The 114,053-nt window shown below is 61.0% G+C and overlaps 2 protein-coding genes across 14 annotated transcripts; one reads left to right on the forward strand and one right to left on the reverse strand.

The window, feature by feature from the left end:
- Positions 1–694: 694 nt before the first annotated feature.
- Positions 695–12,330, reverse strand: RNPEP (arginyl aminopeptidase). Of its 8 annotated transcripts, none has more exons than XM_068918553.1 (12): positions 12,259–12,330; positions 10,159–10,238; positions 9,910–10,050; positions 7,211–7,359; positions 6,126–6,242; positions 5,765–6,000; positions 4,901–5,014; positions 3,849–3,961; positions 3,264–3,372; positions 2,173–2,397; positions 1,412–1,554; positions 695–996 (listed from the first exon to the last, which is right to left on the reverse strand). In XM_068918553.1, exons 4-12 carry the CDS (start codon positions 7,333–7,335, stop codon positions 832–834), a joined length of 1,347 nt encoding a protein of 448 aa, XP_068774654.1. In that variant the 5' UTR covers positions 7,336–7,359; positions 9,910–10,050; positions 10,159–10,238; positions 12,259–12,330; the 3' UTR covers positions 695–831. The 8 variants fall into 8 exon arrangements, with proteins under 8 accessions (XP_068774654.1, XP_009665630.2, XP_068774651.1 ...); XM_009667335.2 differs by lacking the exon at positions 12,259–12,330 and adding an exon at positions 10,385–11,626; XM_068918550.1 differs by lacking the exon at positions 12,259–12,330 and adding an exon at positions 11,246–11,625.
- A 350-nt stretch (positions 12,331–12,680) lies between these two features.
- Positions 12,681–113,038, forward strand: NAV1 (neuron navigator 1). Of its 6 annotated transcripts, none has more exons than XM_068918541.1 (33): positions 12,682–13,387; positions 13,758–15,135; positions 39,532–40,251; positions 40,627–40,712; positions 44,781–45,539; positions 76,839–76,941; positions 81,015–81,380; positions 94,642–94,780; positions 95,090–95,387; positions 96,019–96,712; positions 96,838–97,287; positions 97,524–97,565; positions 97,791–97,939; positions 98,746–98,916; positions 99,544–99,596; positions 99,820–99,843; positions 99,946–100,023; positions 100,537–100,620; positions 100,854–100,965; positions 101,667–101,788; positions 104,037–104,233; positions 104,350–104,512; positions 104,722–104,896; positions 105,246–105,343; positions 105,453–105,548; positions 105,734–105,893; positions 105,988–106,223; positions 106,313–106,467; positions 106,667–106,738; positions 107,029–107,225; positions 107,776–107,894; positions 108,137–108,334; positions 109,009–113,038. In XM_068918541.1, exons 3-33 carry the CDS (start codon positions 39,560–39,562, stop codon positions 109,102–109,104), a joined length of 6,384 nt encoding a protein of 2,127 aa, XP_068774642.1. In that variant the 5' UTR covers positions 12,682–13,387; positions 13,758–15,135; positions 39,532–39,559; the 3' UTR covers positions 109,105–113,038. The 6 variants fall into 6 exon arrangements, with proteins under 6 accessions (XP_068774639.1, XP_068774640.1, XP_068774641.1 ...); XM_068918542.1 differs by having other exon boundaries at positions 13,933–15,135; XM_068918538.1 differs by lacking the exon at positions 13,758–15,135 and having other exon boundaries at positions 12,681–13,387.
- The last annotated feature ends 1,015 nt before the right edge of the window (positions 113,039–114,053 follow it).

Raw genomic sequence — 114,053 nt, forward strand, 5'->3', positions numbered from 1 at the left:
TCCTGCTAGGTTGGGGAGGGGGGGGAGGCATAAGCTTGCTGTGGGGAGAGAGGTGACCAGCTCTGGTTGGAGGCATTGGGATAGCAGCTGGGTCATAACGTTGGGTGCCTGCCCAGGGCTCTGCCTCTGGTCAGGAAAAAGCAGGCCTAGCTGGAGTGTCTTCCCCCTTCTCTCATTTATCTCCTCCTCCACTTGGCCCAGGGGCTGAAGCCAAGGCTCTTACCAACACACCAACATCTGCTCTTGCCTTGCCAGGCTGGCTTTGGGTGGGTTCCTGCCTGGGCACATCTGGCCTCAGTCACCGCTGTAGAGCTGTGGCTGCAGGTTTGTGCCAAGGACAGGCACAGACCCCGTTCTGCTGCTGCTCCTTCCCCTTAGCAGGAAGGGGCAGCTGCTAACCCGCTCCCTGCACTGCCCTGTATGAGTTTGGCAGGAGTTGGTCCAGGAGGACTTGCCTAATTCAGCTGCTCCAGCCCCAAAGACAACAGGTGGGAGCAGGGGTAAAAGCTAGTATCATGCTGCTGCCTCCAGCGTGTGAACACCAGGGGAAGCGTCCAGGAGTCAGTGTTTGCTGTGACCTTGGTCCCTGAGCACCCTATGGGGCATGGGGCTGGTTCCTTGCAGGGAGGAGTGGTCCTTCACACTGCAGATGCACACAAGGCCCCAGGAATAGCAAAAGCACTAAGAGAAAGAATACAAATTACAAGCTTTAATAAGGAAATTTGTGCAATGAATGAGAGATTCCTGAGGTTCTGCCACAGGGGAGCTCCACAGCACAGCTCTGACAGGAAAGGCCCCACAGAGGGAATGGAGCCAAGGCTGGAGCAGTCACTAATTCTCTGCCACCTCCAAGCCCAGGATCTTCTTGACGTAGTTCTGGACGTTGACATGGAGCTGGGGGGCCGTAGCTGAGAAGGTCTCCATGGCCAGTGCCCGGGCTGACTCTGACCCACTCCACATGGCACGGTAGATGGGCAGGGTGTACTTCTGCTTTCCCTGTGAGACACAGTGAGGGTTAGGCCCAGATCTCCTCCCCAGGGTTCCAGCTGGACAATGCCTCCTAGACCGCAACACCGCACCCCACTGCTGGCTCCAGCCAGCCCAACTCCAGAAGTGGGACAGGTGGGGTAGAGCTCACCATAGGGCCCTACACTTCCCCTACACTGGGGAACAACTCCTCCACCATCCCCCTGCTCTCAGCCTGGCCAAGAGCACAGAGGAACAGGCCAGGACAAACACACTGCCTGGGGCAGCCCCTTGCAGTAGAGTGCCTGGAGCAAGTAGAAGAGAGAGAGAGAGAGCAGACCCATTTTCCCCAGCACAGACACCTTTGCTTAGTGCCCATCTCTCCCAACCTGCTGTCACTGTGATCGCCACCGCAGGGCACAGCCACCACTGCCCAGTGACCAACCTGGCTGCAAAGGAAGTCCTTGACCTTGCTGAACTCAGACTCATGGTTGTTCTTGAGGACGATCTGGCACCAGCGGAGACGCAGCTCGGCGTTCTGGGCCTTGGAGATCTTCGGGTACATCTTGCTCAGCCTCTCCACGTTGCCTGCGAGATGAACAGCATCGGTGCCAGTGAGCTCTGACGGGGCATTGGTACCGGTTCCCAGATCTCTGCTCGGAGAGGCCCCAGTGCACTTACCCCAGCTGTGACACAATGCCTGTGGCCCCTGACATCTAGCCAGCCCCAGGCTCTCCTGCACCTCCTGTTCTCAAGCAGCACAGACGCTCCCTAGCTCTGGCTAGGAGAGTGCCCTGGCCACTCCCAGCAGGGCCTTGCTGGGGCCTTCCAGGCCCAGGCAGACCCACAGCCTTGCAGAGCCACATGCTAGGCTTGGGATGCCACCACGTAGGGCAGAGAAGTCACTCAAAGGGTGTGCGGAGAGGTGAATGCAGCCAGCCTGGGGACAGCGAGGCTCGTCCCTGCCACTGCACACATGTCCTGAGGCGGCCAGGGACGTGCTTCCCCTTGCCCTTCGCTCCCTAATGCACAGATCGAAGCTTCCCAGACATGGCGTAACCTCACTGCTGGAATGCAGCAGCGACACGCTGACTGATGAGCACCAGGGTGTCCCAGTGACATGCTCCTGTCCCCAGCCAACTGGCTGGACCAGGGGGCATCATCCCACGCTGCCACTGGGTGCCCAGGAGGTGACCTGGCCCTTACCTTCTGGCAGGGGAGATTTCTGTAGGATCTGATCCAGGAAGTAGACTAGCTGGTATGTTTTCCAGGCAGAGATGTCCACTGCTTCGATCGCCTCCACGTTCAAGCTGTCGGTTGCCCAGAGCTCTGCCAGCTCGTCTGCCGGCTTCATCAGCTGCTCCCCCGGCGAGAGGTCAGGCAGATAAGGGGGCCAGCCTGGCGTGTTCAGCCAGCGATCAAACTCAAAACCTGCAATGAGGAAGGGAGGAAGAGCTGGGACAGGATTTCTGAACCCCACGGCTGGAGCTACTGCCCAGACAAACCACAGCTTTCTCCAAGGGCACCACCAGTACTAACAAACCTGCCAAAGCTGGCAATGGGCAGACAAAGGGGGTCAGGCTCCACCTCTCCAGGATTTGGTGCTCCGTTTGCACTTGTGTGTTAGCCCACCCCACCGCCTGCAAGACGAGCCAGCTCCAGCCTGGATAGCTTCTGCCAGGCCTGGATCTCAGTGACACCACACAGAGCAGAGCTGAGGATCATGCACCAGCTGAGCGCGACCTCAGCGCCACACACCAGTGGCTCTAGTGACAACCCCTCACATCTTGGCACTAGAGACAAACTCCAGGGACAGCTGTAGGTAGGGAAACCCCAAGTGGCAGCACCTGAACACAAAGCAAGCACTGGATTCACATGCAAAAATCAGACTGATCATACGAGTGACTGAGTCAACGTTAGCTGCTGGATCCTGGGCAGGCCAGATCTGCTCTGCTTCCATCAGAGTTGAGGCCTGCAGTAGGCAGTAACATCTTAAATAAGACCCACTGAGCTGGACCCAATGTACAAACTAAGCATGCACATGGTTTCCAGCAAGGTCAGACCCAAAATTAAACTTGAAGGAGAGAAGAGGTTGGGGAAAGTCAAGCAGACAGAGCAATGCTTATCAAAGTGGTAGCTCTTCAGTATCCCTGGAATGAGGCTTAGCAGAGCGAGTTCCTCACCCTCAGCTGAGACATGAGAAAGCCTCGAGACCCCCCCCCCTCCAAGGGGCTGGTTTGCAATGCGGTGCCATGGGCCTGCTGGCCAGGAGACCCCCCCAGCCACCCTGTGCTGACCTGGCAGGGAGTCCACGCCTTTCTTCTTCAGCTCCGGGAAGTACTCCAGGAAGAACTCGAGGGCATCATCCGCTGTGATGCTCTGGAACTTGAACTGGTTCACGTAGGCCTGCAGGGAGAGCATAGGGAGTGATGCACACACTTCCCACCTCATGTCACCACAGCCTGTGCTGGCTCTGGCTCACTCGAAGACCCCTGGGCTCAGTGCTCAGGAAGCTTGGTGAAGCTGCCTCATCTCCATGCCCTGCTCAGACTCATCTCCATTTCCCCGCAAGGAACTCCCCAGCCCCTGCATCACGCTGGGAAGGCTCCAAACTCCACCACCATCTGCTGCCAGTGCATGGCTGAGTTTACCCTTAATCTCATTCCTCAGCGAGCATCCCCATTTGTCATCTTTTGTTCCTCTCCTCAGCTGCCCTGTTCAGCCCTTTCTTCCTGAGGGTCCTGTTGCCTCCTTGTCCCTCTGCAGAATTTTGCATTACTTGGCACCTCCACCAGCCCCAATTCACCACCAGCACACTGGCGGAAGCTTCTATGCCAGGCACAGGGCAGATCTGCCCCAATGCTCACTGCCCATGTACCTACCTGGAGGAAGGCATCGAACTTGCTCTGGTCCCCCACAAGATGTGCCAAGTAGCTCACAAAGCAGTACCCCTTTTCATAGGGAGTTTCATTGTATGTGTCATCTGGATTGACACCTAACAGGCCAAAAAGACAGACACTTTGAGGAAAAAAGAAAATCTGCTATTCTGCAAGACAAACAGCCCTTGCGCTGAAACTTCCTCTTTCTGTACACCACACGCAAGGACCCTATGAGAGGGACCAAAGAAGAGTGAAAGCTTTTCTGCAAGAGCAATCCAGCTGATTCTAACCCCATCAACCCCGCAACAGCCAGGCTGTGATATGAGCTCAGACTTGCCTTCCCCACCCCATAGGCCTCCCCCCAGAAACACCTTGGCTCCAAGGATATAACCAAGGAAGATGCTGCACACTGCCCATGTCTCAGCACCTACCACTGCCACCTGGCTCCCATTGACCTAAAGGTTGATCTAAAGTTATTTTGGCCCTTTGTTACCGTTTGTGTCAGGCACTGCCCAAGCAGACGTTCCCTCTCCTGCTTAGTGCCAGGAACCCTGACTCAGGGCTTGGCAATGCCCCGAGCCTATGCAGCGCCCAGAGGCAGCACCTCCACCTGCATTTAGGCACCTGCGAAGCTCAGCCTTTCAGATGTGTTCTGCACTCCACAGCAGCCAGCAGCTTGCATGGGAGGGCACTTAAAGAGACCAGGAAACTCATTTTGTTAACTGGAGACATCCCAGTGTACAAACTGGGCGCTAGGGATAGGGGATGAATGTCTCCAGCCCTCTCCCACCAAATCCTGGGAAACGAGGAGCTGGGATGCCCCAGAGCATGGGGGATGATGACGAGAGGCTATTGGCGTGCAGAGCGCAGCCCTGTCATACCCTGCGCAGAGTTATCGCGGTGCCCAGGTTCTACAACCAGAACTGGTTTTATTCCAAGACATTAGCTCTCTGAAACACACCAGCAGTAGGACCTTTCCCTCACATGCTGCATGACAGCCTGTCTGCCCCCACGCCCACAGGTCGGGTATCGGAGGAAAGAGGCACCCCACAAACCTGGCTCGATTATCACCCGGAGCTTGTTTAGTGGATGATCCTCTCCAGTGTTGTCCATGTGCTGGCGCAGCAGGGCCCTTCCTGTTGCAGCCTCCAGGCAGGTGTATGCAGAACCTGGGCAGAAACAAGCAGGAGGTGCTTGGAGACCCCGACCAGACCCAAGTGTACTTTATGTTCCCTTGGCGTCTGCTCTGGGCTCAGAAGAGAGTGGAATGGGTGCTGCTACAAAGGCACTAGCTTACTAGTTTGAAGAGCAGGAAAGCAGTAGCCACTGGGCCAGTTCTGCCCATCACTGAATAACAGGACCAATAAACTAGGCATTTAGTTGGAGCTGCAAAGAAGCACAGCAAACCAGCCCTTGGTTAGCAAGTTTTTAGAGCCATGAGTTACACTTTCAGCTGAGTTCAGCAGATAGCACTAGGTAGTGTCTGAGCTGTTAGATGTGACCCATGAGTCCAACGAGCTCTGGACTGCCTGGTATTGGCTCCCTCAGTGAGCTGGGAGAGCAAAAGAAAGATTTTAAGACTGGGTAAAAAAAAAAATCACTGCTCCCCTGCCCAGCAGGGCTCCATTTCCCTGGTACAAGGATATTGTGGCTCCATTCATTTCTCTTAGACAAGGTTGCTTTGTTGTCAACAACAAGAAACCCCAGCTGCATTGCAGACTGCTACTCTTCAAGTCTTTTTAGACGCAGTAGAGGCTCTGGCCGCACAGGTAGTGCCAAGAAGGATGTGCTGAGCAGCAGAACATGGATCCCAAAACTGTGCTGTCCAGGAGGACAACAGGGCTCTGCCTGCAACAGCAAGACCATACATGGGAACTCCGTGCTCTACGCCAGGACAGAGGCCGGACAAGGCCACGCACCGTAGACCTCAGTGGAAATCCGCCTCTGCGCATACATGGTGAAGCCCTCATTCAGCCAGAACTCGCCCCACGTGGCATTAGTGACCAGGTTGCCAAACCAGCTGTGGGAGATCTCGTGGATGATGACATCCACCAGGGAACGGTCCCCGGCCAGCAGGCAGGGTGTCACAAAGGTGATGCAGGGGTTCTCCATCCCACCAAAGGGGAACGAGGGCGGCATGAACAGGATGTCGTACCTGGCAGGGAAGAGCAGATGGCTTGGTATAGATCCACTTTTTCCTGCAGATATGGCCCAGAGACTGAGGGACACTCCCTCCTCAGCCCCAAAGGAACAAGACTTATCAAGAACAGGACACCATACCTGCCCCAAACATAGGGTCCAAAGAGCTTCTCTCCAACTGCCAGGAACTCCTCAATCACCCCATCATATTCCTTCTTAGCAGCCTCAATCAGGCAAGGCTCAGCCCAGACACGGCTCCTGCAGAGACCAACAGAGCTCACACCTGGCAAGGGAAGGGAGTCCGTACAGACCCCATAGACGAGTAGCGGCTGAGGGCAATGTTTGGCCCCACTGACCAACATCACTGTGCCAGAGAAACCTCCAGAGAGCAGAGCAGTGCGCATCTGCTCTTGGAAATGGTTCTTGCTGCCCTGCTCGTATCAGCATATTGCATCTCCACCAGGAGAAGGCAGCCAGGAGCACTCTGCAGTCCCAGGGCACCCAGGCTGTCAAACATCAGGCAGGGGAGAGACCACAAGCCGGAGCCCTTCTGCAGCTGATGTGTTTGGTCAAGTATGAGAAGAGGAAGTTTTAATCATTAGTCGACTTTTACCCTATTGCTTCATCAGAAAATAACTGCATGTTTACTCCACTACAAAATAAAAGCCTGGTGATAAATGAATCTAATGAGACAGCACAACTGTTGAAATTTCTTTCCTTATCTGAACGTCAAGGGGCTTTTGCACAGTCACCAAAACGGCCAGGAACCCTGGATAAACCACCCGGCTTTGGGAAGAGATGTTGGACCATCCTTGAACAAACACATGCTGCTTTCACTCACGTGCACAGGAAAGAAATGAGCGTTTCCAGGGAGTCACTCAAGGGAGAGCAGAACTGAGCACAAAGGTTCCCAAAGCGCTGGCCTGAGACCCCTCTGCACTCTTAAGAGCAAGGAACATGCTCACCCAGGCAAAGCTCAAGGTCTGATAACATGCTGCTCAGCACCACAAATGCAGCAGTTGGGAAGACTGACTTATTCTTACTATCAGCATCCTGATAGGCCTGCCTATTCCATGAGAGCTCAGAAGTGCAAGGAGAGGCAGGCAGCACACAGCTGCCACAGGACAGCACAGAACACAGAAGACCGTGCCGAGTTTCACCATCATTCACAAGGCAGCAGCTCCCACAACCAAGACTCAACACTTGTCTCTTCTACAGCTACTTACCTTGGGCCGACTTCAGCAGAAACAATGTCCCCGACAGCCAGAGCAATCAGGTAGGAGGGGATTGGTTGGGACATCTTGAAAATGAAGGTGTTATCCTTCTCTTTCTCCCAGGTTGTGGCACTCATCACAGCTGTGAAACCCTCAGGGACCTAGAAACATCGGTAAGAGCCTCTATGAGGTCTGTAACGTGCAGTGAGATTTTAGCTAACCCAACTGGGGATGGTACAGTGTGTGCTGCTGGAGCCAAGCTCAAGCCAGCCGTGCTGCTTGCTAACGTCCCTTAAACGTTGCAGTCTTTGGGATAAAGCAAAAGTGGTCAGACTTCTCCCAATGGTAGCACAGAGGCACAGGGCATCCCCCTCCAGACTAACACCAAACATAGCCATGTCACAGCACAGTGAACTTGGCCAGGGCCTAGCAAACCCATCTGTTTACACACCACAGATGAGTTTTACTGGGCTCAGCCGCCAACCGATGCCACAAACACTCAAACCCTTCTATGTTACAGCCAGCCAGCCCTTCCCCATACAGTCAGCCCACAGCTCTGACACTGCCAGATTTTAAGGGCCCAGGGCATAGCAGTGAAGGACAGAGCACTGACGCTGGACTGACGCTGGACTGCAGCTGTCCCCCCAACTCCCAAGACAGCTGCAGGGGTTGGGGACACTCAGCACTTTGGAAGCCAGGCTCAAACATCTGCCTAGTACAACACAGTGAGGATAAAATGCTCCAGAGTTGCTTGAGCTGTCTTGTAAGGTTGGCATCTGCCAGAGGACAAGCAAATAGCCAGAGAAAGGCTGGAATTAAAGGCATGGCAAAGGATGAAAGGGCAAAGGATGCAAGTTCTTCAGAAACTGGTTCTCCTGCAATTGCTTATACAAGAACTTGTTTTCCTAGTTTGTCAGTCCAAAGCAAACTCTGCACTTGATCCTCTAGCCTGTGCTAAGCAGGACAGACTGTTTCCCTGTAGCTCTCAGTTGGGCTGGCTGGGTTGCACCTTACAAGACAGGGAAGCTAAGGTGACCTCTCCTCTTCCAAGAGGTGAGTCTCTGCAGGGTCACAGAGAGCAAGATTTCTTTCGCGCAGACATCAGAGTTTTACAGTAGCCGAACCCTGCACTCACTTTACAGGAGGGAGCTTTGCTGACTCTTGAGGGAAGAGGTCAGAGCAAAAGACAGACTCCCACATCACCAGTCTCTATGAGAGGTCAGCCCTGGCCTGCTGTCACACCTGAAGGCAGCGTCCCTACCCTAGCCTGTGGCAGACTGGCACAAAGTGAACATGCGGTAACGGTCCATCTCCAGCACTGCTGATGCCACTGAGTGGCTGCACACGGAGAGGACGGACAAAACCCCACAGGCCAGACACTATCTCATCACAGGCATATCTACCTGCTGCTCAATTACCTGCGTGCCCTCTGCCACTCCACAGACTAGTAATTTGGCTTCCCGCGAGGGGCAGCTCTGCAGCAACACCAGGGATTCCCCAAGAAAGCAGGTGACCAGCCCTTATCTCATCACAATTCCTCCAGCGCAGAGAAAACAGCCCAGCAGCCAGGCTGAGAGTAAACCCTGCACGGAACTTACCAAGCGGCAAAAAGCTGAAACTCATCAGCTTCCTTCTGTGGTGATCAAAAGCCAGGAAGAATATTTTTGAGGTACTTTCCCCCCCCCCCCCCCCCAAAAAAAAAAAAAAAAAAGCAGGTTGTCCACTCTGGGAGATCCACAGTAACTCTGAATGAATGAAACTGCTATCTCTTGAGAGGCACTGCATGAAATCGCAGACCCCCAATTGGAAGAGAAATTGAAATTCAAATTATTTAGCCCTGTTTTTTATTAAACGCCACCTGAGGGCCAATAACTGGTCACTAACTGATGATGTGGAAACTGAGGACCGCCAGGGGTCTGGAAGCCTGGCATCTCCCTGCACAACCATCAGGACCTGGCATCTCCCTGTGTGACCATACTCATCTACCAAAGCCGTACCCAAGCTTCACCTCAGAACCCAGCTCTTCAAAGGCACCCTCAAGCTTCTCCACATGCCAAAAATAAAAAGCATCCTGCTATCCTCTGACTTCTAGGAGGCAAAATTGGGTAATTATTTAGAAGACACATGCATCAATATGAGGAGACCAGACAGAAGTTTAAATACCAACCAAGTTAATTCCAATTCCAAGCGATGCTTTTGGTTCAAATACCAAACGTTTCAGCAACCTCTCACTCTGAGACAGAAACTTTCAATGAAGCACCTCACATATCTTGCATACACATCCTCTTTCAAGTGATGACACAAACCAGCATCCATCACACATGGTTGGGGAAGCATGAGGGAATTGTGAGAGAAGCTTTTGGTCCATTTATATTCATCTTTAAAAACAGAATCAAACCCAAATATTTTCCAGTGTCGTCTTCACTTGGGCCCTTTAGTGGAGTATTCAAACGGAGTGTAACAAGTATCATTTCAAATATGCTGCCATAAGTCTGTACAAGAACAAGGGTCTGGGCAGTGTTTAAAGCAAGAAGCAACACCCAAACGTTTCAGCGTGTGCAGTGTGTACTGTGACAAGAGCTGGCAGCTTCCTATTGTCTCCCTTTGAGACGTTATAAACCAGGACAAACTTGATCAGCTTTCTGCTCTTGATAAGCTGCAGAAAGGTGGCTGAATTTGTACCCACATGTCTTTCTTGGGGTACTGCTTACCTTCACTGTGGCTGAATATGTACATTTAACTGCTGGAGTATCAAAGCCAGGGAAAAAGGATCTATTCAGGACGGCCTGGCCTTGAGTGTACAAATAGGGCTTCTGCTTCCCTGCTGTCTGCTCGGGAGTGAGCCAACACACCTGACGAGAGACAAGAGACAGCTTTGTGTGAGGGGGGGAGACTTTACCTGAATCCTTGCAGAATAGGTGCTCTTTGTTGCTGGAGTGTGAAAGCCAGGGAAAAAGGACCTGTTGAGCACAGGAAAGCCAGAAGTATAAAGGAAAGGCTTCTCCTTCTGAGCAGTTTGGAAAGAGTCCAGCCAGGACATCTGCAGCACAGGCAGAATAAGGAGAACAATCAATAAAGTTGCATGAGACGGTGAGATTTAAGACACAGTTACCAGCAGCACATATGAAATTTGAAGGACAGCTCAATCCCCGAGCGGTTTCTCCCTGGGAAAGAAACACGAATCACCTGAACGAAACAGGGCATGCTGCCCTCTGACAGACAACCAGGCACAAAAGCACCTTTCTTGACACATCCCAGGTGGACTCTGCAGATGGGATGGTCCAGCTCCCAGACAGCAGAGTCACTGTTCTAGATGAAAAAACGCCCTCATGTTGGTAGAGCATGCTTAACCCCAGAGTTATGCTGCTCTAGCTCTGCTAACAAATTTCAGCCACAGCCTTCTGAAGGGTCTTATTTTTTTTGGAGAGATTCACTTGGCTAACTTACAGGCAACTTTGGACTGATGAAGCCCTTCCTTTGGAGAACAGCCCACACCTAGGCGTTATCTACAATAAAAGGATTGCTAGCTTAGCAATATCCACATACAGGCCTTGACGAAATGCACATTATCTCTACTCAATAAGATATGCCAGCAAGGATTTTTTTTGCATGTATAGCTGTATCAGTGCTGAGTCAGGGCCAGTGCTTGTACGCTAGCAGAGGTAAAGGAAGTTCACCCGGAGAATCAGCAAAACTCAAAATGTGAACACAAACTGCCATGACTGGCAAGCCTTTACCAGGATGTGCCAGTAGCTGCAGCAAATATTTGAAAATCAGAGGAAGCACTAAGCCTGGGAAAAGGTGTTTAGGTTAGGGGCACCCTAACCCCCTTGGGTCATCTTGGCATGAGCTCAAATTTGGAGCAGGATGGAAAAGAGCAGCATCTGCCTCAAAGAAGCCTGTCATCTTCCGCTCTTGTGATAAGTCACAGGACCAAACGCAAATGGTCAAAGCAGTCAGTTGCTTCTCCAAACTGCGAGTTTAAGGGCCTGCTCTGGTTTTGGTCATGCTCCAGTGGGCTTGCACTGCCTCAGGATTTTTACTTCCCATCAGAGAGCATGACACGAAGAAAGACACGAGAAGCACAGGGTGAAGCAGTCGAGCGCCTCCCTCCCTGCAGCCAGAGAACAGCTCCTAGGAGTTCCCAGTGACGGAGAGATGATCCGTCACTGCTCTCCCTTGATGAAGCTGCGAGACCAAACTGCTGAAACAAGAAGGGAAGGACAAGGACAGAGCGCCGGCTGCCGTGTGGAGCTGCCGGGTCGTGCTGTGACCCAGGCCGCGCTCAAGCCTGGGGCTGCCACCGCAGCAGCGACGGGCGCTGCGGCTCCCGCAGCGGGGTGGCGGCAGGGTCACAGACGGGCACCGGCTCCGCACCCCGACGGGCAACAGCTCCCCGCAGAGAGACGGGGGAGCCCCGGTGCCCCTCAGCCGTCACCCCCTCGGCCGGTGCCCCGCCCCCCCAGCCGTCACCCCCTCGGCCCGTGCCCCGCCCCCCCAGCCGTTACCCCCTCAGCCGGTGCCCCGCCCCCCCAGCCGTCACCCCCTGAGCGCGTGCCCCGCCCCCTCAGCCGTTACCCCCTGAGCGCGTGCCCCGCCCCCCCGCCGCTGCCGCCCCAGCCGTTACCCCGCCCCCCACGCCCTCAGCGCGTGCCCCGCCCCCGCAGCCGGCCCTCCCTCGGCCCCGCCCCACCGGCTCGCGCCGCAGCTCGGAGCGGCCAGCGGGGCCCCGCCCGCCGCCGCCGCTCACCCCGGGCCCCTCGCCCGCCTCATAGTCGACCTCGACGGCGAGGAGCTGCCCGCCGCGCAGCGGCTCGGGCAGGGCGATGCGCAGCGCGGAGCCGTAGCTGGCGAAGGGGCGGCTCTCGAAGGGCAGCGGGCGCGGGTCGGCGCCGCCGGGCGGCAGCAGCGCCGCGCGCCGCACGGCCAGGCTGGGGTGCGCGTCCAGCACCAGCGCGGCGGCGCCGTCGCGCGCGCAGCGCAGCTCCAGCCGCGCCGTCCCGCGCAGCCGCCCCGCGCCCGCCGCCGCGAAGGCCACGCGCAGCGCCAGGTGCACGTGCCGCAGCTCGAAGGGGCCCGCGCTGCAGGCCGAGGCCGCGTCCCGCGCCGCCGCCGCCGCCGCCATGGCCGCCCGCTCCGCCCGCGGGGGGCGGGGCCGCGCGCGAGGGGCCCGGCGGGGCGGGGCCGGCGCGGGAGGGCGGGGAAGGGGCAGGGCGGGAGGGTGTGGGGCGAGGTGGGGCGGGGGCGGTGTGAGAGGGCGTGGGGCAGGGTGTGGGGCAGAGAATGGGGCAGTGGGGTAATGTGTGGGGCAGAGTGGGAGAGTGTGGGGCAGGGTGGGGGCAGTGGGAGGCCTTGGGGCGGGGAATGGGACAATGGGCTAATGTGTGGGGCAGAGAACGGGGTGGTGGGGCAAGGTGGGGGGCAGCGTGGGAGGGCGGGTGGCAGTAGGGCAGGGTGTGGGGCAGAGTGGGAGGCCGTGGGGCAGGGAATGGGGCAGCACGCGAGGGTGTGGGGCAGGGTGCAGGGCAGTGAGGCGAGGCGTGGGGCAGGATATGAGGCAGCGGGACAGCGTGTGGGGCAGGGCGTGGGGCAGTGCAGCTCTCCCGCTCCCCGGGCAGCACAGGTGGAGCCTGCCCCAGCCGCCCGGGGGGTCCCCGAGGGTCCCGTGCACCGGGTCCTGCCCCCCGTGGGGCTGCGGCTGTGCCCGCCGTGGGCGCTCAGGCGGGCAGAGGGGCGGCGCGCCGATGGTAGCGCCCGACGGCGTCCTGCTCTTAGACGTATCGGGGACCCCCCCGGCCCGCGGCGCTCCACGGGCTCGTGCGGCGGTTTGCCACGTGCCCCCGTTTGCAGGGAAGTGCAGGACGCGGGGGCGGACGGGGCGAGAAAAGGCAAAAGTGACAGCGCGCAGGGAAATGGGAGAAAGTGGGGGAAAACCGGCAAAAAGAGCCCTTGCAGGGTGGGACTCGCTGGGGGCTCCTGAAGCCCTGCTGCCGTTGGCACGGCCTTCTCGCGTAGCCCAGCGGTTTGTTCCCTTCTTCTTTCCGTGTTTGACCCCCAGGATGCCCCACTGCTGCGACTTCGGGATGTTTTTCTGATAGTGGCGTCTTTGCAAGATCCCGCTGCGCTGGAGGACACAGGCCGGCCCGGGATGGCCCCAGCAGCCCTGGCTGCAGGGACAAGCGTGGCTGGGTAGGTTTTATCCAGGCGCTGCTCGGTGGGGACCTAACGCCCTTAACGTTGGCTGGGGGGGCTGGTGCGGAGGCAGCATCAGCCGCAGGTCTCCACGTGCGACGTCGAGTTGCGCAAAGGGCCCCGGGTTTGCTGGGAGGGAACCGCATGGATCCTGGCGCCGGCGCCTCCGGTGGGGACAGTGGGAGGTCAGCTCCGGGGTCCTGCTCGGGGGCAAATAGCTGTCGTCCCTGCGGAGGCCCATCCCCTGGGCGGAAACGGGGCCCTTACGGCACACTGGACGTTTGTCCTGCTGCAGAGAGCTTCCTGGGCAAGGGGCACCCGTGGCCGTTTCCACCTGGGGTGGAGATGCTGTTGGCTCTTTCCACAGGGCCCTGGATCCAGTAACCAGAGCAGCTCTCCTGGGACTTGTTTGGCCGATATACCTTCTTCCTATAGCAGCGACGTGTCGGGCGGGAACACACGCATCCTGCTGAGCTGCCCCGGTCCCTGTGGAGGCAGCCGGATCCGTGTTTGCCTCCGACAGAGCCTGGCCTTTCCTGCAGGTGCAGAGAGCTGCTCCGCCAGCGGGTCCCGGTGCAGCGAGGGTCTCGGTGCATTTGCGCCCCAAACGGCAAAGCACTGACAGCAGGAGCCCGCTGGTGGGGTTGAGTGCCGTGCCGCGGTGCAGCTCGCCGGGGGCTCCCGCGGGACAGCAGCTTGCCCTCAGCGCTGCTGCCGTGCCGCCGTGTTTCGGCTCATCTGGCCGCTCCTTGGGGCTGCACTGGTACCTGCCAGCATAGGCACGCAGGAGCCCCAGGCCGTGTCCCGGTGTTGTGCGCGGGGTGGGCTGCGACAGCAGGAGGTGGATTTTTAGAAATAGGTTAAATTTTCAGGCTTTAAAGTAGGTTAATGTTTAGTTTCGGGCTGTTGGCTGCATCACTGGTGGGGAAGGAAGTAGTCCCACTCCCGAACCGCCTGCATGGCTCCTAAGCCTCCCGCCACGTTGTGCCCCGAGCTCCGGGCCTTGCTGCTCGCCCACCCTTCCCCGGCGCCTGGCGGGGAAGCGGGCGAGGGGAAAGCGAGCCCGGAGGTTCCCGGCTGCTCTGGCTCCAGCTCGGCCGCCGCGGCCGCACGCCGCCCCGTTTCGAGACAATTGGCGGGGCCGGGGCCAGCCGAAGGAAGCCAGCAATGGGGAGAGATTTCCTGCCGCTCCGGGCGCCTCCTGGGGCATCGGCAGCCGGGACGCCAGGGCTGGCCGAGCTGGGTGCAGTGAGCACGGCGCGAGCGGGGCGACGACAGGGGCTGGCAGGGAGCAGGAGGGCTCCGCCGCGGAGCCGGGGTGGGGGATCGGCTCGGTGAGCATGCCAGCCACCGGCACGGGAGCCGGCTGGCGAACGTGTGGGGCTGAGCGCTCCGGCGCGGTCTGCGTGCCGGCTGCCTGCGTGTGCATGGTCGGGGCGGCCTCCTGGCACTCTCCCGGCAGCCATCAGCGTAACGAGCTGGCGGTTGCCGGAGGGGGCACAGGCCTGCGTGACTCCTCCTCCCCGCCGCCGGTCCCGGGGGAGAGACACTTTGTTCAATATGCTGCTGTTCCCATTGTGAAACCGGCTCCGGCGGCAGCCGCGCCAGCTGCGAGCGGCACCCAGCCCACCTCCCGCATGGCCCCCGGCCGCGGGGGCCCGCCGCCTGGACGCCCCTGGCACCGACCCCGGGCCGGAGCAGCTCTGCATGCGGACGAGGCGATGACTGGGGCGTAGCAGTCGGCGGTGAGTGCCCTGCCGCTGCGTGGCTCTCGCTTCCCTGTTGCGCGTCAGAGCGAGCGGCCGGGAGGGGAGCGGGATGCTGGGGCCGGATGCGGTGGGGGGGGGGGGGGGGGGGGGGGCGACGGGAGGTCAGGGGCGACGGGCGGCGAGCGCGGGGGCTAGCGCGGATCGACGTTTGGGGAACTCGGGGCAGCTCCTGTCCTGGGGTGGCGGGGGGTCCCTGTCCCCTGACCGTGCCCCACAGGTCCCCACCTCTCCATGGGGTCCCCTGTTTGCTGGGGCATGAGCTGTGTCTGTGGCACGGGCAGCCTCCGGGGGCACCGCAGCAGGGTCTGTGCTGGGAGAAAGTTCCTGTTTCCGGGTGCCCCCCAGGACAGCGTCCCTGTCTTGGAGGTCTCGCTGCCCCACATCCTCGCTCTGGCAGGTGGGGTACCAGCTGCGGGACGCTCGCCCGTGCGGGGACGGGGACTCTCCCCACTCCAGGCTGCTGCCCGGGGCTCCAGGTTGGTGTCCGGAGCCCCCGGGCCGGGTCGAGGGATGAGCCCTGCCAAGCAGCACTGCCTGGCGCCGGGCCACGAGCTGCGGGACAGCTGTGCGATGCTGGAGGCAGGTGCCGGGACTCTGCTGCTCCCTGCCTCCCCACCCAAAAATGTCCCTGGGGAGAATTGTTTTGGTGCCCCTGAAAGCCACCAGCTGAGATCAGACCCCAGCCGAGTCGGGAACATGCAGGCAAGAGACAAGAGGGGGCCTCCGCCCCAGGGAGGGTTTCAGTGCAAACAAAGGGCGACTGGGGAAACTGAGGCACGGGAGCTGCAGGGGGGCATGCTGAGACCACAGTGCCCCTCCGAGGGCTGCTGAAACCAATGTCTTTTCTGCAGAGAGCTGACTTTGGGTGGGAAAATGTGCTTTGTGCTACCTTGTGTGTACATCCCCCCCACCCCCCTCCCGAAAACCAGAGAGGGTTGGTGCCGTCTGCGGTGGTGCTGGGAAGCTCGGGTTCGGGGACAGGTTGCCCTCGCAGCTTGCATTTTGTGCATGGAAAAGTGCTGCAGAGCTTTGGGCTCTTTGCCTTTCCAGTGAGCCAGGGCTGAACGGGCACCGGCATCGTCCTGGGCATCGAACGGCCCTTTAGTGCCCCGCGAAAGGGTGCCCGGGGCTTGCTGCGCTGTATCGTCTCCAGCTGCTCCTGGCTGGAGCTGTCACCGTTTGCTGGTGACGACCCGGTCACCCCTGCTCCCGGCTGCATCCCGACAGCGGGGAGGGCGGTGGGGACTTTAGCTTCTTCTAAATGAGATTTAGGCAGCAACAAAGGCGATGGGGCAGGGGCCCCGCTCCTCTGCCTGTAGGGCTTCTCCCTCCCGGATGCTTGGCACAGTTTTGCCTGGGGAAGGAGAAGTTCAGGGAGGCGGGCGACCTTCCCAAGGCTGCCCGTGTGCCTGCGTCGCTGGCAGGAGCCTGGCCGAGGTGGGGAGAGCGTCCCAGGGCTGGAGGGCTCCCACGCCACGCGGCTGTCGGGGAGGGCAGCCCGGCTCCTGAAGGACCGCAAGGTTTCAGCCCGGCTTGGCTCTGCACTGCAGCAAAACTGGGACGTCTCGGCATGGAGGAAAACTTAGAGGAGACTTTGCTTTGGGTCGCGTGTGGTCTCTTCCCCTCGGACTCCGCCGCTTCTGAAATGTGTGTTAACGCTGCGCTAGGGTGGGGGAAAATATGGAAATGAAGCTCCAAAGCGTGCGTGCGCCGGAGCTCTTGTTTTCCTGGATTTCACCTAGGAAAAAAACAGCTGGGAGGAAAGCCAGAAAGCCAGAGCGTGTCTGGGTGTGTCGGCTGCCTGTTCCCGCAGCGCGTTGTCCCTGCCGGGCTCCGGTGCCCGGCCCAGAGCAGGGTGAGTCCCGGGCACCTGCACGGGCAGAATTTGCCCACAGCTGCCCAGGGTGCTGCTTGCCCTTCACTCGCTCGGCTCGGATGAGAGCTTCACCCTTAACTCCTTATGCTTTCAGCCCGGTGTGGTTGTGAGAGCGCTCGTTGCAGATGTCTCAAAGCACCCTGGTCATCTTCCATGGGACAGGGATGTTCGGAGCCCTCTGGACCGCCCATCCATGGTGAACACATTTTGGTTTCCGTGCCGGCCGCTGCGCAGAGCTTTACCCCCATTTTGCAGCTGGGGAAGCTGAGACAGGAAATCCTGGACGCTCCAGCTCGTTGCGTTGTCCTGGCCCGCTGGCCTGACTCTGGCTGTCTCATTCTGGTGGCTGAGTCATTTCGCAGATGCTGAGTAACCGCCTGTGCCACAGCTGAGCCGAGAGCTGCCCGCAGACTCTCCGGCCGGGCAGGAACTGCCTGCTCTGCCTGTGCACCCTAGCCACCACCGCAGCGTCCCCCCGCAGCCGGGGCATCGTCCGGCTCGGCTGCAAGGTGGGTGATGTGCAGGGACCCGCGTTGCCCCGTGGCTCTGAGCTTGGAGCAGGGCAGTGGCATGGGGCAGGGGCTCCCAAAATCCCTGTAATAGGGTGAGACTCCCTCCGCTGCCCTCCCCCCCGCCCCCACTCATCCGGTGTTGTCTCAGTTTCTGGTCTGTCCTCACCAGCTCACGGGGAATGACCCAGGGGAGATGCAGCCCCCCCAGGTGAGATGCCTGGAGAGAAGGAAGGGTAGACAGAGGGTTGCAGCCTGCTCCCAGCTCTGTGCCCACCTTGCCGTGCTGAGGCGAGGGTCCGTGCCTCAGTTTCCCCTCTGTGCTTTCTGGGAAGAGCAGAGTGCTATGCAGCGCTGCTGCGTTGAAATCGTTATCTGATTGCGGGCGCAACTCCTCCGCTCTTGTGTCGTCCTGCTGGGACGGCGACCTGGGACTGGAGAAGCGTTTGGGGCAGCTCATCATTTCCCCCAGGTCTGTCAGGGCCTGGATGGTGCAAAGGCACTCGCAGCCCGGCCGCAGCTCCCGGGGCGCTGGCGCTGGCGCGGGCCGGCTCCCGGCTCCGTTCCTGCAACACGGCCCTGCCGCAGGGAACTGGGCCCAGAGGCCCGAGCGCGCTGGGAGAGCCGGGTGGGATAGGCAGCAGGGCGGCTGGGAGTGGGGCTGATGGTTAAGCTCTGCTGAAGCCGGATCCCTCACGTTAGCAAGGAGAGGGGTGAAGTCCCCCAAGCAGGATTCGGACCTTCGCCTTGGGCTAACCGGGTTTCCTGGCATGCGAAGACGGGCGGCGGCAGGGGGGCCTGGAGCGGGTTCAACCTGGGACGCTGCGGGGAAAGCGGGCCGGCCTTGCTGGTAGTGGGTTATAAATATCCCACCGCAATGGGAGGGTTTTTTTCCTGATGAAAACCCCATGCTGCAGCCCCATGGACAGGAAAAAGGTGTTTCCGGCCGTGGATTGGAGCCGGGCCCTGGGCCTGGGAAGGGAGAAGTGAGGCCTGGGGCATGGGGCAGACACGCGGCGTCTGGAGGGGGCCGTGCGATCCTCTCCCTCGGGTCCCCACTTGGGGGACAGCAGGAGGAACAGCTTGTCGGGCTCCCCCGGGGCCAGCAGGGCTCAAACCAGCTGCCTTTCCCTTGCAGCGAGATTTTCCTCCTAAACGCAAGCTGGTCTGGGGGATCCCGGAGGTGGTGCTGGGGCTGCAGGACGGGTGACGTGCCTGGTCCCCACCGGGCCTAGGAGCCAGCGTGGAGGACAACAGCCTGGCCCAGGCGCTGCCTTGTCCCTTGTTACTGCCGCGGCTCTGGGAACCACCTGAGGATTTGCTGTCTGAAGAGCAGGGGAATAACTTCAGCTGCTTCCTGAGCCCTTTTCCGGCTGTGCCTGCACCCTTTGCTGCCGGCAGTCCGGCAAAGCTTGGGCAAAGCTCGACCTCCCTCAGGGTGGGATGCTCTCCCTGTCTGGGAGCACGGGGGTGACTGTGGCACCCTCCTCTTTTCCAGGGGAATCAGCAATGGGGAGAGGCTGGTCTGGGTGGTCTGGAGGGCTGTCGGGCTTTGAGCATCCCGCCCTCCGGGCCATCCCCAGGGCTGGGAGGTTGCAGGAGGTCAGCGGGGAAGGTGTCCTGAGCGATCCTGGCCGGGGGAAGGTGGGAGGTGCGGGATTTCCAGAGCAGGGGCCCCTTGCGGTGCCCTCCGTTAGGACAGCTTGCGTGGGGATACAGCAGTGGAGAGCAAGGCTTGAGGCATGCAAAGGTTGGCTTTCCGCACCGGCAGCACGGCTAGCGGCCAGGGGCTGGCGGGGGCCAGGGTGCTATCTGGATTGTCCTGTCTGGAGCCTCTTTTCCTCCCTCTGCGCTTGCAGCACATGGCCCAGCTTGGCAGCACGGCCATGGCATGACGGAGAGCCGGGCTGAGCTCTCCCTTGCGGGGCAAAGCAGAGCAAGGCTCGGGCACCCTGCCCTTACCCAGTAGCTGTGTGGCTCGGTCATCCCGGCACCAGGGAAGCACCGACCGGTTTCCGTGGCCGAGCCGGCCAGGCGGCTCCTCGGTTTTCGGTGCCTCCCTGGAGCACAGTGAGCATTAAATCACCCAACCCTGAGAGCAGCATTGCTCTGGCCCGACCCTTCCAGCCCTGCCGGGCCTTGCCGAAGCCCGGGAATACACCTTAAATGCTCTCAGGTGGCACAGGGCAAACACATCCGAGCCTGGAGTCCGGCTCTGCTTCCCCTCTGGCCCTGGCCCCGGGGAGAAGGTCGCCGGCACAGGCTCAGCGAGGGGCCTGAGACTCGCTCATTAGCAAGCGGCCTCTAACGAGCTTTGAGATCAGCCTTAGCGAGGGCTCCTGAGGCCAAGCCAGCAGCGGCGAGCGGGGTCCGTGGCTGCGTTATGTAAAGCAGACTCTGTGCTGGCGGATTAAGCGCCTGGATTAGGGGACGGTCGTAGGGAGAGGGGCTCGATGAACCACCCTGTTGGGGCTCGGCACGGAGCCGACACCGTCACAGTAAGTGATAATAATTGCAGAAATGAGTTAAAAGGTTAGACGGGGGGATAGGGCAGAGCTCGGCAAGCTCCGGATTTGCCTGGAGAGGCTGCAGAGGGTTGGGCTGTTGCCTGTTTTTTCTAACACAAGAAATCAGGGCCGTTAAATGAAGGTGTGGGTCCAGGCTCGGCAAGAGCACAGGCTGAGGTCACCTTGGGGGCTGAGGCCGCCGGATAGAGGAGCTGCCACTTGCTTTGGGAGTTTGTCCACGGCGCGAATCACCTGCCGTGCTGAAAGCGTCGGGCCTGATTTCTTCCTGAAATGTCTCAAGCTGCAAATTCTGGCTTTGCTTCTGCGTGCGCCTTTCTCCGCTCGATTAGAGAGCCTTTTGTGCCTGTTATTTTCTCCCTGGGAGAGCACTTTATACTGTAATCAAGCCAGCTCTCCATCTCCTTTCTTACAACCATCACTTGGATTCCCAGGCTTTTTTTCTAGCCTTCCTGTGGTCGTTCCCCACCCTCTCTCCCGTTGTCCAATGCCCTTTTCTAGAGCAGACTCCAGATTGGCTGCAGGATTTTTGCTGTGGTCCCATCCTCAGGCAGCCTTTGGGGTGGCTCTGTGTCATCCTGTCTCCAATACGCGAGCGGTGCTGGCAGAGGCGCGGGGTGCCTGCAAGCGCACGTGCCCACCTGAGATGTTTGGAGGATGCTTTACCGCAGGGTCTGCAGCAGCCGAGCGGTTGCATCCCCCAAATCCCAGAAGCCCATTCCCTGCTCGATCAAGGCTGCAGTTGAGAAGACATCCCCGTGCATCCCAGCCCCCTTCTGTACCCATTTGTAATGAGTATGGCTTGGCCTTTGCAAGGAAAGGCCGTGCAGGGGGTCCGGGGCAGACGACAGTGCATGGAGAAGAGGGGCTGGTGGTAGTTGAAAAGCACTGGGCAAGGACTTGTCTCATCCTGCCTCGTCCCACACGAGAAGCCAGCCCAAATCCCCCTCGTTTCCTGGCAGCCCCGTGGCGAGAAAGCCGCTGCTACTGCTGGCCAGCTCCAGATGCCCAAGTGAGTTGGGTTTTTTTTTTTCCCTTCCCCCTTATGAACCCACCGTGGGAAGTTTGCCCATTAGATGCCACCTGAGGCTCCATCTCTGTGGGTTTCCCTCCAGCACTGCAGAGCTGGGGCAGGCAGGCGACGGGGCTGCCCTCCAGCCAAGGGTTCGTGTTGGGAAATGCCAGGGCCCCGAAAGGTCCCGGCTGCCAGGCTGAGGAGCCTGCTTAGCGCAATGAGGCTTTGGCAACCCCAACCCGAAACCCTGTGCCAGAAGTAGGAGAGCAGAGCCCCCACGCTTCTGGTGCACCTTCTACTTGAGGACGGGGTGCCAGCATGCCAGTGTGCCTCGATGACGGGGACGAGGCTGATTTTTCAGAGCACGTTTGCAAGGGGCCCAATCTTCCACCTGCTCTGGCACCTCTTACGGGACCCTGTGCACAGCCCTGCACCTTTCTTTCACCCTGAAGCACACCCACACTCCCCATCACCCAAGCGCGAGTTATGGCTGCGCGCGAGCACAAGAAACCCTGGTAAGGTGGTAACACGTCATGCTACGCTGACTGGTGGGTGCTCACGAGACAGCAGCCGGGTCGCTAAGGAAGGGACGGGGGGAAAAGTTGATTTTTTTAAAGCTTTTGTCATCAAAGACAAGGTATTTTGAGAGCAGAGCAGGGGAGGGCTACGGGTGCGTCCTGCGCAAAAGCAGCACCTCCGGGGGTGCCCGAGATGGGAGCGGTACCGCGGCAGCTCGGGGACTGGATGCGCGGGAGAAACAGCCCCGCTGGCCGGCTGCGTGGGTTCGCCCCTTCTCGTGCTGGGGCGGCCCTCGCCTCTCCGGCATTCGCAGGGGGAACGGGACCGGCGGGCCCCCGGCGCCGCAGCGAGAGGTCACGGCGGGCTGCGCCGCGAGGCAGCCAGCAGCGCTGGGTGATTTACGGCCGCTGCTCCAGCCCTGCCTGCCCGCGCTCCCGCTGCTTTGAAGTCCGGCCAGGTCTGCTCGAATCGAAGACATCCCCCAGTGCTGGATCCAAACATCTGGCCACCATCCCTGCCTCCCGCCGGCCCTCGGTTTCCGTGGAAGCCACGTTTCGCAGCGCCCCGGCCCAGAGGGACTGCGGTGGCAAGGAGCAGGGGCTCGGGCTTGGCACCACCAGCGCGGCCCCCTCCTCAGTGGTGGTCGAGCAGGCAGAAAAGTTATGCACCTTTTTGGAAACCAGGGGCAAACATCAGGGCAAATTTGGGCCAAAGGAGTCATGTTGCGGGAGGCTGCATGCGGGGATGCCGGCTGCGTGGTGGAGCAGCGTTTGGGCATGGAGGGATCTGGCTGGGACCTCGGGCACTGCCTGGAGGCTTACAGGCTCTCCCAGGCTCATTTCAGGGCCCCGAACTGCTCATGTGACGTTTCTCTGAGCTCCTGCCAGCTCCTCAGCATCCCTCTCCCTGCCTGGATGTGAGAATCAGGCTCAGCATCCTGCAAAGGCCTCGGCAGTGTTGCAAAGTGAGGATCTGGGGTGGGAGCCAGGGCTCGAGCTAACGCCTCCAAGTATTTGCCTGGATTCCTTGATTTTCCCTTGGCGCCGGTCGTGCTTCCCACGTTCCCATGATGCAGGGGGAGACTTTTCACGCTGGAGCGAGAGCGCAGAGCTGAGCGGCGCAGGCAGCGGCAGGGCATGTTTCCCAAGCGATGACTAGCTGAGGCGCCACATCCTGCCCCGGCCCACCCGCATCATGGCCAAACGCTCCCCCGTGGTGCCCGCCTGGGCCACGGCTGGCCGATACCCCGAGCAGCCGGTCAAGCTGAGGCGATTGACACCTTCACCTTGCACGAGCCAGGGGAGGCAGGTTTTCAGGAGAGCCTGTTTGCACCCCAGGGAGAGGGTCCCAGGGGGATGGAGGTGGCTTTAGCGTGCCCCCATAGAGCGCTGCAAAAAAACTGCACTTGCAGCCTGGTCCTGCGTCTGAGGGCTGCAGTGGGACCTGGGGCACGGCGGGGAGCCCATGGACCCAGCTGCACTCTTCTCCCTGCCTCATCCTTGTACGTCACAGACTGGCCTGGCCACGTCCCCAGGGCTGCGAGCGGGCCGTTTGCCTGCAGGAGGAAATGCCTTCTCCAGGAGGAGAGCAGGGTTTGGGCATCTGGCCCCCCCCAGCCGCTGCGCTCGGCGGGGGCAGCAGGATAGCATGCGCCGCAGGCTGGGGAAGGTGGCAGGGCTGACTCCGGAGAGCCGTCCTTGTGCGACCTGCTTGCCGCGGGGCAAATGCACGAGGATGCTCCGGGCAAACGAGCCAGACCCAGGGTTGGAGAGGCCAGCTCATGCCTGCATCTTACGGCCACATGCAAGGCCTAAGCGCAGGCCTTTGGGGACATTTGCGTCAAGGAGATGCTCAGGATGCTGCTGCTGAACCCATGGGATGCTGCTCCTTCGGCACCGCTTGTCATGGCGATCAGTTTGAACCTCAGCAGACCATGGCTGGAGGGCACCCAGGCTGTTCATGCTACAAGCGGAGGAGAAGGACGCCAAGCCTAAAGTTAATACCTGACTAAAAGAGAGATTCCCAAGGAAGGCAGTCACAGGCACTGATTTGCAGCTCGCTGTAAAATCCACTCATCCATTAAGTACTCCCCAGGGTTTTTGCCTTCCACTGCAAATGCGCGGTTATCCCGAGGAAACCGTGCTGCTGCTTACTGGTCCCAGTCCAGGTCGGGGCTGCCTGGGTTGGAGGACCGTGGAGCAGCCCAGCGAAGGCTGCAGCACAGGTCGGTGGCCCTGCAGGGGCACCTGGGGCAGCCGGGCGCGGGGACGTCTCTGGGTGAAAGCTGCTGCCAAGAGTCACTGCTGTAAGCACTGCGTATTTATTATATAAGAGATAAGCATGACTAATGGGAGATCTATTCCCACTCGTCCGAGTAATGCTAGACTGATAAGTTTTGCAAATGCTGGAAATGTTACATAAAAGATTAGGCACTCCAGCATACTGTAATTAAGAGAAATTGCCATATAGGCAGATCTTTATCAGGACGGAGGGGCTGATGCTCACCGTTCGCGGAAGGGATCACGTCACAGGGTGGGCGTCCTTCAGGGCAGGCTCAAGGCTGGGCAAGAAGGGAGCAAAACCTCAATTTGCCCCAAAATGCAGAGTACCTCTAGGCAAGACAGCTGCCTTGCTGCACACTCAGAGAGGCTCAGAGGGATTAGGTGGTTCAGGGAAGGTCACCCGGGGAATCTGAGCCACAAATGGACTTTCCCTTACCTGCTTCAGCATCTGAAGCACTTTTCTGTTTGTAGAAATGCTGCGACTTTAAGATCAGGCGTTTTGGGGCTTTCCAGGGAGGGAGGCAGGAATTATACATCTCTATGACAGGCTCCAAATCTGTTTTCTAATGGGTTAAAGCTCCCACTTTTGGGCATGACCCTTTACTGTTAGCCCAGCGTTATCCAGCTTGCGCTCCCAGAAGTGTTTCTGCAATCCTTGGCCCACTTTGGGGAGAAAAGTGACCTCTTTGGAGAGCCCAAATAGACAACTGTACCTGCTCTGGACTTGGAAAGTCGAAGCAAGTCCCAGGAGGAGCAGACGGAGAGCGGCAGACAGTCCGCAGCCGGCGCTAGCCGCGTCCTGGCAGCGCGTGCTCGGGGATGCGCAGCCCCGCGCAGCCGGGGCTCGGGGCTCGGATGGGAAGAGGAGCACAGCTCTCTCCTGGATATCGTGCCGCACACGTACGCGCACAACTATGACGGCAGCTGCCGAATTAATGCATTGAACAGCCCTCTGGACAGCTGTGTTTTCCTGCAGTCCTTTCAGCGAAGCCAAAAAGCAATTGGTGTTTCCAGGTTTCAAGGTCTGAGGCTGCAGGACCTGGGGGGGGGGGGGGTCCATTTCCGCATCGCGTTGTTGAACCCGAGGAAACAAAGCCAAGCCCATAAATTGAGACATCTGCTATTGCTCAAAGCCCCCAGAGTGAAGCACTTCATGGTGTTTGCTTTGCTTCTGCGGGGCTGAGACAGTGCTCCCTGGCCAGGTTAGCATCACGACGGGAACATGGGAATAGTCAAATGACGCAATGAACTCGGGAGATTTTGTCCCAAACAAAAACTTTCTCCAAAAGTCACTCATCCAAATGGACTCCACCACATCTGTTTATTATCCGCCTCTGCGCGCTTTCCGAACGGTGCCTGGGAGAGCAGCTCTCACGAAGCTCCATGTCTCCTGGCCATGGGGCTTGATCTGGCCAGCCCTGAGTGAGGCTCAGCCCTGGGGGAGTCCTTGGCCCAGGATCAGCACTCATTTACACCCAGGAAGAGCTACCAGTGAAGGAAGCCAGGGCAGGAGAAACACAGACCGTGCAAAAGGTGGCGAGGCTCCAAGTTAGCGCAGACTGCAGGATTGCAGGCAGCTTCAAGGCTCTTCTCACCCCCTCGCAGAAAAGGAAAAGCGAGTGAGCCGCAAATAGGATTTGTCTCCACTGACACTGATACTGGAGGAGCTCTGCCAGATGAGTTGCACTGGGGGATGGGAGGAAGCCTCCATGGAGCAGTGCTGGGGGAAAATGAGGAGGCCAACGAGCTGGGAGATCCCAGAGCACTACACAAATATCCCTCCCGCACACAATCCCTGCTGGCACCAGCAGGCAGTTATTGCACCGAAATGAAGCTCAGCACTTCCAGAAGTCAAGTCCAAGGCATCTCTCATGGGGTTCATCCAAATCTAGAGCAACTGCCTTGAGAAAACAAATTTTAAGGGCGAGAACCAAGGCCCCAAAAGGAGATGGTGGCAGAGGTGAGAGCAGGCTCTGCCTCCAGGTGCCCCCTACCCCAGCCAGACTTGTGCTGCTGTCGCCCGTGGCTGTTGTAGCCTGGCACAAGGAAGTTAGAGAAAGGACAAGAAATTGCTAACCATGTTATCACTCCCTGTCTGGCCCTTAGCTCCACCCTTTGACGCCGCATGTGGACCTCAGCTCAGTGCCATCAGCTTGTGGCAACTGCATTGGGCACCATTCTGCACTAGCCAGCTGTGGCCACATGGAAATCTTGGGCGCCTTGGGGTGGAGGGACCTATTGCAGGTGCTAGGGACCACTGCAAAGGCAGGAGCCCTTGGCAGCGCCCAGCCTCTCGGGATGGAGCGGTTGCATGGTGTTTTGCTTCCAGTGCAAATCCCCTACTGACAGCTCTGCCCTGCTCCCTGCTTCCTCTGGGAAGTGCACTGACGATCCCATCGGCTGCCAGGCGACATGGAGACAAAGGGACGAGTCCCCCGGCATGGTGCAGCCATGCCCCCCACTCCTGCTGTCCTCTTCAGAGACCTGTGAATGAGCCTGGCCAGCTCCCAGCTGCAAACCCTCCTGGCAAGGTGGCTTCCCAACACCATGTCGATGTGTCCTGCTCCCTCGGAAGGACATCTCACCTTCTCCCACCCACCAGGCTCACAGCAGGCCTTTTCTCACCACTTAGACAAGCCCCTGCTCCTGGGCTCAGCTCTTTGGGGGTTACTGCACAGCTTCACTGAGCATACGCCTCTATGGGCAGAGGGAAAGCTGTCCTCCCCCGCGGATGGGCCCCGACGAGCTTGTGTGTGTCCCAAGGGGATGGCAACCGCTCTTTAATGGGTACTGTAGGAGTGGAAAAAAAGCAATGTGCTCTGTGGATGAGCAGCCTGTCGGGTCATGTCTGCCTAAAAGGAGAGTTGGCCATGTGTGGTGTCTGGAGGAGGAGGATCAGAGGAAGGGAGATAAATCCCGCACAGGGTGGAAAGTCTCTAAGTTTGTGCTTGCTGGAAGGAGCAGAAGGCAGCGGGGGGGTCTGGCTGGGGAAGGATCCCTCTGTCCTTGCTGTGCCCCAGCCTCCCAACACTGCAGGCAGGAGGCTGCTGCTCCTCTCATCCCCTGCTGGGCTGGAGGGTGACACTCACCTCCTTCTGCTGCCTATTGCATGATGATGTGGGCCTCAGAGATGTTCCCAGCAAGATGGCCACAGGGCCACCCATTCCCCTTCAGGCCTTGCCTCACTGGCTAACAGTCACAGCTCCCCGCTGCTCTCTGTGCCGAGGAAGCTTCATTTCCTTATTCTGAAGCCACACGTGTGTGAAGCAAATGCAGACCAGAGCAGACAGGTTTCTAAGGGCTTCTCCACACACTTGCCAGACACTTGAACTTTGCAGCTGAAACCCCTCAGCGTCCATGGGCGCAGTGCTGGGAGAGCAGCCTCAGCCGCCCTCTCGCTCTGCCATGCAGGTATCCTCTGCTGCCCTCTTCTTCCTGGCCTGCACCATGCCAGCAGGCTGTCCCCTTACACATCCTGGCACCTCCTTGCCCCCCTTAGCCTGGCCACCACCAGGGGCCTGGAGACAGCCAGCCATTTGGTTTCCTGGTGCCTGGGGCCTGGTTCCCCCGACAATGGGCTGCTCCCAGTGCTCCCATCTGTCCCGTCCTGCACCCTGGGAGCATGGCCCTGGCAGCCTTGCTGGTCTGGAGGTGGATGTTTCCCCCAACTTGTGTCCCCTTGGGAAGGGGCTGCCATATCCCTTCCCAGGGGCCCTCCAAGAACAACATGGGGCTTTGCAGCAACGGCATTTGGAGGAGGTTTAGATGGGGGTATCACCCCATGGCGGGGCAGCCCAAATTCTATTATTTTTGGAGCTTATCCCTGATGGTACCGATGGTGGGGGGTAGGGCTCTACCAGCCCAGAGGGACAGACGGTACTAGCCTAGGGGGACAGATGTTGTGGGCCCTGCACAGATGGTACTGGCCCCAGACAGGCAGTACTAGCCTCAGACAGACTGTACTGGCCCCAGACAAGCTGCATTGGTCCCTGGGGAGATACTCTGCTCCCTCCAGACAGGTTGTACAGGCCTCAGAAAGTCTGTACCGGCTGACAGGCAGCGATGAACCAGACAAACAGCGCTGGCAGGAGGTACCAGCTCCAGATAGGCAGTATCAGACAGATGACTCTGGCCTAAGCAGGTGATAATAGCTTGGAGGTACCACCCCAGGCAGGCAGGACCAGCCCAGCATGACTGGTCTGGGCATGTGATACCGGCCTGGGGGTGCTGGTCCCAGGTGGGTGGTACCAGCCTGGCAATATCGGTCTGGACAGGTGGTACTAATCCAGAAGTACTGGCTCTGGGAAGGCATTACTGGTCCTTCGTGGGTGATACTGGCCCATGTAGCCCTGGCCTGGGCACACGGTACAGGCCCGGAGTCCCCAGCCCAGGCAGATGGTAGCAGCCCAGCAGCCCCGGCCCGGGTACATGGTACTGGCCCAGCAGCCCTGAGATTGGGGCACGCGGTCCCGGCCCGACGGTCCCGGCCCCGGGGGCGGTGGCGGCCCGGCGGTCCCGGTCTGGGCACGCGGTCCCGGCCCGACAGTCCCGGCCCCGGGGGCGGTGGCGGCCCGGCGGTCCCGGTCTGGGCACGCGGTCCCGGCCCGACGGTCCCGGCCGGCGCCGCCGGCGCTGGGGACGGAGCTGTCCAGCACCGGCGCCTCCTGAAAGGCCCCGGCGCCGCCGGAACCCGCCCCGGGCACGGGGCTTCCTGCTGCACCCGCGGGGCCGCTGCACCCCCCGACCCCCCTGCACCCCCCGACATCATCCCCGGCCCGCGACACCATCCTCAGCCCCCCTGCACTCCCGGGCCCCCTGGCCCCACTGGTGCTCCTCTGTGGCAAAGGGGACATCTGCACCAGGCGCTGCCCGCCGTGTGGTCCCCTGTTGCTCCTGCCTGCAGGCAGGCTCAGAGAATATCACACCAGCTGCACTCAGATCGTGTTTTCAGGCATTTAAAAGCCATTGAGGCTGGGGTGGCATCGTGCGGAATTGCCTCAGAGAAACCAGACACCCTGTGGTCTCTGCCACAGTCAACTGGCACGTCCCCAGGGACCACAGGAAGGAGAGGGCTTCGGCATCGGGCTTCATTGCACACCTCAGCTAACACCTCCCTGGGGGCCTTGTGTCAGCCCTGAGCTCCTCCCAGCCTTGCTGGTGCATCCCTGCCCTAGTATTTGTGCCGGACAAAGCCCCTCCTGGGCAAAGCTTGCCTTTTCTGCCAGACATTGCATTATTGGTGGTGGAGGCTGCAGCAGTCCGTCCAGCTGAGAGCTAAACTTTGCTACGAGCAAGGTTTTGTTAAAGTGGGTTAAGTGCATAATGAGATTGCCATGGAGCAACTAAAGAAGAGATTAGTGCTGTGGTTACTGGGCTGGATGGCTCTGCTGTAACAACAGGCAGTTTCTTTCCCTCTCCTTTTGCACCAGGCATCAGGTCTTCTCAGCTCTCTTTCTGGAAGGCAGCATCTCCCGTAGGAGAGCCCCTGGCATTGTGTCATCGGTCACAGGGCTCCTGCGAGGATGAGGAGGTATGGAGGCACAGCAGAGAGCCAGCCTTGATATGCGGAGGCCCAGGGATGCCCTGGCTGCTACTGTCTGTGGGGCACAGCTGGTCAGTGAGAGCTCAGAGGGGATGGCACAGCAGCTGGGAAAGATGTGCTCATGACTTTCCAGGGCTCCTGAGCCTGCCAAAGCTGTGAAACTTCAGGCACGGCAGGTCCCCTCTGTGTTAGCAGCAGGCACTGCAACAGAGGACTACAGGGCCCACTTTGGAGCCTTGTGATGCCGTGGATTTGTGTGCTGCATCCTCTTCACGGCAGGACAGGGAGAGATGGGTACTGCTCTGGGCCTCCTCTCCCACCGTTTGCCTCTTTGTGCCACACAGGAGGCTGTGGAGAGCAGGGGGAGCCCAGCACTGCTTGTGCCCAGGGAGAGCCAGCTGCCCACACCAGTGCTAGGTCGTTTAAGGCAGTGATTTCTCCCCAGGGCCCTGCCCAGGCCCAGCATTGCTGCTGTGAGTAGCAAAGACATTTCATCTGAGATCGTGTCTCCGGAGGGTGCTCAGATCACATGAGCACACTGGTCACCAACCACTTAGAGTTCCCATCCTGCACAGCAGGCTCTGCCTTGCCAGCAGGTTCGGGGTCTATTTGCAGACCAGATCTGCCCTATTTAGCTCTGTTTAGCCCAATCCCTGCCATACATTTTAGTAGAAAATTTCTCACAGGTGAGTACTGGGCACTGCCCAGTCCTGCGTACCACCCTTTTGAGACTCAGCACCAGCGCTCTGCACAGCCAGTGGGTCAGCAACACGATGCCAGGCTGAACTGGGCTCATAGCCAGAGAGGGAGGTTGGAGGCCTGATCCGAGGGCCCTGGGGTCTGAGGGTCAGGGAGAAGGGTGCAGAGAGACAACTCGGAGGAGAGCAGCAATGACCTGTGAGCCCTTGGCCAGCTTTGATGTGAAAGTCTCTTGTTAGGTGATAGCAGTTGGATGAGCTCTAACTAGTATGGGCATCTGGGAGCCTTCAGTACTAGCCTTGGGCAGCTCTTGGCTTTAAATAATTTACTTCTACAGAGCTGATGTGTATCAGGCACTGGTCACATTGAGGGACAAAAGGGTCTGTTATCCCCCCACTGAGCTGACTGAACACCTTCTCCAAGAGCGTCTGCCCTGCTTGTGGCCCTGAGGCCACGCACGGTCCCGTGATGCATCCACATGTTCCTGACTGCCCCAACCCAGCACGGCTCCCCAGTGTCACGGGCGGGCTGCAATGCCCTGTGTCCGGTGGCTTCCAGTGCACAGGCAGGCCAGGTCCTGGCCACAGCATGGGGGCCGGAGGGTCAGCAATAGTATTAATCCAGCCTGGGTTTTTGAGGCTGAATCGGCAGCTTGTTCTCATCTGAAGGCTCCTTTTTCTCTTCGCTCCCGTCTGTTTCTTTTAGGAAAGTTTTATATCCCTTGTGCTACAAGGACCCTTTTCTTTGTCATCCTTCCTGAGCATGCCGGGGCGGAGGACAGAGCGGCTGTGTTGTAGCACAGCCATCCCCAAAGGCAGCTTGGGGCCAGATCCTGTGGAGAGATGTGTGGTGCAAGTGGCAGTGTCGAAGGGCAGCGAGGTAACAGCCACAAGGATCTGCCCCTTGGCAGGCGGGTGCCAAGGGCTGGCACCCTGCCAAATGCTCCTCACGTGAAATCCATATTAATGTGCTGATTTTGTCTAGAATGGGGAAACTCATCCCACAGTTGACTTCCCTTCCGTCACTGCAGCTCCCACTTCGTGCTGTGTGTGCCAGGGCCATGTAGCCATCGGGCAAGCTGGCCTGTTGGGTTTCCTTATTGTCTGTCATGGTCATGGAGAAGGCTGACCATGGAGGAGAAAAGCCCATTTTTGGGTTTGGGTATCTGGTTCCCAGGTCCTTTCTGTAGGATGTTGGCAGCAAAAAGCTAGGTCCTTTTAGAGCTGTGAACAAAACTGTCTCCTTGGATGGTAAAGGAAAGCCTCCTATGTGCTGTGGTGAGGGATGAAGCTGTTCCACCGAGGAGCAGGACGATGGGTGAATTTTGTGGGTTCACAACCCTGTCCCTGGCACCGGGTGTGTGAATCTCCTTTCTCATCTATAAATTGGTAGCTGTTCCTGTATTCCTGCTGTGGATAGACTGAGCTGGGCTTTGGGAAGAGCCTGGCCTTGTGCTGTAGCGGGTGCTCACGGCTCAGTGCCGAGCTCAACAAGGCTTGATCAAGCTCACCACAGGCCTGGGCTGACTCCTGGGCTTAGAAGCACTGCTGAGCGCCTGATCCTGATCCCTTCCTTGCGTCATCCTGGCAGCCCATCCTGTGTCCGTGCTCCCTGCTGGGGCCACTGCTGGAAACCCCCTCTGTTCCCCTGGCCTGGGTGGTCCCAGCACATCTCCTTGGGCTTTTCCTAGCCAGCAGGGTCCAGGGTGGCCGATAGCACATGCTGGAGCTCCGTGCAGGGAAAGCGGGGTCTGTCCTTGGCCATAAACCCTTTCTGCTTGCAGGAAAGTAGTTTCTCTGACACCCGGCCATGAGGCATCTCCAAGGCAGAGCAGCTGGCTGGTCTTAGCAGCCCCAGGCCTGTCTGAGCTAGGCTGCAAATGCCGTCGTGCCCCTCCTGCCTGGGAGGTTTTGGGAGATTTAGCGTAACTGTGCAAAAATATCTCTGCAGCAGCCACTGTTCCTCGTAGGCAGGAACAAACTGGGCAAAGGCTGACGAGGGTGGATGCAAACTCACACTGCGGAGCATTTCCATGTCATGGGCCAGGGACGTCAGTGGGGGGGCAGACTGCCCAGGGACAGCTGCAGAGCTGTGGGATTCACCCCTGTGCGTCCCCCTAGTCCTCACCCTGAGAAAGCCAAGATATTTTGCAGCCCCTGCGCATCTCCTGGGGATGACTGGCATGTCCAGCTCTGCTGCAGCCCCCTGCACTTCTGCACTGCCAATCCCGGGGGCATCTCAGGGATGGGTCCTGATTTACGGGGCTGGAGCTGGGCTTCTCCATGACCCTGACGCTCGGCTGCCTGTGGCTTGGAGCTGCTCTGCAGCAGGGCACATCCAGGGAAGGCCTGGATATTAGCCAGGTTTTAGCTCCTTTGGTCCTCACAGAGCTCTTGAAGCCGTGTCAGGGTAGGGAAACTGAGGCACAGAGCTGCAGTGTAACGCTGGCAGAGGCTGAAGGGTTTAATGCCTTCCTGCAACACTAAGTGCCTGTGCCCAGAGACTCCTGCCCCAATTATCCCAGGGACATGGGCAAGAGTTTAGTCTCTGGCAAGGAAAGTGCAGCTGTGAGAGGGCTGAGATAAGAGCGATAAAAATATATTTAAATAGTCTCGTTTTCTGAAAGTCACCCTGAAGCACTTAGGGAACTGAGTGAAATGATTGCAGAGCCGTTAGCCGCTATCTCCAAGATATCACATGAGACTCTGGAAGAGGCCAGAGCTAGGCTCCATCTCCAGCAGGCATCAAGGAGGAGCCCAGGACTTCGACCGCTCAACGTAACTTCAGCTCCTGGGAAAGTACTGCGGTGCGGCTTTCCAGCTCTGTGCAAGCTCCTGGAAGATGACTGCAAGACGACTAATAGCGGGATGGATGTGCTGGGATCAAGTGGTGATGAAGCGGCTGAATTTCCTCTCTGCCCAGGGTGACCGGCCTCATGGCAGAGGGAAGCAGTTATTGGCGTACAACTTGTTTAAGGCAGACTTTGGTCTCTGCTTGACAGTTTTTATCAGTGGCATTGGCTGAAATGGTCCCCTGGGAGGCCACGTGTGGCCTGACAGGCCAGGAGCATCAGCTGGAGACTGCTGTCAGCTGCTGGGGTTGGAGGCTGCTTTATCCCACATGCCAGCAGGCTCCCAAGACACAGGTGCTTGGCGAGCTGGGACTGCGGCCTCCTGAGCACCAGCAAAACCCCACCATAGGGCTGGGGACAATGGGGTGCAGCAGCACGGCCCACCTGTGGGTACCACGCAGGGGCCCATCAGACCAGGCTGCTAAGGAAAACAAATATTTCCAGCTCTGTTCAGGCTGGGGATGCATTAGTGACCCCTCGCTCATGTGAAACAAGGGCCACAAAATGAGAATCACCTTCCAGGTCCTGGGTGTCCTTATATTTATTTTCATCTGTTAAAACTGTAGGTACATGGTGCATTTGGACTCTGATCCAAGGGAGTAGCTCAAGCTCTGAGTGTAACAGATGCCTTTGAGAAAGAGCTGCCCTCAGGGATGTGCTGGCTTGCACTTGTCTTGGGATGAAGGACGTCTTTCAGCCAGGGTAATTTCTTACACTCATTTTGCTTCAGTGCAAGTACCTGGGTCTGTACGGACAGTCTCATCCAAAGGTGTCATAAACCACTTGCCTCTGGGTGTGAAGGTCTCGTATATGGGGAAAACTTAAGTTCAGTGCTAGCTCTTGTGAATACTAGGCCAGTGCTCAAGACCTGAGCTTGAGACCTGCGAGGAGCCAGGACGCACCTCCCCGTTGGGAGATAGTCTCCGATGGTGTTTCCCAACCAGAAGCCTGCGGCACCGCTGCAGCTTCTCTAAAATTTTCCTGAGGGCTTGGTGCTAAAATAGCTTGTGCATATCTGATATCTTCTATGGGGCCCTCAGAAAGCAATCTCAGCAATTCCTGGGCTGGTACAAGGGGAGGGGACGGGGACAAGAAAACAACTAGGCAGCTGCAGGTCCTTAGTGCTTACAAGGATTTAAGCTTTGGATGCAAATTTCTGGTGCTCGCTCAGCCGGGAGGGAGAGCTGCAATCTGCTTCCCGAGAGCTGGGCCGGGTGGAAGGAGGCTCCCGGCTGCTGTGGTGCTGAGCCTGCAGTACTGACAGTTCATTTTCATTAGTGGTAAGTCGCTTCCCTTTGGAGCTAATTGGAAAGGAGTTGCCTGTGATGGAAAGCCCGGCCTATCTATATAGGTTGAATCGGCAACCTGCTTAGCTTGGCAAACCAGCTTTGGCTGTGGGAGGAAAGTGTGACCCAGTGCTCCGTGCCTGCATGCAGTGGCCACTGGCCGCTCTGCTCCCTGCGTCCGGGAAACGCACTGCGGAGGGAAAGCCCAGCCCCTTGGTGAGCAAGGGCTCCAAACCTCCGTTAAGAGCCCCCACTTTGATGGGGTGGAAATTGAGTTGGAGTCAAGCTATCATTTGCTCGAAATAAGAATGTGCCAAATCTCCTGGGAACAATTTTAATTTGTGCCTGCTAATAATATAACGGGAGGTTAGCAATGAGTTGCTTGGAGCACGAACAGGCTGCTCTTCAGTCTGATGCAGGGGAAAAATGGACCTGTTGACTTACTTTGATTTATTCCATGGCATCCCTGGGTGCAAGATTCCCCCATCCCCAGCCTGAGGGCCCCAGCCCCACCAAGGTCCCCGCATCTCCCAGCCATGACAGCCCGACCACGGCTTCAACCTGTGTCAGTCGCCTACAGGTGTCAGCATCCCTAGACCCCCTGGCAGCTACTCGCAGAGGTGTACAGCTGGTGAGCTGTTCGTGCCACTGTGCTGTGCCCTCGATCTGCCACCAGCAGAGGTTGGACGAGGTTTTGGGGAGGTCTGGTGACTTGCAGGGTCGGTAAGGCAGGTCCCAGTGCTGGAGGAGCCAGCAAAAACTGGATATAGCACTCTTCTCAAACGCTTTGAGAGCAGAATCTTGCCAGAAGGTCTGGAGGGCCATTGTATGGTAAGGATACACAAAGGGTGTCGGAGAAGATAAGACTGTAGCAGAAAATCTGGATTATTTTTTGCCTCTACGTTCACTGAAGAGGAGCTCAGGGTAATTGCCATGCTAGGCCTGGCTTTATGGAGGCAGCAGCAGAGGATCTGCCTTAAATTTAGGAGGAAAAACAAATTGCCAAAACCACCAGCAGCAAGCCCCAGGGCTGGAGTGACTTCAAAGGCGAAACAGTGAATTAGAGCTGGTGGTTTAACCACCCACGTAAAGTTGCTTTGGTGCCCCCAGGGTATCTCCAAGGATGGAGATTCACCCGGTCTCTGTCCCAGGGCTGCCCTGTTCTTATGGCAAGAAAAGTCGAGCTGGTTGACATTTGCAGAAGGTGTTTGGTAGCTAGAGCCTGAGAACCCGATCTGCCCCCAGGCAAGAGTGACAGTCCCCATGCGGCCAAGGAACTGGGTTAAAGACAGTGAAAAAAGCTGAATATTGGAGCCTGCAGGTATCAGTCCTGAGATGCAACCTGAGAAAGGGGTGAATGGTGAAGGGAGCCGTTTGCTGCTGATCCTCATGGCTACAAAGGGATGTGGAACCATTGCAGAGCCTCCTGCCCCCATGATGGCACCTTGCCCAGGGGACCCTTCCCCCGTGCTGGGTGCCAAGATCTTAGCCGGCCCTTTTGGAAGGCCAGGTCTGGCATCAGCCTCTGGCTGGTGCTAGGCCCTTGGCGCTCAGCCCCAGGGCTGGCTGGCAGCCCACAAGCTCCCACAAGCATCCTTCGTGGGTGCAAGGAAATCACACGGGGGCCAGGGAAGCCCTGCATGGCCCCTGCGGGGCTCCTGCTGGGCGCCGCAAGAGGTGGCATGTGCTCCCTGCGGCACCCTCGGGTGTCAGGTTGGTCCCAGGATGGGGCTTCCAGCCAGGCCATGAGCTGGGCACCGTCAGCACGCTCCTGCACGTCCTCCCATGCATGTTGTACCCCTTTTCAGACCCCTGCCCCAGGCGTCCAGCTGTGATTTCACATCGAGAGGGGTGATGGAAGTGCTGGTCTGGGAGAGGGCATGGTGGCTCGTCGTCCCTTGCTGTCCCCGTGACCACCCCCAGGGATGCAGCCCTGGGCCTGGACTTCCCCGGCGTGTCCGACCAGTCCAGACCCTACTGCTCCTCTCCCAGCGGCACAGCGCCGTGTGCCCAGAGGCCGGGATCACCTGCAAGTGGCTCAACCCCACAGGAGCTCCTGGGGCCGGATCCAGGTTTCCCCCCATTTGCAGGGCTGGGCTGCATAGGGGTGGCAGAGCCCAAATGCTGGCTCTCCGTCTCACCCCATGCACCAGCCCCAGACCGGACACCCCCCCCCCCCCCCCGAGCTCCTCTTTCCTAGGGGCTCGGGAGCATCCCTGGCCTCCCAACGCCGCCCCATGCGCGGCCCCACGGGGCCTCGTGGCTCTGCAGCCCCGAACGGGGCCACAGCTTGGGGCTGCAACCGCAGGGAACGGAGGCACGGACGGCTCCACGGGGATGCGGGGGAAAGAAAAACTGCCCGAGCTTTTCAAAGGCCTCCAGTCAGAGCAAGCCCAGAGCTGGTAGAGTTAGCTCCCTCTTCCCCCTAATTAAAATAACTCTGAAGAGACCTTTGTAGCTGCTGGCTGGCGCTGAAGTCATCGCTGCCCGTGCTGGAGAACACTTAGATCTTGTCTGCTAAATCCGCCTTTCTTCCCGTGAGTCGCTGCCGGCCCCGCTGTCCCCGCAAAGCCCTGCCGCGTGGGTGACTCAGCTCGCCAGGGTCCTCGAAAAGCGCGTTTTGCACACGTTTGGCTGCGCGCTGCTGCCCGGTGAAACGCAAAAGGCCCGGTGAGCGGGCTGGGACTCGAGCTGCGGCTCCTCTGCAGCCAGAATCGCTCCGAGCCTGGCCCCTCGCAGCCTCTGGGTCCCGGCAGCGGCACCTGGATTTCAGGCTCGGGGTTAAGGGGCCGGATCCTGTGGCTGAGCGGCAGAGCAGGGCACCGCAGAGCTTTTTCCAGCCTCCCCCTCTTTCTTTCCCCCCTCTCTGGCTTTACGGCTACTGTTTCTCCCTTGGGACCCGACCGCAGCTTCGACGCCCTCCTCCAAGCCTTGTTCCCTGCGATCCCCGAAGGCCTGGCGGGTCCCAGGGCTGCTCGCTGGCCCTGGGGCAGCTGCGGGCTAGGGAAGAGGCAAAACGGGGCTGTTTCAGGCATTTCTGGCCCTTACTCATGGCACACCCCCTGCCCTGAATGGGGGACGCGAAGGGTGCAGGCCCGCTGCTCCTGTCGCCTCTGCACTGCCGCTCACCAAACTGCAGCCCGCTGGGGTTATCGAAGGGGGATGCAGAGACCCACTTGTTCCCGCTGCCTCTGATGCAGCCCGAAGCCTTTGCGGGGTCTCTAGGGGGGAAAGAAACCTTGGGGCATGCCGCCCCTGCCGAGGGAGCACACAGCAGGCCGGGGGGATTTGGCAGCCGAGGGCGCCGTGCTGCTCCCCTGCCGTGGTCCCGGGTCCTCCCCTGGGTTTCTCAGCTCTGCACCAGGGCTGTTGGACCTGCCGGCCTTGCTTGTGCCCTCTGCGGGCTCTGTGACGGGGGGCTGCTCAGGTCTGGTGCGAAATGGGGTTTGCACGCCCCGACTTTGGAGCCGCCCAGGGACCCTGCGCACACAGTCTTAAAAGCAAGGCCTTCATAGCAGGGAGAAGGGAGAGAGGCAGATTTGGCCTGGGAGAGTGAGAAGAGCACTTAGTCTGGTACAGAGCGGGGCAGCCTTGGGTCAAATCCTGCTGGGGCAGCCCCGGCCTGTCTAACCGAGCACCAGGACTGCACGAGCCCCCTTCAGACGGGCTGTGTTTTGCAACAACCAAATGCAAAAATGCACAGGAGCGGGTGCGCGTGCATGGGAGCGGGTGCATGTCTACTGGGGCAAGCGTAATGCCGTAAGCATATTTGCACGAGAAACCACTGGAGAGTAAATGGGTGCTGGGGTGACTGGGGCTGCAGGTGGCTGATCTGGAGCTGATGCTGCGCTCTTCCCGTGCTCTCCCTGGGAGGCAGCAGGCGTTCGTCTCTCTGCTTGTCTCTCCTTGTGCCCTCCTGTGCTCCAGAGCTTTTCCTCAGAGCTGTGGCTGAGCTGCGGCTAGAAAGGCACGCTGGAACAATTTGCAAAACATATGCCCCAGGAGTTTTTTGGCACCACGCACCCATGTGCCTTTTGGTTTACTACTGTTTGACAGCAGCAACGGAGCAGACATTGGCACAGTGGCTGGCTGTGGGCACAGGCACTGAGGAGCCAGATTGCTCCGTCTTCCTAGAGATGTCCCCAATCCCTCCACCCACCTGGGTTGGAGATGGCTTTGCCCCTTTTCACCTCTTCCACAGGGAGAAAAATGTCTTTTTTGGAGTTTGGGAATTTTTTTTGGAGATCTGCAGCCTAAAGGCAGGGCAAAGACGAGTACGAGGTGGCTGAAGTTGGAGCTTGGCTGCACGGGTGGTTCTGCTCACTGAGCTTGGCTCTGCTTCCCTGGGCAAAGCACTGTAAATCTGGCATGGCCAAAACCCTCCCAGGCCTGCAGGAGGAGACAAACTTCTTGCAACTGTGCGAGTGTCACCGCTGCCTGCGGTGGCAAAGCCAGCCCTGCCTGCCCATGAGCGCTTTGGGCGGGACAGGGTGGCGCACCGAGCTCTGCATCCTCACGGACCGAGCCACCGAGGCGAGGGGGATGGGGGGCACCATGGGGGAGAAGGAGCTGGGAAGGTCACTCCGTGAGCCAAGGCAAGAGCAGGAGCATGGAGCGATGGGGAGGCTGGCATGACACAACGGGGATATTAGGGCCAGGGAGGGCAGGAATGGGACCCGCAAGCCCATGGGTGCCACTCCATTGCGGCACTGCGCACCTGGGTCATGGCCAAGCAAATGGGGCGATGGAGGTGGCCCTCATGCTCGTCAAGAGATGGTCTTGGGTGGCTAGGAGAAGGTCTCGGGTGGCCTCATACCCACGGTGCAGCCCTGGCCAGGTGTGCTTCTGTGCCCTCCTCCTGGCTGCGTGGCCTAGCTGCAGTGACCTGCTGTAGAGACCTGGGGGACACGGTGACAGGGGCTGATCGCACCGGGGACGGCAAACAGCAGGGTCCCTAGGGGAGGACGTAACGTTGTGTCCTGGCCCTGGGGATCCCCGTGGGAGGATGTAAAGCATGTCCTGGCTCTGGGGTTCCCGCCGGATGGTGCAACATATGCTCTGGCCCTGGAGATGTGCAGCGCGGTGGCCTCCTGGGGTTGGGGAGGTTGGGGAGGTTGAGGACCCGCAGCTGGTCAGGGGCCGAGGCCAGGGCGGACACCAGGATCCGGCGGGGGCAAGGCGATGCCGGGTGCACCTCAGCGCCCGTCGCCTCGGCCAACACCCCACCGGGCTCCTCCCAATGCCGTCCTCCTTCTCTCCTCTCCCCAGGCCGGAGCGGCGGGCCGCCTCGCCGACGATGAACGGGACGGCCAACGTGAACCCGGCCGGCCGAAGCCACTTCGCCTCCGCCATCCCGGTGCCGCGCGGCGCCTCGCAGAGCAAGCCACCCGCCGCCGCCGTCCCCTCGCCGCGGCTCCCGTCGCGGCAGAGCGGCTCGGGGCTGCCCGCCTCGCACCGGGCTGCGTCCCCGCGGCCGGCCAAGGCGCCGGGCGCCGGCCCCGTCTCCAAAAGCCTCAAGCCCAGGGCGGTTTGCAAAGCCGGCGGCCACGAGCAGGAGGACGGCAGCCCCGGCCCAGGCGGGGGGCCGCCGGGCATCGCCCCGCGCGGGGGGCAGAAGGCAGCGCCGAGAGCCCCGGCGGCGCCCGGGAGGTCGCCGGAGCCGCCCAAGGAGCCGTCGAAAGGCGCGGGGAAGGCCGGGGAGGCCGCCGAGCTGCCCAAGGCGCCGCTGGGCAAGAGCGGAGGGCGGCCGGGCCCGTGCGAGGAGAGCGGGGACGGCCCCGCCGCCCGGCGCCCCCCGAGCTGCCCTGCCAGGGGGCCGCCCTTGGCCCCCTGCAAGGGCGGGGGGACACCCCGGCCGGCCGCCGAGGACAAACCCCGCGTCGGCTTGCAGGCTAAGGGCCCGGCCTTCGCCTCGGGGGCCATCACCTTCTCCTCGGCCGCCCCGCACAGCCGTCCCGTCACGGCCACCGTGGCACCCTTCCGGTACCGGTGAGTGGGGCCGCGGAGGGCGCAGGGGACGTCGGGGGCCGCCCTGCAAGGCCCGGCCGAGGGGAAACCTGGCGGGGCTCGAAACGGCGGGGCTGGAGGCTCTGCCCCAGCGCCGAGGCGGGAGGAGGGTGCCGGGAGCCGGGTCGGGGTGCCGGGAGCTCCCGAGTCCTGCAGCACCCGTGGGAGCCTGCTGCAGGGGGCGGGGGGACCTGGGACCCCTTCGCCGGAGCAGCTCGGCTGCCTGGGAGAGCCGAGGGCAGCGGGCGCCCGTCTGCCGGGGGTGCGCGGGGCCCCAGCCGGTGGCCCCCCCCCGGCCCCGGGCGGCCGTGCTGCCCGCCGCTCGCTCGCCCCGCTGAGCCCTGCCTCTGCCCCCAGGCTGCAGGAGGACGGGGAGCGGAGGGCCACGTCGCCGTGGGACGAGCGGGCCAGTCCTGCGGAGGGGCCCGACCCTGGAGGCCTGAGTGAGTCCGTGCGGGTTTGCCGCTGCTGCCGCTGCGGGGGGGGGTCCCGCGTGCCCTCCCGCTCCGGGGGCTTCACCCGGCCGCGGGCGCGAGCGGGGGGCGGCTGGGCCCCCCTCCCCACCGAGGGCGCCAGCGCCGGTGGCCTCTTGGAGAGGGCTGGCGTGAGGCGCTGCCTGCGGTTTCGGCTCCGGGAGGGGGGGGGTCCCAGGGGACGTGGGTGCTGGTGCCCCCTCCGCCGAGGCGCCCGCCTGCCCCCCGCTGCTGGCTGCCTGCTGCGCGGGACGCTCGGCTTCGCTCGCTGGACGAAGCGCTGCGCTGCCGGCAGGGCGAGAGGCCTCCGGGGAAACCGCGGGGGAAAAATATAGTGAGCGGCGACGTTTTTTTTTTTTTTGGGGGGGGGGGGGAGTGACCAAAAGCCAGGCCCGCGCCCCGCCGGCGCGCGGTGGAAGCGGAGCCGGTCACAGAGCTGACGCGGCTGGGTGAGGGGGGAGACGCGTGCCGGCGCTGGGGGCCCCCTCGGCCCCTTCGCTGGGGTTTGAGGGCAAACGATGTAGCGCCGGGGACCCCCTTGGCCGCGGCACCCCGGATGCAGCCCGGCGGGGCCGGGTGCCAGCGCCGGCCCGGGCCCCACGCAGGAGGGTGCCGGGAGGGGTCAGGGTGGGCGCAGAGCAGCTGGGGTCTGCACCTAGCGTGTCCCCTGTGCCCCCCGCGCCTCGGGCCCGAGGGGGACGGCGGGGGGATGCGCGGGGAGAGGCAGGCGAGGGGCAGCCCGGCGAGCGCCCTCGCTGATCAGGGGCTCCCTGCGGAGCCGGCAGCAGCGCCGGAGGGCGGCGCAGATGAGCCCGGGGGCGCGCGGGTGGTGGGGGGCCCGTGGGGAGCCTGCCGGGCTCACGGGTCTCCGGGTGTGCCTGGCGCTCTGGCAGGAGCCCGGGAAGGAAATTTAGGGAAAGCACCGGGGGGGGGGGGGGGCCAAGGCCGCCGCCTGCGTTGCGGATGCGGCGCGCGGGGCCTCGGGAAGCGGCGGGCTGGAAGCGGAGCGTGACGACCCCCAGACACCCTGGTTTAGGGCTCCTAAAGCACAGGGGACCAAATCATGAGGGTTGTATTAAAGGGGAGAGGAAACGGTTTGGGGGTGACCCGGCTGCGGGGGCTCCTCGGGCTGGGGCTGCACCCAGGGCTCGGGCAGCCCCGGACGGACCGGGGATGAGCTACAAGCCGCGATGGCCATCGAGAAACCAGAGGGCAAGGCAGAAAACGCAGAAAAGAAGGGCCAAGCGGGACCGGCAGGGAGATGCGGGGCTGGAGCAGGGCTCGGAGCAGGATAGAAATGCCGAGCGGCGGCTTTTAGGGCCGTTACGTGCCCGGGAATTCCCAGTCCAGGCCAGTTCCTAGTGATCTCCAGCCGTTGGGCCTTGCTGGCAGGTTTCCGGAAAGGCGGCGGGAATCCATTTGGGAAGCGTTGCTGTCGGGTCTCGGAAAGCAGGAGACCTCGGCGGCGGGGCAGGAAAGCCCTGCAGGGCCGCGCTGGGGCCGGCGGGGACGCCCCTGGCCGAGCCAACCCTGCTCCGAGCTTCGCCGACGGCGCGGGGCGGCTGCCGGGGACCGCCCAGGCTGGCCGAGCTGGCGACGGGGAGCGAACCCCCCCCGGCGCCCGGGGCGGTACCGGGGGCTGCTGCTGGCCTCCTACGGGCGACCAAAAACGCAGAAGAGCTGGGGAGCCCTTGCGCTGCCCCGGGGTGTCTGGGGCGCAGACCCGCCGCGGGGCCGCGCGGGGCGGCCGAGCGCGGCCGGAGCGCCCGGGTGCCAAGTCGCCCGCCAGCGGCGGTCCTCGCCCGCGGAGGCACCCAACGCGGCAAGATCGTCTCCCTCCCTAACGACTGCAGCGCCATCCGGCAGGCTGTTGCGCCCGCTGCAGCGCGGCACCGCTCGGCCTTCGGCTTTTTGTTTTTTCCCCCCCTCCTCTTTCTAGTTTTCCGCTGAGCTCCAGGAACGACCCACTTGCATGGAGAGGCCTGAGAGCGAGCGGCGAAGCCGGCGCCTCGGCACCGCCAGGGTCCCCGCGCCTCCCCGGGGGGGGGGGTGAGCATCCTTCCCGCGCGCCGCTGCCTCCGTTTGAAACCTCGGCGCGTCCCCGCCGGGCGGCGCAAGGGGGGCCGGGGAGCAGCGCGCACCCCTTGGCGCCGGGTGGGCGAGCCCGGGCTCACAAAGTCATTTCTCAGCGAGCCATCGGCCGGCGTTTCTCCCCGCCGGGCGGATGGCGCGGGGGGGGCGGGGGGGGGCGTTTCTTGGCGGAGGCGTTAGCCCAAAGGCCAACTGCCCCCTGCAAATTGGGAGGGGGGAACGCCCCGGAGCTCTCGGGCGGTTCGTTTCGGGGTGGGTTTGGTTTGTTTTGGGGGGGGGTCCGTCGCCCGCTGCCGGGGAGGCGGTTGCCAGGGCAGCGGGAGCCGGCTCGGCAGCGGAGGATGGCGGGAGACTCCGGGGATGTGCAGGGAACAGAGGAAAAAAGGGGAGGAAAAAAAAAAAAAAGACGAGGAGGGAGAGGGAGGCTTCGGGCAGCGCCGGGAACCGCTGCGGCTGGCGGGCTGCTTCGGACGGACAGAAGTCGGTCGACGCGGCGGGCTCGGCCGGCCCCGCTCCGCTCCGGCGGGTCATCGCCACTCCCCCAAAGTGACAAATAAGCCCCAAATGCGTCCCCCACCCCGCGCCGGACCCGGCCACCACGGCGGCGGCCGGCTAAACTCGCACCCGCTTTGGGGCTGTGCTACGGCGGCCTTTTGGGGCAAAAGTGAGGCGTTTTGGTGCAAAAACGCCCTCCTCTTTTCTTTTTTTGCATCTTTCCTTTCGCATCGGGCCCGGTTACGTGCATCTGCCCGTTTCTCCGCGCCGCCGCCGCTGGGGACGGGGTGTCTAAAGGGGGAAGGAGCCCAGAGCCGCGGGAGGCGGCGGGAGACGGGCGTCTGCGGAGGAGGCCCGGAGGAGCTGGCGGCTCTCGGCCGTGCCGCCGCGGCGCGTGCCCGGCGGCCGGCGGGACGGGGACCGGGGCCGGGCCCGTCCGGCGGGGCCTGCTCTGCTCTCCCGGCCTCCCCCTTATCTTCGCAGCATAGTAACGCGCGCTAATGTAATATTTTCCGTCGGTTGCCATGGCAGCGCGCGTGAGGTCACCAAATAGACTTAATTCCCCCCTCCCGAGGGAGGGATAATTAATGAAAAATGATGATAACCAGATCCCATTCTCCCCCTCTCTTCCCCCCCCCCCTTCATTCCCCCGGACGGTTGGAGATGCCACACTGATTTCGGAGGCCGCCGGGCCAGCTCGAGGGCTGGCGGGGCCGGGGGCGCGGGGCGAGGCGACGGGTGCCGGGGGCAGCGGGTACCAAGCGGCGAGGCAGGGAGCGGCGCGGCGGAGGCCCCGCACGAGGCAGGACGCAGGGCGCTTTGCACGCTGGGTGCTGCGGGGTGCACGGCCAGGGCGCGCGCGCCGCCACCGCGGGACACCCCGACCCCGCTGGCTGCACCACCCAGATCCCGCTTGGGGGTGGCACTGCGGGGGGGGGGGGTCGGGGCGCCCCTGGGTGCCCACGCCGCCGGCAGCTCCGCGCTTGCCAGCCTCCTCGGTCACCCAGCGCTGAGGCGCTGCTGCCCCGGGGGTGCCTCGCAGCCCAGCTGACCGCCGGGCTCCCGCTGCCCCCCGCCGGTGCTCGGCGCTGCACGTCCCGCCGCCGGGGGGCGGGGCGCCCCCGAGCCCCGCCCCCTCCGCCTCGCCCCGCCCCGCCCCGCGGCGGCGCGCGCCCCCTCCCCTCCCCTCCTCTCCCCTCCCCTCCGCGGCCGCCGCGTGCCGCGGGCGCGCGCGCCGCGCCCCGCCCCCTGCCCGCGCCAGCCGGGCGCGGAGGAGGGCGGGCCCTTTTTGTTTGCCCCTGACATTCCGCTGGTTCGCAGTGTCCCGCCGGCGGCGGAGCAGCGAGGTGGGGCCGCTGCGCTCCGGCGCCCTCCGCTCCGGTGGGGCGGGCGGGTGGGCGGGCGCTCACGGCGCTTCTCTCTCTGTCTTGTCCGGTGTCCTCGGTGCCGCAGCAGCAACAGCAGGAGCAGCAGCAGCCGCCGGCGGGTTAAATGGTTCCAGCGCGGGGATGCTGGGGAGCAACCTCAAGAGCCTTCCCGACGTGGAGCTGGGCGAGGAGGGCGCGGCGGAGCTGCGCGGCTACCGGCGGGGGCCCGACGGCGGCGCGGTGATGCCGAAGCGGGCTAAGGCGGCGGCGGCGGCGGCGGGGCCGCGGGGCGCCGAGCTGCGCGTCTTCAAGGCGGGCAGCGCCGAGGGCCGCCTGCCGGGGGGCTCCAACCTGCGCAAGCAGAAGTCGCTCACCAACCTGGCCTTCCTCACCGACGCCGAGAAGAAGCGGCAGCTCTACGAGCCGCGCTGGAGCGACGACATGGCCAAGGCGGCGGCGGCGGCGGCGGGGGGCCGGGGCGGCGGCGGCCCCCGCGCCCGCGAGGCGCCCGCCATGTCGCGCAGCCTGTCCCGCTCCGAGCACTCGCTGCTGCCGCCGCCGCGCCCCGCCGCCGCCCCCGCCGCCAAGCCGCCGCCGCCGCCGCCCGCCGCCGCCGGCAAGCCCAGCCGCATCCCCCGCGGGCCCTACGCCGAGGTGAAGCCGCTCAGCAAGGCCCCCGAGGCGGGCGGCGGCGGCGACGGCAAGTGCGACGACGAGCTGCTGTGCGGCAAGGGCAAGGCGGCGGCGCCGGGCCCCGAGGAGAAGCCCTACCTCAAGGTGGACCCCGAGCTGGTGGTGACGGTGCTGGGCGACCTGGAGCAGCTCCTCTTCAGCCAGATGCTGGGTGAGTGCGGGGCGGCGGCGGCCCGCCGGCCTCCGAGACGGTCCCCGCCGCGCCGCCCGGGCGGCCCGCCTGCGAGGGAAACCGAGGCAGCCGGCCTGGGCCTCCGTCCTTCGTCTCCGGGCCGGCGGCGCCTCTTCCCTTCCTTCGGGCTTCCCACGTCGGCGCGCGAGCCGCCGCGGGCTCGGCTCCGGCACGCGGGAGCGGTCGGGCGCTTGGCTTGTCCTCTCGGTTCCTCCGCGCACTGCCCTGCGGGGAGGCGAGCCGGACGGGAGCCGCGCTCTTCCTGGGAGCGGAGGTGTCGTCGGCCTCTAGCGAAGCAAAGCGAGAACTTTCCTTCTTCCTAACCGGCTCCTGCCGGGTGCTCGAGAGCGCTCAGGCGGGCCCCGAGCCCCTTTCCCGCGCGCGGGCCTTGCGCTGGCTTGCTGCTTGCCGAGCAAGCCCCGATTCAGCCTCCGCGCCGGGTGGAACGGCGGGGCTGAGCGCTGGGGGAGTGGGGACGAGGGGTGAGCGCTCGCGGCGGGCGGGTGCCGCGGTCCAGCAGACGGCCTGTGAGCTGAGCGGCAGGACACGGTTCTGCTGCCGCTCGCCGGCGCGTCCCCCCCGGGAGCGTGAGAGGCGCACCTCTCGTGCCCGTGCGAGCAGCTTTCGTCTTTACGTGGTTATCCCGCCCTTCCCTGGCAGGTAGGGCAGCAGTGTCGTTGCTGGTGTACAGAAGGGAGCCGGAAGCCTCTACCCGTCGCTTAGCACCGCTCCGAGGTGATGTTAGGACGGCGGTGTCAGGTCTGTGTGCTCGTCTCCCCCGTTGCCTGCCTCGGCTGTGAGCCTGAGTCGCAGCTGGGTCAGTGGTGGGGTGGCCAGAGCGCCTGCGAGGCCCGCAGCTCGCCATGGCCAAGCGATCCTTGAACTCCGTCTGCTTGGCTTGTAGACGGAGCCAAGATGATCCGGGGCCAGATTTCTGAGGAAAATCTCAGTTATGGCTTTTGTGGTATTAGGAAATCGTGCTAGCCTCCTGTGAGGCTTTGGGAACGTGCCCTCCCCCCCCCTAGCTTGCTTGGTCACCTCGCGTGTCCTGGAGAGACTCTGCTGATGTTACATCTGAAGGCTGTGCAACGCAGGGCTGCTCTGTTGTTTCTCCAGCTGGGGCCCGGGGCCTCTGGCCTCCTCAGTGTTGCCTAGGTGGGGAACATGAATCAGGGGATGATTTCCACTGTGGACAGGGCTGTCCCAGCTTCCCAAAAAGGAGAGGGAAAACACCCAGTGAGCTCAAATGCCGATGGGACAGAGCACAGTCTCTTCCTCGGCTTTTCTCCAGCCTGCCTGCAAGGCGGAATTGCAGGTTGCGTTTGAGTTTTTCCTTCCCCCTTGTGTTTTTGGTGGCATCTTGTTTCTAAATTGGACCAAAGAACATAGTTTCCCTCTCCCATCCCAGCTGGATGTTGCATCTGCTCCTTGTGATCAGAACTGTCCTGTCCTAGAGACTGACCTTGGGTGACGGCGTGCCAGTCTTACGTGGAAGTTGCTCGTGGAAAAGTGCCCAGTTATTGCATACGTAGACTCGAAGTTTGTGCCTGCGGTTTGGGTGTGTGGTTTTGAATCAAAAGCTCCTCTGATGTCTTGGGTGCTGCTTCTGGCTGAGAAAGGGAGGCCTGTTTCCTCCGTTCTCCAAGAACTCTGCTGCAGGATTTGTGTGAGCCCGTGGCTGCGTCGGTCTAGCTAGCCGGGCGCATTTGATCTCTCGGCCTGGGAAAGATAGCCTGAGTGGCCGAGTGCTTGTTCTGTGCATGGTATTGCATGAGATTTTTGTCGAAGTAGCAAATGCTGGCCTCCTGGGCATGCCTTGGGTCTGGCCTTTGGCCTTGCTGCCCCTTGTGTAGGCTGATCCAGGTCCGCATCTTGCCGCAAGTGCGTCCAGCATTCGCGTTTCCATTGTGGCCATCGCTCGGTGGAACGTGCGTACGCTGAAGGCTGGGCTGATCTCTAGGAAGCCAAGGCGGCATCTGCCAGGTTATTTCCGAGCTGGTGAGGTGTTGAGAGCCCTCTGCTTCCTGCCGAAGCTCGTTCTCCTCTGCAGTCCCACACGACAGCATGGGTAGGCTCAAATGGGCTCGGTCGGGTGAGGACAGTGGGGGACTTGCAGCTATGAAAAGCTCTGTTCCTTCTGGCAAACTGGCTCTGACTGAGATGATGGCAGATTAGCCTGCCCTCGCTCTGTGCAGCCATGACAAGGCTGCTCTTGGTACCCAAGCTAGCTGAACTTAAAGTGCAAAGAGTCTTGAGGGTGTTACAGCCTCTGCTCCCGTGCAGGGCTTTGGCACAACGTGCACAAGTATGTGTTGATGCACAAGCATGGAGCCTCCCAGATCGTGGTGGCATTGTCGTCCTTGGCTCCATGGCCACGTACAACGTTGCGGAGCAAAGAGTTGCAGTGAGTGATGGCTGTGAGCAGAGGGTCTTGTGGCAAGCAGCTGGTATAAAGCCATGGAGCGAGCCCATTGCAGGGGGCAGCCACGTTACAGAGGTGAAAACAATCTGGACGAGTGAGGTCAGTCTCATCGCAGGGGTGCGCGGGCTCAGGGTGTCAGAGCAGTCCTGCAGCTGTACTCAGGGATGTCCATCCTCATCCCTAATGCCAAGATAACACCAGATGCCATTGGAGCAGGGAGCACAGCAGGAATGCTGAAGGATTTGTCATTTATAGGACTAATCCATCTCTACCCACGATGCAGCTACCTGGCGTTTGCATGCCTGGGGGGGGATCTCTGTGTCCTCACTCTCACTTTGCTGTGGGATTTCCCCAGCGTCCCCAAGAGAAATTCTTGCAGCTTCACTGAGGATGCAGGACTGGTCACCCAGGAGGGTTTCCTGGTTTGTGGCAATTGCTGGAATACCAGAGGTGCTGACTGCAGCACAATGACTTGCAAGCTTAGCCAGAGCACGACTTGTGAAAGTGCCCCCAACATCTACTTTGGTTTCTGGGCTGGTTCTTAGTGTCTAGCTGCAGTTGTTAGTTGCTGTCTGGAGTGGGGGGCCTACTTTGGAGCCACAGTGCTGATGTTATCCTTGGGAGGTGCTGAGCATCGCTGAACTTTGGACTGTGCTTGCCATCTGGAGACTTGGTGAGCTGGCTTGTGAGGGCTAAACACTGCCAGGTCGGTCTTGGTGAACCCTCTCTGCCTGCATGTTTGCTGAAATACGTAACTTTCTAACGTCTGGAGGCTGTTGGGCTTCCTGTGGTGGCAGCTGGGGGCTGGTTGTCCAGGGTCAGATGAGGACAGCATCTGGGGTGGACAGGTCACGAACTTAATCCTGTTTAAACTTAGCTTTTCTTACATGGGGTTGCAGGCCGAACTGCTTATTGTGCTGTTGAGTTTCACCCGTTCCAGATTTAACCAAGTCAACCGTGACCTGGCATATCTTTGATGGTCTGTGTGGTGAGGATGCTGGCTGGAGCTTGGAGATGGGCAGAGGAGGGAGTGGTATGATAGCAGAGAGGTAGTGGTTGCACTATCTCCTCATATGCGTTGGTGGCCAGAGCCAAGACTGGGTGTGCATGACCCTGGATGCATGCTGAGCCTCAGGCTTCTGGTCCTTGTCTCCTGGTGTGATCCACACAGGTGAAACCTTCTCCAGGGGTGACAGTCTCTTGGTACTTTCCACAGATTGGCCCCTTAGGGGAAAGATTATTCCTGAGGTGGGGATAGACCCAGACAGGACAGGATCCCCCCCCCCCCCCCCCCCCCCCCCCGCCTTTGCTCAGGAAAGCTGGCTGCAAGCCCTGCTAGGACTGGTGAGTGAGGCCGGGAGGGAGACTTGCTCTCTGTTGCTACAGGAGGTGTTTCAGAGGGAGAGATGGCTTCTCCACACTATTTAGTGGACCCCTTTGGCATTAGAGACATCAGTCTGAGCTGTTTTGCCCTGTGTGCTAGATGATTCAGTGTCCAGAGTGGCTGGAGAAGACCTGCTAGCTTGGTTCGTACTGATGGGAAGACATGGTGGGAGCTGCATTGACTTTCAGCCTCTGCCAGTCTTCTGGTCTATGAAGTGTTGACTTGTGCTCAAAAGCCTGTTCTGCCACTGACTAACTGGAGCACTCTGCTCCACCAGACATGGTGACTTAAAGGCCTTCTGCATCCTTGGTCTCTGCACCTGAGTATTCCTTTCTACCGCACGTTCCTCCTGCCAGAAGCATACATAAGCTGCAGTGCAATGCTGGCCAAAAATACAATTTGTTTAGTAGTGGCCAAACGTTACCTTTCATTTGGTTACTGCAGCTGTGTCATCTGTTTGATGACACCGAAGTCTTTATAGAGCTGGTAGAGATGCAGCCATGTTTAAAGCAGAGCAGCCTGCGTAAGACGGGAGAGGTCACTGGGACACAGCAACCACATGTGCTTTGTAGAGGCTATTTCCAACATCAAAATTATACATTGCACATCAACCAGAGAGACCAAGGCTTCTCATCAAAGCTCGATGGCAGCTGGGTTTGCTAATTACCCCGGCACCCGGCCACAGGATGAAGGGTATGGCAGGAACGCGGCCAGCGTGGTGGAAGAGCTCGCTATAGGAAGCTTGCTGAGCTGTTCCGCATGTGTGTGCGGCTGACAAGAGTGCAGGTGCAGGAAGGCATACGAGTGTGTGAGTTCACTTGCGCTGGGGTGCTGGGACTCAGAGTGATTGCAGGGACCCAGACTTATGCTGCACTTACCAAAAAATCCCTAGAGCACGGCCAAGATCCTGCAGTTACTTTGTGCAGCCATTTCCTTGGCCATCTCTTGCTGTATATGGTGCCTCTTAAGTGGCTACTAATGGGTATAAGTGTATAGATGGCTGGGTTTTGCATGGGCCAAAGCCCAGACAGCTACATGTGTGATCCCAGGGGTAAGGGCGTTTCCTAAAAATCTTTGCTCAAGGAGCCTGTGTAGCCTTGCTGAGCTCTACAGGGGCTGGGTGCAGCTATAACCTGTCCCAGTTCTGCTGCCCCTGCTCTGCAGTGGGTGGGCAATGCCACCCTTCCTCAAGTGCCCTTGCAGGGGTATCTTTGCTGGGCAGCACGTGCCTACGGAGGCCCCACACTAGCAAAGGTCCTACTGGGCACAGCAGCCCTGATCCAGCCTGGCTGCAGGTCATGGAAGCATCGTTAGCTCTGCTTTGCAGATGGGAGGGGCGCAGTGACTTGCGAGTGAACAGCGTGCAGGAGCGAGGGAGGAATTGGGCGCCCTGCCTCTGGTCCTATGCTTGGTCCCAGACCTTGTGGTCCCTGTTCCACCAGTCAGCCTTTGAATGGGCTTCCCAGATACACAGCTGAACCTCCAGGACAGGACTGGCAGGTGTCATGGAGGAAGGAAAAGATGACCTGGTGCTCCCGTGGGTGCCGGTATGACCAGGCTCAGCCCAGAAATAACTTCTAGGCAGGGCAAGCTTTCTCAGACTTGAGGTATCCTAAGGCTGGCAGCTGGCTGGGTAGTGGATGCCAGCAACCCATCTGCGATGGGGAGAGAAGCCAAGGGCCTGGTAAGGACTGCTGGACAAACGGGCCCTTTCCAAGGGTGGGATCTTCACATTGCATGTGACTGAGGTCGGTAAAAACCCAACAGTGCAGAAAACATGCTTGGCTGATATTTGACGTGACCTACGTGGACCTGTTCCCAGTCCAAGCGGAGATGGTCTCACCAGGGTATCCCTTCCCAAATAGATCCCCTCCTGATTAACTTCCCTGCTGGCCAGGCAAATGGTACGTGATTAAAAGGGGTATCTCCACCTCCCTACTTCCTTTGCTGTTTAATTAAGCCCTAATGGGTTCCATTGCAGCTCTCTGCGGCAGTAACCCGGCTCCCTAGCATGAGAGCATAAGGAGGTCAGAGACCAAGTAGCTCTTCACAGCATTAGGAGCAGATTATTGCCTCGTAAAGCAATGCAACTGTTCCGATATCACTATTATGCTCAGATTATCCCTCTCTTAAGACCCCTGCACTATGGTGCCCTTGTGACAAGATTGTTGAGGTGGGAATTTATTTCCTTCTGGCTGCCGAACTCCTCCTGCATTTGGGTTATGGAGCAAGGAGAAAGGGACAGCTTATGCCATCTTGTCTCTACTTCCATGCTTGTGTCCCCTGCTTCTCTTGAGGAGTGGGAGCCTGATGGTACAGGGTAGGTATCTCCTATGTCTCAGCTGTGATGCTGCAGCGAGTGGGGAGAAGGTTTGGAAATGCTACCTGAGGACCACAGAGCCTTTAGCAAGAGCTGGTTGGGAAGTGCCATGTTCCACCGATAATGGTAGCGCAGTGAAAAAACCAAATTTCTCTCTGAGCTTCTCATGGAAAAGTAACAGTGCAAACACTTTGGATACAAAAATATTTGGAGATGCATTGCCAAAACAAATTCCTCCCCCAAAGAACCTGGAAAATTGCTGTTGAAAGTGGACTTTCTCAGTCACTGCCTACATTTTGTCCCCTAATCCAACGTTTGTCTGCTGAGGAAAATGCATGCATGAATGAGAAAATGTTATGCAACTCCATTTCCTCTGGGCTGGTGTGAGTGGCTGATATGAGGCTGACACAGGTAGGTTACCTAGCCCAGGAACTGGTATTCAGGATCTGTTGGTGGGACATGATCACAGCTGGGCCTGGACAGTGTCTCCTCAAGGCCTTGCAGTCCTCTTGGAGCAATTGCTGAGAGTTTCTGGACGCATTTGCCCTTGGAGAAGGACACCTAAGGGTCCTAACAGGGTCCAGCTGCCTTGTCAGTGATGCACTTGTGGCTTGGGTGGCACCCAGAGAACCTGTATCAGGTCCTCCTTCCGTGGAGTGTCCTCCTGCTGCCCTTTGTCCCCAGCTTTGCTTCTCTGCTCTGACTTTGGCTTTTCACACTGCGGCACTGCTTGTCTCTGTGCCAACAGCCCCTTCCCCAGCGCAAGTCCCCCTCTCCCATTGCCGTGTTATAGCCATTTGAGTTATCAGCTCATTAGCTTCCCAAGCAGCTTCACACTTCATGGTGCAGGGCAGCAATTTCCCCCCTTCCTCCCTGCACATAGTCCTTCTGGGCCTGACCTCATTACAGTCTGCAAGAGGGGTGCTTGGCTAGCTCTTGTGCCCGCTTCACCTGGGCAGGATTCATTCCAGGTCACTGCAGAGCCAGAGATTGCACCCTTCAAGGTGTATAACCTTTGAGTGACGCCAACGTTTAGTGACAGCCCATCTGCCGCGGCTAGCATGTGCCTCTCTGGTTGCCTGGCTGAATTGTGCCTCCTGCTTGGTGAGGGCTAAGTGGTTTCCTGTAGGACTGAACTTTTGGGGACATCTCACGCCGCTCTCCTGGGACTGAGGCAGTGTTGGACCTGGTGATGTGGCCTCATGGGGTTACCTTAAAGGTTTGCTCGTCCAGTCCAGAGCCTCCTCTCTGTCACTGTGTGTGCATCTATGTGTGTGGTGTTGGTGATCTGTGTGTGGTGGAGCAGCAATGTCCTGGGGTGTGTGTATGCATGTAGCAGTGCAGCGTATGTGGTACAGGTGGAGCTGTGACTAGGAGTGAGACCAGCTGGGTAGTGAGGCTGGCTAGGTCTGGGCTTGTGGTGCAATGCTGGGTGTTAGTCGTGGGGGTCTTGCACCCCAGCACCAGGCACAACAATTGTGAAGGTCACTGCAGCTGGCTTTTTAGGAAGCTGTGCTGGGTGGCATGGGGGTGGCCCCATCTTTTGGGGTTGGCTTCGTCCTTGGCCTTTCCAGGCTTGATGCCTTTTGGCCTTTCCAGGCTTGATGCCTTTTGGCCTTTCCAGGCTTGATGCCTTGAGGGTGTCTTTTACAGAGTTGTGGTAACACAGGAGGTGGGAAATCAGATATAGCTCAATTTGGCTGTATCCCCTATCCTGCAAAGTCATGTTCTCCTCTGGGCGTGTGAAGCAGCTATCCTTGGGGGAGGAAGGGGAGGGGTTGCTGCATTGAAGCGGCCGCTCCGACTTGGAAGTGGCGAGCTTCAGGAAAGCGGAGTACATGAGAGGGAGGGAGGCGAGCAGTGGAGCTGTGGAGCTACCACAAGGCAGGGCTGGAGGAGAACAGGGCGAAGGGGAGCAGGGCTTTCCCACGCTGCTGCATTGCAGCTCCGAGCCGGGGAGCAGAGCGCAGAGGGGAGCTGGGAAGGCAGGGGATGCTGCATTGCAGGGCTGAGATTAGAAGCTGTGCAAATGTAGATGTGCCTGTGTCAGAGCGGGTGTGACACTGAAGAGCAGCGCCCAGTACTCCCTCAGATTCACTCATCTTTCCTCTAATCCGTTCCTTTCGCATTTCATTTCCCTCAAGTGTTTCTTTCATTCCTTACACTGTTATTTGTCTTGTCCAATTGAGGCAGTAAGGTATTTTTGATTAATGCAGGAGGTGGGTTGAGATTGGTCTCCCACTGGAAGGAGCTGCTGGAATCCACATAGGGGAGCTTAGCGTAAGTGCTCTCGTAGCATGGTTGGGCAGGACATTTTCCTCACCCCTGAGAGCAAGCAGCCTTACAGCAGAGAGATGGCTCGAGAGCCTCATGCGCTGGGAACATGGGCCAGCACAGCACGTGAGCTCCTTGGGCGTCACGTGCAAGCAGACCTGCAGACAAGAGCACGAGCATTGGTGCACTCGTGCTTGCCCAGTGAAATGCATGTGAATCCTGCACATGTGCAGCAGCAGACGCGTGCCTCCATTCATGCATCCATGCAGGTGTGCCCAATGACCCCGTGTGCATGCCAGTGCTGTAGAGAGTGCAGGATTTCCCATTCATACCTGGTGTAGTCTTTGATAACGCTTACTCATTTCTCATCCCTCCTTGGTTTCACATCAGTTTCATCGTCTTAAACTCATTAAGAGCTGAGCAATTTGCAACCCTCCTGATGGCCAGCTTATCTGTTAGGATCTGGTCTGAAGCATCCACCTGAAGTTACAGAAAGGATTTATAGGAAAATTCAGGATTCAAACCTTAGTTTCTGAAGGTGTAATCACAGGGCTGCTCTGTCACCTCACATTTACCCATGCTTTATCTCATCCAGTAGCAGTGCAAGCAAGCGAAAATTATACTGCTTTACAGAGGGGATGGTGGGCTGGATAGAAGGAGGGACCTGCTGAAGGTCACAGAAGAGTCAGCTTTCAAGTTTTAATTTTGAGAATTAGAGTTCCAGGTTTCCTGCTGTGTGTTGCGCTCACAAAACTGCGATTCCCTCGGCAGGTTGCAAGCCTGACTTGCAGCCGCAGGTGAAGCAGCTCAAAGGCTGGGCTCCTTGCCAGCTTCCTTGACTCACCAGCCAGTTGGCTGCAGCATGGGAACCTCACCTGCTCGGTGAGCTGCAAGTGCTGTATGTGGCTGAGGTCCTCTCCGGCTTGGTGAAGCTGCTGGAGTTGATGGTCATCCTTGTGTGACCCAGGAAAATGGGAAGAGTGACACTTTGATTGCTGAAGCCCTTGGAGTGTGAGCAGGAGGTGAGGAAACGTGGTAATTGCAGTGTGACAGAGGGATAAATGATGCCTTTAACACCAATACAAGGTTGAACTGCTTTTATTTCTAGTGCCAGCCTTTGCAGAGGTCTCCCAACAGTGTCCCCTGCTTGGCTTGGTTTGACAGGAATATTTGCAGTGACCCAGCCTGGTTCGGCATGCCCAACACTGCTACCGTTGCTGGGAGCAGCCCTATTTGAGCACTAGCCCATGCGATTGGGGATGGGGGTTGTTCCACATCCCAGCACTGCACACTTTTGTGCAACAAAACCTGCCACCAGACTGCAGTAAAGTCACCAGACCAGTTTCTTCAATAGCCATCTTCCAAAGTGAGCAGGCTTGACTGAACCCAGTCCTCGCTGGCTTTGCTGGGAGCCCGCGTAGGCTTCAAGTTGAGGTTTTGTGAAGCTTACACCTTCATACTTTTTCTGTGGGGCTGAAACGTTCCTGATGCCACCAGTGTCCTCGGCCTCTACGCTAAACAGCCTGGCTCTCCTAATTCAGAGAGCTGCAGTGAATCACGTTCAAAGCTGAGATTCAGGTACAGCTCCATCGCTGGCTATTTATAGACGTGTAAGCTTTCAACATAGCTGAAGGCTGAGAATAACTCACTGATTAGACAGTTCTCAAAAATCACACGCCTGTTGCCCATGCGCATCATGATGTTCTCAGACTTCCTGCATATTGGTGTAGGATACATTTTGGTCTTGTGCCAGCCCAAATTGCAGCGAAGAGGATTTTCACCCTGTTTTTTTTTTTTTTCTCTTAATGCCAGTTTATTGCTGTCAGCACACTGCATTCAGTGGAGAATCTGAGAGAGAGTTGGTGCTGATGGCAGTTTGGACCAAGCTTGATTGAGGCTCTGGCGTAGTGATGGAATAGGCTTGTCTGCTGGTGGATTGCTCCTATTGCATTGTGGCTGCATGGCCCCATCCTTGGGAGGACAGTATCAGTCTTTCAGGATCTCCTGATGGGAGGAAAATGGTGGGGATATCATGTGAGGACTCAGTCTGGGCACTGTGAAACCTGCAGTCCTACACTGGCTCAGGGAGGAGGGAATGAGCTGAGATCTGTCTCTTCTTCTGAAGATTTGGGTGAGAAGAGTCTCTTGATTTTTCCCATTGCCTTGAAATTGTGCGAGGCTCCCTACCATTCCCCTTAATTTCATAGCCTACTGTGCAGGGAGACGTGGGCACTGACAGTAGGGGATGCGCTCTTGAATCCAAGGCAAAGGAACCTGCTATTCAAACTGGGACCTACAATGTTGAAACTCATCTCTTTAATGAGCCCCTCAGGCTGGAAGCATTAGGCACTGTCACAGCGTTTCCAGTTCATTTTATCTGTGACTGGCATTATATTTCCAAGCTGATGCAAACACGTGGAAGAGTAGATAGTGGCTAATTCACGTAGATTGCCATGGTGCGGGAGCTCCTGGAGGCACGCTGGGGCTCGTGTAAAACAGGCCGTGGGCCATTTAATGGGGTGAGCAAGTCCCTTCCCAGCCGATTTCAGGCTCTGTGCCACGGGGGGATGCTCTCTCTGCCTGGAAGTGGCCTGATCCCTCCTCCCCGCTTTAGAAGCTTTTCCCAGTCAGCTTAGGTGCCTCAAAGGGAGAAGAAGGCTTTGCCAGAGCAAGAGCAGCATCTGGCCTCCAACAAATCAGGCCCTGGTAGAGCAGGGCAAGGCAGGAAGGGGTTTCAAAAGGCTCTTTTGCAGGTGTTTCCCAAGGCAGGAGGGCTGCTTTGCTGGATGGGGAGCAGCTGAGTGCCCCCCACCCCCCCCTCCAGTGTTAAAACCAGTCCCTTGCAAAGAGGGAAGGGGTTTGGGGAATCCCGGCCCAGAGCTGAGAATGTATCTGCACTGTCCCACTCTGCCACTGCAAGTGTAGGACCTGCAGCAGCCTCTGCCTTGGCCCTTCACAGCCACCTTGCCTCTTGCTTTTCACAACCAGCTTTGAGAAACCTCTGAGCTCCCAGTGCTCACAGCACAGCAAAAGCAAGGGAAATAATGAAGTTCAGCTTCCTCCCCATCCCAGCAGGGAAGAAAGCAAGACTGTGTCCTGGAAACCTTACTGTTAACCTTCGCTAGCAGGAAAAGGCGTATGCCAATTCCTTGCTCCAGAGCTGGGCTCCGCTGGGGTTTGTGCAGCTGCAAACTGAAAGTTCGGAGTTAATTGACTCCCGCTCTGTTGGCATTCAGCGTTTTGGTTTCCTGTCCCAGTCTGCTGTTGGATCGGTGAAGGTGAGGGTGAGGCCTCTGCTGCTGAAGGCGAATAGCGGTGGTGAGTTGGTGGCGACAGCCCGTGGGCTTTTCTCTGGCACTGCTCCAGCTGCCATTGGGCTTGGGAGGAAGGTGGCTGTCTTTCCAAGCCCCAGCACTCCTGGGCCTGCTCTGAGCCTCCCACAGACCCCACGTTTATTTTTACACAGAACAAAAATCCGCAGCTCCTACAGAGAATAGGAGTCGCCCTGGCCAGGCCACACGTTGGACCTTGGACTGGGCAAAGACAAGGTGTCCTAGGAGCAGAGATGCCAGTGTGTGCAAGTACCCAACAGTGACATTGGCTCCTGGTAGTTTGTGGTAGTGGCTTCTCATGGAGAACATGCATGTAGACTTGGTTTGGGGTTGAAATCCTGCTAAGCCTGGAGGGCTTGGTGCCTGGATGTGCGCTCGCTGGTGGAGAGGAAGAACCAGTGTTTGCCTGACTCGAGAGAATAGACCCACAGCCTTTGTGCCTCAGGCTGTAAATAGCTGGGGGCTTACGGATCGTTAGCCTTTTTGTCTTTGGCAAATTCCAGTTTGATAGCTCATTCCTGGTTGATTTGAAGATGGATGCAGCCCTTTCTGGACTTCTTTCCCACTGTCAAGTGCAGTTGCTGCGAGTAGTTAAATAGCTTCTCTGTTGCACCCAAAACCTGACTGCATCTTGGCCCTACATGGAACAGCATCATCTGAAGCAAACCCCAGACCTCTTTCTGCTCCTCTGCCCTGCTCAGACAGTATCAAAAGCTGCAGAGTGGTCAGAATGGGGCAATGGAGGGTTCCTGCTACGTGAATCGTCTCAGCGTTTTCCCCTCCAGGACCCTGCCCTATGTTGGAGGGTAAAAAGCATGGCCCATCACGCTGTGCTCAGGAAATTCCCAGCCAGCGTTAACAACCTCAAGGGAGCTATTACGGACCGACAGAGTTACAGCAACCCTGACGATGTTTGGTTTTACCTTAGAGACCAGAATGGCCCCCAGCGGTTTCGGGGATCTGGGAGGCACAGAGCTGATGTCCGTTAATACTTGATGCTGAGCACAGCAGCAGTCCGGGAGCTGATTTACAAGCAGACCAAAACATTCCTTTCCTAAGGGCAAGAACATCTGGAAGAGGGCAGATGCCTGGGCAGTGACACCTTCAGCCTTCTCATTTTCCTCTGCCTAAACCTTTTTAGCTGCATTTTGGCTGTGCTTTGCCAAGCAGAGTCTCGGTGCTGCTGGAACTTAAGCACTAATATCTATCATCCGGCCACGGTCTGTAGAGCACTCGGCGATTTTTTCACTATTTGCAGTTAGTTTTCCAAGTTGAGATTATTGGCTCATTGGCATCTGTTCCCAGATGGAGAACATGTGGCCGGTTCCTGCAAGGGAAGGGGAACAGCCCTTCTCATAATGCAGTGTGGGGGATGAGCAAGCGAAGGTCTTTTTGGAGCCTGCGAGATGCCTGTTCAGGCTGTGGGGTTCAGATTATTGAGGCTTCTTGGAAAACCCTCTCCAAGCAGAGTTTGCACGGTGGCATTGCTTGCAGTGGGAGGTTGCCTCCCGTCAGATATCTTATTAGTTTTGGGGAAAGCACAGTAACCTGGAGGCAGGATTAAATCTCAGCTCAACTGCTGTTTGTATTGCTGTGCATTTCACAGCCCTCCCTGCTCTTAACGGAGAAGGCGAAGAGCGAGTAATAAACTTTCCACTGTGTGTTTGTTTTTTTTTTTTTTTTTTTGTTTCTAGGCAAATAATCATTGTACTAAAACGGGTGAAACTCTTGGGGTTCCTGAAAATGTTCCTGCGCTGAGCAGGCTGGCTGAGCGCTCGTGGATTGTAACCGCACGCAAGCGAGGAGGAAGCAAACCCAGAGCTCAGATTCAAAAGTAAATTTGCAAAGCAGCTTTTCCAGCCTCGCATTCCCAAGCGTAGCGTGTTAGAGAGCATAAAACTATTGCGCCACTTTCCAAAATCAGCTGCTCTGTGCGCTGCAGCAGTGACCAAGCAGGGCAAAGCAGTGCTCCCCGTCATCGCGTTCAGGGGGCAGAGGTGATGATTTGTTTTGTTGCTAAGATCCTTGTTCCCTTTGTGGGAACAAAGCAAATTTTGTTTGGATTAGATTCTCTATAGCTTCAAAGACGAATCAAATCTGGGCTGCCAGCTTCTTTTTGTATTGCAAGAGACCCCTGTTTTCCATCCCCAACCATCCCTGTTTTGCAGCTCAATAGCCCATCCGAAACAATGGCTTTAGAAATGAGACGCCTGCGTTTTGGAACCGCAGCGCTGAGGCTGCGCCAAGCGATGCGCGGGGTGCCAGGATTTGTGCGCATGGGGAGAAAGAAGGAGGAGGAAGAGAAACTTGCTCCGATGGGATGTTTCCAAGGAGATCATGGTAATGATCTTTCATTTCCATATAGCTTTTCATCCTCTTGTGAAGCGCTCTCGGTCATAAGCTCTGTGTGGCTAGTGCAGCGGCTGCCCTTAAAACGCACGCTCCTCCGAGGAAGCTCTGATGTTGCAGAGCAGTATCAGCCCCAGTGGGAGTGACCACCTTCTGCAACGCAGGGCCATTTAGCGAAGCAGAATTTACCTACCCGTTTACCAGCACCCCGATTTTGGCATCTGCAGTACAGACCACGTTAGGCCGCTGGAGCAACCATGCAGCTGAGTAACAGAGTTCTGGTTAAGTCTCAGTTGTTTCCCAAATCGGTGTCACGTAAGAGATATGCATCAAACCAGCTAGCATCCGGCTCAGTCCCACCGTGGCCTGGACATGCTCTGGCGCTCACCTCCTAGGAGCAAGAGCCTTGTTATGAGCTGTTCAGGCCTCTGCGAGTTCAGCTGGAAGCAACAGCGGGGGTTTGTGGTTGGGGCCAGAGCGGGCTATGTCCCACGCGGAGGGGGTTTTTCTGACTCATCCGTCTCTCCCTTCGGTTGAGGCCGGACGCCGTGCTGGGAGAGCTGCTTTAGGCAAAAAAAGCTGCTTTAGGGCTGCTTTTGGGCTCTGCGGAAGGTTAGCTGGGCTGTATCCGCAGCCTGGGAGGTAGGGGAGGGGGGGGTCAATACGCGATGCTCTCCCACGTCCTTCTGAACGCCTCTAACTTTCCAAAACGAAGAAAGTCTGGAATGCTGCTTCTCCCCTGCTCAGAGACGTGTTTGCTTGGGTTTGCAAAAGCCGCAGTTTCTTAGGCTTTTTTTTTTTCTCTCCCTTTTCCTGCCCTGGATTTTTTCCCTGGCCTGAAGAATTTTTAAGCTCAAGCATGGAGAGGAGAGAGCAAGACAATGGGGGAAAGTCTGATTTCAAGCGGAAGTGAAAGTATAGTGTAGTGGGTTTTAAAATTTCCGACAAAACTTCAAGGCATTTTGTCAACAGGAAAAATAGACACTTTCTAATGTTTTTAGTAAGCACCACTTCAACGAGTAGAAGCCTTTGGCTGAAAAATATCCCCAAAATATAGATGTAGAAGGGAATTACTGTGCCCTTTAATCCTTTCCCTCGCTGCAACATGTGAAGTGAGACGTGCATGGATGCTCTTTGGAGGTGGGTAGCTGAAGCTGGGGAGGGGATAGACCCTGCTGCAGAATTTGCATGGCCTCCAGTGTATTTTTCTGTCTGTCTGTAGGAGAAACACAGTTAGCAGCCCAGTCCTCCATAGAAGGGTGGTAACTGTGGGTTTGCACAGGCGTAATTGGGAACGGGCTGCGTTTTCCTGGCCGTTCTTGCAGCTTGGTCCAAGCAGAGACCAAACACCACGGCAGCGCAGTGGGTTACGGTTGTATTGCCATGATACTTGGCAAAGATAAGACTTGACTGGAATGAAAAGGGCAAGAAACGAGCCCAAATTCAAGCCCTCTGGCTCTCTTTTTCCTCCAGCCTCTTCCGGGACTTGCTGCTTAAAAATGAGGAGGGTGAAGGTACCTGGAAAGAGGAGGAAGGAGAGAGCAAGCGGGTGGGAAGGGGGAGATGGAGCCAACTGAAGGAAGGTGGCTAAGGAGGCCTCACACAGTTGAGCGCTACCCACGAGCCCTTTGCCAAAATCTCATCGACCGGGAGGGCTCGTGCTGCTTCATAAACCGGATTTATGCCTGACACCGTTATGTCACGTTTGCTTTGCAAAGCACCTCTCTTACTTCTGACCTGCAAAAGGCCTGCGAACGGTTTGAACTGGGGCCGGGAGATACTGCTGATGTCTCTTCGCTGCTCCTTTCTGGCCCATGCTTTGTTGGTCCCCGAGCTTTGGCCCCTTGCAGAAATCGTCCCCTAGCCGCGCTGCAGATGCGCTGGGGAGCCCGAGGCGAGAAGCGAGCGACCGTGATGGAGGCGGCTGCTTTTGCTGCTCTGGTGTCTCCCAGTTCAGCAGGTAGATTAGGTGTTGTAAGAAAAATTGCTTAAATCCGTCGCTTTTAAATTTTGCAGAGCGGAGAGATTTCCCAGTAGATCTCATTGTATTTTGTACCAGTGGGGGGAGGGAAAAAAAAGATTTTATGGTAATTTTTTCAATGACTTTCCTTTTTCTTTTTTTTTTTTCCTTCTTGGTAAACTGTCTGCAACCACTTACGATGTTCCTGAAGGGATTAATTACTCACTCGTGCTCCTTGTGCGCGTTTCATATTCACAGCCGTTGGATGCGTTGCCTAGTTTGGCTTGAGCTCCGAGGTCACGCGGCGTTTCTTTTTCCATCCTTTTTTCCTGTTCTGTTTTATCTGTCAGGCTCCTGGTGTGAGCGCGCCCGTTTACCAATTCTGTCGTCGCTGTGTCGGTACACTGCGCGTTATCGGAGCTGCCTTTTCTATCCCGTGTGCCTTTGTGAGCGCAAAGCGTATCCAGAAAAAGACAAATCTCTTCCTTGTTTGAGTGACTTTTGGCTGATACTTTCCCCCAAGATATAGTATTGGCTCAGCTTTGCCTTATAGCGATTATGGCTCCGATTTGTGTTTGGACAGTCCCCCGGAAGAAATTTTGGCGAGCGGAGCTCAAAAAAACATTGCAACTCCGCTTCCCACGGCGGAGTGGGCTCACCCGGCGCCGCTCTGTTGCATGTAGGTCAAATGCAGAAGCGTGTTAGAGAGACGCTAGGATAAATCCCAGACGCGGTCCTGCCGGAAACCCCACCGCAGCGTCCTCGGAGGCTCATGTCCCTGCTGAGAGCGGTGCCTGCGGGACAGCTGTGGGCTCGTCCGTCAAGCTTTCTCTTTAGTAGCATGGGCTGCCTGGGGATCTGGGATGGCTATCGGATGCGAATGACCCCATGAACAGGGCTGTGGTGAGCAAACCCTTGCAGGTACCCAAAAGAGCAAGAGCTAGCAGAGCTGAGGGTGACGAATAATGCCATGCGGGTGGAGAGGAAGCCCCTGCGAACCCGTGTCCTCGTATGTTCCCCAGGGAAGCAGAGCGAGTTCACCAGGATCCCATTCCCCTGGCAGCAGCAACATGTAAGTCTAAGGGCTGGATCTCCTCCCTGGGGAACAGAGATGAAACCAGCCTTGCGTCTTTTGGCTAGCGACAGTTGCTTGGAGCCGTCTCCCCAGGGATCACGTCTGCCTGCAAAACCAGTTGCCGTAAAACGGGCTCTGTCCTCTGTCCCAGTTCTGCCAAGGCGGTTCCTTCCCATGGACGGCCCAGTGCCTCCTACCAGTCCTTCCCAGCCCGTGCTCTCCTCTGTGTGCACGGCCCTGTTTAGATGAAGCAAGGAAGGAGAGTGGATCCTTGTCAGGATGCAGAACTGTCATCGAAAATGGTTGCTGTTTCCCATGGCGACTTCTAGGTTTTTTGAAGGAAACGTACAGCTAAGAATGGTTCAGTTATGAGCGTGGTGCCTCATAAATGGCTTTTTCCCTATCAACTGGATCCCCCGACACAGCCATGAGCATGGGCGTTCTCAGAGCAGCAGACGGGTTTCATCCTCGACGCCATTCAAAGGCTGATACCTGGTCATTAGCTGTCTAAGCAGTAGGAGTGAAATTCAAATCTATTCCTTGTGTTAAGAGTCCTAGAGCGTGTTGGAGCCATCCTGTTCATCTCCCAGCATTGCATACAGCCCAGGATGACATAGTCGTAACACAGATGGTAAACTTGAAATGAAGAGCACCTTCCCTAGTCGTCTTCCCCCAGCCCCATCGGGGTGCCTGGTCAAGAGGCACTGTGGGCTTTGGGGGTCTCGTCATAGAGCTCAGCCCAGGAAGGGGAGCAGAACCTGAAGGAACCGAGTGGCGGCTCCCGTGGCAGCAGTGCAGGACCTTCTGGTCTGAAGCATCCCCCCGTGCTTCCTGTGGCACAGCTAGATTTCCTGAAGGAAATAGAGACTTCTATCAGGGAAAGGTAAAAAAAACAAAACAAAACAAAACAAAACAAACCTGGATCCTTCTTTGCAAATCAACTTTGGTGGAAAAATGTGACTAAGACTAAAGACCTTTTCTTAGCAGTAGGGAGGTGCAGAAGGCAATGTAAGCGGTGGCAGAGTGAGGTCTGGAAGCAGGCTGGAGCGGAGGGGCGAGCAGGCCCTGCTGCGCAACGCACCCGGCCTTCGTCTCTTTGTTCCCAATGGGAAACTGGCAATGCTAAGAATAGACAATTTATTCATACACATCCCTTTCCCTGTGAAGGGTGCTTGAGGCACTGCACAGCAATTAAAATAAGTTTGCAATAATAGTGCCAGCAGATCAACAATGCTGACTCTTGAGATGGTGGAGCATTTGGCGGTACCGAGCACAGATGGGTAGAGATCTGCATTACTGACCCCCCGGCAAAGAAACAGGTTCTCTCTGGCCTCAGGGATGCTGGAAAGCTCTGGCAGGCAGAAGGATGAGATCATTGGGGTCATGTTGGCCATTCCAGGGGGTTTCTGCTAGGTTGGGTGACCTTGCCCCAGGAGGAGCGGGATGGAGGAGGCTGGATCCTCCTTGAGGAGAGAGGTGCCTGGGGCCCTGTGCTGGCTCTCAGCTCCAGCGAGAGGAAGACTCCTCTCCGCAGGCTGCGACTGGACTGGCCAGAGGCACTCAGGTCATCTCTGGGGAAGAGGCACTGCTGTGTGGCAACGTGGTGGGATTCGATTGCAACTTGCAGGTTCAGAGAAGGGTGTCACGGTGCCCGGTGGAAATACCTGCAGCATTTGTCATGGTAGGGAGAGCGCGGCCAAGTGGAGTCAGGGGCAAGGGTTGTTCCCCCTTCCTGTTATCCCAGGGGAACATGCACGGAGGGCTGAGAAGCGGGATTCCCCAGCACTGACTTGGCTCTCCAACATCACCCTGGGCTCTGCTAGGAGGACGATCACAGGGTTTGGGTGCGTCACGCTGGCATCACCGTTCAGATGAGCGGTGCCCTCCTGAAGCCAACCGCCCCACGCCACCACCAACGCGCTGCGCTTTGGAGCACGTGAGCAGGTCTGCTTTGGGGTGAACGTCATCTGGGCGGTGTGGTCCAGCTGCTGGTGGGCGCCAGTCCAAGGAGTAGACCAAAGGAACCCCCGCAACACGTGTGATGGGCCTAGCAGTCCTCAGCCTGCCTGGCCTGCTCTGCAGATCTACATTAGCAAGCGCTGTACGACTTGCTAATGCATTTGCAGCCGCTTTCGGGGGATGGCTCTTGCCCTGGTGCCTGGTAGGATAAACACCCCCAGCACCCTCCGACCGTCAGTGCTCCCCTGTCCCCAGTGCCAGGGCCCTGCGGGTGGAGGGAGACGCTAAGCCTGCGGGATCCCGCTAATCGTGCATCCGGCAGATTTGTTTCCAGGCGGAGAGCGGGTCTCCGCAGGCTGCTGCTCCGGGTGTCAGAGTGAATTTGGCACCTGGCCCTCCTGCCAGGCTTGGGAGGGGGGAGAAGAAAGGCTCAGCCCCCGCCCCGCTCCCCCGCGGGCAGGAGATTCGATTACCCGCTGCGTTCCCACAATGGCTATTTATCTCTGGGAATAAACCTGCCGGTAACGTCAGGGTAGACCGTGACGGGCTGCTTTGAGGGTGTGCGGGGAAGGGCGCCGGGGTCGCGTGCAGGCACTTCCCTTCCCATTTCCAGGGCTTTCCGTGGCAAAAGCTCCTTTTTTTCCTCCCCCCTTGCTCCGTTGTTAGGACGTCGCTCACGCGCAGCTCTAAGAGCATCTGTCAAAACGCGCGCCCCTCGTCCTCAGCGCTCCTAGGGAAGAGGGATCCGTTGGCCCCTTAATGAGCCTGACATCAATTAATCATGAGCCTAAAAATTAGCATTGTGGCAGTACGCTTTGGAAGGAAATGATTCCCCAGATGGAAATAAAAATAGCCTTGGTTATCTCCCTCCTCCCCTAGGAGGTGGCAACAATAGACCCACAAACGAGCCTGGAATTAATTTAAGCTGGGTTCGTTCCCCAGGGCCAGGGGAGTCCTAGGTAAGCTCCTTCCAGCCCTGACCCATCTGTTGAGATGCTCTTGTGAGCCCACCTCGTGCCACGGCGGACGCCTTCCCCGCGGCGGCCGCGCTGGAGACGGCAGCCCGACGCCGCCCGGGCCCCTGCCCGGCCGCTCGACGTCCCCCGAGCTTCGCAGAGAGCCGAGGGGCAGGCCGGGGACGCGGCCGGCCCTGGGAAGGCTGCTCTCGCTCCGACGGTCAGGCCTAGCCCTACGGACCTCAGGCCTGAGCCGGAGGCCTCTGAGATCCCTCGCTGGGATGCGATCGGAGAGGCTGGGCCCGTCCTGGAAGCCAGGCGTGAGCTGGTCTTTGCGCCTGCGCGACGCCGGGGTTTTGCCTGATCGCAGGGGCTTTCGGCGAAAGCAGGCGGCTCGCCTTCGCTTCCGGGCGCGCTCTCACCGAAACGAGCAGCCCTGCCGGCCGCAGCCCGCCCCGGCGCCTTCGGTTTCCCATCCCGCTGCTCCGCGGCGTTCCTAGCTGCGTTCCTCCAGCAGCGCTTACGTTTTGGGGCCTTTTCGTGGTGGCTCCAATAAACTGCTCCGGGGGAAAATGCTTTCCGCGCGGGGCGGCTCTGCGCGCCGTGGCTGGAGGGGGAGCGAGGGAGGACGTTTTGCGTTCCCGCTGGAGACCCGCGAGGGCTCTTTGGCTGATCTGGTGACGGACGGACAGACCGAGTGTCTCCCAGAGCCCAGCTGAGGCCGCGGAGAATTGTGTTTGCAACGCATTGCTCTGCACAAAGCTCTCAGTCACGAGGAGCAGGGGACAAAAGGCTCCCTGTTTGCTTCGTCCCAGTGGGTGCAATTCCAACAGTTAAAAAGCAAATGTGAGTTGTTTGTCTCTGTGAATATAAAGCTTCCCCAAGCATGGCTATATTCTGGCCGCGGACGGGGAACTTGGCTCTGCTAATGCCTGTTCTCGCTCGGAGCACTGCTCCCTGCAAAAAGGAGCGGCCGTGTGCCAAGAGCTGCCCGGGCTGGGCCCTCTCCTGCAAGCCTTGGTACGGAGCAGACGCGCGCGGACGTGGGCTGAGAAAGGGAGACGCTGCAAGGAGACCGTTTCAGCCTGGCCTGGACGCACAGCAGACCACGCCGGCAGGGAGATGGTTCTCCCTTAGCGCTCTCGCGCCGACAGCAGCCCCCCCAGCGCTCTGCCAGCGCTCTGAGTTCGATCTTGCAGTGCCCGTTGCTTCTGTTCAAGGGGCCTGTTGTCCTGAGCGAGGTGGGAGACAAGGCAAATAGTAAAGCCGCAGGCAGGGCTGGCTGCTCCCTGAGCATTATCAAACCTGCAGATGCGGGCACGTCACTGCGAGGCAAAGGGCTGCTATCACAGAGCTGGGGAAGCCTTGAGTCGTTTCACTCCTTGCGTGTGTTTGGGTGGCTGCCCGTGCTCGCGGGGAGGTTTGTGAATCCCCACAGCACTGGGATTTTGTCCTGATATTTGTTCACGGGCGAGTTGGGGAGGAAAGAGGCCAGGCCCACAGGGCTGGAGGTCTAATGGTGCAGGCTGGTGCCCAGAAGATGTGCAAAATCTCAGGCAGGAGAGGAGACTGGTTGTGCTGTGACCTGGCTCTCTGCATGGACGCTCCTTGCCAGAGATGTGTCCACACCATCTACTCGGAGGATCATTAGCAATAACGGGGCCATTGAGATGGCCACGGCGCACGTGGCTGATGAACGAGAGGGCCCAGCTCTGAACAAGAGCTCTCTGTGGCCGGCTGTGAGTGGCTCTGATGGGGACATATACTGCTTAACGCCACCAAAATTCGTGGAGGCTGAGCCGTGCCGAGTGCAACGAGAGCAGGGGGCCCCTGTGGCCTTCGTGCCCTTGCCCAGGGGCATCTCCATCCTTACAGTGGTTGAGGGCGATTCACCCCGGCCCCCAAAGGAAACAGCTGGGGAGCTGTGGTGTGCTCAGCCCTGGATGTCCTCGCTGCAGATACCTCCCGGGATGGCGTTTCAGGCTGAAGAGAGTCACCACCCTGATGCCGATGTGTGTGGGGCGACCGGGGGCTCTGCCTCCTGGGCCTGGGGCTGCCCGAGGGTATTTCTCCTCTGTGGCTGCCAGTGGCTTGTGCATTCATCCCTCCCCTTGGCTCACCCGCTGTCTGAGCCACGAGGACTGTGGAGAAAGGCTCTGCAAAGGCAGGGGGAGGAGAGTTTTGGGGGGAAGGATGTGGCCATGACCTGCCCTCGGCCCCTTTCCCTCCACCCAGCTCACCCTCGAGCATCCCTCCTTGGGATTCGCCCTGGGGAAGCCAGCTTGATAGCTCGGCCTTCAAGATGCAGCCGAAAATGGGTGCAGGATTCCCCCTCATGCCCAAATCGCCCTCGTCCCTCCAAGGAAAGCCCAGAGCAGGGGGCGACGACATCCCCAGATGTGCGGCACATCTGGAGGGCGCTGAAGCAGTTAACTGAAGGGCCTGATTTGTGCTCCAGAAAGCCGCAGTTCCTCCCTTTGATCCTGTGAATCAGCCCATTGCCTGCACCGTATAAAGCCCCATTTATCTCCGCTCTTCGCCGTAACTTTGAACGCAGGCGCAGCTAGCGCCTCGGCGGCAGCGGAGGGCTCGCCTGGCTCGCTCTTCCGCTGCTGCGCCGCTGAAACGGGATCAGGTGAAATTGCTATGGCAACTGGCAGATGACAGCGGGTCTTGTTGCCTTGGAAATGAGACAGGAAAAAAAAAAAACCCCAAAAGAGCCATCTGGAATTTTGAATTTCCACCGTGTCCGACCTAGGTCTCGTGACGTGCCGGGAGTGTGAACCCGCTGCCGCCGGCTGCTCCGGGGCGCGGGGCCCACCTGCGCCTTCGGCCTCGCGGCTCCGGTTTTTTTCTTCCGTTCTGGCTTTTTCGCTCGGGGGCCGCAGCGTCCCCTCCAGTGTCTGCCGGCAACGGCGTTAAAGGTGTCCTTTATAGAGCGGCGGGGTGTTTGGGGCACCCGAACTGGGGACGATCTGCAGGGGCAGGTGCTCCGGTGGGAGGGCAAATGGCAGGAGGGAAACTGAGGCACGGAGCCATGGCATGACGAGTCTGGCCTCACTCGGAGAGGCACCAAGCTTAGGGCGGACATCAGGTGCATCGACCGCTGGGCTGCACCGCCGTTTTGATGCGCGTGAATCCGCAGGTTCGTCAGTGAGGAAGTTAGAGCCGTGTTGCGTTTCTACGGCCGCGTGCTCTGATTCTCCGGAGGCTTTCGGCACCCTTGGGTGCGCAGAGTGCCGCAGACCGCCGGCCGTGTGCGATCCCCCTCCTTTCCGGGCTGCGCGGACATTTCCCCTGGGCTATTTTGGAAACGTCTTCCCCCGCGCGGCAGTGCACGGGACAGCGGTGCTGGGGATGGGGACGTTGGGATGGTCCCCGTTCCTCCAGGCTCTTCGCCGGACCTGCTTTGGAGGCAGCACGGCTGAGCAGCGCCGTGCACAGGAGCAGGATCTGCCCCGGTGGGGGGATTTCCAAAACTCCCGACGTTAGCTCCCGTCGCTCTTCAGCGTGGAGAAGCACGGCGAGGCGCAGAGGTGGGATGTGCGGGGCGTTACGCAGATGGAGGCTGAAAAAGGAGCTGTGATTGGGATGCGCAGGTGGGGTGGTTTGGGGCCAAGCACAGCATCATTGAAAGAAAAGCCCGTGATGGGCTAGAAGCCCGGTCTGGATCTCTCCAGCGGGTTCCCTTGGAAAGCTGCATATGAGAGAGACCCAATTAACTAGATTTATGGCTGCTCTAGCCTGAGAAAGTCTGAATCCTTTTTAAAAGCTTGGCTCACTGAAGCCAGAGCGGGTTCAGGCTCCAGGTCTCTCAGCCCTGCCCTCATTATGAGAAGAGATTCGCAAGACTTAGCAGCAGCGATTGCTCCAGAAGTGCTGATTCGGCTGAAGTCCCGGCCTGTCACCACTGCGCTGCTGCTGATTTTCTGCTCTCGCCTGCCAGCGGGGAGCTGATGGCCTCCAAGCTGTGCCTGCTCTGCTCCGGCAGGGTCAGGGGCGGCCACGGTTTTGAGGGCAGTATGTACTCACGGGAAGGGGCGTCCTCCCCATGCACGTCCATCTTAGGACCTCCCCGGGACACCTGCGTTTGGGGCGGAAGGATGTCAAGGCAAGAGCCGTGTGGCGGCGTGCCGATGTGGGGACCTGCCAGGTCATCTTCTCCCGCTGTGCCCTGAGGGTGCCTGCACGGTGCCCGGGGTGCCGTGCGTCGCGCGTGCTGTCCCTGCCAGCTCTGCCTGCTATAATCCCGTTGGGTGACCTGCGTTTTGCTGCTTGGCCTTTCCTCTCCCCAACCGCGGACAAGTCCAGGGTGCACTGTGTTGCATCCAGCCTCCTCTCTGGAGCCTGAGTCCCACTGCAGCCCCTTGGGCTGGGGACACAGAGCTAGATGCTGGGTGACAGCAGAAGGGGGGACCGTGGGGACAGCCTTCCCATTTGCAGGTCACCATGGTACCTTCACTGCATGTCTCCCTCCAGTCCTGCTCGTCAGCAGGTGCTTGCGCCTCCGAATCCCCTGGGGAAGGCACTTCTGGCTGTGTTTATCCAGGTTCCTGCGGGGACACTGTCCACCCATCTCCCCACTGGTCTGCTCTGGGTGCTTGGGAGAAGCTGGTCAGTTGTCCTGGTACCCCATGACCCAGGACGCGGGAGGGCACAGGGCTCAGCTTCAGCAGTGCACGGCCGTGACTCCTCCAGCCCGGGAGCGCAGCGTCGTGCCTGCAGGAATCTCCCGCTAGCGCCCAGCTGTTGGGCCCATCCGCAAGAGCTGGTGTCTTGCTTTCCTGAGTGGACTCCAGCTCCTTGTGGCAGTGTCCATAGCTGGACAAGCAGGTGGCGAAGCCATAACCCAGCCAGTGATACCCATCCTCACCCGGGCTCCCAGAGCCTCCTGCCCATGTGCGCCTGTTGAGGAGCAAGATCTCCTCCCCATGCTGCTGCAGGAGACGCAGGGTTGGTCCAGAAGTGGCGGAGCAACCAGCTCTTGACCTCAGAAAGGTGCCATAGACACAAGAAGCCCCTGGCAGTTAAACCAAAGTGAGTACTAATGAATCCGCTGCCTTCAAATAGGGTGAGGCAACAGGTTTGCAGGAAAGCGTGTTTCACGCGTGGCTGGGAGATGCCCTCCTGGGGCACTTGGCTTCTCCATTCCCCGAGCTGTCCCATCTGGCCTGTCTCTGCAGCCAAGCAAAAGGCAGGGGATTTCCGGGCCTTTGGCTCGCTGGCCAAGATGCGGCCATCATATGAATGCTTCCGCTGCTGTCCTGAGGCGCGCTCGGGCTGCCCCTGCCGAGGTGGAGCTAGGGCTGTGGTGGAGCTGGGGCCAAGCGAGAGCAGGATGGTGAGGTGGTTTTGGCATGCCGGGGCTGTATGTGGTGTCAGTGCTGGATGCCTGCATGGCACAAGTATGTGCGAGCAGACACGGCTGATGTCTCCATGTTGAAGAAGCGAGTCCTGCTCAAGGGGTCCCAACGAGTTACGGGATGGTGGCTGATCTCTGGAGCTGCGTGGGTGCTCCTGGTGCTTGCCTGCATGACGGATGGTCTTGCTGTGCCTTGGCCAGAGCTGATGGCTCCGTAACCCATCCCAGACTGTAGAGCAGTTGGTCTGAAGACTGCCGAAGGGCACCCAAGCTCTTTGATGGGCAGAACAAGCCCTGGACATTTGTGTTTGGGGTCCCCCCTGTTGCAGAGCACCTCACTGGCACTGGCACATCTCCAAGGGCTGTGATCAGGGGTTGTCAGGGCAGGGGCAGGAAGAGCTTGGGCTGGGCCGGAAAACAACAGCAAGGGTGGAAGCAAACACGGGAAGCCCTGGCATTTACCCTGCTGAGCCCCATTAGTGATTACCGCTGCTCATTTAGTCCGTTTGGTAGTTGTTGAGGGGGAAGGACGAATTAATTAAACCGCAGGGAAAAGGTTTGCAAGTCTCTACCATCCCCCTGCCCGGCCGTTCAGGAGCGTGAATCAGAGCTGGATTGCAAGAAATGTTAAGATAAAGCCATTTGATTTCCTATGGAAAGACTCTGCTGTGGGCACGCCAAGACAACGGTAACCAAATTGCATGTGCTGGGGCGTAAGCTGGGATCTCACAGGGGTCGGCAAGGCTTGTGTTTTGCACTGCTTTGAGGGTGCTCCACCCTCCAGCTCTCTGCGGAGGGTTCGCCGGAAAAGTACATTGCCACCGGCCAAGTGCTGTGAAGCTGGAGCTGCCCTGCCACAGGGGTCCATGCCAGCAGGAAAGCACCTAACGTCCCCAGTCCTCGGCTTGCGGGGCACCTCTGCCAGGCGTGCTGGAGCCAGCGTAGGCAGATGCAGGAGGAGATGTTTCAAACGCTGCTTGGGGCAAGTGCATCCAGCCCCGGGGAGGAAGGGGCAGCAGCCGTAAGCTGGTTCCCACGCGGGCCCGCTGCGGTGCGGGTGGCACCGTTCAGCTCGGGTGCTGCCGCAGCGGTGGGCATGCAGCAGGGATTGCCCGGTGCCGCGCTCACTCCCACTGCCGCCCTCGAAATACAGCCCTGATTCATTCATAAATGCAGCTGGGAGCACGGTGCGAGGCAGCACGTCATGGGAAGCGTGTATCTGTTGGGAGAATTTATAGGGCTGGGGATCCTCTGCTAGGCTGGAGGAGTTGCATTGCCCTGGGAGAATGCTTTTTTTTTATTGCCGAGTTTATTAGTATTTTTTTGAATACACTGGAAGGAATTGAGCAACTAGTTAAAAATGTGTCACCGCCTGGGGAACTTCATTACGGCTACTGTATAATAGGGGCCCACCATAATGACTCAGAAATAACTGCGAGGCCTTTTATAGCAAATTCCTGCCTGCCACTCAAATCCTTCCTTGGGTCACCAGGAGGCGTTTCCACGTTCGATCAGAAACAGGCTGGGCTGGACTGCGTGGGGCAAGGAAACGCAGGCGTGCGGGGCCACAAGCGCGCCGGCGCTCGCGTGGACAGCCCGCCCGGGCGAACGCAGCAAGCACACCTATTGCGCGTGTGCCTGCCCGCGCGCCCGCACCTTTCTGCAGGCGTACCGCTTTTGCTACCACGTGGCCCACACATGACCGTACGCGCCATGCAAGCACGCACTCGTGTGACACACACACACACACGCACACACACACATGGATTTCTCTGCCAAAGCACATGGGGCCCACGTGTCTCCCGGACGCGGATCTGCCTTGCCCCAGCGGGAGGTATTGGCCACATGCTCCTTTGAAATGAGCTGTCACGAGCTGTTTGGAGTTGATGATTTCCTCGTTCCTTGACGTACTTTGGCCACGTCTGCAGTGCCCGGCTGCCAGGACACGGCTGCGTCCCATCGTGCGGGCGGAGAAGCTGCCATCACTGTTGCTTTTCTAGGCTCGGTCACCTAGGAAGGGATTTGGCTCGGCACCGGGGGAGAAAGGAGGTGCCCTTCTCCTGCACGCCCTGGGGCACTCTCGCCCTCCGTGCTCGGTCCGTCCCCTGGGGCAGAAAGGCCGTGGGCGATGCTTGCCTCTCCCTGTCTGTGCCAGAGGCATCTCGCTGCCCCGCTGCTTTCTGGAGGGGCTCCATCGCGGTTCGGAGAGCCGGGTGCAGCCGTTGGTGCAGGGCTCTGCCGCGAGAGGCTGGGCAGGCCCAGAAACACCCCAGCAGTGGCCAAAGCAGCGGGGAAGGGGCCGAGGGTGGGATGAGTTTGCACCCCCTTCCCTCCCGCTACAGCGGGATGGAGCCGGCACAGGCCTGCAAGAACGGCCGGGAGCCGCGAAGGGGGCTGCGTGCTCCCGAGCCAGGATGGAGGAGGCGGCCGGTCGCCGACGGGTCCTGCCTAGTGCCCCAGCGGAGCAGGGGACGCCGCGGGGACACGGCCCGGCCGTTGCTGCCAGGGCTGTGAACCCGGCTGGGGCAGGGTGTGAGACTGAGCCGGAGGCGGCAGGCTGAGCCGTCCCCGCTGCTGCCCCGCTCCAGCAGCTGGAAACATCTGGCTGCAGCAGGCTTGCTAAATCGATGCGAGAAGGAATCCAGCGCGCTCCCGCTGTTCCCACACTCCAGCCTCTCCCAGCGGCTCCGGTTTCGGCTCAGCTCCGACACGCAACGGCTTAGCCAAGCAACTGCCCCCGGCCCCCCCTGCCTCCCGCTGCGCGGGGCGCCTCCGCGCTGCAGCCCGCGGCCCTGCCGCTCGGACCCGGCACGTGTCGGAGGTGGGGATTGAACCAGCTCCTTGAAGCCCAGCTCCAGAAGTTGGCTTGACCTGGACAGTCCCCAAAGAACTGGGAAACCGGGGAGCAAACCGTGGCGGGCGCGGATGGCCGGAAGCGCGGCGGCATCGGCTGGAGGTCTGGGGTAGGCGCGGAGGAGTCGCTCCCCTGCTTCAGAGCGGCAGGACGGGATCGCGGGTGCCGCGGGCGAAGCAGGCGGTTGGCGTTATAACGCCGGCGGCCTGAAACGCGCCGGGGTGCGGATCGCTCCCGACAGCCCCCCGCGGCTGCCGCTGGCGCCGGCTCCCGGCACCTCAGCCCCGCAGGCTCGGCCTCGCGCGGGGCCGGCTGGCGATGGAGCGAGGGAGCCGCGTGCCACCTGCCAGTACCGGCTCTCCCGGCTCCTCTGGATGTGGGTTGCTGTAGCAACCCCGCTGGCAGGAGCCAGCGAGGGAGGGAGGTGCCGGCGCCAGGCGCTTTGTTCCTCCCCTTGGCCGCGGGGGAGGCAGCTGGGGCATTTTCGGGAGCCGCTGGCGGTGCCGAGGACCAGAGGCGGCTTTCCCATCCCACCCCGTCCCATCCCGCAGGGACGCACTGCTGCCTGGGCGCGTTAGTCCTGCGGACGGAAACTCGGGGCTGCGGCTCCCTTCTCCCGCCGGGGGTGCTGAGCCCAGGGCCCCGGGGTGGGCAGCACCCAGCCGGCCCCGCCAGCGTGGAGGAGCGGAGGGTGCCCATGGGTGGGGGGGACGGACCCACCTGGGGATATCAGTGCGGGGTTAGATGTCATATCGCTGCATTCGATGCCGCTGCGGATCTGCTGAGACCCCGGTGCCGCAGCCGGGCCAGGACCGTGCTCCCCCACCGCCGCTCCCGCCGGGACCAGCCCTTCGCGATGGCGCCGTGTCTTTCCTTAACTCCACCAGCGTGCCGTGGCAAAGATTTAATAAGGCGCTTAATGACTTCGTTACTTGTTTCCTGCGAAGCCTCGTTCGGGGAGCGGGACGGGGGCTGTGAGGCGCGCGGCGAGGCCCCCAGCCGGGGCAGGTCTCGTTCCCCTCTGAGCCTGTCACCCGTCCGGGCTGGGCCGGGCGTCTGCCGGGCGCCCTGGGTGCCCCTGCGCACCCAGCGCCGCTCTGCCCCCGCTACCCTGGTCTACAACGGGCTCTAACCTGCTCGATTTACCATGTTGTCAGGAGGGCTGTTAGCGCACGTCGCCGCCTCCCGGGGTCGCTCGTAAATCGGAGCCCGCGTGCTGCTGCCCAGGCCGGCGGGTGAGCAGAGCCCCGGAGCGGGGAGCCTGAGTGGGTCAGAGGGGCGGCGGGCCGGAGGCCTTGTGCCCGTGCCGGCGAGAGCCCGCGGCGCTGCCAGGGACCCCCCCGGCCTGCCGTGTGCGGTACACCTGGGTACGCGTGTGGACACACGTGCGCGGGCTGCGTGCGGGGGGGCGGCGCGTGTGTGCCTGCAGGCGGGCGCGTGGCTGCGCGCAGGTTTGGGCTGCGCGTGCCTGCGGCGCTGAGCTGCCCCGGCGCTGCCGTGATGCCGCTGGCTCCCAGGACGGTCTGTCCGAGGCCACCCCAGCAAACGCCTCTGCCGAGGTGCGAGCCAGAACGGGAGCCGGGGCTGGCAGAAAGCCCCGGCGTTTGCCGAGGTCCTGCTGGCTGTGAGCAGAGAGGCTCGGTGGCGCTGCCCGCAGCGCTGGGTCCACGTCCCCAGGCTGGAGCATCCTCCAGGGGCAGCTTGGGGGTCGTTCCTCCAGGACCGGCAGGGTCCTGCCTCCTCAGCCCTATGGAGCAGGGTGAGCAGTGCTTCGGGGCTGCGTGACTGTAGTTGGCCTCCTGTCACGAGGGTTCAGCCTCTGGCATCTCAGATGCTCCTCTGAGATGTTTGCACATCTGCCCCCATGGTGCTGCCTTCCCACCCCTCCTAGACGGTGGTCTGCCCCCAGGTTTGGGTCCCCCCAGCTCCTGCCTCCTGCCAGAGGGACATTCCCGGTGCAGGGCTGCCTGCGACCTCGTGGGAGCGAGGCCAGGCCCCTCGCCATGTCCGGTATGCCGAAAGCTGCAGGCAGAGGATGGCATTCCTGCACGCGAGGGCCGCAGCTCCCGAGGCGGCAGCGCAAATCCCTGGAAATGAATGTCCTTGCGCTGGCTCCCGCTGCCCTTTCCTGGCCTCCCCCCAGCCTCGCTGGCTGCCACCCAACACCTTCTTTCTGGAGTAGATGTCCCCCCTCGCAGCAAGTGCTCCCGTCCCTGTTGCTGGGGGGGTCTCGGGGGCCGGACTGGGGCTGCGCTGGGCAAGGGGTCCCCAGTCCGTGGCGCCTCAGGCCGAGGATGAGCTGTGGGGTGAGTCATGCTGGTGGAAAGCAGCCGTCCTGGTGCAGACGCTGGGGGAACCCCACAGGGGTTGCTGTTGAGGGGCTGCTGGCACCCGCCAGGTGCCACGTGGGACCACAGTGGGGCAGTGATGGTGGGTCGCCCTACTGGCTCTGAGCAGATTGAGCCAAGGCTGGAGGCCTGAGCTCTCATCTCGGTTTCTCTGCTGTCACCCCCGCCCCACGTGTCTGGACGGGGTCTCCTGGGTGTCGGTGATGGCTGAGAGCCTCCTGCGGTAGCCGTATTGAGCCCATCTGTGTCTGTGCTTCTGCTCACCACCATCCCCTGCTCCTTCCTGGCCACAGGGACACTTGGAGGTGTTTTTTCTTGGTTATTCAGTGAGATTTAAACCCAGATCCAGCCTGGGAACTCTGTCAGGGTGTGCCAGCCCTGCCCCTCTCCCACCTCAGTGAGCAGAGCTGGAGCTTGGAGGGACAGCGTGACCCTGGGGAGGGCCTGGCCTCCAGCGAGGTGGTGTGGGAAGGGGCTGGATGCCTGGCGGAGGACAGAGCCCCCAGCACTGGATGGGACACAAGGGGCCTGGCACTTGGAGAGGATGCGGGGCGGGAGCTGGCTCCAGATGTGCCGTGGGGGGCCGGGCATACGGGAAAGCCAGAGCATATTAAGGGATGCAGCCGGAGGGGTGCAGAGTCAGGAGTTGATGCCTTTAAGGCCTCGTCCTTCTCTCTCCACAGACCCTGAGTCCCAGAGGAAGAGGACGGTTCAGAACGTGCTGGACCTTCGGCAGAACCTGGAGGAGACCATGTCCAGCCTGAGGGGCTCCCAGGTGTCTCACAGGTGAGGCTCAAACTCCAGACTTTTCGCAGTGCCCCATCCCCTCGTCCCCTTACGCCGGTGTCTTTCTGGGGACAGGGAAGGAGTCCAGGGGAAGCAGCCCTGCTCCGGGTGAGGGCTATCTAACTGGGAAAGGGAGCTCACCTTCCGCTGTGGCATGGGGACCCTGCACCTGGGTGCCTGGAGAGACACCCCAAATCAGCCTGTGCAGGGAGGTGGCTTGTGGCTGCCATGGGACCCCCAAAACTCTAGGTAGTGACCTCTGCCCCGGGCTGTATGAGTGCATGGGAGAGTCGATGAGGTTGTCCCAGTGCTTTCTGGGGGCTGTCCGTTCCCAGGAGGGCACAGTTTGGGGAAAGGGAGCTCTTTGGCCTCATTCCCCCAAGGAGAGGCCGTCGGATGGGGACCTCAGCTCCACCCAGCCCCTGGCCAACAAAGAACTGCCAGAACCAGCCTTGCTGGCGAGATGAGGGAGATGGGGGGCAGGCAGTGCTCGGCGTGAGGGTCTCTAGCCTTGGACAGAGCCGGTGCTTCTGGCCCCGGGCCTGACGCCAGCCCTTGGCACAGCGCCACGCAGCCACCTGTAGGTGCCTTATTGTGGCAGGCATGGAGGAGCAGCAGCCCCCAGCCTGGGCTCCGGGAGGGGCTCAGGCCCTGTCTTTGGCAGCGCTCCAGGGCTGATGCTGGCTCGTGTATGCTGAGGCTGTGGGAATGGGATAGGGGACAGAGCTAGTGGTGGCTCCCAGGGGAAGCTATGGGAGATGCTGGCCAGGGGCTGGGGGCGAAGCCTGTTCCCTGAATTTGGCTGTCCTCCTGTGGACAACCAGAAGCGATGGTATCCCCGATGCCTGCAGAGATCTGGACCACCGGGTAGTCACCACCCCTTTCTATGACTCCATTTCCCCACCTGTATGTAGAGGTGATAATGGATGACCCCTCAGATAGAGCTGGCCAAATGCCTGGGCAGCCCATGTGGAGAGGTCTGGTACCCCTTGGGGCCGACAGGCCCAGAGCCTGCTTGCAGCGGGTGCCAGGGCAGCGGGTAAGAAGGGGGATCTCCCCAGGGCACCCTCCCAACCCCGGTGATTTGCAGTGGGTGCTTGTGCAGCTGTGTTTTTTAAGCCTGGGCTTTGCAGGGAGGCTGTGTGGTATTGCGAGTGCTGAAGCGTGCCAAGGAGTGTGTGAACATCCATCTCCTGGTGTGTGTTGCCACCTCGTGGTTTCACTTGATGCCTCTCATCTTTGTGTTGGAAGGGGCAATAAGCAGAGGCTTCCTACCCCGCTTCACCCACCGCTCATAAGTACAGACCTCCTCTGTGTCCCCCCTCAGTCAGCTTTGTCCAAGGTGAAGAATCTTGGCCTTTTCAGCTCTTCCTCACCCAGAAGCTGTTCTAGCCCTTGCTTGTCCTTGCTGCACCGTCCGGATCTTTTCCAAGCTGGAAGGAGCAGAGCGTTCAGGGAATGGGAGAGGCAGGGATTTATACAGGGCTGCAGTGATTTTTACTGAGCTGGCGATTTCTGAGAATTATCCATTACAGCTCTACAATCTCAGCGTAAGAGCTGATTCACAGCCTGGCACTGCTCACGTCGAGTTAGGCTCGCTTTGCATTGCTTTGCATTCATCTGTGTCAAATTTTATCCGTTGCTTTCTCGCCGTGTCACTCAGCTCGGCAGTTCTTTGGAAATCTTCCGTCAGCCCAGGTCTTAGGGAAGTAGGGCAAGGATATTAATGGCGATTAAATTAGTGTTGCTGGTGGGTTTTGTCTCCTATCGTCTCCTTTTTCTGACGATTTATGAATGCGTTGCATAGCTGAGGCCTCAGCCAGATCCCTGCCACAGAGAAATCTGACTATTAATAGATGGTGGGAATAGCCCAGCGATGCCTACTCCTGCTTTTAAGCAGTTGTTATCTATATGAGGGTCCTTCCTCTTATTCCATGGCAGCTGAGTTTATTTGAAAATTTAATTTGCCTTTGGTGAGGGAACTCCTCAAGTACCTTCTTGTAGCCTAGATGAGCCTTGTCCACGTGTTCCCCAAGTCCCTCCAAGAGCTCTAGGACATTCATGAGCCTGACTTTCCTTTACCAAAGCCCTGTTGGCTCTTCCCCAGTATATCGTAATGACAAATGTATCCTCTAATTCTGTTCTTTGAGACAGTTTCAACAAACTTGTCCAATATGGATGTCATCTACTGTCCTCTGGATCTGTCCTGGATTTCTTCAACAGTGGTGTCCCAGTAGCCTTGTCCAGCTCTGGTGCTGAGGCAGTTGTGATTGCAGTGAGAAGTCCACGGTTTCCTTCTTTACCTTTTGCAGAGCTGCAAGCTCTCGGGCCGGCGCTACCTGCTCCCAGCAGCTGTTCCCGTTCCTCTTCTCTGACCTCTTCCACAAATTAAGGCAGGTTCTCTGACAAGCCTCTTGTAGAGAAGGGCCGTAGTGTGGGGGCTCCTTGACCTCCCCCATAGTCAATGTAGATATGAAAAATGCCTCTAATTTGTCTGTTACAGCTTTATTCCCAGGGCACTGCAGTTTAGTTATCTGCTGTTCCTGCAGGCTCATCGGCAGACTTCTTGCACCCATGTGCTTGGAAGAGGATTTATCGTTCCGTTCTATTCCTCTCAGAAATTAGTCCTCAAACTTTTTTGTTTTCCTTATTGTGTTCTTCCATCCAGTGGCACCACCCTACAGCCCTGGATCTTGAGGGGAGGCGGAGGCAAAGTGAGGACCGATGGTCCTTCCGACAGTTGGAGTCTGCTTTCTTTCTTATTTCCCCATTAGGGTACAACTTTGTTTTTGAAATATGTCACCTTACTTCTGACAGCCTCTTTACCCTGCTGTTGAGCTGCACCAGCTTCCTCTGGGGCTTTCTGAAGTCTCATCTGGATACGTGGTTTACATCGGCTCTGAGCCGCTAGTAGAACATCTTTAAATAGCCTTTGTGCTTCCTACAAAAACTTTACCCTTTTAGCTGTCACTTTTAGTTCCGTTTTAACAAACTTCCTCATTTTTATGTAGTTCCCCGTTTTAAATTCAATACTGTAGTCAGGTTTTTGTTGCTCCTGCAGGAGTGTTTAATCCAAGCACAGTGCGGTCACAGCTAGGGAATAGCTCATTGATAGTAACGTGAGCCAAATCAAGGGTTGTGGGTTCCTGAGTAGCTGCTGCAAGGAGTAATCATTTTTGGCGTCTAAATTTAGTCCTTGCATCACTCCCTGACATGCTGTTTGCCCAAAACACACCCAGAGGGGTGAGGGGAGTAACTCGGCTCCCCGTTATTGCTGTGCTTTGTGCCCTCGCAGCCTCTTGGCCGGCCGTCGTGCATCGCACTCGCTGCCAGCCCCGCGAGGCGCTGGGTAACGCTGTCTCGGGGTGTCTCCTCCTGTGTAGACCTGGGATTTTGCTCTGCAAGGATTTGATGTTACACGCTGGCGCAGTTATCTGGTTCCCCGGTTTGCCCCTAAGCTTACTTTAATGCATAGCCCTCTCCTCCCCGGCGCCGCCCGCTCTGCCCGCTCAAGGCTGCGGCCTCTGGGATTAGGGTGCCACAAGCCCAATTTGTTGTACTCTGGGTCTTGGGGAAACCGAGGCACAGTGCCTCAGGCTGTTGAAATGCTGATAGGGAAAGGGCTACGATAGGGTGCATCTCTCCTGTGGGACGGCGCGATGGAGCCTGTGGGTTGCTCACGTCCCTCCAGACCACTTCGGGGGGCTCCCCGCGGCTCTGTGTGAGCAGCTAAGGCCCCGTGGACTTGAAAACGGGGAGCCAAGGTGGCGAGGAGTCTGCCAGAGCGTGGGGGAGCGGAGGGGGGGCTGGCAGGATGGTGCTGGGGAGGGAGAAATGCTGAATTGGCAGCGGGCAGGGTGGGAGGGGACCGTCCCCTGCCAGTCGCGAGGGGGCTCAAGGCAGACAGCACCCCTGAGTCCACGCTCCTGGCATCCTCCAGCCTTACCCAGATGCTCCAAGAGGGGCAGTCTTGTTTTTTGAGTGCTTGCAGCCCATATTTTGGGGGGGACAAGACCTCCGCTGCCTGCTGGGCCCTGCCCTAATGCCCCCCCCTCTCCGCCCCGTCCTCGCAGCTCCCTGGAGATGACCTGCTACGACAGCGACGAAGCCAACCCCCGGAGCGTGTCCAGCCTGTCGAACCGCTCGTCCCCGCTGTCCTGGCGCTACGGGCAATCCAGCCCGCGCCTGCAGGCCGGGGACGCGCCGTCGGTCGGGGGGAGCTGCCGCTCCGAGGGCACCCCCAGCTGGTACATGCACGGCGAGCGGGCGCACTACTCGCACACCATGCCCATGCGCAGCCCCAGCAAGCTGAGCCACATCTCCCGGCTGGAGCTGGTCGAGTCGCTGGACGCCGACGACGTGGAGCTGAAGTCGGGCTACATGAGCGACAGCGACTTGATGGGGAAGACCCTGACGGAGGATGACGACATCACCACGGGGTAAGTGGCCGGATCGGGGCTTTCCTGGAGGCTTGACCACCTCCTGTTCGGCCCGTGCCAGCCAGCAGTGGAGGGACACTCGGAGCAGTGGGATGGATGGAGGAGCATACAGATCACCACCAAGATGGCTGGGTAGATTGTGCCCCCCAGGTGGCTGCTACAAGCGGAGATGTTTCCCCTCCAGCGAGGCACCGTTGCAGTGCCGGTGCCGAGAGAGCCAAGTGGCTCTGAGCCAGCCGGGGCTGCTGTGCCCCTCGCTGCCACTCCTGCGAGTGAGTCCCCAATCTGGGCCATGCCGCTTTCCCGTTGTACAGGGAGCCTCAGGCTTGATTTGGGCTTTGCCAGAGCAGGGGCCCAAGAAACGCGCAGGGTAAGTGGCTGCTGGACATCCAGGCCAGGACCCTGCGGCTTTAACGCTGCTGCTTTCAGAAGCGCTCTCCCAGTTTCTGCCAGGGGAGCTGAACTGCCGTCTCTGACCCCGGCGCAGCAGGGATGTCGCGTGTCCAGCCGGGAGAGCTGGTGGCACACGGTGGGACAGGCTGCGGGAGGGTGAGGTTGAGTCTCGGGACCCCGGTGAGTGCAGGGTGCTGAAGTGTCCTTGCTGATGGGTGGCACCGCGGCCCTGCTGAGCAGGGTCCCCTGGTTCTGGGCTGCCACCTGCCTCCATCCCTCCACTCGGCAGGACTGGGACCTCTCCTGCTGTGCTGTCCAAGGATTTGGGGCTTGTGTTGCTCCGTGTGGGGTGTTCCTTTCACTCCCAGAGGCTTTAGCCTGGGGAGGACCCTTAGGCTCCCCAACATCTTGCTCATGAAGGGGCTCAGCAGGGGAGGATGGTGCCCGCAGGAGGGCAGGTCATTCAGCACCCAGTAGGATGCAGGTGTTGGGTTGCCAGGATCCAGCCAGCAGTTGGCCGGTGCTGAGGAGCGTGAGGGTGAAGGGGACGGGTGGGTGCAGCCTGGCATGACCACCACTCCCGTTTTGTTTCAAAAGCGTGTCCTGCTCCTGTTGAGCTGTTGAGGTGCCCCCTGGCTCTGGCTGGGGTCCAGGGTTTTGGCATATTGGAGGTTTCCTGTTTCAGTGCATGAGAAAATAAATAACTCCGGCATTCGATTTGTCCCAGAGCAAGAGGAGGTATTTGGCCTGCTGACAGCGCTGCTCCAGCTGCAGCCTCCTTCACGCGTGGCCCTCGCTCTGCAATCCCCAACCTGCCACTGCAGGGCCGGGGCAGCCGGTCGCGAGGCTGGGAATCGGGCTGGTGTAAACACGGCTCCGCTTTGGGACGTGTCTCGTGGGGCTGCCTGGTGGTGCCTTGTGCTGGCTCAGCGCGGTCCCCTCCTGGGGACCATCAGCCATCGCTTGGCACCAAGAGAGGTTGCCTGTTGCCTCCTTGTGCCACTGACCACAGGAGACACGTGCTGGGGCCGCAGCGGGGTGTTGCTACAGGTCTGGCTGTTGGGTGAAGGACTCCAATGCTGCCTTTCTCCTGCCTTGTCTCTTCTCTCGGAGCCGCTCTTGCAGGCGGATAACCTTGGGGTGTCCTTGCCTGCGGAGGCAGCGTCAAGAGCCGGTGAATCTGAGTGTCGCTTCATCTCCATCAGCGACTGACCTGGGCAGGGCACGGGCTCTGGGAGCAAGGGACAGTCCCGGCTGGAGCCCAACGCCCTGTCCAGGCTCAGGCCCTGCACGCTGCTCCAGGCAGGGTTAATTTTCTCCCCCATGAACCTTGGGGATGAAGCAGCCTCAGCCCTGCGCCACTGAGGCTCCTGCGAGACCCCCGCAGTGCTGCAATCCCCCGGCGCAGGGTGAAGCTTTTGGAGCTGCGCTGGCAGTGCCGCGGCCCTGCTCCGCGGTCCCCGGTCCTGCGCGAGGCCCGTGCACAGCCCCCAAGCGTGGTCCTGAGCACGCCCTGAAGGAAACCCTCTGCCCACTTGTGCCATCCCTTTGGTAGGCACCAAAATCAGCCTGGGTGCCCCGTGTTGGGCATCTCTCTCCAGGTATGGGCTCAAGGCTGCGGCACCAGGGCAGGGGCATCTCCTCCTCCGCGGAGCTGCCAACGGCGCGAGCAGGGAGAGCTCCCCGAGCGCGGCGCAGCCCCCGACCCAGCCTCCTCGGCTGGCTCTGACCTAGAAAGCCAACACTGCCGCAGGCCGCGTCTCCCCGTGCCGCTAATGCACCGGGCGGGAGCAGAGCGCTGCAGATGGGGCCGCCGGGGCGCGAGGACCGTCCCTGTGCGCGGCGCGCCGGCGCGCGCCGAGCCTTGTAGGGCAGTAGGTCAGAGGCGGCGCGGAGCACCGGGTCGCCCCCTCCTCGAGACGGGCGCGCGGGGCCGTGGGACGGGACCGCGCGTCTCGGCACCGCACTGGGAGGAGAGGGGCCGAGGTACGGGAGCCGCGTCTGGCACGCGGGGACCCGTCCTTGGGGCGATGCGGGGTGGATCGTGCCGGGGTGCGGATGGTTTTGGGGGTCTGGGGCGGGGTGTGTGAGTCCCTGGAAGGAGGCGATGCTGAAGGCGAAGCTTTTCCCGTGGCGGGCCGGCAGGGCGGGCAGTGGGGGACGGTGGCCGGCCGCCTGCCCGCCCGCCGCGCGGTTCGGGCTGTGCTGGTGCAGGGCTGGGGGCGGAAGCGGAGGAGGCTTCGTGCCGGCCCAGGAGAGCCGTGCTCGGTGGGGTCGGCTGGGTGCGGAGGGCGGCTGAGAACTGGGCCAGGCTGCCGCAGTCCTGGAAGCTGCTGCGAATGCCCTGCGGTGGGAGAGTCCCGGGAACCTGGGACCGGGGTCAACACTGTCACCAAGCAGCATTAGACCTTGGTGGGGCGAAGGCAAGGCGGCCCTAGCCGGGCTCATCCTGCCCCTCTGGCAGAGCCAAGGCCCTGCTGGGCTTGATCCTGGGCACCCGGCGAGGGCAGGGAGGGCGCGAGGCGGGCTGCCGGCGGGGGCGCGAAGACTACTGAGTCAGCACCTGCTCGCGGGCTCCGACTCAGGCGGCGGCGCTGGCGATTCACGCGCGCTCCCGCCGTCGGAGCGCCTGCGCCCGCGCGGGGAGGAAGGGCGCACCCAAGGCTTTCCGATGCCGCGCGCCCAGCCCCTGGGAAGGCCTTGAGCGGGGGCAGGCGGGGGGAAACCGCGGGACTGCCGGACCGCCTCGTTTATCCGATTCTTTTGCGGGGGGAAGAAGACCAAGAAGAGGAAGGTGGGAGAAGGCTTGGCGTCGCCCACCGCGGTGGTGCAGGTAGCCATCCGTGGCGGAGCATCCGCCAGCCAGGCACCGGCATGGCTCGGAGCGGGGGGAAAAGCGGTGCTTGCCGCTCCGGGCTGCTGCCAGCCCCTCGAGCGGGGGGCTAAGGGCCGCCCGCAGCATCCTGCTCCGGGCCGCCCGCTCCGGGCCCCGGCTGGCACAGCAGCCCGGCCGCTGCCGGCGCTGGCCTGGCTCCCGCTTCCTAGCAGCTCCTTCGGCTCAACGCAGCCCAGAGGTCGGAGCAGATGTTTGGCTCGGCTCCCCGCGAGCGGCAGGGGGGCGGCCGGCCCCCTTCCCTGCCCCGAGCGGGATCGCTGCCCTTCCCCTCTTCCGCCCCGTGCTCGGCGCTCACCTTGAGCCCTCGCCGCCGTCCCGGCGAGCCCGCGAAGTCGGCCGGCAGAGCCGGCGGGGAACGGCCGCGGGCTCGGCGCGCGCGCCGGCGGGGGAGCTGCCGGCGAAGCCGCTTGGGATAAATATTTGCCGCGGCGGGTTCGGCCCCGTGTCCGGCTGCGGGAGAACAGCTGGGGCCGACTGCCCTGGCCGCCGGCCAGCCCTGGTCGTCGTCGTCCCCCCCCTCCTTGCCCCAACCCTGACCCCGCCGACAGCTTGAGGGATTCGGGCCGCCGTCACCCTCTCGCGGGTTAGCGCGGGGTCGGGGCCGCCTTCGCTCGGCGCGGCATCCTCGCTTGCAGGCGTTGCGGGCCGGGCGCAGCGCGCGGGGCGGCCGGCGCGGCGTGGTGGCGGAGCGGGGGTCGCGGCCGGCCGGCTGTGCCGCACCTGCACCGCACGGGGAGTTTGTGGGCTAGGCGGTGGCTGTACCTACAGTCGCCAAGGTGGGGCAGGCAGTCGGGTGTGCGGCGGGCTGGTGGGGTGCGAAGCGGCGGGGGGGTGTTTGGGATGAGGGGTGCGTGGGCCGGGCCCCGGCGAGCGAAGCGGGAGCGGTGGCGAGCCGGGGCCGGTCCTCGCCTGCCCGCGCAGCCATTGCGCCGCCCGGCCGGCTGCGCGCGGAGGCGTCCGAGGCCACGGGCTTGTCCAGACAACGGAGGAGGGGGGGAAAAAATGGGGATTTCGCAAGCAGGCTGAGTCACGCCGGCTCCCCCGCCCCGGGGCCGGGCCGGGACTCTCTGACCTCGGCGCGCTGCCACCCCAGCCCGGCCCCGGACCCCGAGCAAAGGCTTCGTGTGTCACCGCTTCCAAAGCAGCTGGGGGTGCCCAGCCGGGGACACGCTTCCTCTGGGCTTCCCGCCGCTCGGGGAGGTGGAAGCGATGCCGTTTCTCCTGCTGGGTGAGCTCAGGCGACTCAGTCCCCGCTCCCTGCCTCGGTTTCCCCGTCTGCAGCCCTATGCGCAGGGCTTTGAGCACCCTAGGTGAAGGGTGCCAGGACGAGGCACCCGAAAGGCAAGTTGCGCTGCCGAGGAGGTGCCCTCGCCCCGCGTGGCGCGCACCCCCGGGAAGGAGGAGGGGAGCGTGCGGTCCGGGCGTCGCGAGGAGCTGCCGTCCTTCCCCCATGGACTTCGCGGATGTGAGGAGGGGGAAGGGGCAGCGGTAGCACCCGGGCCCTCCGGACACAACTAATGATTTGCGAATCTAATTGTTTTTCTGCCCCATTAAGTGAACGTGATGGGAAGGGAGGCCGGGAGGCCGGGGGGAGAGAGCCCAGGCTATCCCCAGGCTCCTTTTCTCGCCAGCCCTGCTGGGAGCGGGACGCGCGTGGCAGGGGGCTGATGGGAGGGAGCGGTGGCCGCTAGCACGTCCGCCGAGACCCCTCGGGGCCGGAGACCAGCTGATGTAGGGCAGGACGTTTTGGCTGTAGAGACCCCCACCGTGCCGTGGCTGGGGGTCCTGTGCAAGCCCCTGTATTTCTTCGGCTGCAATGACCATGGCTGGGCAAGAGAAAAGGGCCAAGACAGACCAAGGGGGGCTCGTTGTCCTTTGAGGGGTGCTCAAGAAGGGACATTTGGGGACACTGGAACGGTGACGGGCATCGGGCTGGGACGATGTGGGGTGCACCAGACCATGTTCCTGTGCCTGTTCCCGGTGTTAACCCGTTGCCTTCCTGCACCGGCTCTCCTGGCTCACCGGCGCGGCTCTGGGGTGACCGTCAGCCCTGGGGCCAGGGGGACGCCGCTGCCAGAGGCAGCCTGGTGCCTCGTGCCGCCGTCCCACGTCCCCTCGCCCCAGCTGTTCGGAGGGGTTTCCGCACAATGGGGCCCTTAGACATCGCTTTAATCAGGGATGGGTTTTGGGAGGGCCTTGGGGATTTGGGAGCACAAGCCCTGCTGTCTTGCAGGGACACGTGTGCTCGGAAACCTCACTTGTGCCAGCATATCCCGCTTGGCAAGCAGTCGGGTGTCTGCCGGTGTCAGGAATGAGGGCGATTAAAACAGGGAGACTTTTAACCCTCCGGGTGTAAAAGCAGCTGCTGTTGGGAAACCAGGTCTGTGAGGATGGGCTGGAGACGCTCCAGCGAGACGGTTCTCGAAGGGCAGAGCTGCACCCCGTGGGGTCCACGCCAGTGCTGGGGGGGCACGGCCAGGGTGCCCCTTTCCCACGCTGGGGCCGGGCCGAGCTGCTGCACCCGCTTTGCCTTGCGCCGGGGCTGAACCGCGCGCGCTGCTGCGCGTGGGCCTCCTGCCCCAGCTCTCTCCTTCCTCCCAGCAGTGAGGGTATGGAAGTGCAGCCTGGTGCACCGTCGTCCAGTCTGTCCCGGCCCCGTCAGCAGCGCCAGGCTCTGGGGCTTGGGTGCTGGCCTCTCAAATCCCCCTCGTCGCCTCTGCCTGGGTGGTTGGGGTGTCTCTTCTGTGTCCTGGTGGCAAGGAGTCGGCGCCTGCTGCGTTGGGCTCTGGGACCATATCGGCACCTCCTTTCCGCAGCCTGGGCCGTGCCAGGCCCTGTGACAACCCCCCAAGGCCAGAAATCCTCATCTGAGCTCTGCCGCGGGAGGTGGCTCTGACGGGGCCGGGGGCAGCCTGCCAGGAGCAGGGGCGGGAGGGGAAGGCGTCCGTCCATGCGTTGTGCAAGGCGGGGGGGGGGGGGGGGGGGCCGGCGCCAGAGGGAGCGCGGAGGGATGCCGAGCTCATACGGAGCGTTCCCTGGCCGGGCCGCGTCCGGCGGGCTGCACGCCGCCCTCGTCCCGCCAGCAGAACATAGTGACGCCGGGGCGAGCCCCGGGGGGCAGGAGGGGTGTCCTTACCGCGGGGTCAGCCCCGGCCAGAGGCTCCCTGGGGCAGGGGTGGGAGCCGCGCATGCGAGGAGCCTTCCCGGCCCAGCCCGGAGGCGGCCGCGGTGGCTCACGCCTGGCCCTGGAGCGGGCAGGAGCCTGCGGAGAGGGCTGTCAGAGCAGGTTAGCGCGGGCTGGCAGGTCCGGCCGTCCTGCATCGCGGTGCCGCGTCCTGCCCGCTAGCCTGCGGGGTTTGGCCTCCTGGCCCTGCAGGCCGGAGCGTGGCAGCGGGTTGCGGCGGCTGCCTGCGAGCAGGAGAGAGGCGGCGGGGTTTTGGAGACGGGGAGCGCCGGGCATCCGCGGCCCTGGGGTTCAGCGAGCGTGCTGGTGCCCGCCGGCAGCGCGTCCCCTTCAGCTCCCGCTATCCCGGGAGAGGCACGGTGAGCGGGTGCGGAGGCTGCCGTTTGGGCTGAGGGCGGGATCCCGTGGCAGCTTGCAACGAGGATGGCGTCCCAGCGCCCGGGGGACGGGGTCCCGGGTGGGAGAAACCCCCGCCAATCCCGCCGCGAAACCTCCGGGCGCGAGGGGCGGCCGGCTGCCGGAGCGCCGGCACGGCAGAGCTGAATCGCCAGCGCTGCCGCCTGAGCGGCTACAATGGCAATAAATCCCCGGGCCCGCGGGGCCGCCCGCACGTGCGTGCGTGCGCGCGCAGGGCCAGCGGGCAGCCCCGCGGGTGCGAATCCGGGCCTCGCCGGGGACGCCGCCGCGGGGAAGAAGGTCCTAAACGCCCGAGCTCTCCGAGCGGGCCTGGCCCTTCCTGTTTCCCCGTTTTCCGGAGCCCGGGAGTAAACAGAGCCAAGCCCCGAGCGGGGATGCTCATCGCCCAGAGAGCCAAGAGGCGTTGCCAAGGTTGGGGGGGGGGGAGACGGCTAGGAAGGAATTACTTATTTCCGAGCCCGCGGGGACCGGTTCGGAGGAGCTCACAGCGCTTGGCTCCAGCTGCGATTAACCCCCGCCGCCCCGCCGGCGGGATGGGCGAAGGGCGGCGGAGGACAAGGGGAAGCCCCCTTCCGGAGCGCGGCGGGACGCGGGGGGCGGCCGAGGCGGCCCTCCTTTCTGCCGCCCCCCCGGGGGCGCAGGCAGCCCCTGCTCTAACGCAAGGGGAAAAAGAGGCACAAATTGTCTTTTTGGTCCTGAAAACGGAGGGCGGCGCGAGCTCGGGCGCCGGCGCGGTGGCGGGTCCCGGGAAGTAGCCGTCCCTGGGGAGTAGCTTTGGGGACAGGCCTGGGGCCCCGCCGTGGGGCTGGCAGCCGGGCCCGTGGGGCTGGGGGGCACGGGGTGGCAGTGGGGGGCTGGCGAGGGGGCACTGGGCTGGGGCGGGGGGTCTCCGGCCAGTTTGGGGGGCACCGGGGCCAGGGCCGTGTGCCGAGGCTGGGGGGGGGGGCTGCGATGTGGGGCACCGGCCCGAGCTGTGGGGCACGGGGCCGGGTTGAGGGGCACTGGGGCGAGCTTTGGGGCAGCCGGGCCTGCTGTGGGGTGCAAGGCTGGACTGAGGGGCACCGGCGCTGGCTGTGGGGCTGGACTGGGGGGCACCAGGGTGGGCTGGGGGGCACTGTGGCTGACTGGGGGGCCACAGGCCAGGGCCGTGGGGCACCAGGGGCCGGTTGGGGGGCAGCGGGCCGGCCGTGGGGCACTGCGCTACACAGCGCCAGGGCCGGCTGCGAACTCGGAGGGAAACGGCGCGGGGGACGGGACGGGACGGGACGGGACCGGACCGGACCGGACCGGACCGGACCGGACCGGACCGGGCCCTTTGTCTGCGGCCGCGGGCGGGCGCTGCCCCTTTAAGGTCGGCTGGCACGCGCCGCCGGGGGCGGGGCTGCCGCGCCTGCCCCGCCCCGCCTCGCCCCGCCCCGCCCCGCCCCGCCGCGGAGGGGCCGCGCCGCGGGCAGCATGTTGCGGGCCGGGAGGCCGCGCCGCGCCCCGCGCCTCGCCGCCAGGTAGGGGGGCGCCGGGCCGGGGCCGGGCCGGGCCGGGCCGGGCCGGGCCGGGCCTCCGCTGGGGGGACTGGGCCGGGCCGGGCCGGGTCGGGCGCGCCGCGGCTCGGGCGGGCGCCGGGCGCATTGCGGGCGGGCGGCTCCCGGTGCCGGCTCGGCGGCGGCAGCAGCAGCAGCGGCGGCGGCGGCCCGGTGCGCGGGGCCCGGCAGACAAAGCCCCGCGCCCCCGGGGAGCCCGGCGCGGCCGGCGCTTTGTCTCGGCGGCGGCGCGCGGGGGCCCGGCGGGTGCCGCGGTCCGCACCCCGGCGCGGCCCCCCCGCCCCCCCCCCCCGCGCCCTCCCGCAGGGCAGCGGGAGGTGTCGCCGCGCTGTGAGCCGCGGGCTGAGCCCCCGGGGGAGCCGAGCGGCCCGGAGCCGCTTTCCCTCGGCTGCGTGCGAGGGCCGGGCGCGCTCGGTGCCCTCGGGCTGGGCTTAACGCGGTGCCGCCTGAAGGTGACTCGCTGCTTTCGGCCCGTCTAAGATGGAGGGGCTGGAGCACAAAGCAGCAGTTGGGTTTTGATCCCGGGAGCGGGATGCCCGAGGGGCCCGGGCCGCGGCGTGGGCAGGCGCGTGGCGCTGGCCCGCTCTGTCCCCGCGCCCGGCCTCGTCCCTCCGTCGGGCAGCAGCTCTCCCCGGGGCGCTGCAGCTTGGCTGCTGCCCTTCTGGGGTTTGAGGGGGCGGTCGGATGGCTTTGACCAGTGGGAACCACCCCCCCCCCCCCAAAATCTCTCTTGGCGCCTCTCTGCGCTCTGCCAGGCAGCAGGAGCGGTCGTGTGTGCACCGAGGGGCTGTCGGTGCCGCAGCACAGCCCGAGTCGAGGCTTTCCTTGCTGCTTCGGGGTGGGCCCGTGCCTGGGTGCAACTCAGGAGAGCTGGTGCTGGGGGCGGGGGGTCCCCCGCGTTCCCACTGTGCACCCCGTAACGGAGCTGGCGGTGCCGGGGGGTGGGCGGCTGGCTACCGGGGCAGTGCCCCGTGCCCTGCTGGGAAGGCCTGGGCTGGGCTCCGGCATGCCGAGCCCATCTCCACCCCAAAGCTTCGTATCCTCTGCAGGACCTGCATGGGGGTCAGCCCCCAGCGTCCCCCGATGCTGCAGGGAGGCAGGCGGCAGCGCGGGGTGGGACTGGAGGGCGCTGGGTGGGTTACTCCTGCCCAGGAGCAGCCAAGAGCGTGGCTGTGGCCGGTAGCCCTAAGCAAGAGCACCTTTGGGTGTCCGCGTGCAACTTTGCAAAGAGACCGGGCTCGTGGCGGGGTGGTGAGCGCTCTGGGGGAGTTGCATGCCAGGAGGTGGGGTACGCGGGCGTTGTTTGCAAGGCGACTGCACCCAGACTCGGAGCCGCGCGGCTCCCAGCCCGGAGCCGTCCTGTTCTCGCTGTGCCCACGCTCTTGCCTTCGCTGGCAGGGGCTCCGGCCGCCCGCGCACAGGCACCCGCGCGCCCCTCCTGCCTCCTCGCCACCCGGCCAAGCTCCACACACTCGGCTCTTTGACGCTCTGCTCCCTGCCAAGTCGTCCTGGGCGGACGTGCCGGTGTGTCCAGCTTCCCGGGGCCTCTCAATCCCTGCTTTTAACTCCCAGCCTTCGCTGTGGCGAGCTGTGTTTTTCCTCCCGCGAGATGGTTCCCGGGGGCTCACTCTGGGTGCGTGGTGCTTCCTTCTCCCTGTTCTACGTAGGGCTGCTAAGGAGGTCCATCGCATGGCGATTTAGCCCACGATGCTGTGTCCGTTTCGCCAGGGACTCTCCGAACACCTGGAGCTTGTTGCTGCCCTGTGGGGAAGGTCTGTGTGTGGGGCTGGCAAGGCCCTCGGGGTCAGCCCTGTGGGTCTGCAAAACCCAAACTGGTGGGGACGGAGAGGCCCAGAGCCCTGCTCGATCGCAGCCGTATGCCTGCGGGAAGCAGCTCTGCGCAGGTCCTGCCTTGCTCTATGCAGCGCTGCTGCAAGGATGCTGCTGGGAATAGCGACCTCGGGATGCTGATGTGCGAAAGGGGAGAGGAGCTTTGGTTCGTGCTCTGGGATGGGGAATTCTGGCCTGGCAAGAAGTCACCTGGAGCAGGAACTGGGAATGGGAAGACCTCGGTAACGGGAGATCTGCGGAGCGGGGCAGCCCTGCGGTGCTTCCCAGGCACATGGTTGTAACTAAATCCCTTCCTAGGAAGCAGTGTGTGGGGGGCTGCCCCAAAAGCTCACTCAAAAGCAGTGATGAAGGGTGGCTGCATCTCCTTCTGGGTGGCCCTGCTCCTGGAGAGCTTTCTCGTGCCACGAGCCCGGTGGTGGCCACTGGGCTACCAGCCTTGTACTGCGGGGAGAGGGAGTTTGACTGCAGAGAGGGAGGTTTGGAGGTGGCATGAACGCCCAGGGGACCTGTCAGCAAAGAGGGAACTGGGTGCTAGGGCTGTGCCGATGGGTCACAGAGAGCAGGGATGTGCCCTGATCTGGGGTAGCGACGGCCCTCCTGGCTGCGTGCGTGGGCATCGGTGGGCATGGGCACATAGGACACGTGCGTGTTTGCGCAGAGAGGTGTGTTTGCAGGCGAGAAAGCGGCGGGGTGAGGGATGACGATCCTCGGCAGTATTTTGCCACTCTGCAGAGCTGCTGTGACCGTTCTGGCTTTGGCCGGTACCTCTTATTTGGAAAAAGCAGAGGATATGGGGCTGTTTGGAGGGTCGTGTAGGGCGCACAAGTGGGAAAGGCAGCTCTGGGGCTGCCTCTGGCTGTTTGGGGAGCTGCGCTGCCCTGCGTTTGCTGCTCCCAGCCTGGTTCCCCCTGCGCTTTCTGTTGTTTCCAACTCAGTGTCTCCCAGCACCCGTTAATTCCTGGCAAAACTCGCTGCTGAGAAACGCAGCCTCCTCTTTGCCGCAAATCCCTCCTTCCACGGGGTTCATCCCCCCCCCCCCGTGCCGCTGGCCAGAGCGGGCCGGCCAAGCCACAGACATGAGCCCAGCAGGGAGCTGACTCCCCTCTCCAGCGCGCGGCTGGCGTGGGGCAGGGCTGGGAGCCAGGGACCGCGCGTGCCGGGGCGGAGGAGGGGAGGGTCCCGTGCTCAGCCCCGGCCAGCGCTGAGGAGTGGCGGTATTGCAGCGCAGAGCCCTCGTCCTCCTCGCAGCCGCTCGCCTCTGCCCTGCCATGCTCTCGCCTTGGTGAAATGCAGCTCTTCCACTCGGTGCGAGGACTTTGCGGCTACTTCTCCCCATGCTTGGTGGGATTGGCACCGAGAGGCCCAGGGCTCCTCGCCACGCTCCTGCTGTCCTCCTCGCTGCCTCCTTTGGGCCTGTTGTCCCCTCAGAGGGGCCGGGGGCTGCCCCGGATCCTGACTACCAAAGGAGTTAGGCACCTCTGCCAAGTCAGCAAGGAAACAGCGGTGATGGTGGCCGGCCGGCACTCGTGCCCTGGCTCCTGCCAGCACCCGGGTTTAGGGAGTTGAACTGGGCCTTGATAGTCGTGCTCAGTGGGCATACCCGTGCCTGCCCATGGGGCTGCTCCACGGCCGCGGAGGAGGCCAAGCTGTGGTGGCCCCATCCCTGTCGCCCCACCCCTGGCGGAAGCAGCTGCAAGAATCTCCTCCTCCACTGATGTCAGGGAATGGGACCGCGTTCCTCCAGCTCTGCTCCGATCTCTTCTGCTGCTACTCGTCCTTCGTGTCCCCTTCCTCAGCCCCAGCCCATCGAGACCCCCCTCAGGGGCTGTCAGGGCCTCACTGACCTACTCAGGCGCTGACCTGAAAGGGGCCGTGTTCATCCCACTGGAAGACGCTCCGCGCCCGTCTGTGCCGAGTCACCCGAGGCGCAGCCCGGAGCGGGACAGACCCGTGGGGCAAACAGGCAGCTGCCGCCCAGCGCGCTGCTGACTGACGGCCCTGGAGATGGGCTTTCGCATGGTCCGCTGAGCCCACCGTGTGGAGTAGCTGCCCCGGCATGGCGGAGCGGCCCTCCTCTGCAGCCTCTTGCACCCCGGGGAGCACCCGGGCCACGTCCTGCCAAGGGGTCTGACTCTCTCAAAGGTCTCCTACGTAGGCTGCGTTTCCAGGAGCTGCTCATCCCCTGGATGTGGCCAGCATGTGTCTCCATGAGCCGGAGGGATGCCAAAAAATGGGATGCTGCTGCGTGTTGGAGAGGGAGTGCAGCAGTGCGGGGTGGGAGCCGCCCGAGGGAGGGTGGAGGCCCGGGACGGTGGCCGAGGGAAGGCTGGTTTGTTGGCTCCGGCCATTCCCTGCCCTTTTTGTGAAACCTCCTGGCCTCTGTGGAGGGAGCTCAGCGGCTGCCCTGTTTATTTGGCCTCCGTGCTAGGAAATGAGCTGCTCTCGAGCCATCGACCGAGCCTCCCGATCAGCCCTGGGTCCCTCTTTCTGCTCCGTGGAGGCCTCTGGGCTGGCAGTGCTGTGCTGCCTGCACCCCTGTCCCGTGGTGGCCTGGCTCGATGGGACATGTGGGTCTGGCTGGCCAACACTGCTGTCCAGCCCTGACCATGGGGCCCTGCGGCAGCCTGGCCTGGCCGTTCCCCCGAGGCCTGGCACCCCGGGTGCTCTAGTGGAGGAGTTGCAGGGTCAGGCTGGAAGTCTGCGCCAGGCTGGGATGGAGCCAGTGTCAGCTGCCAGGCGTCGGCTCCTTGCCACGTCCCTGCAGCGGGTGCTAACCGGAGCAGAGGCTTGCGCCCAGGGCTGCCACTTAGGGCTGGATTAAGTCCATCGGGTGCTGTCGGGCCGGCAGAGAAATGCTGGTGGGTGGCAGGATGCGCCTGCGCCCCTGGAGAAGGGCTGGCAGAGCCGCTGTCCCCCGGTGTGGGATGAGCGTGGGCCTGGCGGTGGTGGCGAGGAGGTCTCACCCTGGCTCTCCCCTTGCAGCTGGGATGAGAGCAGCTCCATCAGCAGCGGCCTCAGCGATGCCTCCGACAACCTCAGCTCGGAGGAGTTCAACGCCAGCTCCTCGCTCAACTCTCTGCCCTCCACCCCTACAGCGTCGCGGAGGAACTCGGCCATAGCGGTAGGTGCCTACATCGCCCTGCCAGGCCCACCTGGCTATGGACCTCGACACCCTTTGTCCAGCAGATCCTGGTGCTCCTTCCTTTTACGTGAAGGAGAGGGTGGAGGTTAGAGGGTTGTCTGCCTTCCCTTCCCATCCTGGTGATACGGGGTGCTGCATGGGGAGAACAAGGCACAGCCCAGGCCAGAGTGCGATGATTCAGTAGAGCTGGGAGCACCCTTGGGTGTCCAGTGTCTTCCTTTTCCCTGCTGGGTGTGGAGCCCTTTGAGGTTGAGACCAGGAGCATCCCTGACTCCGGTCTGCCCACAGCTGCGCACGGACTCGGAGAAGCGCTCGCTAGCGGAGAGCGGGCTGAGCTGGTACGGGGAGGCGGAGGACAAGGCCCCCAAGAAGCTGGATTACGACAGCAGCAGCCTCAAGATGGAGCACGGCTCCTCCAAGTGGCGGCGGGAGCCCTCAGAGAGCTGCGAGGAGGCGCCGAAGGGCGGCGAGCTGAAGAAGCCCGTTAGCCTGGGCACCCCGGGGTCCCTCAAGAAGGGCAAGACCCCTCCGGTGGCGGTGACCTCCCCCATCACCCACACAGCCCAGAGCACCCTCAAAGTGGCAGGTGAGGCTGGATTTGGGGAGGGTCTCCCCTGACAGGGGAAGGTTTTGGTGTCTTCACGTGCCTGCTCCAGGTAGGTTGGCCATGGAGACAGCCATGGGGACCCATGGATGTGCTCGGACCCATGTGGGTCGGAGCAAGGGGTGCTTGGGTGGCCTTTGGCATCCCTGGGGCAGAGTTGTAGGATGGGCACTCACTGCCCTGTGGCTGCTTGCTGCCTCGATGCTCCTGTAGGCCCCCAGACCTGCACCTGTCTTGCTGGGGCCAGCAGTGTCGAGCCCCCTCAGTCACCCCAGGGCATCTCAGTGGTGCTGGGTGCATCTGCATGGCCAACCAAATCACACCAACGCATGCCTTTGCCTTAAATGGGATCAGCTATACCTTTGGTGGCCCCCTGGCCAAGCTCTGCTTCCCCAGGGCTGTGTCTGCCCCTAGCACAGCGCCGAGGAGACGTGGCTGTGGGGCTGGGATCTTGGCTTTGTCCTGCCCTGACACCCAGGGCAGTGGGCATGGTCCTCCACCATATCTCCTCTTCTCCATCGCTGCTGTCAGATCTGGGCTAGTTTGGACCCACATGTCCCCAAAGCCTCCCCCCTGCTCCCGGGACCCTAACCCTGCCTTCTCTGCCTGCCAGGCAAGCCTGAGACCAAAGCCACTGACAAGAGCAAGCTGTCTGTGAAGAATACAGGCCTGCAGCGTTCCTCCTCCGATGCTGGCCGCGATCGCGTTGCTGATGCCAAGAAGCCACCCTCGGGCCTTACGCGCCCCTCTGCCTCCAGCTCCTTCGGCTATAAGAAACCAACTCCCACCACTGGCACTGCCACTGTCATGCAAGCTGGGGGCTCGGCCACCCTGGGCAAGATCCAGAAGAGCTCTGGCATCCCTGTCAAGCCAGTCAGCGGGAGAAAAACAAGCCTGGATGTCTCCAACGCGGCTGAGCCCGGCTTTCTGGCCCCAGGGGCTCGTTCCAACATCCAGTACCGGAGCCTGCCCCGGCCGGCCAAGTCGAGCTCCATGAGCGTGACGGGCGGTCGCGGTGCGAACCGCCCCGTCAGCAGCAGCATCGATCCCAGCCTGCTCAGCACCAAGCAGGGCAGCATCTCGGTATCGCGGCTCAAGGAGCCGTCCAAGATCGGCGCGGGCCGCGGCACGCCGGCCCCTGTGAACCAGACGGACCGCGAGAAGGAGAAGGCCAAGGCTAAGGCTGTGGCGCTCGACTCGGAGTGCGTGACACTGAAGAGCATCGGCTCGCCCGAGAGCACCCCGAAGGCCCAGGCCAACCTCCCCCCGGCGGCTAAGGTGGCCGAGCTGCCCCCAACGCCGCTCAGGTATGACCCCCTCCGCCTCCGAGGACAGCGGGTGCCTGGTGCAGCCGTACCCAGCGCCAGGTTGTGCCCAACACCCACGTCTTTCCTGCCGCCGATAACTCTTTTTTTTTTTCCCCTCCCCCCAGAGCGGCTGCCAAGACCTATGTGAAGCCTCCCTCGCTGGCCAACTTGGACAAGGTCAACTCAAACAGCCTGGACTTGCCCTCCTCCAGCGAGCTGCACCCCCCGCACACTGCCAAGCTCCAGGACCTGCACCCAGCCGGCGGGCACCTCACACCCTGCTTCAGTCCCAGTCCTGCCCCCATCCTCAACATCAACTCAGCCAGCTTCTCCCAGGGCCTGGAGCTCATGGGCGGCTTCAGCGTCCCCAAGGAGGGCAGGATGTACCCCAAGCTGTCAGGCCTGCACCGCAGCATGGAGTCCCTACAGATGCCCATGAGCCTGCCCAGTGCCTTTTCAGGGGGCAGCACTCCTGCCCCTGCCCCTGCTGCTGCCCCCCCTGCCAGCACGGAGGAAGAGGAGGAGGCTGGTGAGCTGGGCTGGAGCGGGAGCCCCCGGCTTGCACATCTGGACAGGTACGGCTGCAGGGTGGGCAGTGGGCTGCCAGGGCACGGCACTTCCATGGGCTGAGCTCCCTCCAGCCATCCTGCTGCGGCCTTGGCCTGCCTCGGAGGCTCTTGTTTTGCTGTTTTGGGGGAAAAGCCATCTTTCGCGTCCCCCCGACTCATGGCATGGCCCTGAGGATGCTGCCCTGTGGCACCTTCCCTCCCTCTGTGCAGGGATGTGACTGGTCTTTTCTCTTCCCTTCCAGCACCAATCGCGACAGGAACACGCTGCCCAAGAAAGGGCTGAGGTAAAAGAGCCAAAATCCTGGGGTCAGCCAGGATGCTGCTGGAGAAGGGGGCGGATGCCTGGAGCTTTCCTGCCACCCGCACCCGGAGCATGGGGCTGGCAGTGCCCTCCATGCCGGGGAAGCTGAGCAGGCGTGCGGGAGGCCCGGGATGGGACGTGCCAGCGGGCAGAAGCCGGAACAGTGTCCCGTGCTGCCTCACTGTGCCTGTTTCTCCTCTGCACCTAGGTACCAGCTCCACTCCCAGGAGGAGGCCAAGGAGCGGCGCCATTCCCACACCATCGGTGGGCTCCCTGAATCGGATGACCAGCCAGAGCTGCCCTCGCCCCCTGCCCTCTCCATGGCGCTGGTTGGGAAGGGCCCGCTTACCAGCATCGGTCAGTGCCCTCCTCCTTGACCCAGCTTACACCAACCTAGCGTGTCCCACCTGCCCCCCATACACCCTGGCTTGCCGCGGGGCACCGGAGAGCAGTGCCAGGGGCCTGGCCCGAGCCTCGTGCAGCCTTTGGGTTGATGGCCAGCAGCAGGCTAGTAACAGGACCCGCAACTAATTGCTCATGCTGTTGTGAGCATTGGTTTTCTCTGCGCCTTGACACCCCCAGCGGCCCTGACACTTGCTGTCTCATGTCTTTGGCCCCGTCAAGGGGCTGGGTTGCAGCTCAGGGCCCCAGGGACATGCATCATCTCTGCTTTGGGCCGTCTGATCCATCCTCTTGGCTCTGTCCTGGTCTCCTTGCTCCTCTAAGGGTGCCTGTGGCCGAGGCCAGGCTGAGCCAGACATGACTCCTACCTGCTCTTGTTGGGACCTACATGTTCCCGGAGGGTTTGGGGGTTGCAGGCAGTGAAGTTGGGGCTGTTGGTTGGGGACGGTGAGAGATGGACCCAGAGATGATGGGCTCCAGCACAGTTGTGCCTGCTTTATTGCAAGGTGATGTATTTATTTCTCAGCTCTGTGTTCACCGTGAGACATTGCCTCAGGTGCTGGGGTCTAGGCCCTTTGGGCATAAATCTGCACTTTAGCTTTCCTCCAGTCCCCCTGCTTTGGGACCACGATCCCTGCTTCCTCTCCCCCTCCCGGCTCCTATGGATCACTCCTGCCCTGGCTTCCCTGACCCCGGTCGCTGGGCCCGCTCAGGAGCCGGAGTGACTCTGACCTTGCCTCTCCCTTGCTTCCTCCTTGCAGTGAGCCCCACTGCTGCCACCACCCCGCGGATCACCCGCTCCAACAGCATCCCCACCCACGACTCCACCTTTGAGCTGTACAGCACATCCCAGATGGGCAGCACCCTCTCCCTTGCAGACAAGCCCAAGGGCATGATCCGCTCGGGCTCGTTCCGGGACCCTGTGGATGACGGTGAGAGTGTGTTGTGCTCCTGACTAGGGTGAAGGGGTCTCCGCAGGAGTCGGGGCGGGGAGTGGCATGTCTTCCTGGACCCTTGCCCCTTTGTTGGGATGCTTCTGATGGCTGGGGTGATAAGTGCAGCCCTCAGCATCGGTGCGTGGGGAAGCCAGCCTGGAGGAGTTAAGTGCAGAGCTCCACCAGCTCTGACCCACACAGGTGCCTCGTGGGGCAGGTTTGTTTAAGCCCTGTGAGGTGGGTGTGTGGCAGTGCCCAGCCTCCCTGTGTTGGCATCAGGGAGGGGGGGAATCCAGGGCAGCCAGGGAGGGTAGCAGAGCCCCCAGGCTCAGCCAGAGAGGAGGGTGCAGACAGAGGATGCTCCTGTGCTGTACCGCAAGTGATGGTACCAGCGAGTGACCGGGCAGTGTACGGGGAGTTCGCTGGTCAAGTGCCAAGAAACTGGCAGTGCTGTGCAGCCGCGGTCCCTCCCTCGGCCTCTCCCCAGATCGCCAGCTTCCCGCACAGCCCCTCTGCCAGGCGGTCCTTGCCCTGCTGCGATGCCCTGCGCAGTCACCCCGTGGGGAGTGCTGCCGTCCCCCCTGCCGGGGGCAGCCTGACGCAGCCCTTTTTACTCTGTTGCAGTTCACGGATCGGTGCTGTCCCTGGCGTCGAGCGCTTCCTCCACCTATTCCTCCGTAAGAGCCACCTCCGGGCAGGATGCCCTGTGGGGCTGCAGAGCCTTGTGCATGGCTGTGGGCCTTGGTGGGGGGGGGAGGGGATCTGAGCAGGAAAAGAGGGGCTGAGTGGTGTGGGGGGCTCTGTGCATGCCTCTGCCTCGGGCTGAGCCTGTCCGCGCCTTGCTGCCCTCCTGACTGCCCGCCTCTGTCTGTCTCTCTCTCTTTGCCCTTGCACTGCCAGGCTGAGGAGAAGATGCAGTCTGAGGTGAGCCCGCGCCCTCCGCTTGCTGCCTGGCCCCGCTGCCCCTGCCGCCGTGGTGAGGGCGAGTGCCTGGCCCCTCTCACTCCCTCTATTCTTTCTCCGCAGCAAATCCGCAAGCTGCGCCGTGAGCTGGAGTCCTCGCAGGAGAAGGTGGCCACCCTGACGTCCCAGCTGTCGGCTAACGTGAGTCCCTGTGGGAGTTGGCCTGGCCCTGCGTCCCTGCCTCCTGGTCCCATGCAGTCTGTTTGGTGCCTGATGTGGGACAGGCCCCTTTGCGTCCCTGCGGCACGTGGGGCTGGCACTTGCCTGCACCCTTGAGCTGCACCCACAGGAGCCTCCCTCTCCCTCGGGGACCCCCACCCCATGAGCCCCCCTGCAGTGGTCCCTGCTCTGGACTCAGGGCTCAATGTTGGGGCCACAGAATGGAGGGACATCATCCTGCAGAGCTTTCTAGGTAGATCCCACCTCCCTGCCCAGCTTGGGCCCGCGCTGTCCCTGTGGTCAGCCCCTACCTTGGCACTCAGCACCTTTTCTTGCACCAGTTTCTGTCCTCTACCACTGGTCTATCCTCAGCCTTCTGTATCCCAGGCCTAGTAGTTCCAAGGGTCTTGGCAAAGCCACCTAGCAGTGGGTGCTCCCCCAACACCGAGTGCTCTCCTGGCAGTGGGTGCTCACCCACCTCTTTGTCTCTCCCAGGCGAACCTGGTTGCAGCTTTCGAGCAGAGCCTGGTGAGCATGACATCCCGCCTGCGGCACCTGGCCGAGACTGCCGAGGAGAAGGTGGGTGCTGCAGGAGGCCCTGGGTGGGCACCAGAGTGGCACTGGCGGTGCAGAGATCCCCTGTCCTTATGGGAGGGTGGTCAAGGGGCTGGGGGATCGGCCAGGTCTGCACTCCTGCACCTAGGGGTGAATCTGTCGTGGCGCTGCCCACCCCGAGGGTGCCCTCGGGACCTTGTGCCGTGGCCCCTGTCCTGGCAGGATGCACTCCATGGCTTCCGGCTCCATCTCCCCAGGACACGGAGCTGCTGGACCTGCGGGAGACCATCGACTTCCTGAAGAAGAAGAATTCGGAGGCCCAAGCTGTGATCCAGGGGGCCCTGAATGGCACTGACATCACGCCCAAAGGTGAGGCCTGGCACCGCAGCCTGTCTGCCCAGCCCGCAGTGCCACAGTGTGCGCCAGGCGCCAGAGAATGGGCCTCGCTATGGGGCTCCCTCCCTGCTGGTACAGGCCCCCAGGGCAGAAGTCCACTCATGCAGGAGGCAGAGTCCGCCAGGCAGCAGCTCTTCCCCACCTGGGACCCCTGAGCATCCGAAAGCCAGGGCAAAACAATCTGACAGCCAGGGCTCTCATTGTGGGTGGTCTCAGCTCTGATGCATGAAGGGAGTGGGATGGTTGTCCTCCCTGGGACACCTCCCCACCGGGCCCTTGGCCAACAGCCCGTTGTTGGCTGCTGATCTTGGCTTTATTCCCACGAATGCTATTTCTAGCCCAAAAACTGATGCAAGTTTGGCAGGGAGGTGGCCTGGAACAAGAGCTGAGCATGGTGTGCTCTGTGCAACTCCTGAAGGTTTGGGTTCATTGCCCCAAATAGCAGCACCCATGTAGTCCCTGAGCCCTGGGTCATCTTTCAGGGCAGCTCTGAGAGCAGAGAAGGTATTTGGATGGGTCAGAGGGAGCAGGGAGCCTTCGGGGAGGAGGAAAGCATTGTAGTGGTCACTGAGCAGTCTGGGAGGAGTGCACAGGTGGCTCCAGCGCTGGGGCAGATGGACTGACCTTTTTTTTCCTGGTCTCTCTTGCTCTCTGGCTTCTGTTGCTGGCCCCAGAGCTGCGCATCAAGCGGCAAAACTCCTCTGACAGCATCTCCAGCCTCAACAGCATCACCAGCCACTCCAGCATTGGCAGCAGCAAGGACGCTGATGCCAAGAAGAAGAAGAAAAAGAGCTGGGTGGGTTGGATAGGGTGCTGGCAGGAGGAGTGGGGCTGGGGGAGCTGCTGGCGGGGTCTGGCTAGGGTCAGCCCCGCGAGCCAGCCGCTCTCTTACCCGTCTTGGCATCGTGGTGTCTGTGCCCTCTGTCCCCTAGAGGCAGCACTGATGAGGTAGCCACCATGGTTTTGCTGTTTGGGGTCAGCCCTGGGGCTTCTCCAGCCCCTTTGGGAGTATTTCAGCCCTGATCCTGTATGTCTGGTCCCTCATCGTCTTGCCCACATTTCTCCCACCCCATGCTGGTCTAGCCATCCAGGGTGCTGGATGCAGGCTCCACAGTCACCTCGGCTAGCCAGCCACTTCCCCACACCCAGGCAGCTCTGAGCTGGACGTGTGATTAAGTCTTGCTTTGTTTTGTTTCTCTCCCCCTATGCTGACCTCAACCCTTTTTTTCCAGGTGTATGAGGTAAGTCCTATGCCATCCCCTCCACCCCATGCTGCGCCCATGCAGGGCGCTTGCTCCATTTCCAGCGGGACAGCACTCATGCCACTAACCATCCCATCCATCCCACCGCTGCTAACCCCCAGCACGGGCCCCCCCGGGGCCCCATGCCAGGCCACGCACACCTTGGTGGCTCTGTGTTAAGGCCAAAACACCCAGGCATGTGGAGGGGCTGAACTGCCCCAGGGGAGCTTCGCTTCGCGGGGGTGTCTCAGAGCATGGAGCGCCTACCACAAAGCTTGTGATGTTGGCCTCCAAAATGGATGAACGGCCATGGTTTTGCAGAGGGACCCTGAGGGTTGCAGGCATGTATCCTGTGTGCTTTTTAAATTTGATGGGTTCAGGTGCTGCAGCTGGGGTGATGGTGGCTAGGACAGAGCCGCCAGGGCACTGGGCTGGCTGGCAGGGGGAGCACTGTGGTGGTAGGAAGGGCTCTGTGGATGAGGACTGTCCCGCAGATGGGGACTGTCCTGTTCTTGCTCCGGGAGTCTTTTGTGACTCCCTGTAGCCAGGATCCCAGGGGCAGTGGAAGAGACCCTGGCTCCAGGCCTGCTTGCCTGTGACAGTGGCACGGTGCTGCCCATCTCTGCTCGTTGCGGCTGTGTGTGAGGCATCAGGGTGCCCAGCGCAGACCTGTTCCTCATCCAGCCCCAGGGCCGCTCTGGAGAGCTGCAAGACCACGGGCTCCTGAGCCATGGCCTTGCGGGAGTCTGAGATGCTCCAATGTGGTGCCAGGGCCAGTGACAGGTCTGGAGTTGTTCTTTCCCCATCAGGACCCATGCAGGGCTTCCTTGCTCTTCAGCTGTCAGCAAAGTGTAACACCCACCTCGTTCTTTACACTGAAATGCAGCATTTTCCCCTTTTTGAGGGGACGCCTAGGCCTGCCTGCCCACTGCCTGCCAGGAGATGGGCTGGAGACGGGCTCCGTTTTCCTCCCGCCTCCCCTTGGAGTAGGCTCTGGCCCTGCAGGGCACATGTTGTGAGCCTGGGGCACCCCGGAGTTGCCTGTCCTGCTCCTGGAGGCTGGTGGTGTGTAAGCGGGATGCAGGCACGGTTTGGCCCCTGTGCAGCATCCGTCCACCCTCCCTGACCTCGGCACGCCGCTCACCTATCCGTCGCTATGTGTGTGCTGTGTGCATGCTGCATGCCTGGCCGCGATGCCGACCTGACCCACCCCCCCTCCTGCGGGGGGCTGGCCAGCTCCTTGCACCCTCCAGCAGGACCCTGCACCCAGAGAGGGGGTTGGAACTGAAATTGGTCCCTTGCACCCAGAGCTAGGTTCTGCGGTGACTGGGGCCCCTTGCAGCACGCTCTTCCCCCAAAGTGCTGCTTGTGGGGACAGCGACTCGGTGGGGGGGGAAACATGAGGTTGGACCCAGCCCTTCCCCATGGACTAAGGCACAGGGGTGGTCCCCAAACACCCCCAACATGTGGGTGCTGCGGGAGCCCCACAGGAACATGGGTTCTCCTCCGTGGGGATTGGTGCCATCCAGGCTGGGGCTGGGTCCAGAGGGTTGTGTGAAAGGCTACATGCCCCTGTACATTGGCAGAGCAGGGTCAGGCCAGTGCCTTCCCCAAGGCAGCGGTGGTGGTAGGGCTTGCTCTTGCTTTGGTGGTGGACATCATGTCACCGACCGTGGGTCGGACTGTCTGCTGGTCCTGGGCACTTGGGGGCTGCCCTCCTGCAAGGTGAGGCCATGCCAGACCTGTGATTGAAAGCCCCTGTGGGTTGGCTGTTCCTAATGAGGTTCTTCCTGTTTCCTGTAGCTGCGAAGCTCCTTCAACAAGGCCTTCAGCATCAAGAAGGGGCCCAAATCGGCCTCATCCTACTCGGACATTGAGGAGATCGCCACGCCGGACTCATCGGCCCCATCCTCCCCCAAGCTGCAGCATGGCTCAACAGAGACTGCCTCACCCTCCATCAAATCCTCCACGTCCTCCTCCGTGGGCATCGACACAGCTGAGTACGTGTGTCCAGGGCAGGTGGCATGGAGCAGGGAAGGCTGATCTCGGTGCCCGGCTCCACTCTGCAAGTGCTTATCCTGGCTTTGAGCAAGCTTTGATGTCTCCCTTGGCACAGGCTCTTCCAGGCTCACAACGAGGGGGAGCCAGAGAAGAAAGAGGTGTCGGAGCTGCGGTCGGAGCTATGGGAGAAGGAGATGAAGCTGACAGACATCCGCCTGGAGGCCCTGAACTCAGCCCATCAGCTGGAGCAGCTGCGGGAGACGATGCACAACATGCAGGTGAGGTCTGGGACCCTGAGCCACTGCCCGACCTTGGTCTTGTAGCCCCTGGCTGCAGCATGGACCCAGCGGTGCTGGGGTTGGAGGCTTTGGAGCCAAGAGTCCACCCTGGTGCAAGTTCCTTGGTGTCTGTGGTCTCTGGGCCCCACGCTGGGACACTGCTCACATCCGGTCCCCTTCTCTGGACTATAACTTGGTTTTTCCCCCAGCTGGAGGTGGATCTGCTGAAGGCCGAGAATGATCGGCTCAAAGTGGCTCCGGGACCCTCCTCAGTGCCAGGCTCCATACCTGGCCACGTCACGAGCACGTCGGCCGCCTCTTCGCCGCGGCGCTCACTGGGCCTCGCGCTAGGCCATGCCTTCAGCCCTAGCCTGGCAGACGCAGGTAAGGATAGTGGAGCAGCTGGTGTACAGGGAAGGGCTGAGGCACCAGCTTGCACGTGAGGGGCAATGTAGGAGCGCCCCTGGGAGGATTGGCTGCCTCACAGCAGGCCCTGCGGAGGGATGTCAGCTTGCCTGTGCCACGCAGAAAGTCTCCCTGTGGCCCAAACCCCTGGGAGGATGTATTTATGATGAGAACATGCTTCTGCTAGTCCAGAGATGGCTGCACATGGGGCCCTGTCATGCTGGTGGTGTCATGGTCGGCCATGGCAGGATCAGCTTAGGCTGGGCAGGGTCAGACCCTGTGACTCAGCTTGCTGTACTGGCACAGCCTGATTTTACTCTGTCCCCAGATGTGTCCCCTATGGATGCCGTCAGTGCTGGCACCCAGAAGGAAGAGCTGACGCTGAGGATCGTGGTGCGCATGCCGCCCCAGCACATTATCAAAGGGGTAAGTGTGGGTTGTATGGGGAGCCGTGGCCCTATATGAGGGGCAGAGAACACCTATCCAGGGCTGGATACGGTGCTCCAACCTTACACACCTCTGCCTTGGCCTCTAGGACCTCAAGCAGCAGGAATTTTTCCTGGGCTGGACCAAAGTGAGTGGGAAGATCGACTGGAAGATGCTGGATGAGGCTGTCTGCCAGGTCTTCAAGGTAGGAGCACAAGGACCCCTCTTTTGAGCGCCATCCTTTTTCCCTCCTCCTTCTACCTTCTCAGCCGTGCTTGGTGCTGCACAGCCAAGGTCCTTTCCAAGCCCTCCTGAAGTTGCTGAGCACCTTTTGCCTTCTGCCAGCCCTCAGGGCGTGGGGTACTGACAGTTCTGCCCTTCTCCATGTAGGATTATATCACCAAAATGGATCCTGCTTCCACCCTGGGGCTCAGCACTGAGTCTGTCTATGGCTACAGTATCAGCCACATCAAGCGGGTCCTGGACACGGAGCCGCCAGAGCTGCCGCTGTGCCGCCGGGGCCTGACCAGCATCGCTGTGACGCTCAAAGGTCAGTGTGGCCAAGAGGGCTCCATCGCTGTCCCGTCTTCCCCCTGTCCTGCCGTGGAGGGAGAGCAGGTCCCTCAGCCCTCCCATGCCTGCAGGCTTGAAGGAGAAGTGTGTGGACAGCCTGGTGTTCGAGACGCTCATCCCCAAGCCCATGATGCAACATTATATCAGCCTCCTGCTGAAGCACCGGCGGCTCATCCTCTCGGGACCCAGCGGCACTGGCAAGACCTACCTGACCAACCGCTTGGCCGAGTACCTGGTGGAGCGCTCAGGCCGGGACGTCACCGAGGGCATTGTCAGCACTTTCAACATGCACCAGCAGTCCTGCAAGGTGAGGGCACATGGGAGCCGGGGCTCTTCCCCTGGGTGCCAGTGCCACAGCACAGCCCCACGCGTGATGCCTGGCCCCACTCATTGCAGGACCTGCAGCTGTACCTCTCCAACCTGGCTAACCAGATCGACAGGGAAACAGGCACAGCAGACGTGCCACTGGTGATCCTCTTGGATGACCTCAGCGAGGCGGGCTCCATCAGCGAGCTTGTCAATGGTGCGCTCACCTGCAAGTACCACAAATGGTGAGTTACCTGGCCGTGTCCCCCTCTGGCATGGCCTCCTGGGTGTGCACGTGCTCCCGCTGGGCTCATGGGGACGGGGCTGCAGGGCTATGCGTGTCCGCTCTACTCAGGCCTGCTGCCATGGGTGGCCCTGATGCTCTGCGTGGATGGGGTGCAATGCAGGGTGCTCTTTCTCACGGATCCTGCCTCTCTCTCTCAGCCCCTACATCATCGGCACCACCAACCAGCCCGTGAAGATGACCCCAAACCACGGCCTCCACCTCAGCTTCAGGTGTGGATCAGACATCTCTGGCAGGGATGGGGAGCCTCCCCATGAGATTGGGAGGCCCAAGGGCCATCGTTCCTGCCCTAGGGCAGTCCTGAGGATCCATCCTGTGGATGGGGACCCTGATGAGGACAAAGCCCCAGGCCCTGTGGTCCCAGAGGGGTCAGACTCCTCGAGCCTGGGTACAGGGATGCTAGGAGGTTCCCCAAGGGTGTGAGGATTGTGGGAAAGGTGTTAGGGAGCAGGGCTGCTTTTGGGGAGAGACCCAGCTCTGAGCGCCCCACTTCATCCCCCAGGATGCTGACCTTCTCAAACAACGTGGAGCCAGCCAACGGCTTCCTGGTGCGCTACTTGCGGCGGAAGCTGCTCGAGTCGGACACAGACGTCAACGCCAACAAGGAGGAGCTGCTGCGTGTGCTGGACTGGGTGCCAAAGCTCTGGTACCACTTGCACACCTTCCTGGAGAAACACAGCACTTCTGACTTCCTCATCGGTACGGCTTGGCCGTGTACCTCCCTCCTCTATCTCACGCTGGTGGGAGGCCGTGGGAGGGACGTGGGACCAGGGTGAAATTTCCCCAAAGGAGCTTGGGGAGCCAGTGTGCTGCCAAGTGGGAGAGGCCCTCCAGCCCCACACGACAGAGAGCTGATGGGCAATTCACTGAGATACCAGGCCATTGCCTGGGTGTCATTTGTCCTCCTGTCCCATGGGACCCGTCGCTACGGTGTTGGCCGAAGTTGCCTCTCATTTTGGCACCCCTCGTTGGCCGCAGAGGACCTAGGTTTTCCCAGGCAGGTCTTCCTCAGCCTCCTCACAATCTAGGGGCATAGATGCATGTTGGGAGCCCTGTTTTTTGCTGGTACCCTGCTTTTTCTGCTCCTGTGTTTTGGGGAGAGGCTGTGCTGGACACTGCTCTTGGGACGTGGTCGAGCCCCAAGACTGGCAGTAGGGCTTGCCTGCGCTGACACTGGGCTGCTGCGGATTTGGGTGGCTGAAATAGGGGGACTGGGCTCCCATTTTTGCTTTCTGCCTTCTCTCTGCAGGTCCCTGCTTCTTCCTGTCCTGCCCCATCGGAATTGAGGATTTCCGGACCTGGTTCATCGACCTGTGGAATAACTCGATCATTCCCTACCTGCAGGAAGGGGCAAAAGATGGCCTCAAGGTACCTAGATGGGCTCACAGGGGCACAAACCAGGGCCCAACTCTGAGGGACATGCTGGTGCAGCAGTCCCATGGGATGGAGAGAGGGGAGGTGCTGGGACTGTGGGTGCCAGTGGCATCTCTGTCACTCCCTGTCCCGATCTGTATAGCGAGAGGTAGTGCCATGCCCAGGGCTTGGGCAGCATGAGGCCGAGCCCCAGCACGTGGTGAAGAACCACATGCAAGGCTGCTCCTTGCCTGCAGGTCCATGGGCAGAAAGCGGCCTGGGAGGACCCCGTGGAGTGGGTGCGGGACACCCTGCCCTGGCCATCAGCGCAGCAGGACCAGTCCAAGCTCTACCACCTGCCCCCACCCACCATCGGGCCCCACAGCACCGTTTCCCCCCCAGAGGAGCGCACCGTCAAAGACACGACACCCAGCTCCCTGGATGCGGACCCTCTGGTATGGCCATGCTGCGGGTTGCACTGGGCGCTACAAGAGGGGCTGGGTGGTGCTGGTTGTAGAGGATAGAGCAGAGTCAAGCTGTGCATCGTTTCCCAGGTTTTTTTTTTTGTTTAAGAAGCCAGATTTGGTGATGCAGAAACATTCCTCGCTCCTAGGAGGAGCGATAGGTGCAGGACGGTGGCGCTGGTGGCCTGCTGTGTCCTGAGTCCTGTTGTGACCAGCACTAGCCAGCGAGTGAGTGAGCCTGGTGTGGCGTGCTGCGTCCTACCTGATGGTGTGAAGCGTCATACCACGAGCAGAGCTGCATGCACGCACACGCTAACCAGGGCTTGCGTGCACATGTGTGCCTGCGAGTCACACGTGGAGAGGCTGCTAGAGGAACACTAGGCTCCCCGAGGTGCATGCCAGCTGATGTGCCCCTTGGCAAGCTCAGCCTTGACTGTTCTGGCTGGGTCCAAGGCCAGATCCTGGCAACAGGAAAGGATTTGCAGCATCTCTGGGCTTTGCTTTACACACTGAGTCTCAGGATGACCAGTTTGTATGGGAGGGCAAGGAGGGCGGGGCTGGGTGCTCTCGGCTCCCTAGGGAGCAGGGGGTGGTGAGCGACAAACTGCTCTCTGGGCTGAGCCGAGCAGAGGCTCACGCGGGCCCTGTGCGCCCTCTCCTTGCAGATGGCTATGCTGCTGAAGCTCCAGGAGGCCGCCAACTACATCGAGTCTCCGGACCGAGAGACCATGGTGGATCCCGACCTGCAGTCGACTCTGTAAGGCCCAGACGTGCCGGCCCAGGCCGAGGGGAGCCAGACGCCAGCCATCGCTCCTGCTGGGCTGCTCTTCTTTTTCCTTTGGTATCCTGGAGCGCAGGGCTGGCAAGCGAGCAGAGAGAACTGGGGCTCCGGCGCGCCCTGGCAGAGCGGGGGGATGCTCGGCTCATCCGTGGGTGAAGGCGAGGTGCCATCTCTGCTCCCAGCTCCGGGGGTAGGAGAATCCTGGTTTCTCTTCTTGGTTTTTCTGTCTCTCTTGCAGACTCTGGGGCTTTGGGGCAGGGGTGGCCGCTGTGGCCAGGCGCCCACTCCAGGCAGCCACAGCTGCAGGAAGGCCCCTGCGTGGGGCAGGGACCCCGCGGGAGCCGCCTGGGGTGAAGCTGGGGGCGCGGGTGGAGCGTGTGGCCACCGAACGAGAGCATCAGCGCTTTGCGTTTGCGCGGGTGTCTCCGGGTCCCTCTCCGTCTAGCCCCGCGCGTGACGAAGGGCATGCAACGAAGGAGCTGCGGCCTCAGGAAGCACCCGCCACGCTCCGGCGGAGACCCAGTGGGCGACGGGCAAGCACGAGGAGGAGCACGGCTCTCGCTGCTATCATTGTATGTTCCCTGTTTAACCTGCATGGCAGCCGCTGCAACCAGGACAGCCAATAAACCCTGCTTTGATTATTTTATTTTATTCCCCCCCCCCCCCCAACCCCTCTTTTCTGTTGGCTGAGTCCAGACTTTGCTTTGGTCCCTTTTTTTTTTTCTGGTTCTTTGCTCTCTCCTGGCCTGGAGCCCGTGGCCTGGTGCCCATCGCTTCCCCTCGAGTGGCTCCCTTTCCTTTTGGTTTCTTTTGCAGCCGTCAGTTCCACCGCTCAATCCACCTCTGTCAGGAAACTGGTGCTCACTGGACAATCTCCAGTCCCTGAATCCACCTCTTAGGGCCTCGCAGCTACACTGAGATGGGACTTGGCATCCAGTGGCAGCGCGATGCTCCCGGGGAAGCCCCGTGCCTAGTAGCTTCCCCCCTCCCCAAAAGCACAAGGCAGAGCCCGGCCCTGGGGACAGCGGGTCTCCTACCTGGCCCCCGTGCCTCGTGGCACCCTCTCCATACCCCAGGCTGGCCAAGATGCCGAGCACGGCAAGGGTGCTACCACCCCCTGCCCACGCTGCCACTGGACACCTGCCCTGTCCCTGCGTGTCCTCTCTGCTGCCAGGGGCATGAACTGTCCTGCGATCCCTGCGTGCTGCTGGGCCTATTAGGGCCGTGCCTGGGGCGGGTCGTTCCTGTGTCAAGGGTCCCCGAGTCCCATGGGGCTTTTTGCTGCCCCCTGTGTGTGTCCACATTGGCATGCATGGCACCCCTCGGGCCCAGCAACACGAGGTCTGCTAGGGCTCACCGTGCCCCCCACGGGCTCCCCGGGGCCACGCTGGCACCCGCTCGGGGCTGCGTGTCCCCTGTGCTGCTGCCCACGAGAGACCGAGGCCCTGCAGTGCCCTTCACCCGAACACGTGGGGCTCTTGGCACGGAGGGGATCAGCCCCCGTGCCTCCGCCCTGCCTTAATCCCTGGGCCATGTGGCAAGGGGGACATGGGGCTCAGGCTGGCATCACCGTCCCCAAGGCAGCCTGCCGGGCTCGGATGGGAGCAGGGCGCTGGCCTTAGCCTGAGCGCGGCCAGGTCATGGCCTGCTGGCACCGCTACCGTTGCTTGCGTGCCAGGGACGGGTACAGGGCTGTGCTGTGCTTTGTAGGGCCACTGTCCCCATGCCCAGCCGGGCTCTGCCCTGCTCTGAGCCGGGACCCGTGTCTCCCCTGCTCCTGCACGCAGCTGAGACCCTGCTCTGGGCAGAGGGCACGGTCTCGCCTGGGCCTGTCTCTCCAGGAGAGTCTTTCAGGTAGAGGTGACCCTAGGGCCAGGGCTGCTGAGCTGGTGCTGTCCCCGTAGTGGTGGCATTTGGGGATGCTTCACAACCCTCCTCACCAGGCATCTTCTCCGAGGCCCTGCCTTTCTGCCGGCTGCCGGTGCTGCTCGGAGGCTGCCGGCACCTCTGCCCTTGGTGCTCTCGAGCTGCCGGTGCTCTCAGCCGGTGCGCCTTGCCTTGCCGCGCGGGGCGCCTGGGGCCGGCCAGCGCGACCCATGGTGCTCACTTCTCCGTCTGTCCAAGAGCCTCGCCGTGGGGCCGTGCCACTGGCTGCCTCCGGCCGGGCTCGCCGCCTTCCTCCCTGCGAGCCCAGATGGGGTGCGTGGGGCCGGGCAGCCTCGGCCCCCCGGCCTCGCCGATAGCCCCCGCCCCGTGTCGGTTTGCGTCGCAGCCCCTCGCCGCCAGTCCCTGGGGCCGGCCAGACCGATTTGCACAGGGATTCCCCACCCCACGCTGGCTTGGACACTAGGGCTTTTTGTTTGCCTTCTCTTGCGTTGCCGCCGTAGGCTAAGGCCTCGCTGTAAATAGATCGGTGTTCGAACGACCTTGCGTGAGTTGGTGGGGCCTGGCCCTGCGCGTCTTTCCTTTTTTGTACTATCTGTGATAACTGTGCTGTGCTGACTTCTTTTCTGATTGTACGAGACACCTGCCCAGCAGTCGCTAGAGGCTGGCAGTGAGCACCCTGCCCTCCCCTCCAGCCCCTCTCCCTGCCTCGGGGCTCCCGTGCCCAGGGCCAGAAAGGAGACTGGGCACCTCTGGGGGCTGCCCCCAGCCCGGGCGATGCCCGGCGTGGGTGCCGTAGGCCACGTCACCTCCTAGGCCGCGTCACCTCCCGTAAGCTGCCGAAACATTGACCCAACCCTCCTTTGTGCCTGGCTTGGCTGTGGCCTCGGTGCCGTGCCGCTGGGCGTCCCCCCAGCCCGGATGCCAGGGTTTGCCCCATCCTTCCCCGCTCTCTGGCTCCCGTTGCCTGGGCCAGCGCGGGGCTCTCCGGCGATGCTGGCGGACCGTGGTGTAAACCAGGAGGAATCCCCCGCGCCCCATGTCACGCCGGGGGACGGGAAGCTGATGCCACCAGACGTGCCCCGAGGCTGGCGTGTGGCACTGGGGGGGGGGGGGGGGAGGTTTGCTGGGGTTACCGGGGAGCTTCCTCCTGCGTTACACCGAGCCCCCCCCGGTGCCCCCTGAAAGGTGGCGGGCATCCCGGGCACCATGTGTCCCCGGGGCAGCCAGTACCCGTGAATTGAGCCCCTCGGGCCCTGGCTGGCACGGCGGTGCTGAGGGCGCAGGCACGGCACTGCCAGCCATGGCCGGGGGAGTCCAATTGCACTAACTCGTCCCCTCACTGTCCCCAATGGTGCCCCGTGTCCCGCTGAGCGCCGGGAGCCCTCTGAGGGGCTGGAGCTGGGACAGCCAGCACCTGGCTCTCCTTCCCCCTCTAACTACTGCTGCCTGGTGGCCCGAACCTTACAATTTTAGCTTTTTTCTATTAAAAACAAACAACCTTTTTTTAATTAAATAAATGAAGAAATGGACAAAATTCCTGTTTTAGATGATCTGTGTAATTGACTGGGTTTTGTGTTTCTTAACTGCATGGTATTCCTTCCGAGGGGTTTTATAGCACTTTTTAAATTTCTCTTTAAGATTTTGGTCCAGATTTCTACTGCTCTCGCCTGTCTGTCTTTGCTTTCTCCTTGCCTTCTCGAAGTTTGTAAACTCGCTCCATTTTATACCTGATGTCGACAAACCCAACCCCTCAGATCTGACGTTGTACATAGCTGCGGGAACAATCATGGGGAACAAACACCATCTGGACTCTTTCCACGATTAGTTGTTTTTACTGAAAAGAAATTAAAAAAAAAAAAAGTGTCAAAGGAAAGCCAGGAAAAGGCTTGAGGATATTACTAAAGACAGCAACAAATCCAGCCCTGCACCAAGTCAGCTCCTGCTGCCCACGCTGCCCGCACCAAACGGCATGTCTCTTCTCGGTCGTCTGTCTAACACCATTGGATTCAATAAAGTTATCTCCTGTACTGCCTGGCTGCTTGTCCTGTGTCCGGGAGCCCCGGGAGGAGGGTAGGACAGCCGCTGCCGCTGCTTTGCCACGGGAAAGATTGCGTTTACCCCATCTTAGATAGTCATCCTCCTATAAAAAAAAATGAGGGCTTTGCAAAAACGCTCCTGGTTTGAAATCTTGGCGGTTTTGCAAGATGCTGAGAGTGATTTCGTCAGTCGGGGACCTCTCTGCAGCACCGTCCTGTAAAATCAAGGGTGAGGGGATTGCAAAAATACTCCAGGTTTGAAATCCATGCAGTTTTGCAAGATGCTGAGAGTGGGTGGTGTCCTGGCTGGGGGCCTGCTGTCCTGGGGCAGGAGGGGGATAGATCTGAGCTGGAGTATGCACAGGGAAGCGGGAGGCTCAGGATGGGTGGGGGTCCCCGCTGGGCCCCATTCCCCTCACTGGACAGGTCCCTGTCACCCTCTTGCCAAGTCCATCCTACTGCAGCCCCTTGCCTTGCACTGCTGGTGCCAGCTCTGCTCCCTGGGGAAGGGGACGCGGCTGTGACCAGGAGATGCTCCCAGCTCAGGGATGTCCCCCTGGGCGCAGCCGGCTCAACCTGGCAAGGTCAGGTGGGGGCAAGCAGTGCCACTTCACCGGTGGGATGGTGCCACTGACCCCACTGAGACCAATGCTCCCCCTCATTCTGTGAGGTGAGAAACTCCAAGCTGAGGCTACACAGTAGTGATGGCTCTAAAGCTGGTTTTCCACTTCGAAGAGCAGTAGTAGAACTGGAACAGATGCTCTAGGAGCCTTTAATTAATCGCAGGATGATTATGAGTTGATAACATGCTGCAGTGGTGAATACAAGGCCAGGAGAGGGCACCTCCCATCGGTTCAGTGTTCACCACACCTCCTGCAAGGCAGAGAGGACCTGAGCAGTGGAAAAGCTGGAAGGCGAGGATCCCTCCTTGCTGGAGATCCTCTCCGTGTGTCCTGGGAGGGATGGGGGCAGCAGCATCCTCATCCAGGCACTGGTCAGTGAGCAG

This window comes from Struthio camelus, chromosome 24 (assembly GCF_040807025.1).
Source record: "Struthio camelus isolate bStrCam1 chromosome 24, bStrCam1.hap1, whole genome shotgun sequence".
Classification (NCBI taxonomy): domain Eukaryota; kingdom Metazoa; phylum Chordata; class Aves; order Struthioniformes; family Struthionidae; genus Struthio; species Struthio camelus.

What these genes read in the sequence shown, in the direction of transcription:
- NAV1 (XM_068918538.1), top strand. Translation starts at nt 13,347, where the DNA reads ATGGCCCCAGCAGCCCTGGCTGCAGGGACAAGCGTGGCTGG. An exon ending in CGGCTTGCACATCTGGACAG is followed by an intron (nt 97,288 to 97,523) that starts GTACGGCTGCAG and finishes CTTCCCTTCCAG; the next exon opens with CACCAATCGCGACAGGAACA. An exon ending in CTGTCTGCCAGGTCTTCAAG is followed by an intron (nt 105,549 to 105,733) that starts GTAGGAGCACAA and finishes TTCTCCATGTAG; the next exon opens with GATTATATCACCAAAATGGA.
- RNPEP (XM_068918549.1), bottom strand. Translation starts at nt 12,323, where the DNA reads ATGGCGGCGGCGGCGGCGGCGCGGGACGCGGCCTCGGCCTGCAGCGCG. An exon ending in AGGCGGGCGAGGGGCCCGGG is followed by an intron (nt 10,239 to 11,948) that starts GTGAGCGGCGGC and finishes CCTGTGCTGCAG; the next exon opens with ATGTCCTGGCTGGACTCTTT. An exon ending in AGGACTTCCTTTGCAGCCAG is followed by an intron (nt 997 to 1,411) that starts GTTGGTCACTGG and finishes TGTGTCTCACAG; the next exon opens with GGAAAGCAGAAGTACACCCT.